The following is a 135,783-nucleotide window of genomic DNA, read 5'->3' on the forward strand; positions in this document are numbered from 1 at the left end:
ATTTTATTTTCATTTAAGATACAAATATTTTATTTAAAATTTAAATAAGAAAAGTAATCATTAGATACACAAGATTTAAAAAAAAAACGAAAAGAAAAAACAATGAGTAAAAATGTGATTCATAGCAATAATTCAATATAACACATTAGATATATTCATAATATACTTGAAGTTTTAACTTTTATAGATATATATATTGAAACTAATACGAAACTAAACGAACGCGAAAGATACGATTTTTTTATTAGTTTTTTATACCTAAGAGGATTGGTATACAATTTTAGGGTTTTTTTTATTTAATTTTTTTTATATTTGATTTGATAAGTATTAGTTTTTTAAATTAAAAATATTGATTTTTTTAACGACCCAACTCTTTATACTAAGCTGAGGTCATTACTAAAAAGAAACCATGATAAGAGACACTCAATTAGATCCAAATAAATATAATTATATTCCATAATATAATTAACTTCACTTTTCTAAATTATTAATTAAATATATATATCCACATGTATATACTCAATTAAATCCAATTCCACCAAAACTAACTTTTGCCTCCAAAATATCAAATTAACTTAAATCCTCAATTAATTTAATCAGTCAAATCTTTTCCAATAAATCACTTACTTTCAACATAAATTAGCTTAACCCAACCATAACAACTCCACTTCATAATCAATATTTATGTTTCTGCAGAATAATTAATTATCTTCCACAATAATTAATTATTATTCATTTTTCTCCAAAATAATTAATTATCTTCCACAATAATTAACTATTATTTATCTTTCTCCAAAATAATTATCCTTTTACAAATAATTATATTTTCCCAAAATATAATTATTTTACTTTTTCTCCCTTACTAAATATCTTTTCTCCAAAATACAATTTATCTTTTCCTTAAATAATTATATTTCAACAAATATAATTATCTTTTCCTTTAACGTAATAATTATATATATATTTCCGCGTATACGTATAATTATTAAATCTCCAACAAACTTTTCACCCCACAATTTAATTAAATAACATCCATAATTATTTAATTAAATTCAACTTCAACAACACTAAAAATCCACAACTTTACTTAATCCTCTTAACCTACCATTTAATCAAAAATTCAACAAACTCCACGTGCCAAAACCTCTAATTAATTAAATATTCATCCAAGAAATATTTAATTAATTTCAATTCCCACATAAATCAAATAATTCTCATTAAATGAATTCTAAATAGCGCCCAATAAATTAAATCTAATTAAACAAAATTAAGATAATTAACTCCAAAATTATCTTAATTTTTGGGGCGTTACAGTTTTGTTATTTGATTTTTCTAAAGTGAACAATCAAATGATACAACATATGGTAGGATGTTTAGCATAAAGAGTCATGCATCATATAAAGTAGCAGTATTTGTTTTAATATAATATGTTATGTTTCACATTATTTTGTGCCATACGAAACTATCATAGATAGTTTGCCCAAACATATGAAAAAAATGTAAGAACGATCAAGTTATATGATAAACTAGAGTTTTCTCATATGTTTACACGTTGTAATGATATAAAAAAAATATAATTTACGGCCTTCAACTATTTTTCAATTATAAACAATTACTAAACATACAATTGTAGATTTTTATAAGAAATGATTTTAATATACTATCTAGTATTTACTTTTATGCATCTTGTCTATCCACACAAAACTATCAATTAACATTTTAATTAGAAAATTAACTTGGTGAAACAAATATCTATATATTTAGTAATACTCTACCCACGTAATATGAAATTCAAGATATTTTACGATGATATACATTATTGGAAGATTAACTATTTGGGTTTAGTTGTGATTTCTAAAATTTTTATTTTTGTTTTTATTATTTTTTTTAATTTGTTAAACAATATTTTTATTTGCTTAACTGATACATGGCTAGAACCTATTTATATTTACAAATACAGCTTACAATTCATAAATATAAGTGTATCTAAGATATATGCAATGATAACGAGTAGTACATCGATAACGAGCAGTACATCGATAACATACACTATATGTATGGTGTACCTATTATACTTGCTCCAGTTCAAAGGAGACGTGCTCTAGTGCAAGAGCTTGATGAATTGGAAGAAGTTGACCAACACGTGGAAGAAGTGCCTCCTGTCACACAAACACAGAGCGAGACTGGTTACGTTAGTCCAGTGATGATGATGTTGGCATTTGGAACGGGATATTATGATTCAGGAGTCAATCGTTAGACTTCGGAATAGGATATTACAATTCAGAGGCAGGTCCATCATCATCAAACTTTGGACAAGAATACTATGATTTAGGGACCAGTTCATCATCTTCATACATGCATGGTCACGGACGCAGTCATGGAGAACATAACAAATATTTATACTACGAAGCGCCCGTAGCAGTACCTGAGGAACCAAATGAGCAACAACAACAAGAGAATCAAGAGGAACTAAAACAACAAAGAGTGCAAAGTCGATGACGACAACCAGCTAGAAATCGTCGACGTCCAAGTTGTGGAACACATTGATTTTTTTCATTAAATAAAAATTGTTAAATTATTCTATTAGACATTCTACTTTATTTTTTATTATTATCCAATTACAAGCAATTACTAAAAATTTACGGTCTTCAATTAATACAAGACGAATGAAATATCCATATATTAAAAAAATCATGAAAACATAAATTTTCAAATTAAAAAATTGAAAGAAATTTCTTCAATTTAAAAATACAAAGAACACAGTTTTAACAAGTTTCAATGACAATAAAATTAAATTTCATAAAAAAAAATAGTTTTTTCAGAAGAGAGAAAAATAAATTAATATTAAATTTAAAATTAAGAGTTTAACTTTTAAGAACGAAAAATAAAATTTAAAATTGATTAAAGATAACAAATCATATAAAAAATAAAAAAGGAGTAGAATTTAGTTTTTAAGAACGAAAAATCAAATTCGAATTGTATAAAGATAAAAACTTATATGAAAAATAAAAAAGAAGTAACGACAAATAAAATTCAAATTAAATAAATTTAATCAAAAATAAAATTTAAATTGAATGAAGATGAAATATTATAATTAAAATTTTTCAAATTTATTAGAATTGATTTTTTAATAAAAAAAATTCAAATGGAATAAATTTTAAGAAAAAAGAAAAATTCATATGAAAAATTAAAAAAAAAAAGGATGGGCGAGTCATGGAAAGAGACAGTAAAAAGATAAAAAATAACAGTATTTTACTAAATAATTTGGAAAGAGCTTTATTTTTCTAAATAGTTTTAAAAACTACATTATTAATAAATTATTTCAGTAAAATAAATTGAATTTTTATAATATCTATTTATAATGAAATGTGATAGTTTGGATGAGCATGATAGACCAAAAAACAAGAGGGATCGATTGGAGTCAATTTCAGAAAGTTGCAAATAAAAAATTTCTAAAATGCATTTTTAGTGTTAAATCGACCCTACTGACCGATCGAACCTTACTCATCGACGTTGAGATTGGTTTGAACATTTACTAAACCGACTATGATCGGTTCGGTGACAGTTTTGTCAAAAAAAAAAACAACTCCAACCAATCAATGATCAATCCTAGCAATAACTCAAGATAGACTATTATCCATATTTATGTGTATTATGATAAACACGAAAGATAGTCTTGTAACGACCCAACTCCTTATACTAAGCCGAGGTGATTACTAATTAAAAAATGAATAAACTTTCTTAAATTAAAAAGAGAAAATAAAACAAAACCTCAAATTACTCATTAAAATCATAAACAAATGTATGTAAAAATAATTTAAATAAAATCCTAACTCGGGCCCTATCTAGTTTTAAATGAAAAAAGTAAATAAAAAAACTCATAAATACTGAAATCTAAACAAATAACAAAAGGCGGAAGCAAAAGTGTTCCTTATGGCTCGCCACGTCTTGTCATTCGCCAGTTTCTCTCTGCCCTTACCTTTACCCCTGCCTATAAAATTAAACAAGAAAGAGTGAGTATAAAAATATACTCAGTAAAGGACTCACTACTAGTCCCGCTAGGTACATGTTAGCTTACTATTAGAGTCCTGAAAAGTGGTACCCCTAAACTGGCACGTTCCCAAACTTGTGCAATCTGTGATTCCGTAAGAACATATCTGGTCTTCCACGAACCCAAAGGGACACCTTGGACAAACTGGTCTTTAATGTACCCGAAGGAAACACTAAGACAATCGAGCTGTAAGTAACCCCGTCGAATCACTCATAATCATGTCTATATCATACTTGACAGGTGATCTCGTTGGACTACACAATCATAAAGAGGTGGTAATCCCGAGGGATATCCACGTGGATACGACTCTAATAGATAAAGACAACAGTACACCCTATCCATATCATGAGCATATCATCACATCATCATAAACATGGCATAAGAATCAATAATAGCATTCGTGTTCAAATATTATCATTATAACATATCTCAAACAAATCTATCGGTCATCATAATCATAGAATATTCCTGACTACCAATCACCATACACATGATCATATTATGCATACTAGCTACATCAAAGCATAATAGAAGAATTTCATGCAAGCTCTCGCTTCAATACGAAGGTTTAGTAGGAGAATCTCTTATATATAGATTAGCTCAAATAAAAATTATCCTAATAGTCACGGTCAAGCTTCCCAACAGTTAAGTTCTAAACACAAGGGAACCCAATAACTAAAATTAATAAATTAGTTAATAGTCGCTTAAGTATCAATTTTCAATTATTTCAACTTACCCAAAGCTGAGGATGAATCCAAATTTTATCCTTGGTTTAGGAAAATTCTACAGTACAATTCCCAATTGATCTATCATGAAATATAATTCAATTAAATCCATAATTAAATTATTTACTGTCCAACTAATTCTTTCTTGGGCATTAACCGAAACCTAACTCAAACTTACCTAAAAATATAGGTGAAAATGCCAAAATAGGCTTGGCGACTAAAAAATGGTTAGGCAGCTCGGCTCGGCTCAGGCTAAGGCACGTAGACAACTCGACGGCTCGTACAGGCGCGCACGACTGGAACACTTGCTCGGATTTAAGCGGATGGCTCAGCGTCTCGCACAGGCGCGCGCAGCTCGGACTTCACGACTGAAGGACGAAACGCGGCTCGGATTCACGCGGGTGGCTGGCGCGGCTCGGGTTCGGCTTCAGACGACTCAGGCAAAGGTGTGGCTCGGATAAGCGACGTTCTGCGACGCGACTGCATAAAGCTCTGACGACAGATGGAGACGGCTCGATGGCGGTGATGTTGCACGACGGGCGACAACGTGGGGCAGACGGTTGGTAGAACTGGGCTTCGACAGCGACACACGAAATGCTAAGGCGAGGACAGAGGAGATCGAACGGAGACGAAGACGACTCGGCTTCAGTCGACGACAGAGATGCTGACGGATGAAAGGGGATGGCTTGGGGGTGGGTCAGGCGATCGGCTGGCTTACGAAAGAAAAAGCGGCAACGCATGGTGGAGGCAAGTGGCGGGAGCGGCGCAAGGGGGTGGCTAAGGTTTTGTGAGATTATGGTTTTTTCCCTTTTTTTTCTCAATGAAGGAGATGACACAACTCCTCATGCCAAATTTGGACAAAATATTATTATTATTATTATTATTATTATTATTATTATTATTATTATTATTATTATATTTTTAACTTATCCTTTTTCTTTTTCTTCTTTTCCCAAATAAACCAACCATATCTTTTCTCACTTCATTTAAAACCTATCAAATCCCTATTTTAAATCAAATATTCTCCCTTTCTCCAATCACATCACTTTGTCTTCCCAAACAATACAATAACCTTAAATAATTACATTATCTTTATAATATAATTATTTTATCCTCACTTCAATTAATTATATACTCAACATATAATTAATTAAAATTATTTTAAAGACAACATAAACCCTTAAATAATTATATTATCCTTATAATATAATTATTTTAACTTCATAATCAATTAATTATATAATCAAATGTACAATTGATCAAATTTCCACAAATACAACAATTAGATATTTTTCAGCTAATATGTTTCAATTTCTACCAAACAAATATTTCAACAATTAAATAATACCCAAAATTCAAAAATTAAACTTAAGATAATTACAAATAAATTACCTAAAATTTGGGGCGTTACAATCTTCCCTCATTTGAGAAACTTTTGTCCTCGAAAGTTCTAATCCACGAACAGCTCAGGGTACTGGGCTCTCATATCATCCTCCCTCTCCCATGTGGCCTCTTCAGCTCCGTGGTTTCGTCAAAGAACTTTGACCAGTGCGATTCCTCTATTATGGAGCATCTTGACCTCTCTTGCCAAAATCTCAACGGTTGCTCCTCATAGCTCAAGTTCTCATTTATGTGCAACGACTCAAAGTCGACTACATATGTCGGGTCTGCGATATACTTTCTCAGCGTAGAGACATGGAATCATCATGAACTGCAAAAAATGCTGGGGGCAACGTCAAAGATAAGGTACGAGGCCAATCCACTCCAGTATCTCAAACGACCCTACAAAACGTGGACTTAGCTTCCCCTTCTTCTCAAACCTCAGAACACCCTTCATAGGTGCTACCTTCAGAAATACCATGTCTCCCACATCAAACTTGAGATCCTTACGCCGTTCATCGGCATAACTCTTCTGTTTGCTCCGTGTTGTCAACATACAAGCTCTTATCTTCTATATGGTTGCATTGGTAGTTTGAACTAACTCCCAGCCTAACATTCTCTGCTCACCAACCTCACCCCAACATACAGGAGATCTACAACACCTACCATATAGAGCCTCAAACGGTGTCATGCCAATGGTAGCCTGGTAACTGTTATTATAGGCGAACTCCATCAAATGCAAATGAGAGTCCCAACTCTCTGAAAACTCCAAAACAAAAGCTCCCAGCATATCCTCCAAAATCTGGTTCAGCCTTTCTGTTTGAGCATCAGTTTGAGGATGAAAGGTTGTGCTGAAATCTAACCTCGTGCCTAAAGCAAGCTAAAGTCTTTTCCAGAACTTTGATTTGAAACGAGCATCTCTATCAGAAACGATAGATACAGGCACTCCATGCAGTCTCACTATCTCGGTCATATATAACTATCTCCACTTACTAGTAGTGTAACTGGATTTCCCTAGAATAAAGTGAGCTTACTTCGTAAGCCTGTCAACAACAACCCAAATCACCGTATAGCCCTTCAAAGTTCTAGACAGTCCTGTAATGAAGTCCATCAATACACTCTCCCACTTCCACTTTGGCATACCTAAGGGTTGCAACAAACCTGTTGGCTTCTGCTTTGGTCCCTTCACCTGCTGGGATACCAAGCATCTACTAACGAAGCCTGCCACTTCTCTCTTCATATTTCGCCATCAGTAGACTCGCTTCAAGTCCTGGTACATCTTCATACTGCCAGGATGAATAGAGAATTGGGAACTATAGGCATTAGTCAAAAGCTCAGTCTTAACTGCACTATCTTCTGGGACGCATAAACGCCTCTCAAACATAAGTTCATCATCAGAGGATATGGAAAACTCCTCATCCTGCCCTGCTTTTACCAGGTGACGCTTCTCAACCAAATATGGATCATTTAGCTGAGCAACAATAATCCTCTGTCTTAAGGTCGGCTGAACTGACAATTGAGCCAACTGTGAGGTAACTTCTAATACTAAAACAATAATCTCAGCTCTCTCAAAATCTCTAAGCAAAGGAGCTTGCTTGGTGATAAGCACTGCTGAATGTGACACCTTCCTACTAAGCGCATCAGCTATCACGTTCGCCTTACCTGGGTGATACAGAATTTCGCAGTCATAATCCTTTACTAACTCAAGTCATCTTCTCTGTCTCATGTTCAACTCCTTCTAGGTGAAGAAGTATTCCAGGCTCTGATGGTCAGTAAAAATCTGTATCTTCTCACCATACAAGTAGTGTTTCCATATCTTCAGTGCAAATATCATTGCTGCCAACTATAGATCATGGGTAGGGTAGTTCAACTCATGAATCTTCAACTGACGAGAGGCATAAGCAACTACCTTACCTTGCTGCATCAGAATACAACCCAGTCCCTTCTTGGAGGCATCACTGTAAATCATAAAACTTTCAGACCCATCTAGCACTATAAGGACTGGTGCAATCACAAGCTTCTGCTTAAGCTCTTGGAAATTATTCTCATGGGCTCCAAACAAAAGGAGTCCCCTTCCTGGTCAACTGAGTCAACGGACTGGCGATACAAGAGAAATCTTCCACGAACCTTCTTCAAGAACCTACTAGACCTAGGAAACTATGAACTTCGCTGACTGTAAATGGTCGAGGCCAACTAGTAACAGCTTCAATCTTCGCTGGGTTTACCAAAACTCCCTCACTGGATACTACATGGCCAAAGAAAGACACCTTCTTCAGCCAAAAGTCGCACTTAGAAAACTTAGCGTATAGCTTATTGGCTCGAAGAGTCTCCAAAACCTGATGCAAATGCTCCTCATGCTAAGCCTCTGTCTTGAAGTAAACCAAGATGTCATCGATAAAAACTATAACAAAAGTGTCTAAGAAATCCTTAAACACCCTGTTCATTAGATCCATAAACACAACATGAGCATTGGTCAAACCAAAAGACATTATAATGAACTCGTAATGTCTATATCTGGAACGAAAAGCAGTCTTAGGAATATCACTGTCTCTAATCCTCAACTGGTGATTGCCTGAGCGTAAATCAACTTAGAGAAAACAGTGGCTCCTTGCAACTGGTCAAACAAGTCGTCAATTCTAGGCAAAGGATAGCGGTTCTTGATTGTCATCTTATTCAGCTCCCTGTAATCAATGCAAAGACGCATTGATCCATCTTTCTTCTTCACAAACAATACTGGTGCTCCTCAAGATGACACACTAGGTCGAATAAAACCCTTGTCTAACAACTCCTGCAACTAGACCTTCAACTCTTTCAGCTCTGTTGGGACCATTCTGTAAGGAGCTCTAGATATTAAAGTAGTACCTGGCTCCAACTCAATAGCAAAATCGATCTTTCTGGGTGGTGGAAGTCCTAGAAGTTCATCAGGAAAAATGTCGAGGTATCCTCTCACCATCGACTCAGATGACAAGGAAACTTATGGTTCTCTAGTGTCCACTACGCTGGCCAAGATACTCCAAGTACCCTGGTTGAGTAGCTTACTGGCTTTTATGGCTGAGATAACTTTGGGTAGTACCAAAGTCCCTACCCCCTTAAACTTGAAACTAGCCTCTAAAGAAGGGTTAAAGACTACCTCCTTGCGGGAACGACCTATACTTGCATGGTTGGCAGACAAGCAATCCATGCCTAGAATTACATCAAAATCTCGCATTTCCAAAACTAGCAAAGTTACATCTAACACTTGGTTTGCTATCTGTACTTGACATGCCTTTATTTTATCTTTAGACAACATAACTTCTCTCGATGAAGTAGAAACAAATAGTATACTACCCAACGGTTCTACTTCTAAACACATTTGCCGAATAAAAACTGAGGATATGAAAGAATGGGATGACCTAGAGTCAAACAACACAAATGTGAAGTGCCCCAAGATTGGGAGCGTGCCTGTCACCACAGTACCAGCTTGCTCGGCCTCCTGACGAATAGTGGCAAAAACTCTTCCCTACTGGGAAGTGGGAGTGGTTCGACGTAGTCTCAAGCAATTTCTAAGGACAGAAGTCAGCTATATGCCCTGGTTGCTTGCACCTAAAACAAACTCCACTTCCTGCCAAGCAACGGCCTCCATGAGATCTCCCACAGCTACGACAAGTAGGTAGCTCTTTCAAAGTCTTTCTTGCAATAGCAAGCTCTTGGCGATGTCGATAAAAATATCTCCTGACATTAGGTTCCTCTGCGACACTATAGCAAGCTGCAACTCAGCCTTCCTCTTCTGACCTGGGGTTGATCCTCTTTCTACTGCCTTGGATGGATTAGCTCTCTCGTACAGACTCATATCCACTGTCAGACGTAGTGCATCAGCATGAGTGGTTGGCCAGAAGGCTCGAATGAAACCCTGAAGGTCTAGTCTAAGACCTCTAACGACCTTCTCGATCCTAGCAACCTCATCCCTCACTACATCAAGAGCAAAATGGGATAACATATTGAACCCTGGAGGTCTAGATTAGTCATGTCGCCTTGCTCCAAGTTCAGGAACTCTTTCTACTTAGCGTACCTCAGGTTGGCAGAGAAGAATTTAGCATAGAAGCTCTCCTTGAACTGCTCCTAGATTATCTTGTTGACATCACCACCCAACATCCTCTCAACAGTCTCCCACAAAGCAGTACCTCTATCTTCCAAGAAGAAAACTGCGCACTGAACCTTCTGGTCATTAGAGCACTTCATGTAGCGGAAGATGGTCTCTATAGAAGTCAACCACATTTGAGCCTTGGTAAGGTTAACCATGGACCCGTCAAATGTCTTAGGATTGTACTTCCTAAAGTCTCTCACATGCTTGGCCTCTGCTGATAGCTGGTTCGGCACGACCTAAGATTCAACCAGGGTTGGAGGAAGAGTGGTCGGGGTCTGCTGGACAACATGAAATAGTGCTAAAGCATCTCTCAGCATATCTTGATATCTCTACTCCATGGCAGCGATATTTGTCTGAGTGATAGGTGTGGTAGGGTTAGTCGTTTGCACAATAGGCTGCTCTTCAGGCTAGGTACGTCCAGCTCCTCTACTTCCCCTACCACCTTTACGTGCTCCTCTACGTGGCGACATTTTTCCTAAATTCCATAAGCATAAGTTTTTTCACAATACAGTCATAACATTGATACATTATCTACCTTAATTCAGGCAAGGTTAAAAACATAGCATCATCTTAACCATAAAACATACCTAGCGAGTGAAGAAGGATCGTATTAGCCATAGAGGTAAAAATAAAAACAAAGGCTCACATCGTAAGTCAGCCTGCAGAACCTAAAAACTTGGCTCTAATACCAACTGTAACGACCCAACTCCTTATACTAAGTCGAGGTCATTACTAATTAAAAGATGAATAAAATTTCTTAAATCAAAATAGAAAATAAAACAAAATCTCAAATTACTCATCAAAATCATAAACAAATGTATGTAGAAATAATTTAAATAAAATCCTAACTCGGACCCTATCTAGTTTTAAAGAAGAAAGTAAATAAAACAAACTCATAAATACTGAAATTTGAACAAATAACATAAGGCGGAAGCAAAAGTATTCCCTATGGCTCACAACGGTCACTTCTTGTCATTCGCCAGTTCCTCTCTGCCCTTACCTTTACCCCTGCCTGTAAAATTAAACAAGAAAGAGTGAGTATAAAAATATACTCAGTAAGAGACCCACTACTAGTCCCGCTAGGTGTTTGTTAGCTTACTATTAGAGTCCTGAAAATTGGTACCCCTAAACTGGCACATTCCAAACATGTGCAATCTAGGATTCCGTAAGAACATATCTAGTCTTCGGTGAACCCAAAGGGACACTTAGGACAAACTAGTCTTCAGTGTACCCGAAGGAAACGCTAAGACAATCGGGCTGTGAGTGACCCTGTCGAATCACTCATAATCATGTCTATGTCATACTAGACTGGTGATCCCGTTGGATTACACAGACATAAAAAGGTGGTAATCTCGAGGGACATCCATGTGGATACGAATCTAATAGATAAAGATAACAGTACACCCTATCCATACCATGAACATATCATCACATCATCATAAACATGACATAAGAATCAATAATAGCATTCGTGTTCAAATATTATCATTATAACATATCTCAAACTTATCTATCAGTCATCATAATCATGGAATATTCCTGACTACCAATCACCATACACATGATCATATTATGCATAGTAGCTACATCAAAGCATAATAGGACAATTTCATACAAGCTCTCGCTTTAATACGAAGGTCTAGTAGGAGAATCTCGTACTTGGAGATTAGCTCAAACCAAAATTATCACAAAGGTCTAGTAGGAGAATCTCGTACTTGGAGATTAGCTCAAACCAAAATTATCCTAATAGTTACGTTCAAGCTTCCAAACCGTCAAGTCCTAAAAACAAAGGAACCCAATAACTAAAATTAATAAATTAGTTAATAGTCGCTTAAGTATCAAATTTCAATTATTTCAACTTACCCAAAGTTGAGGATGAATCCAAATTTTATCATTAGTTTAGAAAAATTCTACAGTACAACTCCCAATTGATCTATCATGAAAAATAATTCAATTAAATCCATAATTAAATTATTTAGGGTCCAACTAATTCTTTTTTGGGCATTAACCAAAATCCAACTCAAACTTACCAAAAAATATAGGCAAAAAGGCCAAAATAGGCTTGGCGGCTAAAAAAAGGTTAGGCGGCTTGGCTCGGCTCAAGCTAAGGCACGCGGATGACTCGACGGCTCGTACAGACGTGCACGACTCGAACACTAGCTCGGGTTCAAGCGGATGGCTCGGTGGCTCTCACAGGCGCGCGCGGCTCGAACTTTACGGTTGGAGGATGAAACGCGTCTCAGATTCACGCGAGTGGCTGGCGTGGCTTAGGTACAGCTTCAGACGACTTGGGCGAAGGTGTGGATTGGGTTCGCGACATTCTCCGTCGCGATTGGATGAAGCTCCAACGACGGACGAAGACGGCTCGATGGTGGTGCTGCTGCACGGCGGATGACGATGCGATGCAGATGGTTGGCGCGACTTCGATGGCGATGCACGAAACGTTAAGGCGAGGACGAAGGAGATCGGACGGAGATGGAGATGGTTGGACTTCGATCGACGTCTAAGACGTTGATGGACGAAAGGGACAGCTCGGGTTTCGATCGACGATGGAGACGCTGACGGACGAAAGGGGATGGCTCAAGTGTGGGTCGGGCGATTGGCGCAAAGAGGTGGCTAAGGTTTTGTGAGATTAGGGTTTTTCCCTTTTTTTTTTCTCAATGAAGGAGATGACACAACTACTCATGCCAAATTTAACAAAATGATAATAATAATAATATTATTATTTTATTTTTTACTTATTCTTTTTCTTTTCCTTCTTTTCCCAAATAAACCAACCATATTTTCTCTCACTTCATTTAAAACCTATCAAATCCTCCTTTTAAATAAAATATTCTCTCTCTCTCCGATCACATCACTTTTATCTTCCCAAAAATATAATAACCTTAAATAATTACATTATCTTTATAATATAATTATTTTATCCTCACTTCAATTAATTATATACTCAATATATAATTAATTAAAATTCTTTCAAAGAAAACGTAAACTCTTAAATAATTATATTATCCTTATAATATAATTATTTTAACTTCACAATCAATTAATTATACAATAAAATGTACAATTAACCAAATTTCTACAAATACAACAATTAGATATTTTTCAGCTAATAAGTTTCAATTTCTACCAAACAAATATTTCAACAATTAAATAATACCCAAAATTTAAAAATTAAACTTAAGATAATTACAAATAAATTACCTTAAATTTGGGGCATTAGAAGTCTATGTTGACTTATTGTAGTTTATCTCAAGTAGATTGCGATATTTTATTCTATTGGTAAATATTTCCAATAGTTTTTTCATTGAAAATAATTTCTCTATTATTTGTCATTGTTATAATTTCATTATTAAACATCTAAAATTGTGACAAAATTTCTGATTAACTTTACCTTTTAATAAAATGTTGCTTTTAAACATATATGTCCTCTATTGTTGTAATTTCATAATTAAATATCTAAAGATATAAATATAAAAATGTTAGATGTTTTGGACACAAATTCTAATTTGTCCATAAGTAGAATTTAACATGCGTATAAAATTCATTTATTTCAAGTGGCATTACCCATGTGCTAAAGTATATTAATAAAACATAAGCTTTTGTCTACAAATTTTAATATATTATATTTTAAACAATATTCCCCTCAAATTATATATATTATGTTAAACAACATGATCGAAAATATTTTTTTTAACATAGTTAACTTTTATACATATAACAAACCACTAAAATATTTATGGTTCGGGTAAGAAAACCCAAAAAGTTGTAGTCATTTTTTAAATATTTCAAGTTTGTCATTCTATCGTTATCCTCTTCCTCGCTGTGATTTCTTTTTAGCGTATTTCTTCTTTTTCTCTTTCTTTTTTCTTATTTCTTTCCGTCGTCTGTTTTTTTTTTTTTTTGCTGTGATTTCTTTCCATCATCTTTTTTTCCACTGCAATTTCTTTCCATCGTGTTTCTTCTTTCCTTTTTTTTTACTTCACCAAACAACCATGTACAAAAAAATAGCCAAATCTAAATAATTCGTGTATAAAGAATCTTGAAAAAAATCGTTTAGATTAGGATAGCCAAATCTAAATGATTGTGTAAAAACAATAAACAATTGTGTAGACAATCTAAACGATCATATACTAAAAGAATTTAAAATAAAATCATTTAGTCAAATCTAAACAATTGTTTACTAAAGAATCTTGAAAAAATAAATGATTGTGTAGACAAGTCTAAACGATCGTGTACTAAACAAAATTTTAAAAAATCGTTTAGCCAAATCTAAACGATCGTGTAACCAAATTTAAACGATTGTAATGAAATTAAGCGATTGTGTAATCAAATTAAACGATAGAATTGAAAATATAAATCGTTTAGATTTGACAAATCTAAACGATTGTGGACCAAACAATAGCCAAATCTAAATGATCGTATACCAAATATATTATGCTCGTGTTGAAGGGGCACTTTTGATATTTTCCATTGTGGGTCTGTAGACTTTTTTTGTTTTTAGAATTATTTTATACAGTATAAATATTTTGTTGCTTTATCGTTATATTTTTGAAAAGACTCCTTTTAATATAGTACAAATAATATAGAAAAACCAAGAGTCAACCAAATATGTTTTTCTTAGCCTATATTTAAACTTGTGAAATTTGATCAAAAGTTTCCATATTGTTATTACACTTATCCATGAGTAAATAGTATTTGAAGTTTCACCAAAACTATACACAAATTTTTCACATCAACATTTTGTTAACAATGTTAACGATTGAAACTAAACAATTATATAGTACCAACATTAGATCAAAATAATAGAAAAAATCCATTAATCTTTTGACACTTGATTTTCGTCATTTATAAAATTTAACTATTATGGATTATTATATTTAGGTTTGATAAACATATGTATATATTTAGTGTGTATGTTTAATTATTTTAAAGATGAAATAATGATAGATAAATGACCGTTTATGGCATCTTTAACAAAGCAAAAGCTATGATTCTAAGGAGTGGAATGAACCAAAGGTTTCCCTAATCATCCCATCGGTACACCCATTGATTGCGGTTTTAACTCAAAGATTCTACCAGAAATAAATTGGCATTAAATTAATTTTCATAAATATAATAAACTACTTAAATATTTATATAACAAAATCCATAAAATTAGTCTTTTTTTCAAATATTTCAAGTTTGCTCTCTCATCTTTTCTCTTCCAATTTTTTTTCTATTATCTTTCTTCCTTTCCTCTTTTTTTCGTTGCAATTTCTTTCCATTGTCTTTCTTCTTTTACTCATCTTTTTTTACATCGTTTAGACTAGGATAACCAAATCTAAAATATCGTGTATAAAAAATATTGAAAAAAATCGCTTAGATTGAAGTATCCAAATATAAACAATCATGTACAAAAAGAAGCTTGAAAATTTTAGTTTAGCCAAATATAAACGAACGAGTATCAAATTTTGAAAAAAAAATCATTTAAATTTGGGATAGCTAAATCTAAACGATACTGTAGCCAAATCTAAACGACCAAATCTAAAAGCAAATTAAACGATAGAATTGAAAAAAATAAATCGTTTAGATTATCCAAATCTAAATGATAAAATCTAAACGATCGTGTACCAAATCTAAATGTTCGTGTACCACATCTAAATGTTCGTGTACCACATCTAAATGTTCGTGTACCACATCTAAACGATCGTGTAACCAAATTAAACGATAGAATTGAAAAATAAATCGTTTAGATTTGGCTATTCAAATTTAAACGACCAAATCTAAACAATTGTGTACCAAACAATACCCAAATCTAAACAATCGTGTACCAAATACATTACTCGCGTTGTTGACGAGACATTTTTGGTATTTTTCATTGTGGGCCTGTAGGTTTTTTTTGCTTTTGAAATTGTTTTATACGGTGTAAATATTTTGTCGATTTGTTATATTTTTGAAAAGACCACTTATCATTATTATTATTATTATTATTATTAGATTTTTCTAATTTATTTTTTGTTTAGGAAAATTGCTTCGGGTGTCACCCAATTTTATAAATGGCAAAAATGGTAATATTTTTAATTAATTTATTTAATTTTGTTAAATATTTTAAAAATGGAAAAACTACACATTTCCATATTAATCCTTTCTGTTTGCTAATTTTCCTTTTCTTTTCCGAAATTCCAATGTTCTTTCTTTTGTTTCCAAATTTCCGAATTTTTAGTCTTCCGTTTCTGAATTTTCCAATTTCCTGTCCCTTCTTCAATTGATTTCACAGTCTACTTCTGGTCTATTTCACGATCTCCTTCTTCTTCAATCGTATCGAAGATAGGATTTTTCAACTTCACTAGAAAACCACCGGCTTCCGGTCAACGACAACGTGTCCTTAACTTTGACATGCGGGATGAAGTGTGATTTGAGCAATCTTGACACCCCTAACACTCTTAAACGATAATAAACACAACCATAACATCATACAACAGAAATAACAACGTTTCACTTTTATTAACTAAACAACATGACTTCTACAAATTACACGTTTTAAACATGAGCTTAACAAAGAAATGATAAACGGCTTCACAACCTTCAACTTTAAATGATCGCTTAGGTCTCCTGCTGATCGCTTAGCTCCTTGATCAATCGTTTAGCTTTGGTCGCTTGTCTTTTAACCTGATCGCTTAGCTCCTTCAATGATCACTTACCCTTTAATCCAATCGCTTAGTTCCTTCAACGATCACTATCCTATTAACTCGATTGCTTAACTCCTTCTTCAACAATCGCTTACATCTCCTTCAATGATTACTTAGCTCTTAAACGATCACTTAGCTTCTTAAACGATCACTTAGTCTTCAATTCTTTGACACTTAGCTGAATTTTCTCTTTTTCAATAATCATGACATATTTTAAATTTGAGTTTCTTATGAATTTTGGGCTATCACAAAGTAATTAGATATATATCAAAGGGCTATCCAAATTAAGACGAAGAAGAACGAATTATTGCGCAATAGATTTGAAATGATGGTAGTTTCATCTTTTCCTTTCAAGCATATTGCGAATTTGGGTTGGGTTTTTAAATTGATTACTTTTTCAATTTAAAAAATGTAGTGACATGGATTCTATTATCATATATATATATATATATATATATATATATATATATATATATATATATATATATATATATATATTTTGCCGTTTTTGCAAGCCCCCTTTTCTTTATATATACCGAGTCCTTTTTGCCATTTAGGGTAGAAGACACAATTCTCTATATTCATTCTAGACTAAATAACTAATAAGAAGAACTACTCTTTAATTTTACTTTTATTTTTCGGAGAAATGTCATGAATAGCAAAATATTGAAGCTTAATTTACGTAAATGTAACAAAACCCAAAAATATTTACGGCCCGCATAACAAAAAACTAAAACTTGTGAAACTACCATTGTTTTTTTGTAAATTTCAGATTTGCCCTTTGTTGTTTTTGAATATTGTGGGACCATTCTTCACTTCACTTCTTTTTATTCTTCACTTCACTTCTTTTTCTTATTCTTTGCAATTTAGTCTTTTCCTTTTCATATTATTGATTTCTTCATATAATTGCGTCTCCTTCTTCATATTCCCATTTCTTTTTGTTTGTTATTTCTTCATTTCCTATTTTAAAAATTTTTCCTTCTTCTCTCTCATCTTCTTTTTTCCTTCTTGGTATAGGATCTAAATGATCGTGTACCAATATCTAAATAATTAGTTATCTATCTAGATAGGTTATCTATCCAAAATAGATAGAGATGGACCACTTTTACTAATAGATCGTTTAGATTTTGTACAAGATCGTTTAAACTAGGTACAAGGGTACAAGATTATGTACAAGATCATTTAGATTTGGTACAAGATAGTTTAGAGTACAAGGGTACAAGATCAATTAGATTGGTTACAAGATTGTTCTTAATCGTTTTTTCATGGGTGTGTGACCAAGGAGTATTTTTGTTATTTCACGTTATAGGCTTTGATTTTATTTATTTTTTAAAATTATTCCATACGGTGTAAATACTTTTCAGTTTGTTCTATATTTTTTTAAAAAAACCCTAACATTGAAACCTTTTTACAAAATATAGCAAATAAGAAAAAAACTTAAATAGGCTATAGAGAGTTTGATTAGTTTTGCTATATTTTGTAAATAGCTTCAATATTTTGCTATATTTTTTTAAAATTGTTTCACTATTTTACTATTTTAAAAAACGACCTTTTGTTTTAATAAAAAATTTTGACTCTTTCAAAATTACAATATTGACAAATAATAAATAGATATAACATATAATACTTTTCACATTGTAATACTATAATTTTTCTCCTTCAAAGAATTAATGGAAAAGAAAAATTAACCTAAAAAATATGTCCATTTTCCTTCGATTGTCTAACCATTTTTTTCTTTTACTTTAATGATAATTTGAGGATATTTTTAAAAAAATAAAAGAAAGTAAACTATTTATATTTTAGGGAAAAAACTATTTTGTTGATTTTTCTACCAGAGTCTAAATATTTTATCAACTGTCCTTTAATTTTGAATCAATATAAAAAGTGAAGAATAATATTGTAATTTTAAAAAATAGAAAGGTAAAAAATGAAGTGTATTTTTTTTTTTTTAATTTGATATTCATTAGATAATAAGATTAGAGAGAGGGAAAAAGAAAAAAGAATGTTAGCTTCTAGAACCAGAAACTTATTTCCATCAACTATACTAAATGGTTTTTTTGGTGATTGAACTTTTTTTTTTTAAAAGAATATTTTAAATATTAAACCATATAAAAATAGAGGGTTAATGTTGTATTACTTGAAGTTTAAAATTTTGGCATTTGAAAGAAAAAAAAATTATATATCGTTTGGAAATTTTGTATACAACTTTTAACGATATATGTTTCTTATAAATACAAATTAAATTAAGGCGAAGCATATAACATGACCCATATTTAAATAATATTGAAAACAAAGCGAATCTAACTCAAACCATAAAATTTCTCATAATAAACAAATCCCTAAAAAAAGTTTTATATTTTATATCATATTTTATTCTCTCAACTTCTATTATTGTTCCTTTGGTTTTCCTTTTTTTTTTTTTCTTAAGTACAACTTCCGATATTGGATATCTTTGTTCTGCTCAACTTTTTTATTTCAATCCTAAATTATGTTTTCTACTCTCCTTTCCAATTAAAAGACCACATTATAACTTAATTTGGATCTAACCTTCTGAAAATTATTTTCATTTTTTTTCATCTTTTCTTTTTTGGTATTTTAATTAATTCTTAATGCTTATATATGTCGTCATACATTTTCATTTTCTACATTTGTGATCTCATTTACACCAGTTTCCTCGTACAATTTTCATTTTCTCCTACCTTTTCTTTATTTTCCTTTCAAATCACTCCGTCATTAAGATTCTCAACTTCAAATGTGTAGTGCATTTGTTTTTAACTTTTATGTATATTGTATACATATCAATGCTGTGGTTGACTATATGTTCAAATTGTTTGTTTCATTTCTTCAAATATAATCTATTTGGATTTATTCATGGACTTTAGTCTCACGATACTAATTATAGCCTACTTGTAGGTATTATTCTAACATCCGTACCTAAGTTAGAAGGTTAAAATTTTGGTTAAGTGTAAAACTATGTGCTTTGAACAAAAGGTTGTGAAGAGAAGTTAAGGATTGGCGATGAAGCAAGACTACACGATAAGAATTGGCAATTAAGTCAGCTCGCGAGAAAGGTAAAGTGACAAGACTTCAAGATTAAGTGATAATATGCGATTAAGGTGTTTCACGAGATGAAAGGCTTGACAAGAAGATTAAGAAAACTTCCAAGAAATTTCCTAAGTTAACTTAATGGGCCACGTAGAGGAGTTCAAGCTAAATATGCTTAAACTAAACCTTAAGACTACACGTGCACCACTAAGAATAGGAACTGGCGAGCTGACAAGAGTTTGAAGGTGACTAAGCTTGTTTAAGAAATAGTATAAATAGAGGTCTTCAGCCAAATATTTGAGGAAGGTTATTCTAAAATTTTTGAAGAGAAAATTTAAGTGTTGAATTGTTGTCGAAGTGTTTAAGCGAGAAGAAGAAGAAGAAGAGAAGCAGTTCGGGTTTAAGTAACTAAGTAGAGTAAATGTTTTCTTCAAAATATTTTAATGTTAGAAGTTTTCTTATAAAGTCTTTACTGATTTGAAACAACGATTTCTTTATAAATGTTTATGAAGAGATTTATATGGAAAGCTTATGCTATGTTTCAAAGCATGATTTATATGTTCCAATGTTTATGAAATGATGTTCAAACCATTCGTCTATTTCCTAATTAAGTTTATTTATAAGTCCTAATTAAGTTAAGTCAAAAAAGTTACTAGACATTTAAGCAAAGCTTAAAGAGGACCTCAAACTGAGTATTTTGTTGGATAACTTCAAAAGTTGCTATCTTCTAAATTTTTATCATCATTATTTTAGCGCATTGTCGTTCTACCTCACTTTCTCAACTCGTATGCTTGATGCAATTCATCCACTAAAATTTTTTTAGTGCCACGAGTTTGAAATATTTTGTAATTTATCGAGATGTTTTTTTTTCTCTCTTTAATCCAATTATTTATTCTTCTTTCTTTTTTTGGGTTTTATGATTCATTATGAGAATATTTGTTTACAATTTTGTAGAGTTTATTTTAAACAAGTGTTGTAACTTATTTTATTTTTTATTTTTTATTTTATTTTATTTCGACTCAATGTCTTCTTCTGATTTGATTCAATATTCACTACAAGAGACGGGGTTACTCTCGACGCACAAAATGTCGGGAAAAGTGAAAAAATCGTCGAGAAAGGATATGTCGACGTTTTTTACGATGTCGGGAATGCCTCTCCCGACGCCGTGACATGCGTCAACCAAAGCGGCGTCGGGAATGCCTCTGCCGACGTTTTTTTCCAACGTCTTTTGTGCGTTGGAAAACCCTTTTCCGACGTGTCTTATGCATCCTAGTCCCGACGTTTCATTGCGTCGGGAATTTCTTTTTATATATTATTTTAAATATGTAATTTCTAATTTTTTCCTAAAATATTTTGCTCAAACATTCAGATTGCTCAAATATTTTTCCCGACGTTTTAGATTAAATTAAAACAATTCAATATAAATTAATAAATTAAGAAATACAAACACAAATTAAAAAAATTAAAATTAATAATACGAATAAGTTCAAAAAATAATAGTAAGTTTAATACAAAAAATGTAGTCCTCATAATACAAAAAAACGCAAACATAATAAAAAGTCTCCCAACGAGGCGCGTACGCGTCATTCTACACCTTCAGTCCTACAATGATATAAAAGTAACTAAGTTTAGTACATATATTCATATGTTCACTGTATACTATCATTGCAAAAACTTAAGAATAATGGAGATATATATACCTACCGCAGAGCTAGGGATCATGTGGTGGTCCCTATTGTGCACGAGTGAAGTCTTCTATCAGCTTTTGCATTCATTCCACTTGTGAAACTAATACTTGGTGATTTCTATCTTGCACGTCAATCCGTTCCAAAGCTTCATTAAGTTTAGCTTGTAATTCTATCTCTCTTTGTATGGATTGCAGAAAAGATGTCGAGGAACTGCTCGCACTCGTCGTCCTGCGGGTCTTCGACTTGGGTCCCAACCAAGGCCTTTTGAGTAGCCCGGTTGTCTATCCAACACCTGATTGCATATCTCATCCTCAGAGAGTGGCTGACTACCCTCTGGGGTAGGCTGGGATTGGAGTTCCAACATTTGATTCTGCAATAAATTTAAAAACTATGTTAGGTAACACGCAAAAATATATAATGAAAAAGGATAGTTAATAAGGGCATAACTTACATGCGCATCATCTACGGCCTGCGACATGAACGTCCCAGCTCGACGTGTGTTTCTCTGAACACTTCACACAATCAACCAATTCCCTTTTTCTCTCAGTGAGCTCGTACTGTCATTGTAGAAACGACTTGAACTTGCTACTATGATTGTAAGGCTACTTCTGTCTAGCAGTCTTGTTCGTTCGTGATTGCTTCTGCATGAAAAAATTATATTGTTTATTTCTTATACATATTAAAACTTGAAATTATAACTAATCATGACAAGTACCTGGAATGCACGACTCATATAGTGGTCGTAGAGGAAGAGCCAATCCCCATGATGTCCAACCAATGCGTTTGGTGGGTTGGCACGAGCCTCCTCTGAGTCGCTGTACTTTTTGAAGTATCTGTGACAGTCGACCTGAAACTCTTTAAAGGTAGTGAACATCTGATGCTCTACAAACCTATTCATTGCTTGATCATTGAAATCAAGCATAAAAAATCACTACACATTACAAACATAACACATTAGATTGGTTAAACTTAGATATGTTTTAAATGAAATCATAAATGTGTAGTGCACTTAATTACATGGAGGTCGCCCTTGACGACCTCAATGTATTCTCTCCCAATGTCCGCCCACTTAAGGCAGCGGACGGAAAATGTCTTTCGCACGCACACGCCTATTGCCTGGTTGAAGCGAACGGCGTGTGGAAAAGTAGGTTCACTTCGCTCTAGGGGCGATCGTCATTGGAATGCGCCCATTTATTGCAACGTGATGCTCTAACTCCAAGAGTCGAGACTGCGCACGTATCCTAAAAGTCAGAGTCGCAGGTTGTTGAGAAGAAGGCCCTGCTCAATAAATCGATAATAACATATAGTGTTAGCAAAAAAACATGAAATAATCATGAGTTAAAATGAAGGAAATTCTTAGATTCACCTGCATTGTCGCCCTCAGACAACGACCCTCCCGCGATGTTATCTAAATCGTCCTCAAACTAAAGGAACATAGCATCCGTTTTCATAAAATTATTACGTGGGTATGACGATGACATAATGGCTGTGAACATAGAAAACAATCTAATTATTACGTGGATAGCCAACACAACCTAATTATTAACAACAAAATACTTCAAGCTATCTTACTACCACCCCTTGAAACCATCCTAAACAGAAGCAAATTCAAAACAAAAAAAGCTACCATAACTGCAGGATAGTCATCTCAAATCAACAACAAAGATATTTAAATGAAAACTTTGATGATCTTACAAAAAAAAAGATATTAAAATAACTAAATAATCTAAATTATCAACTAAACTAAATATTAGCCAGAATATACTAATTAGGCTTACAAGTGTCATTATTTAATAAAAACTGAATTCAACTACAAAGCATATTATTGCAAAGAAACCCACTGGTAACCCCCTCTAAATTTCAATTTAGCTAGTAATCCTCTTTTTAAATTTCAAATTAACCCTAAACCTTGAACCCTAAACCCTTCAAATTTCAATTTAACTATAAATCCCTCCCCACTCAATTTTCCATTTAACTACAAATCCTAAACCCTAAATCCTTCAAATTTCAATTCAACCACAAATTAGACACATTCTATACAAAAATACATTTAACAAACAAAAATCTATTCCAAAACAAAATCCTAAAACAATTTTCTTAAAAAAAATCGTAAAACTTATATTTAAACTAAACAAACTTTATATTCAAACTTATCTAAGGTGGCAGACCGCGGCGGAACGGCGAGGGACGACGGCGAGGGATGACAGCGATGACGGAACGGACATGGACGAATCTTCGTTTCTCTCTTCTCCCTTTCCATTTCGTTTTCAGTTCTGTGTAAAATAGAACTAAAACGTTTAAAAAGAGGATCTCCCGATGCCGCACGAATACGTTGGGAGATCCCTGTTATCGCGTCGAGAATAAGGGTATTCTCGACGCCGTTTGACCGACGTGTGCTTGACGTGCTGGGAATACCCTTTTTCCCGATGCCACTCCTGACACATTGTACGAGGCGTCGGGAATAGAATTTTCTTCGACGCAGCTTTCACGACGCGTCTGTCCAGCGTCGGAAATACCCTTATTCTCGATGTTCTTTGTGTTGACGTCTTTTTTGCCATCGGGAAAGCCTCGATTTCTTGTAGTGATTTCAATTTGAAAAATAAATAAATAAATGGTAGGGAGTCGGAGAGGAGATGAGAGAGATTTAGGTTTTGGAGAAAAAGAATAAAATTAGTTTTAATTTAAGTTTTATTTAGTTCAAGTATGTTAAATATATTTCTATGTTAGCATGAAAATTTATAGAATAAATTAGCAAGATTCTTGGTAATTTATTAATCTAACTATATGATGAATCTAGAGTATAATCATCGAAATATAGAAAGTCACACTAGAAGAAATTTGGCCTTTAATGTCGGTTTAAAACCGACATTAAAGGGCTTTAATGTCACTTGGCAACCGACATCTTTGCGAGCGTTATTAAAGGCCTTTAATGTCGGTTGGGCTTTAATGTCGGTTTAAAAACGACATTAAAGGCCCCTTTAATGTCGGTTTAAAAACGACATTAAAGGCCTTTAATGTCGGTTTTCAACCGACATCTTTGATAGTGTTATTGAAGCCCTTTAATGTCGGTTGAGCTTTAATGTCGGTTTTAAACCGACATCTTTGATAGTGTTATTGAAGCCCTTTAATGTCGATTGGGCTATGATGTCGTTTTAAAACCGACATTAAAGACTTGTTGTCCAATTTTAGAAATTTATATTTATTTAATTCTTGTATTATTGTCCATTTTTTATAAATCAACATTGAATCCTAAATATTTTTTCTCGCTCCAACGAATCAATAAAATTAATATTATTTTAAAAACTATAATATTTATCTTTTACATTTGTATACACAAAATGAAAACTTAATATTGTGTTTATATATACATTCTACAACAGTATATGAAAAAAGATCCTAATACAAGATGTAAATAAGAAAAATTCTAAACATCTTCGCAATCTTCAATCTTCAATCTTCAACCTTCAATGATCGCCTGGCTATCTACACAATTGCTCAGCTTTCAACCCGATATAACTTCAATCATTCTACAAACAATACCAAAACAAAGCTAAACGTTCAAAATGAACATAGAAATTAAAGAAATTGCAAATAATTAAACCTAAAATTTACTAACTCCAAAGTCTAAAATTAACATATAGAGATTAAAGACATTGCAGATGAACTAAACCCAAATTTTACTGACTCCAATGTCCAAAATTAACTTATAGAAATTAAAGACATTGCAAATGGATTAAAGACATTGCAAATGAATTGTACTGTCCACGTTCAACCAAAGCCTTCTCATTTTCCTTTACCTAAAATTTTCAAAGTATATGAACATATTACATTCTTAGAGGCTATTCAACAATATTAAATTACTTTAATTAATTTATATACAACACTGAAAATATATAGGACATAATTAATTTTATACCTTATTTGCTAACTGCCTGTTCTCCTCTTGCAATGCCTTTTCCTACAATCATTTTATGAACCAAATTTTACACCATGGAAAATAAAAAATTATAGTCCTGTATGCATAATTAATGAAGCCAAAACATTAATTACTCTAAAACTAAGTTATTCACCTTTTTGTGCAATATTGAAATAGATTCTTGCATTCGTTGGTTCTGCAACAAAGTAACCCCAAAATCATTTGCATCTATTATATATGAGCAATATATAAAAGAACTCTCACAAATTTATAAAGAAAATGTTAATGAAATATCAATAAAGTATTTTATTTGGATATATATATATTCCTAAATAGTGAACAATTATCGGTTCTACAAACTGATGCCAATGTTGTATGAAGAAATTATATTGGTGTAATTCATTACAATAAAACACAGCATATGCAAAATGAAACTTACATTCCCCGGTGAACTTTTTTCATCAGTGGTGCCTCCAAACTGAACTTTTCTCAAGTGTTGGACAGAGAAGCGCATGGTTCAAAGCATTACTTCCAAAAATCCATTCTCATTCATTCAACACCATTAACAATTAGTGTGTTAATGTGGAGAAGATGAACGCAGAGAAGTTTGTTAAATATCAGTGATGAAGATATTTCAATAGAAGAGACTTTCAGTCCAGACAGACAAACATCCAAATGTCTAGAATTCTACTAAAGAAAAGACAAAAAACAGAAACAAAAGAAACATACTCTGCAAGGGCAGCAGGATCCCATGAAGACAAGCGAACTCCCGTTACTGGACGATTGTTTGAATCAACCTGCAGTTTCAAAATTGTGACACCATGTGAAACATTCAACAATTTGCATCCAAGCAAAGGGAACCTTTCTGTAATAGATGGGTCAGGCAAAAACCAACCGCAGTTATCACATTTGCGGCAGTGCCATTGCTATTTTAAGTTTTTAACTGACCCAAATATTTTAGTCAGACGATTACCTTAGTAGTATTTACATAAAGCTTGGGCCCCATCAAAGTAAACTTGAGAGATGGAGAGGCTTGTTTCCTGTGTCGAGGAGCAAGAGGAAGATCGGCGTTAACTGGAAAAAAACCCAAATATAACACAACTATATATATATATATATATTTGGGTAGCTGATCCAGATGAACAAAATAAGCAGGTGATTTGATTGGTAATTACTCACACGTAAACTGTTGGAAACTTCACAAAAAGGGAGGAAATGGTGGTTAATCCAAAAACTTGTTCCATTCCGTTTCCACCACCAGATCCTCCGGCCGAAACTAGCAGAAATCATGGCCTGCATCAAAGCTGTGCATTTGTGTGTTTTTCACAAAAGTAATAAACATCGACGTCTTTGCTACTTTGGGTTTTTCCTTTTTCTGAGATGAAAACAACTTCTTTCATTATTTCAAATAATGAAAGAAGTCTTTACTATATACTTCGTTGGCTACGTGTAACAATCTGTAACAAAAATGGACAGGCACGAGATAGTTAACCCCTTTGTATGATATTTGAAAAGCAAGTCATTAATCAAGAACTCGTGAGAAACTTTTTCCCCCCTTTTTCCAAATCCATGGAGAAGCAATCAACAAACTCATATGACTTTTCACCAATAATATGCATAATCCTGTTTTTAGTGGAGAACATATTAGAAATGAACTGATTCAGAATCTTCTTCCCTTCTGTTATACTGAAGGAGAGATGCAATATAGTTAATATTTCAACTTATCCACAAAGTATTGCTGTTTGGATATCATCTCAAGGAAGAATTGGTTGTCCATGACCAAAAAAAAAGAAAAGAAAAAAAAAGAAAAAAGAAAAAAGACCTCTGCATCCAAACATGTTAGTTGTGTTACCCAAATATATATATATATATATATATATATATATATATATATATATATATATATATATATATATATATATATATATATATATATATAGTTGTGTTATATTTGTTGGCGAGTATCCAAACATGGTGTTAAAGAACCCCGACGGAATTTTCCCAGATAGAGATAATTGCTGATTAAACAGCTCCGACATCTGTTTTTAACCGGAAAAAAAACAAACCCAGTTCGTTCTATGAAGCCAACAAATGAAAAAAAAAAAAAACAAGAAAACGAAGAGAATTCTAAGCTAAAGACAGCAAAAACCCATTTCAAAGAAATTTACCTGATTGAAGGAGATGACATCCGACCGGAATCGGGTACGCTCGCCTTTATCACAGTTGATGGAAGTAGGAACATTAGGGACGACAACGCCGGCCGGAAGTACAAGGTCTCTACTTCGAGTGAAGTCGATATCGATCAGCTTAGACCCCGATGGACCCGGCTTGCAAGAAGACAATCGCAAATCGTTACAGAGATTGTAGCCGAAGCCGATAACTGAAACCGCTTTCTCGGCGGCTGATTGAGGATTGAACCGGTTGATGTTGAAAGACATTTCTCAACGGACAAACACCAAAATTCCGTCGAATTGGATGGAATACCTTTAATTAGGGTTTTGATGGAAAGGGGAAAAGGCGACGACTAAAGAGGAAAAAGAAGAGAGGAGGAGAATTTATATAGAAGCCTTTAAGGAAAAAGAAAAGGTAAAGTAAGAGAGAGAAACTTGATTTTTTACCAAATTAAAAAAAATAAAAAAAAGAAATTACAAAGGGGCTTTAATGTCGGTTTTCAAAAGAGGGTCGTTTAATGTCGGTTTTAAACCGACATTAAAGCTCCTTCTTTAATGTCGGTTTAAAACCGACATTAAACATCCGCTTTTTGAAAACCGACATTAAAGCCCATTTTTCATTTTTTCCACCCGACATTAAAGGCCAGATTTGTTGTAGTGTCACATCATAATTCAATTAATGAGTTAACGAAATTTTAACGACATGGACCAAAATAAGTGTTTTTCCAAAAGTTCGAATACCAAAACAGACAGTTTTGAACCAAAATAGAACAAGATGCAAAGTTTAGGGATCAGAGTAAGATTTTAACGTGGTTTATTTTCCATCTTAATTATTTTGACATTCCTCTCATCAACCTTCAAAATTGAAACATTAGTTTTTTTTTTCTTATTTTAGAAAATCAATTAATTCAATATGATTTTTTATAGGCTAAGAAATTCAGAAACATATCCTAACTATCACCCCTCTTTCATAGTTAGAAGATTTGCAATTTGAGCACCCCGCCCTATATTAACAAAATTATTTCTTAATTAAAGTTAAGATAATTATGTTGTTTTATTAGTACAATAACGATAGGAATAAGTGATCAAACCTCTAAAATCGAAAGGAGAATGTTATCTAAGATTTATTGAAAGTATATAGATTAAACCTCTACAAACATTAACAAAATGATATTTTAAGTATAAATCACTTGATATATATAATGTGAAAATATATACATTGTATGGAACAATTTTGAAAAAGCAAAAAGCCCACAAACCCACAACGTGAAGTAACAAAAATAGCCCATGATTAATCAGTCACACACGTGTGAAAAAATAATTTTGTACCAAGTTTAAACGATCTTGTACCATTGTATCTAACTTAAACGATTTAGTATCTAGTCTAAAAAATCTGGTATCAAATGTAAACGATCTATTAGTGATAGTGGTCTATCTGGAATAGATAACTGATCATTTAGATATTGATACATGATTGTTTAGATCCTGTACCAAGAAGAAAAAAAGAAGATGAGAGATGAGGAAGAAGAAAGAAATTATTGAAGAAGGATTGAAGAAATTGTGAAGAAGAAAAAGTGAGAATATGGACGAAGAGAAGTAATAATATGAAAAAATTAATAACACGAAGGGGAGAATAAATGACAAAGAACAAGAAAAAAAAGTGAAGTGATGGATGATTTTCCGATATTCAAAATAAATAAATAAATAAAAAAAAGATAAATGTGAAATTTATAAAAAGGGAAAGGTGGTTCAGTTGTTATAATGAATTTGAGTTTTATTAGATTTACGGTAACAAGAGAGTAGTAGGCAGGTAATAAAAAGTGAACAATAGAAGCGCTATTGATTGGGTGTCGCAACGGACAACTGTCCGCCAGACAGTACAGGATTACTTTAATTTGATTGGCTAATCGGTTATATGAAATTGACGTTTGTAGTTTGGCTAAATGTCAACATATAATGCTTAATTCTTTTTATTGGTTCAGCTAACGGCGGGCCCTACTTCTCTTTGCATCATTACTTCCATGCCCTCCCCCTCACCACAATTACTGTGGCGTCTTCACTTTTTTTTTTTTTTTTTTTCTTTTTTAAATTTTTGAAGAGATAGTCTTCTCTTCGCTTGCTTTTGTTTAGCTTAAATTGTCCATTTAATTCCAATAATTAAGAGAGATTTATGGTCGGGTCCAATCTTTTGCCTAATTCTACACCAAAAAAAGAAAAGAAAAGAAAAGAAAAAAATTCTATCAAATTTTGGGTAAGAGCGAAGAAAATCCAATTGGCGGGATGATTTTGTTTGCACTTAATTAAATTTGTGTATAGGTCAGTCAATATATACTTCAATAAAAGGGAAAGAGGTCCAAATTTGGACTGGGTTTGGATTGGATGTGTTTTAGGTAGAAACAAAATACATGGGTCATGTCTTTCTAGTAGGGTCCGAAAAAAGGGTAAAAATTTTACAACACTAAATGGGTTATTGTAAAAAAGTTGTGTCAACTTCTTCTCATTTGTGTACAATTAATTACATTATGGGTTGCTAACACACTTTTGAGGATCTTCTTCATCAACCCATATGCTTTTCTTCTTTCTTTTCCATTATGATGTGTCTTTCATCTTCTTGGTAGGATCTTTTGATTCCATCACCTCTATGTTGCCAACGAAATATGAACAAAAAAATTATTCGATACATATGCCGTCTCCTATTGTTTCGTAGTCGACTGTAATTAGGTTTTCAAGTTTCTTCAAATCAATCTGCCCATGGCTACCTTCTTCTTTCTTACAAATTTCCTGTGGGCTCCCTATTTTTTGTTCATCCTTTTTTTTCCTCTTAGTGAATTTCTTGAATTGCATCTCTTCCAAATATTTTGAAAATTGCTCTCTGTTTTAAGTCATCTCTTCCAACAAACGTTGGATTTTCGGACATCCTTTCACGATTATGTACAAATTAGGCATTCTTGAATAAGCTCCTTCATCATAATTGTTTGTAAGACTGATTCTTGAACTTTCTTTGCATACTTTTTAGTTTCTTGGTTGTTCTCCATAACAAAAATAATAATATTTTTTGTCTCAAATTGTAGTAGTCCTTCTATAAAATATGGCATTTTAAAAAATATAACAAAACGACAAGATATATACACTATATAAAACACTTTCGAAAATGAAAAAAGCCCACAGGCCTACGATGGGAAATACAAAAAATACTCATGTCAATATGTGATTAATCAGCCACACGCAAGCATGTAATTCTTCTTCTAAACAATCATGATACACGACTGTGTAGTTTTTTTTAACGATAGAAAAATGCTTCAAATTTAAACGATCGTGTGGACCATGCTAAACGATCGTGGCCAACATGATCGTGTAGTTCTTTTTAAACAATGGAAAAATGACTTCAAATCTAAACAATCGTGTTAACCATGTTAAATGATTGTGTTGATTATGTTAGGCGATCATTTAAATCATATTCGCACGATTGTCTAGTTCTTTTTTAAATAATGGAAAAATAGATTCAAATCTAAATGATCGTGTTGACCATGCTAAATGATTGTGTTGACTACTTAAGCAATTGCTTAGATCATATCAAAGTAATATTTAAACGATCTTGATATTCTGGAAGAGGAGTTGGAAGAAAGAAAGAGAAGATGAAGAAAGAAAGAAAATCTAGAAGAGGGGTTGAAGAAATTTAGAAGAAAAGATGAATAAATGGCAAAGAAGAAGAAGAAAGAGAAGTGATGAATCGTCCGCAATATCAATGACAAATCTGAAATTTAAGAAATTATTTTACCGGCTTCATGAGCTTTTCGTTTTTGTTACATGGATTGTTAATATTTTGGTGTTTTGTTACATTTATTAAAGAGATGTTTGCTAAAATAGCAAAAAATATTAGGATAATAGGACCCATGTCACTACATTTTCTAAATTGCAAAAGTAACAAGTTTAAAAGCGGATAAGCCTCGATAGCTCTTTGATAACCTTTTGATAGTCGTATGATATATCTAATTACTTGTCATACTTATCATATTTGCAATATGCCAAAAAGAAATGTTATGAATTTTTTTTTTTTAATTTTTTTTCGTCTGATACAATTTCTCTTTACGAAAATTAACCTTCTTTTTACATCAATATTTTTAGTAGTGGGATTGGATAAAAAAAACAATTCTTTGAAGGATTTCAACAATGTGATTTCTTTGAACCCAATCAATTGGATGTATTTTCTTTAAATATCTTTTTCACCTTAGCATTTGTTATGCATCTTTGGTTTAAAAATGAGCCGAATTTTGAAAGACCATCACTATTTGTGGGTGAATGGAGTGCAACTTATGTCTTCTTTTTAGGTCCTTCATTGTTGTGATTTTCCATATATCAATTAATGAATTGTTGGAGCAAAATATATGGATTGGATAGAATATTAATTTTCTTTCTTTGTTAACTTGTCGATTCATTACTCTTATGATTGATTTTGAGTCATTATTCAATCGAGATTATTATGTTACAACGATATCAATTTGTTCCAATTAAGGCTTTCTACTGCGTTCTAATCTTGGAATTTAAATGTTATTATTTTAGGAGTCTCTTGATTGTCTGAAAAACACTTTTAAAATGCTTGGGTAAGTAGAGTTCTACCTATTCGTGTTCGTTTTCTTGCGTGTTAGCACATGATCCTTGATTTATTATTATTATGCATAACTATGAATCATGTTGATAATAAGTTTTGATATATGGTTGGGGATGGCTAGATGTTCTCGTTCAATTGATTTTAGTTGCATTAGATTTTTTAGTGTAATTACAAATGGCGTCTTAAGTTCCAACTAGGAATTTTTATAAGTATTTCAAGAGCTTCCACTTGCGGATGAAGTGAACATCGTTGTTCTTGGTTTCAGGATTTGAATCAATCTTTAATGGTAATGACTTACTTTAAACACCTTCAAACTCTATTGATGTACTGATTAGTTTCTAAGCTTTGGGACATATTTAGAGTGGTTTCAAACTGATTCATTCAGAGTCTTTAAATTGGAATATTTATAGTGTTTCAAACATATTAGTTTGAGCTTTTTGATAAGTATAACTATTCATATAAATATTTCATTCTTTTCTCAATTGCATATTTGATTCAACAAGTGAAGAAGAAAAGGAAGAAGACATACCATAGGAATTACAGTGGTTGAGCTATTGAAGCCTACATTCACTTTTAAAGACAATAAGAGGAATTTATTCATCAAGATTCAAGAGAAACAACCATTCAAGAATGGGCTGTCGGATGAAGATGATTTAGCTAAGCCTTCTTTTTCATGCTTTTCTTTTTGTCTAATTATAAGCTTCTGCTTTTTACAACAATGAAATATTATTCTGATTTTTAATTTCTTTAAAACAGAATAACTATCGGTTAGTTATGACTATCAACTGCTTTCTGTATTGCTTGTTGCTGTTCATCAGAGGGAGCTTAGAGCTTGAAAACTCATCAGGTAATTTGCTTCAACTTTATAACATTTTAGGTAATATCTAATAGTATACTTTTTCTAAAAAAAAAAAAAAAAAGCACATACAAACTTGACAAGCAGAACGTACCAATATTAATTAAGTTGTCATTTTTTGAATGTCAAGAAGAAATTATATTTGATAGGTAAAAATTGTCAAGGTTGAAATAATCTTGATCGATTGATAAATGTCAAGAATTTAAACACTTGACATGTAAAACTAGTCAACTAACCTACTTGACATTTATTACATATCAAGTAAATTTCAACTTAACGTTTATAATCAGTAAAAAAAAACAATTTAAACATCAAGTGTCACACTCCTCCATAGCAACTTCCGACACATACTGATCCTCTACAACTTAATTTACTAAAAAGATACGTTCAACAATGTTATAGTAAAACTTTATTAAAAATAATACAATAGAAAAACTTATCAAACCATATTAAGAGAAAATCCACACTTAGTGGCAGACATACCGTTTGTTGTACAGTGAGTTAATAACACAAAAGAGTAACAATGGAAACACATAGTGAACACATCAGGCTTTGGTAACCCGGTTGATAATACATCATCTACATTTGGGGGGCCGTAAACCCATGATAAGAGATTATATTGCTCATATATTGATTGACAATTATAATAATGTTATGACCTAAGGTACAACACTCTATACACAGATCAACACGCTGTCCATGAACTAACTCAACTATCAGTACTATTCATTATATAAGAACAACTGCCATAACATGTAATAGGAGCGCACTCTCCCTTAATCAATATCCACTTGCAATTAGATCATCAAGCATTCTTGAAATGTTGTTTAATCTCCTATCTTCAATGTGTAGTATCATAACACACATAGGTTAAAGAAGGTATCCATTGAAACTTACCACGTCATAATATATCACCGCCACACAATATCGAGAAACCCTTTTTCTCTCAACACACCATAACAAACAATCATCCAATAATTTGAAGTATCCATAAATCTTAGAAACACAACCACAATCTAAACAAACTTGAGAATGAAAGGGAAAACACAATCTCAACTAATTGAAACAATCTCAACAGTCAAACCGAAGCTAAAGTAAAATATAATAAAGGAAGTAGGACCATTTAACTAACAAACTCCCCCTTAATACTAGCTTCCTTTATTTGAGTAGCTAAGAAAAAAAAAAAAGAAAATGAAAGAAAAAAAGCCAAAAAAACCAAGCAACCAACAAACTACCAAAAACCAGAAACAGCCAAGAAGTATACATTAAATCGCAAATTAGTAGTCACAGGAAGAGTAGATCACCTATAACCATAGTCACATAAACAAAATACCCAGATCCAGAACCAACAAAATAATAGAATAGAAAAACGAATCCATATTAAACCAAGTTTCACATATATACTCCCCCTTGCTTGTTGACAAATAAAGCTAGGGAGGAGGTAGAAAAGTAGTAGTAGAAGCAAATGACACCAATCGTTGAAGATCCTGTAATAATGAATCCACAGCAGACCGGTGGGCAGATTAGTCCCTTATAGTATTTGTAATTGCATGTGACTCCTTAAAAAGCACTTGAAGAACCCGAGACACTGTGGAGGTAGAAAGCAACAAACTAGCAGGGGGAACAGAAACATCAGAGAAGGAGGAGCTGGACCCACCAAGAGCAAGACAGAAATTGGAAGGTAGATCCGGAACATGAGCACCTTGAAACAGTCTGAAACTCAGGCCGTAGTCTTTGGTTATGGGCTAGCCACATTAATAGCAGATAGAATGGAAGGGTGTTGAGTCAGCAAAAAAGCAGATAGGAGATGGGGAAAGCAGTTAAGAATGTTGATGCCAAATGTATCCAAATGACGCCGCAGATGCCAAAACATAAACTCCCCTACATTTATTTTAGACCTCGCATCAATCAAATATATAAAATGACCAAGAGCAGTAGAAATAGTGGAAGCATGTGTAGAAGGAATCCAATTTGCAATACCTATTTTGTGCAGGATGACATATTTGATGCTCAATGATACTGCAGGCAATTGACAATTAGTCGGCCAGGAATAGACTATGCCACCAGTTAACTTTATAGCTACTTGCCCAGAAGACAGATAATTAATAACAAGATCATTAGGCACAGATAAACCCAGAAACTGATTGATAAGCGAAGGGGAGATAGTAAAGAAAACCCCATGAACGTGCACTTGGGAAAACTGAGCTAGGAGATTAATAATCAACTCCCGAATCAGTTTGGGAAAAAGGGCCAACATCCGATCCATTTTTAAGCAAACCACCAGCTTGAATCAGTTCAATTATGGGGTACAGGACTGATGTTTATCCAAAATGTTCATCTCATTAGCCATGCGTCTTTGCACAACATATTTCCACTTGTGCATACTGTATTCTGAGTGGAATGAAACACCATTAATAGGAGCTACAGGAAGGTTTGGTGGTAGCTTACGACGACTGACCTTGGTAGTGATCACTCTCCAACCTTTAACTGGAGGACGACTAGACATTTTAGGAATAGAAGATATCTCTATTGCCCCGACAGGGGGGACAACAGTAGAAGGGTTGACACTTCTATCAGAGGGAGCATGAGGATCAATAGCGTGGTCAGTCTGATTAGCAGCAGAAGAATGTGTAGGTAGATCAACCATAAATAAATTAGGATTAGTAGAGCTTGGATGAGGATGTAAGGGAGGATCTGCAGGAGTAGTTGGAGGCACTTGAGATGAAGAAGGCACAGAACTGGGAGCTTCGAGAATTGAAGAATCACCTGGCGTTTTGTTTTTTGGTTAGGTAAGTCATTGATGATGGGACTAACAGAAGACTTGGAGGCCAATTTATTTGTGGTATGAGTAATAGGGGACGTTGTATGAGTAGAGGAGGGCTGTGTAGTAGAGGCAGGAACAATACCAGAGGTAGATGGATGCACAGAACCTCTAGAGCGACTCAAAAGTTTCGACAAGACAACCAAATCATCCCCATTAGAAAAGTCAGAATTAAAATCAACTTAAATGGTTTCAATGGAAGTAGAGGACCTCCGTACCTTAGCATTAGAGAAAGGAGGAACAAAATTCGATCGACGTGCATGTTCCCTTAGTTGTAGAACGACTAGGGAAATGTATAGATGAAGCATGCAAGGGTGCAGAAGAAATCAATGCATTAGATTGACTTGGAGAAACAGACGGTGCAAAGTCGATAATGTCTCCAAACCGATGAAGACGCTTGTAAGGATGCCGAGTAGGAATGCTCTTTAGGCTTCAACCGCAAAAAGAAATGGTAGAAGAACAGTGAAGTAATTGTCAAAGCTGGAGACGCCCAATAGGAAGCTTTTCGAGTTGAAACCATAAGGGTTGCTTAGGTCGCAATTTATCATTGTTAGGTTAGGGTTACATAACCCTAACCCTTGTTTGGGGTCCAATTTATGGAAACCTTAGTTTTAGGGTTTCCATAATCGAGGGTTTCCATAACTATATTTTTGTTTTGTGAAAGATATGGATAATCTTTCTCTTCACATTTGGGTTGGGTGTCGATCTATTTTAAATATTTTTTGGTCTATTTAGTATAATTGATAAATGTAACTAATTTTCTAAATTGATATATAGGAGTAGGAAACCTTTCTTATAACTTATAATTAATGGTTGTTATTGATGTTTAATTTGTAAGAAAGGGAGAAACAGAAAGATCTGATTGTCATTTGTGAGTGAGAAAAATCCTTTCTTCATCGAAGTTTAGCAAATGAGATGAAGAGAAAATTCCAAAAGAATATGAAGTTAAGTTGAGCAAAAACAAAGCAAACCATTGATATAGCAATTTGCAGTTCTATGAATACTTCATATTTTATTTATCTTTTAAATTAATTAAATATATAAAATTATTTTGTCAATTTAGTCAACTGAATAAACCTTGCCTACCAAAATTTAAATACATATATAAGTTTTGAGAATTAGCCATTAAATTAGTTATGTTTGAAATAAACTAAAAATTTTAATTGATTTGAGAGTTTGATTATTTAATAAGATTGATTGTAAATGTATTTATTAAAATCACTTCTTAATTAAACGTTCATTCTTAGAATTTTTTTTTCACAATTTGGTATTCTTTAAACTTCTAAGCTAAAATTTGAAAAGAAAAGAAAATATTTAATTTAAAAAATTAGTTGAAAATAAAATATTTCGTAGTTAAAGAAATTTAGGCAAATTGTTTTATGAAAACTAAAACGATTTAGTAAATTAAATATATGAAATTTGTATATTGAATTTAGAATATGAATTTAACATATAAATATAATCCTTCTCCGAAACATATATTATCATAACACTATCATAATACTACCAACATAATCCTTCCTCCAAACGCATATTATCATAACCCTACCCAGATAACCCTTCCCCCAAACACATCTTATCATAAAACTACCTTTTTAAATCCTTCTCCTAAACACATGTTATGATAAAACTAGGTTTATCATAACACTAATTTTATCATAACCCTAACTCTTCCACAACCCAAACCTTCCCCTAAACGGCCCCATAGTGATGAAAATAGAGAAGATATTATAAGGGTTACTTCGTAGAGAAAGAAGCGACCAGAACTCAAGTACCTGTAAAGAGTGAGGTAGGTAAAGTGTTTTGGTAAGCAACCAATCAATGTAAAATAAATTCAAATAGATGCTTTAAGGATCAGGAAACCTAGCAATAGCCAAGTAAGAATCAACATGCCTATAAACACTGTGCCAGAGCCGAATCATTGATTGTTATTCAGGAAATTTACAAACGCCAAGCCCAGCTCGTAAGCTCTAAAAAATAGAGACTTCAAAAGGGTTTCATGAGAATGTCTGCAAGCTGAATGAAGCTACGAACATGCTCTAGCTGAATCACTTTGGTTTCAACAAGTTCCTTAATAAAGTGGTGGCAAATGTCTATATGTTTCATACGATTATACTACATTGGGTTCTTTGAGATACTAACTGCACTCATATTATCACAATATAATACCATAAAGGATTGAGAGATCCCATTTGGAAATCAACTTCTTCATCCATAGAAGCTGGATACAGCTGCTACCAGCGACAATATAGTCTGCCTCAGCAGTAAAGAATGAAACATTGTTTTACTTCTTGCTAAACCATACAATTAAATTATTTCACAAAAAGAAATTGTCACACCCCGCCTTGCATGCATCCCAACTCGCTATGCGAGATGCGATGTATCTTAAGTATCTTTGACACGTTAAACACCAAAGATACTTGATCTTGAAGTCCTTAAGCTTTGTTAAATGCTTAACATCTTAAACTTAACTTAGAAAATATGCCTTAGGCGATATAAACAATTTAATACAAAACAATTCCTTTTATTAACTTAAATTGCGCGATTACAAGACTTTACAACACTTAACCAAAAATACATAATCAATACTTAAACTTAAGATCTAAACGCCTAGTAGCTCTTCTGATCGCCTAGCAAACATTTCACCCATCCTTACTTGGTCTTAACACCTGATCACTAGAAAGTAAAACCGTAAAACATAAGTCAACAGACTTAGTAAGGTTTTAAGAAAAACTTTTTGTGAAATATCTTTTGTAAACATCATTTCATCAAAAATCAAATCCTATAAATTCACATTTTCATACAAACACATCATTTCATAAAAAGACATATTAGTCAACAATCATTCATTTCGTCAAGAATCGAATCATTCTCCACGCTAAGTCTCATTACTTTGCATTTAGCTACTGTAATGACAACATCCGAGAATATTTTGATTCGATCTTGTTGCTTAGGCCACTAAACACAATGCAATCCTTTTCTACATTGGCCAGCACTTCACAAAACCATGTAGTCCTTTTCTACATGGCTGTCTTTACTCATTGTGTGCACATAATAGTTAGCTCATTGATAGGAAATAGACTAATAGTTTGAACACCATTTCCTCCATCATTGAAATCACATAGAACATGCTTTCTACATAGCATAAACTTTCCACAGAAATGTCTTTGAAAACATGCATAATGAAATCATTATTTCAAATTAGTAAATACTTTATAAAAGAAGATTGAAATCATGTAAATCATTTTGAAGACACTAGAAGAAATTTGGCCTTTAATGTCGGTTTAAAACCGACATTAAAGGGCTTTAATGTCACTTGGCAACCGACATCTTTGCGAGCGTTATTAAAGGCCTTTAATGTCGGTTGGGCTTTAATGTCGGTTTAAAAACGACATTAAAGGCCTTTAATGTCAGTTTTCAACCGACATCTTTGATAGTGTTATTGAAGCCCTTTAATGTCGGTTGAGCTTTAATGTCGGTTTTAAACCGACATCTTTGATAGTGTTATTGAAGCCCTTTAATGTCGATTGTGCTATGATGTCGTTTTAAAACCGACATTAAAGACTTGTTGTCCATTTTTAGAAATTTATATTTATTTAATTCTTGTATTATTGTCCATTTTTTATAAACCAACATTGAATCCATATAGATAAATATTTTTTCTCGCTCCAACGAATCAATAAATATTATTTTAGAAACTATAATATTTATCTTTTACATTTGTATACACAAAATGAAAACTTAATATTGTGTTTATATTCTACAACAGTATATGAAAAAAGATCCTAATACAAGACGTAAATAAGAAAAATTCTAAACGTCTTCTCAATCTTCAATCTTCAACCTTCAATGATCGTCTGGCTATCTACACAATTGCTCAGCTTTCAACCCCATATAACTTCAATCATTCTACAAACAATACCAAAACAAAGCTAAACGTGAGGTATTTAAACATTGAGGTAGAATATATGCATTTAATAAGTAGTTAAATTCACTTATTAATCACATCAAAATAACGAGATTAGGTAGAAAAAAGAACTCAAAATATAACGTGATCCTATATATGTAACTCCAAAAGTCCAAAATGAACATAGAAATTAAAGAAATTGCAAACTAATTAAACCCAAAATTTACTAACTCCAAAATCTAAAATTAACATATAGAGATTAAAGACATTGAAGATGAACTAAACCCAAATTTTACTGACTCCAATGTCCAAAATTAACTTATAGAAATTAAAGACATTGCAAATGAATTAAACTCAAAGTTTAGTAACTTCAAAGTTCAAAGTTAACATAAAAATTAAAGAAATTGCAACATCAGCAATAACAAAGTTACCACTAGTACTCCTAGTCTACATTGCCATTTTAGCATCACCCATAACAGCTTGTCCAACAATAGTAGCAGAAAAAATCCAAAAGAAAAAACACAACCCAGTATTGAGTACCATTTAGTTAGATTATATAAGGAAGTTGGTTTTTTGTGGAATATAAGACTAACGCTCCCTTTCAATGAGATTACAAATTTGAATCCAGAGATCCCTTTCAATTAAACTCGCAACTTCACCCATAGAGATCCCTTTCAATTAAACTCGCAACTTCAACTTACCAAACTTGCAGTAATGTCATAGCCCACATAAAAAAGAAACAAATGAAAAGGAGGAAAGTGAAAGAAAAATGGTACCTCAGAGACGAGAGTGTTGTAAGAAGCCCGAGTGGTAGAGAATGAAGAAAAGAGAAGAGCAGGGTTGTTCCTTTGAATTAATTTGAAGTTGGGACAAAATCTGAGTCCACCCATCTTCCTCCACAAAATATTCATCTTCTTTTCTAATATTTTCAATTTTTCAAAAAGGAAAAAAAATACAGAAATAAAAGTAAATCAGTATATAAAAAAAGAAACAATTCATCATACCAAATTAGTACTCCTTAGTATCACAATTATCCTTCAAAATAACTAATGACAACTTCTTTCTTCTAACGATGAAATTATGATATAGCTGAATCAATACAAGCTATAGTACGTATCTATGAATGTGAGGAGAAAAGATTTCTCAGTTGAAAGAGAGAAAGAGGAATATACCCGAAAGATAAAGAAGGAATTGGTGTTGTCATTCCGAAAATGGGCTGTTTATTATGAACCAAGTTTGGAACATCGCACTGTCCACGTTCAACCAAAGCCTTCTCATTTTCCTTTACCTAAAATTTTCAAAGTATATGAACATATTACATTCTTAGAGGCTATTCAACAATATTAAATTACTTTAATTAATTTATATACAACATATGCAAAATGAAACTTACATTCAAATCAAATTTGCTGAGAAATCCTCTTTTTATCCTCAACCAACACCTTAATCAGAGTCCAAAGTTTACTGTAAGGGGACCATTCTTTTCTTTTCCTCATTTAATACGATGTAATTCCAAACTAACACCATAGTGTTAAAATACTTCTTTTTTGCTTTGATTTTTCAGGTGTGAAATAATAAGCATAAGCAAACAAAAGCAATTGAGGGTTCCAAATCCAGCCAACAGCTAGAACTTCATTTTATTTGGCACAATTAACAAACTAAGCATGTTTTCAGAAGAGAAAGAAGTAAGAAACTCATTTTTATTATACATTCATATCGCTAAAAGTTATACTAATTACATAACTAAGTTTGAAAACAAGATCTCCCAGCTAAGCTTATAGATAGGGTAAATTTAGTTATATCAATACTTCAATTGATATTACTTTTCGCTTTCTTGGATTGTTACTCACAAATGTTCAACAGCAATACAAATTAAGAAAATTATTAGAAAGCTAAATTTCAAAAGAACATTTGAAAAGTTAGTTTGATAAAAATTCTATTTTTAGCTAATTTTTTCCCAACTGCCATGATTTAAGACATTCCAGTAACATCCTATATTAATTATTATTAAAAAAAAAAAACTATCCTTTAAAACAGATTATCAAAATTACTCAAAAATAGAAACTAAGAACCAAATAAAATCTAGAGACAAGAAAACCAATAAAAACAAACAGCGAGTTCAATCAGCAAGAGCCAATCTACCCTTTTGGGAACTAAAAATGAATTGTTTTGCATAAAAGCTTAAAAATCCAAAAAGGGTAAGAAATTTATGGAAGAAAAAGGAGAGGAAAGGCAGATCCAAATCCATAATAAGAGAGGTTAAAACCCAGAAAGATGAATCGAATAAAAGATAAAGAAATCACCTTTTCGGTGTAATTCCTTACAATAAAACACTTTCGCATGCTTCTCATCAACATTTCATCCCCCACGTCTCCTTTGGACTTGGGTGCAAAATGAAACTTACATTCCCCAGTGACCTTTTTTCATCAGTGGTGCCTCCAAACTGAACTTTTCCATCCCCCACGTCTCCTTTGGACTTATATTCAATCACTTTCGCATGCTTCTCATCAACATTTCCACCATTATCTTCTTCCTTCACTCGATCCTCAAACCGCTTCCGGTCCCTCCTTGCCCTACCGTCAAATATCCCGTTGACAATTCCTATGATACAGAAAAAAGTTAGTGTCAAATAAGACCAAACAAATTGTACACTTGAAGGGCAGTAGTTAGTGTTAAACATATCAACTTCAATATACACGGTTGAAGTTTGCATATGTTTTAAGTAACTTCATCTTTTCATCTTTTTCTACTTTTCACGTTTATTTAAAAACTTCATCTACCTATATACCTGACGTAAAATTTCAAATTCCAACATATTAACTCCAAACTTATCAACTCTTCGGTGGACCAATAGATCATAATGTGTCTATAATTACTATTGTAATTCTGAGAAAGTAGATAGTTTAATGTTTATAGAAGACGTACCAATTGCAATGGACGAGGCAATGGCTGGCTTCCATTCATCCGAAAGGTCCGCTGAGAAGGCAAGAGCAAAAGCAACTGAAACTGCTCGAGATGCCTGTGCTGCTGCTGCAATGGCCTCACCTAGACCAACAAAGGCTGCTGCACGTGAAGCTGACTGGCCAAGCGCAAATAAACCCACCCTCTTAAAGCTTAAACCAGAAACTCTAAGAACAATAGCTTGGCCTGACTTTCCAGAGAAATCTTCCTCTGAAGAAGCTTCGGCCAACAATCCACCCAAGAGTGCATCCAACTTTTGCAAAAGTGGATTGGTGAAGTTGTTGTTGTCATCCTTGACCACATCTTTCTCTGTGACACCCACAGTAAGCAAGTCTCCATTCCATTCCAAGACATCAGTGTCTTTTGCAGCAAAAGTTATCTTTGGGACATTTTATGAAACAGGTAATTAACATAACAATATTAGTACTTCATGCATGGCAAGGAAAAAAGAAAAAATGCAGTTCCATTTGTGATTTAAGATGAGTTTGGAGATGACACTTCACACTTGTGTAGAGTATGCAAAGAATTTTTAACACTAACTACGGCCCTTCAAGTGTACAATTTGTTTGGTCTTATTTGACACTAACTTTTTTCTGTATCATAGGAATTGTCAACGAGATATTTGACGACAATAGATATAGATCAAACCCCAAAGCAACTGTACTTCAATCTGTGGATGTTCTTGGTCTTGGATCTGGAGCTGCTATGATAAAAAGGCTGAAATATGCACAATATGTCAGTTCCGGGATAGTGTTTGTAAGAGAACTTGTAAATTCACCAGCAAATATACTTACACCAGGTCTGCTCCTTTCTATATTTTATTGTGTTTATCTATCATTTACTTTCTTGGTAGTGCCTAGTGGTCAATGGTATCAACAAAACTTTTAAGTTTTGCATTTTTGCATTTGTACCATTGAACTACTATTGAGTTTCAACTTAGCTTGTCACCTTACATGGCACTAATTTTAAGAAATCTCCTCCGCTCCTTTTTCTCGTCCATCTTAGATGAAGAATATAAATATTAACCAAAACCTTTCATTTCAATAACAAAAGAAATAAATAATACAATGATACAATATGTTTCCTATGTTAAAACCAACATTCCTTAGGAGTTTGCATCTTTTGAACAACCTATATTCACAAAAATAATACTAAAAAACCAAACAAAACGCTCACTCAATGTATAAGAAAAAGAGACTTTTATGAGACATTTCATCAAGCATCTTATGAGCATAAACTAATAACTCAAGAATGCATCTTCCTCATCTTTTCACATAGCACAAGGTGAAATCTAAATTCCACTAGCAAATGAATAATGTATACATGGTTATACCTAAAGGTTGGCATTTTACCTAAATATATATACAAGAACGCTATGAATTGTATATGGCTCATTTTACCTAAATATCTTTTCACATGTCAGAAGTGAAAACTCAAAGAATCTTCTATCAAAATATTTTTCAAGAGAATGTAGAATTTAAACTGGAGCAAATAAGAAAAAATTTTCTAAGAAGTTACCAAAAGATTCTTCAACAATGGAGTTTGGAGTAAATGATAGGCATCTTCACAATAGTTAAGCAAATGTTGCTCTTATCATCGTCGAGAAGCAGAATAAAACACGACACATTTGTTCTATCATAGTGATTTTAGTAGGAGATGATGGAAATTCCTTCTGAAGAAAGTTCTTATATGTTGAATTTATGAACAGAAAGGCAAAAGAACAAAAGTCCAAACTTTTGTGTGGCCATAGTTTAAGAAAGAACAGGAAGAGTCTTTGAATAAATGGAATAAAAGCATTCCAATGGTTGGATTAAAACTAGAGGACCTCCCAAATATCCAATGGCAAGAAAAAAGAAAGGAAAGAAGTGGCCAACCTTGTGAAATTCCAGACATTTTTTCAGGGTGTTCTCCCTCTAATTCTACTACTAATCATTCTAGTTTAAGGACTAACTTAGAAAAAAAAAAAGATTCTTTGTCCCCCTTGTGCATGGTGCAAACTAATGAATTTATACATGCGGCATACCAATAACTTCAGATACTACGTTTTGGCTACAAATCCAATGCCCCAATTTGTTCCTTTCCCTATAAAGTTACTTCAACTTCAATATTCCACATCTTATTCCAAGAAAGAGTAACATAAGCTCCAGAAGTCCCCATTATTTAAAAGAAAAGATTCTAAAATTTCCTAATATCATCCTTTCCTTCTAAGACGTCATAATATCTGAAGACCCAAAAGGACATAGAGGTATTCATGATTCCAAATTAAGGCTGGAACAGAAATCATACTGGAGAAGAAATAATAAAGAAAATCACATGTGAATCATCAGACTCAGAAGTCAGTAATTACACAGAAGAAAGACAATCAACTTCTCGATTACAGAAAACCCATAGACGATAAACTATGGCAAGGCGGGGAGTTATGAAGAATGTGAAAGAAAAGTCGTGAGCATCAGAGGCGAAATACAAATAGGAAAGAATGAGCTTGAAATACAACAACTGGGAAGGACTTCTCAAAGCGCAAAAAAAAATTAAATAAAATAAAAATAAAAAAAGAGAGGAGGAGAGGAGGAGAATTTAGGGTTAGAAGATTTCAAAGTTATAAGGAGGAAGAAGAAAGGAGGAGAATTTATATATAAACTTTTAAGGAAAAAGAAAAGGTAAAGTAAGAGAGAGAAAACTTGATTTTTTCACCAAATTAAAAAAATAAAAAAAAAATTACAAAGGGGCTTTAATGTCGGTTTTCAAAATGCGGACGTTTAATGTCGGTTTTAAACCGACATTAAAGATCATTTTGCATTTTTTCCACCCGACATTAAAGGCTAGATTTCTTGTAGTGAGAAACACTTACCCTACTTGATTACTCAAATCCGAATTACTTTTCTTCTCCTTCTTCTCGTGTAGACACTTTGACAACATTTCAACACTTAGCCTTTTCTTTCCAAAATTTCTAAATAACAATCCTTAATAATATGGCTAAAGACTTCTATTTATACTACTCCATAAACAAGCTTAGTCACCTTTAATCTCTTAATCAGCTTGCTATCTCCTACTCTTAGTGATGCACGTCTAAAATTAAGGTTTAACTTAATCATGCTTAATTTAAACTTTAAACATGGCCCAATAAGAAAAGTTAGAAAATATCTGGAAAGTTTCCTTACTTTTTCTCACCTAGTCCTTCATCTCACAAAACATCTTAATCACGTAAAAACATAACTTTAAAAAATCTTATCGCATAATGTTTTTTGCAGACTACCAAAAATACCAATCTCTCATCACGTAGACTACTCAAAACGTCTGCTTCAGGATACTTAGTCAAATTTTTACTTCCTATCTTAGCTATGGGTCTTACAACTTTTCCCCTCTTTAAGAATTTCGTCCTCAGAATTTAGATAAGAAAGACTAACTTTAAACTTTCATGTATTTCTACATTCATTACTTAGCCTTTTGTAATTACAACTTAATATTGTTCATCAAAACTACTAGCAACAAAACTATAAACTTAACTATTACACTAATCTCTTTTCTTACTTTTCTTTTAAACTCTACATCTACCACCATTTTACCCTTATTTATTATAAAGCCTCCTCGCGTAGGTTGTTGAACTCAGTGGGAGGCCACTCTTGTTTGAATTGATCTCTCTTCGTCTTCACCAAACTTATTTTTGTCTTAACTCTTGTAATGCCCTTTCACGCCACATTGGAAGCATGTGGTGCTCTTTCTCCTATAAGTTCCCGAATGCCTCTTGCCACACTCAATACACCTTTGTTTTTTTTTTTTATCTCTACTCTAATGCGACCCTCTTGACTCATCATGGTCTTAACCTTTTTATTCTCCATACTTCCTTTTTCTTCTTCTCCACCTAATCCAAAACATGATCTTTTTACACCCAAACTCTTATCACGTAGACTACTTGAAATACTTGCTTCAAAACACTTAGTTAAATCAATACTTCCTATCTTAACTATGGATCTTACAACTCTTCCCCTATTTAGGTAGACTTAGCAGTATTTTTATTACAAGAGTTATGCAATGTCCAGAAGAGGGAAAGGTCAACTTAGTAGTATTTTTATTACAAGAAAATGCAGAAAATTGGTAGATTCTAGAGGAGAAAAGGTGAGGAAGAGTAGATTGTGAAGACTTTAAAAAACAATTCAATGGCAAGTACTTTTCTGATACCTATAGAAATGAGAAGAGAGATGAATTCCTCCATTGGAAACAAGAACTCTCTGTTGCAGTGTACGAGAAGAAGTGTACGGAGTTAGCTAAGTATGCAATAACACTAATCGACTTAGAGACTGAACGATGTAGGCAATTTGTGGATGGACTAAGAGGAGAAATCAAAACTCCTTTTGTACCTATTGTGGTAAGAAGTGATTATGCATAGTTAGTAGACACGACTCTACGAGTAGAGAAGAGTTTAGGTGTAAAATGATCATGTTTTTTATTAGGTAGAGAAGAAGAAAAAGGAAGTATGGAGAATAAGAAGGTTTAGGGTTTAGTTTAGGGTTCATCCTACACGTCATATACCATTAGTATTTCAAAGATTTTCATATAATACATGGTATATATATGATTATCAAGTATTAATGAAGCATATAACACCATATATATTTCATAGAAATTTATCATTCAACTAGATACTCACCTCTGCATCATCGATTAAAATGAGATTATCTTTGTTGGATTTTCTTGGCCTAGAAATTGAACCAAGTAACTCTTTTGCTTCTATGAACCATATCTGCAACTGCATAGAAATATATTGTTATCATTAATTAACAATATCATAACTGCAACTGCATATTTGCAACTGCCTCATCTACATTACAAATTATTTATGATATTTAAATATCATAAATAATTTAGAGAATATGAGCACACAAACTTTCAAATCAGAAATACATGAATATATTCACAGGAATGTTCAAACAACATATACTACTAACATGGCATTAATGAAATAAAAGATAAACCACAACATGTGTGAAATATAGAGGAAGCCACATGTATGTTGATTCCACAGGAAACAGAACATCTACAAGAAACCACATGCATGTTGATTCCACAGGAAAAGTGTATGTCCCGTGCTAGAATAGAAAGGTCAATTTTAGAAAATAAGTATTTTAGTATGAATTTTGAAGACTGCTTTGAAAAGAAAGTGTTTCGTTCAAGTGCGTAAAGCTAGGCGATGCGAAGAAGGAAGATGAGTTTTGAAGCTTGACGATAACTAGGCGACATGAGGAGAATGAGAAGGCAAACAAGATTGACGAAGCTATCGAAAGTTCAATGCGAGCTAAGCTACAGAATGAAGAAATAGGAATTTTAGGAAAATTCCTATTAGTAGTACTTAATTAGTGGGCTACGTGTCAAGATTAAGATTAAGCATGTTCATGAGAAAGATTAAGCTTACACGTGTACCACCATAAGTACGAGATGGCAAGTTAATAAGGACCTAAGGATGACTAATCCATTTTGGAGATTAGTATAAATAGAGGAGAAGGGACAAGAAAAATATTATTATGCAGGAAAATTCTTAGTGTTACAATTACTATGTTGGAAAAGAAGAAGTTAGGCGAGAAGAAGCTTGAAGACAAGGTGTTCTGAGCTAAAGAGAAACTTAGGATTAGTGAGTGATTTTCCAAAATGTTTAATGAATTTAAAGTTTTTTTCCGATCTTCTTGTTCAAATGTAAAGTAGTTTTTGTATGTCTAACATTTATGAAAGGAATGATTATTCTAAAGAAAGCTTTTATGCTAAGTAAAGTTTTATACGCAATGAAAGCTTCGTAGTTTATTGAAAACTATTGGTTTTAATCCTATCAAAGAAGTTAAGTATTATGTGCACATAAGGAGTAAAGGTAACCATGCAGAAAAGGACTGCATGGTGGAGTGAAGTTAGCCAATGCATAAAAGGAGTGTATTGAGCTTAGCGGTCTAAACAACGAGGAATGAACCAAAAAAATTCTTAGATGTTGTTGATGAAAAAGACATCACTCTAAATGCAAGATTACAAGACTTGTTGCAGGAATTGTTTCATGTACTTGGTGGAAAGAAATGTGTGAGCCTAATGTGTGTTTATGTAATTTGATGATTTATTGAACTGAGGCGTTAAGCCTGTGTGTTTGATGGAAAATTAATTTATGTGATTTATGATGTATTCCCAAAAGGTTTTCAAAAGCTATCAATCACTAAGTCTTTGACTTACATTTCAAAGTTTTGCCTCCTTAGGTGATCACACTACAAGAAATCGAGATTTTCCCGACGCCGAAAAACGTCGGGGAAAGTGAAAAATACGTCGAAAAAGGATCTCCCGACGCAGTCCTCGGCGTCGGGGAAAATGAGTCGGGATAGGCTTTTCCGACGCCGTGTTGGTCACGTGTCGGGAAAGCCTCTCTCGACGTCGTCTTTCTCGATGCAATCCACGGCATCGGAAAAGCCTCGTCTGCTTTCCCGATGTCATGTACTGCGTTCGAAAAGTCTCCCCCAACAGGCTTTACCGTACAACTTTGTTAAGGAACCGTTTTGCCGACACTATACTGATAGCTCGAGAAAAGGCACTTGAAAAGGTTCGTTAAACTTGATATTTTTCTTTTTTATCTAATGTTAGGCCAACCCATAACGCACACATATTCAGTCAAGGAAAGTTGGTTCAATAAAAAAAAATATTCATTTAAGATATATTTGTTTAGAAAGTCATTGACTAACTTAGCTACATGGTGACAAATTGGATCTTGAAAAAGTGAGAATGGAGAGAGAAGAACTTGAAAGACAGCAAAGAGAAGGTTGGCGGTGAGCTACAAACGGAGGAAGGCTGAAGCTGAAGTTGCGGCCGTGGCGACGAACGGCGGCGAGGGACGGCAACGACGATGGAATGGATGGCGGCGAGCTACGGATGACGACGAATGTTTCTCTCTTCTCTGAACCCTTTCCCTTTCGTGTTCAGTTCTGTGTAATACAAAAACAAAATAAATATTCAGGAGATCTTCCGACGCACTACTTACGACGTCGAGAAAATCTAGACCTTTCCCGACGCACTACTTACGATGTCGGGAAAACCTAGGCCTTTTCTGATGCACTACTTGCCTTTCCCGACGCACACTTACGGCGTCAGGAAAACCTAGGCCTTGGGAATACCCCTTATTTCCTACGTGACGCTTTTTTCGACGCACTACTTACGGCGTCAGGAATACCTAGGCCTTTTCCGACGCGTTAGACCGGCGTCGGGAATACCCTTTATTTCCTGACGTCCTTTCCCAACGCGTTAGGTCGGTGTCGGGAATATCCCTTATTTTTCGACGTCTTGTGCCCGACGCGTGAATTGTGTGTCGGAAAAACCTCTTATTCCCGACGTCTTACTTTATGCGTCGGGAAAACCACTTATTCCTGACGTCTTTTATGCTGACGTCTTTTTCGACGTCGGAAAAAGCCCGATTTTTTGTAGTGTCAGGTGTTAAGGATAAGTAAAGAAGAATAAGATCATGAGTTGCTACGTGTCGAAGCTGAGCAAGCAATCAAAGTTCTTTTACTTTGTATTAATTACTTGTAATTGAAAATTTATTTTTTTAGAAGCCTTGTATGACAGGAGTTGCATCTTAGTTTTGTGAGAGCTAGGCAAAGCGTTGAAGTCTAAGATTTATCATTGTACCAAGGAAATAAGGAAAGTGTAATTGTAAAATACTTGCTTCAAGTAATAAGAATGTTTTGTTTATCGATCAATTATATTGTAGACTTTTATTTGTTTTTTTGTTGCGTGTTAAAGTTGAAGTGTAAGTTTTAAGTGAGCGTTCTGACGTTTTCATTTGAGGCATTAGAATAGCTCAATTCGCATTTCGTTCTGGTTACCGAGGTCAATGGTGTGTGCGGGATGGGGCGTGACAAACATTTAGTTCTCGAGTTCGTTCAACGCACATTGTTTTTCCTTCGAACATTAAAAAAAGTTTGGAATAAATTTCGATTACAATTTCATACCAAATATTCTATAATATACATAATATACTCTAACAAGTTTTAGTGAACAAAAATCACACACATTTCTTATTGAAACGGTATTGCACGGCTAAAAAATGAAATTTCAATTTGTTCTCTTGCTTCGAAACTCTATTTTCGTGTCACACTAATTGAAGTTTTAGGAAAAAACTTGAAATCAGTTTCAGAACAAATGTTCTATAATATACATAATATATCCTAACAAGAATATAGTGAATAACAATCAAACATTACCTACTAAAATAGTATTCGACAGCCAAATTTTTCTTTCTAAGCGTGCTCTTTCACAGAAACCCTAGATTTGTTGCACAGAAAATAAAAACACTGTTGTCGTTCGATTTCGAAAAAAGGTACTTCAGTTTTCGAAAGTTGCTTCAACAAGGAAGTTTTCTCAGTTTATTTTCAAATTGAAACGGATACACACTTTTTTTTCATTTTCCTTATATGCGTAAGTTGAGTTTCTTTTTCTTTTTTCTTTTTATTTTACTGATATTTTTATTAAATATGGGTAGTTTTGACATTTGGACTTAACGTTTATGTAATTTTGTAGTCCATTAGAACTTTTGTGAAATTTTAGGGATTGTTGGGTCCAAAATGTAAATAAGCAGCCCTGTTTAGATTATACTAGTTAAACACCAATAGGCTATCAAATTCATTTAGATGACTTTTGGTTCTTTTGAGTATTTGGGTTGGAATTTTTGCACTATCATTGACCAAATAATTTTTGTTTTTTTCTCTTCGAACTCTTAACTTCCAAATTTAATTCCTCCATATTTCCATCTCTTTCTCTCTCTCATTCCTCCATCTATCGAGTCCCACAACCTGTTGGTTTTGATTCCAGACTATGATAGATGAATACTAGTGGTGGTCCAGTTCGTGATGGGGTGGAGATTTGAGCGATTAAAGAAGCATCCAAGGTATGTTTCACTAACCCTAATTCAATTTCACTTGGGGATTTACATGTTAATTTTGGACAATTAGGATAAAATTTGATTGAATAATTGTGTTACGCATGTCTAATTTTTCTATTAATTACCCCCTTAAACTTTTACTTTGATAAGTTGATCCCTATAGATTATTAAGTGTTGCAATATAGCCCCTTGTGTTGTTGATGTTGGTAGAAATCGTAAGTTTGTCATTTAAAATATCTATAAAAAATAAAATAAAATTTAAAATATACATGTGCTCTGTTTAATCCATTTTCTATCAAAGAAGAGGAAGAACCATTTCCCCCTGTCTAAACCCACTACCATTCGTGCTACAGGAAAAAGACTGATTCCCTTATAATAGTGAAAGATCATAGTTCTAAAAATAGAAGGGGAAATACAGTACAGTAGCAAAGTCTCTGCCTCAGTCTCGTCGTTTGGAGGGAAGGTGATTGGGAGAAGCAAGGGAAAAAAATGGATCATATCTGAGAGCTCCAATGAAGATAAAGACCACGTGGACGATTAGGACAAGAGTATAGTTTAAGGTTTTAGTGAAGAAGGTAATAGGGAAGACAGAAGTGATGAAGGAGAATGTGATCATAACAATAATATATCATGTGGTAGAAAGCACCATCCATCCAATTGCTTTTTCATCATTTCCAGCCGAAGTTTCCCTCTGGATGAGTTGGTAATGTGAATTTCTTTTAATTGTCTTTTTATACCTATCTGAACTGACAAACTTAACCTTTTCTATTTCAAACATCAATCAACATGATGAGTTTTATTGTAACACTCAATAAGAGGTCAATCAATTAAAAATTTAAGGGTATAATTGTATCCAACCACGTAGCTTAATGATGGTTTGTATAAATTTTCCGTAAAAAGATGTTTGTTTAATGGTTACTTTTGAAAATAATCAAACTGGTTTTAATTATTTTAGCGAATTACACCAAATCACACATTTAACATTTTAGGAGTTCTAGGTTATACATTATTTTAAAACAAGATTTAGATTCTACCCTAGTCTCTTTACCTTTTCTTCTCTTAGGAAGAAAGTCAATATTTGCATGTAAAACATTTTTTTTTTTTAATTTGCACGGTCACAATCATTTGATTTTTGAAGATCACTAATGAAACTTAGAAAATGTACCTTTAAGTGTAAGAAGTAAAAACCTTTTTTTCATTTTGTCACTAATGCACTAGTTTACCGGAACAATGCTTCACTTTGGCTTAAAAATATGTACAGGACGTGCATTTATCTAAAATATAAAATAGAGAGGAACATAGTATAAAAACATTTTTATTTCAAGATATACACAATAATCCAATAAAGTGGTAAGATACAACATACTTTTCGTTCAATACTTGAGTACATGTTAAGTGCCACTCCTTTTCTAACATCTCACTTTAGTCACATAGAAAAAGAAATGTAAAGAAGAATTGATACGTGACAAACTATGATTGAATAATTAATTATGATGGGATAGACAAAGAACATGGTAGCTTAAGCTACATTTACCTCAATATTATATTTTTCATGAATACAGAAAGAACAAAAAGACTTGGCTACAAGCATAAAGTATTTTTCACATATTTCCTTATTCTCTTAAGAAAAAAACAAAAAATGAAGAAAAATGGTAAAAATACTAAGATATATTTTCGACTATATCCATCTTTGGACAACCCACCCAATTGTTCAGAAACGTGTAAAAACCTTTTGACATTCGTTCAACACGTGGAATATGCACATCCACTGTATATCTTGTGATTCACATCCATCAAGTTTGAGTATTGACTTTGTCATATGATTTTATGAATTTTTAAGACCTTTATTAATGAAGAAAAAAGTTCGGAATTAATTGCGACAACAACACACGTTACAAGCTCAACCACACATTATCAAAAGTTGGCCACCATGTTGTAATATTTTGTTGAGTTTAATACCATTCTTACAAATATTCAAATTGTCAAAGAGAAAAATATTAATGATTAGAAATCCCTTTTCTTTTGACGATAACAATTTTGAATATATCCAAATTAATTGGCCATCCTCTCAAAATCACTTCATTCTTTTTTCTTTTTTCTTTTTCCATATTTTATTCTCACTCTATGACGAAACATTTTACAAAAGAAAAGAAAAAAAAAAAAAAAAAACACAAACATTTTGACAAGAATATTACTGCCCGAATCAAATTAATCCACAAGGCCAAGATTCTTGGAAAATTGGTACTTCACCATCTTCGTGACCAACCAAGAAATCCCAACTACTAAAATCATCATCTTCCCAAAATCCGATATCATTGTCATTATTATTACTCGTGTCATTGCTACATACCCACTCGAAATCAGGGAACTCGAGATCGTCAAACTTGATTAGATTTGAGTTAGTTGAAGACGAGGAAGGCGAAGTTGATGAAGACCATGTAGAAGAAACACAAGAATTTAGAGGTGGTGTTTTAGGCTCGATTGCAGTGGTTGAAGTTATTACTTCTGCTGGATCCTTAGTTTCAGCGATGTTGACTGGTGAGCTTGGTGACATCTCCATATCGAGATGAGAGGGAAGGTTGGATTGGTGTGAATCTGTGGAGATGGATATAGGTTTATGAGTTTGAGGGTCAATGCCCATTTTCTTCAATTTCTTCTTGATGTGAGTATTCCAATGGTTCTTGATCTCGTTGTCAGTTCTACCAGGAAGATGTGAAGCAATCTTTGACCATCTATAGATAAATATTCAAGAAAATGGTTGAGTTTTTAACTATTCAAAAGAGACACAAAAGTTAACAATAAAATAATATGATACTATGGATATATATATAAAAATATAATTTTCAAAGGTGATGATCTTATGGATATCTTAGATGTGTGAAAAGAAGTAGTTGATTAATGTAAAAAGGAGAATTATAATAAAAAAATTAATCTTGGAAGCTTTATAAAAAGATCACATATCATATGTTGGTGTGAGAGAGTGGTAAAAGAACCATAGGCATTGGTGGAAAACTTCATCATTAAAATTTCATTTTTCATATATATATATATATATATATATATATATTTTCATATTTGATTCTAAATATATTATATTTTAGTCTCCAACTGTGTAAATAGATGTTTCATTTTTAAACATTAATAATTTTAGTTTCTATAGACATTAACTATTTTTTAATGCAAAGAGTTAGAGAAACAGGAGACTAAATCTTTCAAGTAAATTAAAAGCAAAATGGAATATAAACAGTTTTTTTTTATCCATAAGAAATTCGTTTTTTTCTTTTTTTTTCTTTCCTTTTTTATTTTTTGAAAATCCATCAACATTTATTCAACATCAATTTTTTTATTATCTACCTTTTATTAATATTTTAGAAATCAAATCAGAACTTGAAAACTAAATATATTTTTTTTTTAAGAAAACAAAAATTTCTCTTGTACTTCCCCTAACAAAGCAAAATTAATTTTTTTTAATAATAATATGTTTAGCAAACGACAGTTAAAATAATATATAAAAATGAAAATAAAATGTATTTAATTTACCTTCTTACTCAAAGGGTCGAAAATATAAAAGAGATTGTAATTTGTTTCCAAAAGAAAAAAGAACTAATTAGCTCTCTTTTACAAAATTAACTAAAAGATTGCCCAAAACTCAAGAGATTATCTTAGGAAATCAATTGAGAAAGTCATAAAATCAGGAATTTTAATTTCTAATTGGCATTTCAGATAAAGTTTAACAATGAAAAAATTTGGTTGGTTTTAAAAACACTCCTAAATATAATATATATAATATAGGTAGGCAACAAAATTTAGAAACCCATAAACTTAATAATTTTGAGAAACCAAAAAGAGAAGAAGAGAATGGTTAGTTAATTAAATAGTAAGATTTTGATGGGAAGAAGAGTAAGAGACAGTAAAATATATTTGAAATTATAGGAGAGGAGATCATAGGTTGAGATGATGAAGAAGAAGAATTAATTAAGGGGGATAGGGGGAAAGAGAGAGGATGGGACCTGTTTCCAAGTTGAGCATGAAGATCAATGACCATTTTCTCTTCAAAATCAGAGAGAAGGCCTCTTTTAAGGTCAGGCCTTAAGTAATTAGTCCATCTAAGTCTACAACTCTTACCACATCTCAGGAGACCAGCAAGTTTAGGGACAGCTCTCCAGCAACATGACTGACCGTTTGTTACTATGAAGTTTATTAGCTTCTTGTCTTCTTCACTTGTCCATGGCCCTTTCTTCAACCCTACTTTCTCACAACATGGCTGTCTTCCCATCTTTTCTTTTTCCCTCTCTCTTTCCTTCCTAATTTTTTCTTATATATATATATATATTCTTTGCACACACTCTTTTGGAGAAGATAAATGATCATGAATAGGAATAATAATATGCCCACCACTACCTACATTTATATATCATTACACACACACACTCTTTCTCTCTCTCTCCCCCTCCCTCTAAACCCTTTTTTTCTAAGAAAATGTTGTTTTTGTTATTGTTTTTTATGTTTGTTTTTTTGTTTTTGACTTGTAACAATGATAGGACTTGTTTTAAAAGCTTGAAAAGTAATCAAAATTTATAGGATTGATCAAATATTAAAATCGATGTTCCAAAAATTAGATTAATATATAATATATATAATGTGAAAATAGTAAAAAAGAAGGCTGAATTGAAAACACCAAAGAATTAATGTACAACCTAAATCTAAATTCATCTATCCAAATATCAGATCGAAACCTATTACATTTCAACCTCTAAACATATATTTTTAATATAGATTATATATTTACAAAAGCTTTAAAATTAATTCTATCTGTAAAAGATTAAAAATAAAAATGAAATTTTTTTATTAGTCCTATTTTCTTCTTTAAAAATAAAGTATATTCATATTGAATGTATTTTTTTTAATGGATAAACTATTATCATTATTTTAGTTTATCGGATATATATGGAAAGAGTTCTTTTCTTGTGTGTATATAAGTAAATGTATGTAAGTAATAATAATTATGACTACATATATCCTTTGCCTTTTTACCAAAGTTTAAAGAAATCAATCATTTGGGTGCTTGACTTTTGAAACCAAAAAACCTATGTAGCAAACTTTTTTCACCATTATTTCACTTCCTCACAACATCTTTCTTTCTTCATTTTTTTTTTTTTGAAAATTTCTTATAAAATAATATACAGGTAAAATATTTTACCTTCTGCATAAAAAATAAAAAAATCTACTAAGATAGTCTCTTCTTTTTATCGTTTTTTTTTCTCATCCTTGTCTGTAATTGCTTTTTTCTTTCCATCACCTTTCTTTTCTTCCTATCTTACTTTTTTTTTTCAAACGGTTATTTGATTCAAGATCGTACTAAATATAAAAGATCTGTTTTTTTTTCAAACTGTTATTTAATTGTTCAATATTATCGTGTATTAAATATAAAAGATCTTGAAAAAACGTCATTTAGATTTGGGTAGCCAAATCTAAACGATCGTATACAAAAAATAACACAATCTAATCTAAATAATCATATCCCAAAAGAATCTTGAAAAAACCGCTTAAACTAAATCTAAACGATCATGTATGCAAATCTAAATGATCGTGTAGCAAAGAATTAAAAGAAAAAAATCGTCCCAAATCTAAACGATTGTGTAACCAAATTGAACGATCATGTACAAAGAATCTTGAAAGAAAGTAGTTTATATTTGGCTGCACAAATCTAAACCATCAAATCTAAACGATCATGTACTAAACCATAGCCAAAACGAATGTGTATCAAATATATGACAACAACGCGATGTTGACGGGAGCATTTTTGGTATTTTTCATTGTGGGCTCGTGAGTTTTTTCTGTTTTTGAAATTGTTATATTTTTTTAAAGTACCGTTTATTTATTTATTTATTTGTTTAGTTTTGAATAAAAATGAAAGAAACACGTGTTTAATTAAAAACACAGAATAATTCATGGAAATTAAAGGCACAGCAATTAGTTGTTGTAGTTATAAATCAAAATACTGTAAGAAGAATTGAATGATAAAAGTAATTAATATGAGTAAATTGCGCAAAATTAAATAACCTTTGAATCACAATGTTTGTTAGGCGACCAACTTAATTGTTAAAATAAAATCAAAGTGAAGGAGAAACGTTAGACTAAACAATAATATTAAAAGCTATTTTTAATTTTAACCATTATACCTCCAAACACTACTCCATATAAAAGCATATATAAATCAATCATTTGTATATTTCTTTTACATGTCTAACATAATGTAAAAAAATGATAAAATTGACAACATATTTAGGCTTGATAAAATTGATAAAATTGTCCCTCTTAGATTTCTTAAATATATGTTTTATTATTCTTACAAAAACCAACTAGAGTTTACCATAAAAAATATTTTAAAATTATTTAAAATAATAATCCATTAGCAAGTTTTGATTTTGAAAACTTAAAACTGAAAAATGTTTGTGGTTTAAAAATTACTAGAATAAATTATAATCAACATTTAATCATTCTTAATTACCCTTAAAACTTTAAACCATGCTACAATAATTTTCGGTTTACAATCATTGACATTTGGTAATATACATTAATAACCCCATTAATTGAAAGTTATAAAAAAGACAAAGCTTTAGGTTTGATAGTAAATCAAATAGAGTGAGTTTTCCTGATTTAGTTCTTTTCCCTATAAATAGTTTTTTTTTTTTTTTTTTTATTATTATTATTTATTATTGTAGTATAGATCTGGAAGTTGAAGCATTCTTCAATTCTATGTTCTTTATAATATATATATAACTAAAATAGTTCCAATACCAATAACGAATTTAATTAATAGTAAAATTGTTTTCTTGACTCTTGTAGACCTACATTCTAGTTTTGATTTTTATATTTCTTTTTTTCCAGAGTATAAATACCATGTCAGCAAAATTATTTTTGGATGTGTCATTACATTATTTTTAATCCAAAATTAAAAGCTAAAGAGTATAATTAATGTTTAGAAATATATTGAAATTTGTTTAGAAAAAGGAAGGACTTGATAAAAAAAAATATAAAAGTTTTAGAAATGAGAATTGTGATGGAATGGAGAAAGTATGATTAGAGGAAGAAAAAAGAAATAATGAAATGATAATATGAAGAGAGAAATAGGTAAATATGTGTTGGAGAGGAAGATGATGAGAGGTTTGATGAAATTAAAAGTGATCCCACTAACGAATGTTTTGTGTAAAAGTGAGTTTATGAGAGAGAGAGAGAGAGAGGAACATGCTTTAGGTTGTCTTCCTTCACAAAGTGCCACCACCTCTTCCACTGATCCCAGCTTTAAATTTTCTTAATTATAATCAATTTTACTTTCTTATTCTTTTTTCTAAGAAATTTACTTTCTTATCAAATCATCTAAACTTACATAAAGCATAGTGTTCTGTAGAATTGACTAAAAAATTCCTCCAAAATCTTTGGACACAAATCACCCCAAACAACATTGGTTGAAAATTCGAATAATTTGTTAGGACAAATTAAATTGATTTAGCCAAAAATCAAAACTTGTGGAGGAAGAATTGCGGTTTTAGACCAACAAAGAAAAAAAAAAAGGTTAAAAAATATGTATTTGTTTAATTAATTCATCTATCTGTCTTTGAAAACAAATGAGAAGACAAATTCCTCATAGATAATGATTTAAAAAAGATTTTAAGGTGGGAAGTAGGGTTAGTTTGTTTGAAAAGTTGTTTAGTCGGCGTAGTTTATCACATAATAACAAAACTGATTTAATCCAAGAATTTACTTTGTTGAAAACCTATACATATAATAATAGGTAACAAATCATTGCAATTTTTTGTAATTCTATTATGTAACTAAGTTTATTATTATTATTAATGTTACTAATGAAACTTGTTACACACAATCTATGTTGTAGCAATTTCAAAGAATGATGATGAAGATAAATAAAAAATCAATCAAATATTTTTTTTAAAGTGACAACTAGGGGTATATACAAGTTGTTTTTGAGTTGAATGGAGTGTTTTTTTAACCGATCCAAAAGTTTAAGTTGTTCAAATATCCAACCTTGTCAGTGCTATAAAAGGGGCCAATCCAACCTAAATATTTTTGGGTTCAATCAGGTGGTCACCAAGTCTACTTGTCTTCTGGTTAAAGAATGATAGTGCATTCAAACGAGATCGATTTTACGATTGTTGTTGGTGTGTTTTGTGGTCGCAAGTGAACAAAATTGAAAGATGGAACATAAAATGTTGGAGAAGGAAGACCAACGATGGAGAATTAAGCATATAAATGAAAAGACAGTACCTTGGTGAAATGGAAATAAAAAAGTGATGGTGCAAGTATTGGAAGATACGGTGAAGTAGCTACTTGAAGCAACAATTAGGCGTTTAAAAATTTAGATGCTTAGATCAGATGACGATTAGAACTTGATCATCTAGTGTGGACACCTAGACTGAATGTCTAGACAAGTGAATGCATAGTTGATGGATGCCTAGACTAGTCCCCTACATTGGATGCCTGAACTGAACGCCTAACTGTAAAACAAAAACTTGTTAGATAAAGGTTGAGTCATGGATCACGCTTTCTTTAAAACGTTTCGTAGCTTTGTTCGGAGTGCAAACAATTTAGTATTGCTACGTCGTCCCCAGGATATATAAAAAAAATCGAAAAACTTGATCGGAGTCGCATCAAAATCGATCGAAACCAACACACACTATGAATGACTTTTGCTCAAAAATGAAAGCAAAGAGAAAAGTTTGAGCAAGATTTGTAAGATATGAGTTTTTCAATGTTTTGAAATGAGAAGATTGGAGAACTATGAGTTGGTTTTGGCACCAACTGCGAAACATCATTACGTTCAAATTGAAGTAATTCTTCTTGCATTGTAGCAATCTACTGGTCATCCTTTAAAGTTTTAGTAGCATTTGTAGGTTCACTTGGAGAAGTATAGCAAACATTTGCAATCATTTTTGCATAATCACGGCGTTCCTTCTTTCGAGTTGTGATTTCACTACTTATCTCTTCAATAATATTGCTAGACAGGTGATTTTTCTGAACGTAAGCCGATGGAGCAATTAGGTGAACATCAAGTCGAACAATTGAACCACTATATTTATTGTTGTCATTCGAGTTAATATCAAAAGGATAAACAAAATTAGCAGTGATGGACTCATTTATTAATGAGGAACCCTCAGAAGAAACCCTTGGATTAGTAACTGAAGAAGAATCATCTGAACTAATTGTAGAAACAGAGGATGAACCTATAAGAGGGAATACCTGATCATCATCATCTTTGAGCTTAATAGTTTGTCTTCAGAGTCGTGAATAACAACATTAATAGACTCGAAAATAGTCTTAGTGCACTTATTGAACACGTGGAACGCTCTACTATTAGTAGAATAGCCAAGAAAAATACTTTTATCTGATTTAGAGTGCCACTTTTACTGGAACTCTCTATCATTTAGTATATAACACAGACTTCCAAAAACATGAAAATGATTGACATTCAATTTATGTCCTTTTCATAACTAATAATTAGTGAACAATGTACTCGGACAAAGTGAAATACGATTGTGGATATGACATGCAGTATTTAAAGCTCAACTCAAATTGCAAAGGAAGAGACTTAGCATGCATCATGACACGAGCCATTTCCTGCAACGTTTAATTCTTTCTTTCAACAACCCCATTTTGTTGAGGAGTCAAAGGAGTTGAATATTCATTAAAGATTCCTTCATTCTAACAAAACTTTATCGATGGCAGAATTTTCAAATTCTTTTTCATGATCACTGCCAATATGCATTATAACCCTATCTTGCTCTTTTTGAATATGAAGACAGAAGGATCGAAATACTTTAGAAGTATCTGATTTTTCTGGAATAAATTTCAGTCAAGTGTATCATGAGATATCATTAACACAAACAAAGGTATACCTTTTTTCCCCTAAGACTTCAACTTGCATAGAACCCATCTAATCCATATGGAGAGGTTCAAGGACATGATTTGTAGTATATTGCTTTACAGACTTGTGAGATGCTTTAACTTGTTTTCCAACAAGACATTCCTCACAAAATTTTCTAAAAAATTCTTTAATACATGGATACCAGTATAGCTTCTGCGCCAACAGTTTTCAATATGGTAGAAATACTTATATGACCAAGACGTTTGTGCCACAATCCAGCTTCATCAAACTTAAACAAATTACACGTGTAATTCTTTAAATCAGTGTCCTAGTGATAACAATTATCAGATAATCAAGTGCCAGTTATTACAACATTTTTTTCTTGATTCAGAACTTCACATTTGTCTTTAGAGAAACTGACAGAGAATCCTGGGTCACATAGTTGATTGATACTAATCAAATTCACATACAAATCGTTCCAAGCCTGACATGATAAAGAACACGTAATTTAGGTCTACTAATGCTTCCTTTCCTTATAACTTTGCCCTTTACCCCATCACCAAATGTCACATGACCCGTGCTGCATTCCTTTAATTTAGAGAAGAACAAGGAGTTTCTAGTCATATGTCGAGAGTACCTGCTGTCAAAATATCAATCATCTAAGTTAAAAGTATGAATCGAGATAAAAGTCACATTACATAAGTGTTATACTTCACTTCCCTCTTCACTCTTCACTCCCCACTCAGTTTTAGTAGAGACTTGAATGACTCAATAAGACTTTTCTGCTACTTTTATGGTTCAGCCTTCTATAATTGTATCGAATATATCTGTGAAGCTTGTAACAAAATGGTCAAATATGACCAATTTTTTTCACAAAAATGACATGTCCACCTTTTTTAAGAACGTTGACTAGACTTGTGTTGACTACTTTTAACATGCCATAACTTAGCAGGTTCTTCAAACTTATTCTTATTATCAAAGGCTCCAATAAACATTGTTGAGGATCCTCCAACATTAGAACCTTTTTCGAAAAAACCAAGGTCATATTTATCTCCCTTATTCTTCCCTTCATTCAGAAGATTATCCAGACTCTGAGTTCCAAAGGTGAGTAATTTTACAGATTTAGACAAGGATTTGAATTCACTACAAACATCTCTCAATTCCATTTTAAGTGCAGAGATCATAGTCATAAGACGGTGATTATCTTCCATAAGAGCTTGTATTCTCTCCTTCTGAAGTTTCAAAACTTCTTGATCTTCTTCCCATTTTATCAACAAGTCGTCATATCTAGGCTAACTATGGCTAGTTTTTCTATCATCTTCGCCAATTAATTTCATATTAGAAATACTCTAAAAGATTTTTAGTTCGTTTTCAGATGTACAACTTATGAGTGCTTTGCCATATTCTTCTTCATCACTATCATATGATGATTCCTCATCTGACAATGTAACAGTAAAATTCTTCTTTTTCCTCTTTAGAAAGGTGAAGCATTTTGCCTGATATACCCAAAACCTTCACATTCATGACATTTGAAACTTCTATCACTTCTATAAGATGACAAATTTCAATCACTTTTATTAAAATCTATACACTTATGGGCTGCATAAGAACTAGAGGAACTTGATCCTGAGTTAATTGAATTATTGAACTCTCTTTAGACTAAGCTCTGTAATTACCAGATCTTTTGTGAAACTGGCTTTTCAGCTTCAAAAATTACTTTGTCAGTAAGGCTATGGACTTGGCTAAATTTTTGTCATGAGTACATTCTTTGCTCGATTGAGGAGAGTCCTCATTCACAGTCTGGATAGAAATTCCACTTTTCTTTTTATGTTCTCCATCTTCGAGATCTAGCTCAAAGGTTCTCAGAAATCCAAACAACTCATCTTATTTCATAGAGGTAATATTATTTGCTTCTTCAATTGCAGTGACTTTCATATTGAAACAATAAGGAAGAGATCTCAAAAAAATTTCAAACAAGCTTAGTATCTTAAATTTTTTCCCATAGAGCAAATGATTCATTGGCAATGTCAAGAATATGGACATTAAAATCAGCTATGGAATCATCTTAAGACATCTTGAGAGCTTTGAATTTTGATGTTAAGATCTGAAACTATGACATTTTCACTTTAGAGATACCTTCGTTGGCCACTTCCAAAATACTTCAAGCCTTCTTTGCAAATGTACGGGTGTTGATAAATTTGAACATGTTTTGATCCACTCCATTAAAAATCGCATTCAATACTTGAGCATTTCCCAGAGATGCTTCATCTTTTTCATTGGACCAGAAGATTTTTGGCTTCAGAGAAACTTTACTAGCCCATTAGTTACAATAGTGTGTTCCCATCCAATAATGATAGCCTTCCAAGTTTTGCTATCAATTGATTTTAGAAAGACAATCATTCTAGCTTTCCAATAGGCATAATTAAAACCATCAAGAACAAGAGGTTTTGTAGTAGATCTTCTTTCACAAACAGGTTCCATAAGACACACAAATTATGTAACCCACTTTGATACCAAATGGAGAAAAATAAAATAGTCAACACGATGCTTCAAGCACACACTTCAGTTAATAACTAAGGAAACAACGGAAAGAATAATAAGTATGAATAACACATGGAACACCAAACATTGTTAACCCAGTTTGATCACACAACATCTACATCTGGGGGTCCTCGATAAGTGATTATGTATTGCCATGTGTTATAATTCATGATTACAAACTTATGACTATCAGTATAGAAGTTTCAACATATTTTCAACATTCTGTACTTAGTGACACATTCTTACTAACAACTGAAATAACAAAAACATTCACTAGCTAGTGTTTTTCACAGATACAACTTAGAAAAACCTCCCTCTTAAATCAGATATCACTTTCAGCAATCAATCAAGCAACACTTGATCATCAATAATCTCAAATCTGATTTCTAATTCTTGATCAGAAAACCTTTGTCATCAAACCAGACTCACCACGAGAGTCCACAAGCTTTTTTGACTTTACTCCCACTCTTTTCTTCTAAAAAAACAATCTCTATGTGTGTGCAACCACACACCCAAGAACCAAGAAGAAAAAAATACGCCACAAACCAATCAAACCGCGACAACTAAAGAAATCCTAACAACACAACCAGATTAATAATATTTATCCGAAATAAAATAAAGTGATTAAATAAGAGGAAGTGGGACCACCAACTCAACAACTTAGAATGACTTTTGCTCGAAAATAAAAGTAGAGGAAACATTTTGAGAAAAAATTGTAAGATATGGGGTTTTCGATGTTTTGAAATGAGAAGGGTCGAGAACTATGTATAAAGGTGAGATTTGTAACATCTCAAGGGTTCGTAATGCTTTAATGAACATGTTAAAGTGTAACGCCTCACCGCTTTGCTCAACACCTCGAACACTTAATACATTGCTCAACACCTCAAAGTTGCGTCACGTTACAAAGTGCATTATAAATTCTCAATGCATTGATGTGTTACAAGCTCATTGCATCACTCCCCAACACCTAAGAAAATAATTTTAATAAAAATAATATTACTATTTTATTCCTCACCACACTACTCCTCACCAATTGGATCGGATGAGTTGCGGCATCACGTAAATAGAGATATCAACAAATCCATATTTGTCTATCTCCTCACCTCTTATAAAAAAATGGGTATCCTTTAGAGTCATTGTAAATAGAAATATAAATTAAACTTGAAAGGTTGTTGAGATAAAGAAAATATATTATGCAAAGTTAACTATCTGTGGGATATCGTTATGTCTGGAACAACAATTTTAGGAACATCTTGAAAGTCAATCTACGAGATGGGATGACTAACATCTAAGGGGAAACTACTGAAACATCCTTGAAAAATAGTTCTAACACCAAATCTCTTAACATTTTTTATCTATTAGGATATACTTTGATTACTAAAAAAGTGACTATCTTTTACTACCTTTTCCCATTCACAACAATCAACCAACCATTTTCTACGTATTAATTATATTTGAAGTTTCATGCTAGTAATAAAATTTTAAGTTGATCACTGGTTAAATGAAAATAAGCTTAAGTTGATAATGTGATGGAAGATAAAGTTCAACTTAATGTCAAATCATTGATTGACTTGATGGGATGATGGGTAAAAGTAAATTTAGTACTGTATTAAGCTGAAAATTATGAAAATGTATCTTAATTATATCTTTCAACATGGAATATTATTGTTTTTATTAGATATTTCATAGTTTTTCTTTAAATGGTAATTGTATTGAAAATGACTGCTTTAAACATATTTTTTGAAAGAAAAAAAAAAAAAAACTATTCCATTGAAATTAATTAATTAGGTAAAAGAAAAGAAATTTCGAGAAACCTAACTCTCGTGTGAAACTAAACGGAGAATTTTGTCCCCTCACGTGAACTTCTCAATATTATAATTATATGGAGAAGAATCAACTATGATATGCTTAAATCATCTTTTACTTAATCCCTAAGTCATTGATTTATTATTTTATTATCTAATTTTAATTTGTTATTGGAAGAAAGTCATGGATCAAAGTATTACAAAATTATGAGGTGAAACTCTAAATAATATGCAATTTCAAATGATTAATCCAACTCTTAACACGTAATTATGTTGTATTATCTTTATAGAAAAAGAAGATTATGCTGAATTTTATCAATTATACCATGTGATACATAAAATTAATAAAAGTCTCCCTCAATTAATGTGTATATATCAATTTGTAAATTATGTACGATTATTTGTGTGTTGCATGCATAATATATACTTTTCATTGCATATTAATTAAGGATAGCATATTTGACAAATTAGCCAACTACACTTTAGCTTAGTATAAAATTTCAAAGTGTATTTAAAATAATTATTATATTGACGGTTTTGATTCGGAAGTGAGATTAATATCCCTTGGTCAAATACCTTAATTTTCTTGTAAATGCTTTGCTGGGTGATTTTGGAATCACCCGATTTTGTAATCTAACATAAAATAGGAATGAAAGCCTAAAACAGAAATTCAAGCTTAAATCACGTGCTCAACCAACAATAGAAAAATAACGCGTAGAAAATGTCACATGTGTGCCCCAACCCAAAACACCATTCTAGGACCAAAGCGAGCCTAAGAAAGGTGTTCGACCTCAACACATCAGCATTGGTCAAGACTAACTCTAGCTAAACACGAAAAAGGCACACTCCTCAACCTAGTGATATAAAGAATTATCCTAAAGGTACTTCAAACCACACACATACATCATTCTAGCTTCAAGATTCTCCTCTAGAAAATTTCTTAACAAACCTTATCTTCAAATTTCAAGACTCTATTGGTGTTTATGCTATAAACTCGTGGTTTGCATTTTGTAAACAATTATATTAGTATAAATAAAATGTTATTTATTAAAAATTTAAGACTTGTAACTCAATCCAATAAACTAAAATCCAAAAGTACAAAATATAACTTAAATAGTAGATCACATAAAAGTTGATCGTGTTCAAATGATATTCTAAAAGGTCTATAATATATGGATCAGGTTGGGGTATATCGTATTCTACTAGCACCATGGATATGACCCACTTTGTAAACGTTTTACAGACAATATGATATAAATCGTTTGTTTAGAGATAGTCAAGTAGGGAGATCCTATATAGTTAAGAGTTTGAATAAGATCAGTCTGGTCCAGAAGACATCTAATCTCTCTTTGTAACATCATTAATGGAAGAGATTAATATTTCAAAACCATAATCATATGTAATTGAATCTAAATCTTAAGTGAGTTATATGGGTTCCTTTCCTATAAGAGGTCATCCTTTGACTTCTAGGGATGAGAAAAGTCCAAATCGCTAACTCAACCTGCCTTACCACTTTTGGGATGAAACAAATAGGGTGCTAGAACACATAGCTACACAGAAGGGTTAAATTCACTTCTTCTCGTTATTAGGGAAAGTAGATGAGTGTTTTCTTGAGTGTCGATTCTGATTCTTGAACAATGAAGTTTGATATGAATGGTTGAGGCATCAAATTATTAATTAAATCGTACTTAATAATTTTGATATAATTTTAGTATTTTTCAATTTTATCTGTTTTGCTCACATTTAAGTAGGGTTAATTTTGTATTTTTATGATGCATTAGGGTTTTTATTGGGAGGCTATCTAAGCCTTACTATTAGGTTATTTTAAGAAGTTTTTGACAATTGAAGTTTTAGGGTTTTTTCTATCAATAGAAATGCTCTGGTAAATGACAAAGACTCATCACCACCATTTTGCAATTGTTGATTCAAGATTGCATGGCTAGAACATTCAAGTAAGTTGATCACCTTGCTTGGTGGAGTGTTCGAAGTTAGAGTGAAGAACTAGTTCTCATTATCTCTTTGTCTTCGATCAAAGGTAATCCAAATCTAACTTTTTTCTTTGAGTTGTTGTCAAATTGATTTGGGGGTTTTAGAATTTGATATTAGTGGTTCACTAATTCCTAATTATCAAAGCCTTTCCCACTCATTGGCATAAGAAGGTTTTAGTTTATGGTTATTCATCAGAGGATCAATGTACTTAAGAAGTATGATGTAAATGGTAATTACAAAGGTAAACTGGTAATTTCACATAGTTGTAATTATAAACATTCGTGCATGATTAACTTACGTATAATATTTTATCGATTGATACAAAAATGCTCTACAATACAAGAAGAGTTCAACTGTGTGTCTTTAGTTGAATGACCTATGATCAATGAACGACGATCGCTTAGTGTAATTAAAAAGTTTAATTAATTAATCTTGAATTATTGAAGTTTTTAACCTGTACAATTCGTTAAGTGTCTCTGCTAGCTTACTAACAAGCGAAAACAAAGTTAAAAAAAAAAAATCAAAAACAATTTTAATTGTTCAAGTTAAATAAATGGACTATAAATTAATTGTATAAGATCCAATTAATATAATGTAGACAAATACATTATAATATAAGAATAAAAAGTAACCTATATGAGAGAAAATGATACATTTGATTAAGATCCACGCAATATGGGAGAGATTCATAGTAGAAACCATAGGTAAAAATTAATGTGAAATATTAAAACTATATGTTATTTGTTATGAGAGAGGTATGCAATTAAATATGATTCTAATGCATATTCATTTAAATATAGTATATTTAAATTGAATTAAACAATTAGATTGGTTAATTATTATTTAATAAAATAAAATTAGGTTAATTTTTATAAATGTACCAAAATCGAAAAGTATTTATGGTCCCTATAACAAAAAACAAAAGCTCAGGAGCCTATGAATATTGTGAACGATTCATCACTTTTTTTTTTTTTTTTTGCGATTTAGTCATTTTCTCTTCCATATTTTCTTTCTTCTACCTTTAAAGGATTCGTTTTTTCGTTTAAATCTCCTATTTATCTTCATTGTTTTCTGCAAGATTCATTGAAACTACTTCTTCTTTCTCATATTTGAGAATATATCAAGATCGTCTAAATATCATTTAACATGATCTAAATGATCGTTTATCACTATCAACACAATTGTTTACCATAGTCAACACAATTGTTTAAATTTGAAGCTTTTTTAACACCATTTAAAATGATCTAAATGATCGCTTTCCATAGTTAACACGATCGTTTAGGATGGTCAACGCGATCGTTAGATTTAAAGTTTTTAACAATAATTTACATTGGACTACAAGATTGCTTACCATAACCAATACGATCATTTTCATTGTGAACAAATTCGTTTGTCATAGTCAACACGATCGTTTAGTATGATCAACACGACGTTTAAATTTGAAACATTTTTTCCTATCATTAAAAAAAACTAAAAGATCGTGTATTATGAGTTAAATGATAATAAATTATTGATTTAGACTATAGTAGATGATTGTTTATAAGAAAAATATTTGATTTTAATTAAATAAAAATTAAAAGAAAAACATCACTACAGTTGGAAAGGAGCGCTGGTGATCGTGTGAGTGGGAGTTTCTCCCCCTCAACTGATTTGAAATATGCAATGTCTACATTCGGTGATATTGAAGAGTTTTCCAGCACACAAATGTGTAGGGTTGAGAGCTCTAACGTAAGAACCAAGCTTGAGTTTAATTAAGATTTTTGAAAAATTAAACAAAACAAATTATATTCTAGAAATCAACCTAGTGTACAAACTAGACTAAACATACTAAAGATTTAGTGATCGGAAAAAATACAAAGGTAAAGAAACTTACTCTATCGTTGACAATTCTATATCTGCAAACATCTTTTTGGGAATCACTATCACTACCGTTATAAAACCTTTCATATTCTCTGACTAATTTTGGTATTTGATTCTTCGTGTTTTAGATCTGATTGCTTATTGTGGTTTTTCGGCGTGGATTTATTATATCTTCTCAATTCTTGGATTTTTCGTGTTTTAAGGTAAAATTTTTATATTCTTGCTGTAGGTTTTAATTTTTTTAATTTTGGTGTTGTATATTTTGAAAGTAGTTTATGAAATTAGTTTGGAATCCTCTCGTTGGGGAAGAAAGTACGTTGAAAATGTGTTAAAAGTTGGAAAATGAATTTAACTTGAATCGTTGTTTAATGAGTTTGGAAAATGAATTTAACTTGAATGGTGTTATGGGAATGGTTGTTCTTTTTTTTGTTCAATGAGTTTGGAATCCTCTTCAAAAAAATATGTTTTGGATTAAATGATATGGTTTAAAGTAGATGTGTTTTGTCTTTTTATCAATCTTTCGTTTCATTATAATTGATTGTAGTATATTTTGTTCGATATTACTTGATCATTGAAAACTTCTCAAAGAACTTAAAATTGAGACATTATGGGGGAACTTCGTAAATTGAACTTATCAACTTATCTTTTCACTCACGAGAAACAAGTATGTTCCCTTTTTAATATATGAATTTTGTTGTTTGTACTTATGTTTACTTTAAATTTGTAACTTTGATCATGATCTGTAGGAGCCTTCAATAGTTAAAAGTGTTGTGCATTCCTCCAAATAGGAACATCAATGGCGTCATTAAGCTTCTTCATGGATATGCAATATACAACTTGAAAGTTTTGTTGAGCGATTTTTGTAAGTTTGAACTTATGGTCTTTTTTATTGTAATTTAGATACTAATTGTAGTTTTTGGAGGGATAAGCGATTGTCCATGAATTGTAAAAGTGTTTGGGAGATTCTGATAGTACCTTTTGTGTTTGGGTAATATAGAGAGGTGTTGAATCTTGATAAGCTTTAAGTACAATATGGATGTAGGCGTAATAGAAGTACTAATTATAGTTTGTGAAGTTTAAATGTAGTTTGTGAAGTAAAAAATGATTATTAATATGCATCTTGTGGAAGTACTAGTTGTAGTTTACCTAATTACATACAAGTTTTCTTTTATCATGTCGAAGTGCAAGCATTAATATAGATTTTTTAGGTAAGTCAAAGTTGAATACAACAACTTAGTAGTTTCTCAAAATCAATGTAACGTCATGTCTTTTGCAATGACTATATATTATATTGATATGCAAAGTATGTGACTAAATTAACTAAATCTATTATGTATAAGTGGAAATGCAACAAGTGGAAATGCAACATCTGGAATTGAATGTTGGTGAGTACATATGTAATTGAACTAATAATTACTTAGCACATACTTTAAGAAATGGGTGAAGGAATGTCCTCTCAAACAAGGTGGTTAATGAACTAAAAAGAGTTGAAACTTATTTAAAATGAAAGTAAGCATCATACTTAACTTTTATTTAAGACAAGTACCCTCTCGATACCTTATGCCACACATATTCACATCTCTGGATATATATATTGAAATCAAAATGAAATTTTTTCTCTAAATAAATACAAATAATACATTCATGTTTCAACCTTTAATTAAGACAAGCGCTACCTCTCAGTGCTTTAATGTTATAAGCATTTCCTTTTCTGGATATTATATGTTAAGTTCAAACAAAAGATTTAACTTTATTTCTAAAGTCAACTCTTTACTTGTTTAATGTGTGATTTAAGTTACTTCTCTATTGATTAGTTGATTTTCAATACTTAACTCAATTTCTCGACTGAATTAGGCGTCTAGTATAGCACCGATTAAACAAGCCGAATGTATTACCATCTTGAACTCTTTAGAAAACTTCTGAACTTTTTATTTCAATTTTAAAACTTCTAATAACTCATAATTTAAAAAGTAGAGAGATGAGAGATGGACCATGAAGGATGTATTTATATGAAAAATTATTGGTCTTTCGATCATTAAGTTCAAAATACAAATATAAACGAAATCAAAATATAAAAGGAAAGGAAGATCGATGCGTTAAGCCACGTGATGCAATCACCTATATCCTTTGGCTCCATTACAACATGTTCTATGTGATATTAGGTGAATGGAATAGATAGACTCCAAATCGTCGTTTTCAAAGAAGAATTAAGTTTTCATCTAAAACTTCAATAAAAATAGAGAGGAAAGAGGATGGATTGCCGAAGTGGCAGGATTTCAACCTAGAAAGATTTATCCAATCTGAGGTCTATGTATAACATTGAGCTCTTGTGGGATATTTATATGTGTTGAATAGGAATATTCCAAGCATATCTTCATTTGATTTTGTCTGACACCGAACATTAAATTCCATTCACGGTTGCATCGTTTCTTTGCGTCATAGGACAATTAGATCTGGCACAATTTGAACTTCGGCGACTACCAACCTTGCTAATTAAACGATTATCAATGTCACACCCCCTCCCAGATCACCTACTCTCGACTCGAGAGACGTCGTGAAGTCAACCGGTATCCCTCCCCTTCTGAATGATATCCTGACTACCAAATCCTTTGGAATGATAAATAACTTTGAACAAATTAAAACTTAAGCAACGGACTAACATACTAATATATTATTAAACAAACTTCAATACATAATTCTCAAAATAAGTTAAGGCTAAATGTCGTTTATTACAGATAACACTTTAAAACAAATGGAAATTAAACATCTTGACTAACTTAACCTTTTATTAATGTACATAACATGGTTGAACCTAAATACTGACCAAAAGTAGAAAAACTAACAACTTTGCACAACATATTAGAGACTACAGTGAGGCTTTTGAATCACGATCTCTGGAAAGGATGAGCTAAACAGCTCAGTGAGCGATGATTTTTTATAAAACATAATTTTAAAATAAATCATGTTTAAACTTTTGTTTTTACATAAATAAATCATGAAACATAACATAAAACATAAAGTCTATACATATCAACTTCCACGATTTAAATAAAGCTATCTTTTCAACTACTATACCGTATGAATCACAAGGATATTTACGAGACGGATTCTAAGGCACTAGTAGTGTCCTCGCTCGTTGTAGCTAAAAATAATGAGGTGGGTAACATACAAGCTCTATTCTCAATTATAATGAGGTGGGTAACCTTCAAACCCTCTTCTCAATTATAATGAGGTGGGTAATCTGTGAACCCATTTCTCATTTAACTATCTTAGTGATAAGATACTAGGTATCTACTGCATACCTTCATCAAAGAAACCTCTGTGTACCAGCAATATCCCTCAAGGGGTTGCTATATATCTTAGAATCATTATAGCTATAATCTAAAACAAAGCTAACTTATTTCTCAACTTAAATACTTTGGAAACTTAACATTAACATTGCTCGTAAAACTCATTATGTGAAAATCATAAATTCAAACTCAAATTGCATGCTTTAACATTTCTTTGTATAAACATAACTTGATAACACACACTTTGCTCTTACACAAATACATCATAATAACTCAGAAACTTAGTTTCGCCTAAGCTCATGCTTTGGAAATTCAACTTAGTAAATTAATCTCATTTCACAATCAGAATAACAAAAAGCATATATTTGAATAAAAATTAAGAAACAAATTTATAAATCATTTCTAAAATTATTTTGTCACTAACAGTAATAGTAGCTTCAGACCCTCAGTTTATAGACTTGTCTAATCCCCTCTTGGCTTGTAACATAGAAATAACTCCATTTAATCCTCTTTAATCAAGAAATAAACCAAAATCTTACTTGCAAACCCAAAGAAAACATACGAGATAGCTCAGCCACCTTCAAACTTTAACCTTTCCTTCTTCCTTAAGCTCAAACTTTACCCTCTTTAGCTCTTTTTCACTCGACAACTTCTATGTGTAAATTGAACTCTTTGATAAAACTTTTCCAATAAGTTTGAACTAATTTTTCTAAGAGAAATGGAAGTAAATCTCTTTTAAGTTCACCTAATTAATTTATATTCAGCATGTTTAACCCTTTGACACCTCTCTCCAACCGAAAAGTTAATTTCTTGCATGCTTAACACCTTCAGCTTGCCAAAATTTAACTTAAACATAGGGCACGTGGTTTCTCGATCCAAACACTGCCTAAGAACTTCTTTAAATTTTTTTTTACCTACAACCTCCCACACGATCTTTTAGCTTTCTACAAGATTGTTCAACCTCTGACATGATCGTTTAGCTTTTTATACAATTGTTTATCCTCTCACACGGTCGTAATCATTTAGCTTCTATATAATTGTTTACCCGCAAACATGATTGTTTAGCTTCTATACGATCGCTTAGCTTCAACCTTCAAACAATCATTTATCTCAGGCCCCACCCAAAATGTCACAGAATGCAACCAAATGGAGGGTGTGCCGCCTAGATATTCAACACACACCTCAAGCGAGATAGTGCGTCGACACCTAGTGAGCAAAACAACTCTTCCTTTCGTCTCTTTGCGAAGCCCTTCCACTTAAGCCTTAGAGACCTTCTCATCTTTTGTAGCAGAAAACACTCAAGAACTAACACAGTGGAATAACTTAGTATTCCTTTTCTTTATTAACATAATGCTTACAAAAGTACAAATTCACAATTTACAACTCTCCTTTACGTAAAGGTAAACCAACTCTTATATTATCACATACTTCTTCTTTCCACCAAGGCACACCACACCTTCCTTCCTTCATCCACCTCCTAATGCTGCTCTCTGTGGGGAGGTGTTCAGGATCATATGAGTTTTGATCTCATCCACCTCCTTGAGTTGCCAACAATCCAACTCAAGAAAAATATTTAGGGCTTCCTTTCCCTCGTTCAATTTCTTCACTCCTCATCTTCGGCTTCACATCTGTGATGTGCTGGACGGCCTGAGTTGGAGCCCTCCATGTTAAAGAGAAATGTGCTTACCAACTAGCTCTTTAAACGCATGTTGAGATACCATGGCTAGCGCGCCATGTAAGACTACAAAGTAACTCTATCCTTCCTCTTTAATTAGGCTACGATGCCTGAGACCAATCCTTTCCTTATCTTCCATACCTAACAACCTAGGAAGATAAAAACTTAAAACGTAAGTCAATTAGACCTAGTGGGTGTTGAGTTTGAGAAAATCCTTCTCAGAGAACACAGCAGAATTAACAATATTAAGGTCAAACTGCATTGTATAGATCTCATCGTGCATAACCATCGACATCTCTCAATTATTAGCAGTATAACTCATGCCACTGGTACCATCTCTTAGATCCTCTCGCCATTCATGTTCAACACTGAGATATGGAATTCTCCCCTCGCCTAAGATCTGGGATGCATATTTCACCAGCATCGTGCAAGTTACCTGGGATTTTTTACCCACGTCTTTTAATCGATCTCACTTCCTTACGCCATTCCATTGCTACAACCGAGGGGGTTAACTTCCTAGCTGCTTTTCTTATACCATGTCGCCTAATGACAACATTATAAAGTGAGCCTTTTACCATAAATAACGACTAAGGGAGCAACGACTCACTACTTATCCTTAACACAAATTTTCACAAATTAGTGAAACGTCTTATAAACACAACCATAGAGGAAAGAACACTCAAAACATAATGTTTATAGAACATTACTCTTCAAAAATGAGAATCACAACAGTTTAGAAATTATAAAAAGAAACCAATTAGCCATTCACAACCGTTTGTAGACGGCGCTTATTCACCCTCCGAAGAATATTCATGTTCTTGGAAAACATTCAACTTTTCCCTAAAGGACATTCATAACTCACACTTATTTTTAGAAAACGTTTATGAAATAGATTTTATCATTCACAGAAATAAGACTCCTTAAACGTACTTGATCATTCATAGAAGGATAATAAATCATAGGTAACGCTTGTAAATCACATTTAATACTTTCAACGATGCTTGTAAAACGAAATAGTGTAAACAGTGTAACATTCACAACAAAACATATAGTTCATCTTGTCACTCATAACATTCACATGTTCATAAGGGTCATCCACATTATTACTGGGCCTCCACTCCTTCCTCCTCTACTATTGGGTTCCTCTCATCAAACGGTTCTCTTGACCGGCTGTTCATCATTTGGGTTTCTCCTTAACTTCTTTGTTTAAAAAAAAAATTAATACTTTCAAACCCACTTCCCCTTTTGGGCTTTGGTCCTATTTATAGTGGTCTCTCATACTCAAGGGTCACTTCCACGTTTTACACGTGTCACCTTACTTACTTCACTATGTCATGTAACCAACCCAAACTCGACACTTGAGTAATCAATTAGCGACAATTGAGCATTCCCTCGAGATGCACACTTTATCTCTTTGGAAAGCTAAACTTTTAATCTTCTGACCCTCTTATCTTCTCGGGGAAGCAACCGACATTCATTTTCCCCAGCAAGTGGTCAAGTCATCCTAACAAGATATTTTCTCGCCTCCACTTCCTTAGTCGTAGACTCTTCTTCTCGCCTTACCATGCGGAGCGCCTAACTCTTGGAGTTCAACGCATGCTTCTTTCTTGTCGTCCATTCTTATTGTTTCGCTTGCCTTCTAGGAATAGAACTTAGGCTTGAGCATCTGTTTTCCCATCGCCTTCTCTTTTCTTGCCATTTTTCCTCGCGAAATGTCCTATACTTCCCCGAAAAAAATCCCAGCAAAGATCACCTTCGGTAGAACCTCCTTTTTCGAATCAGGGCCTCATAGTTTAGCTTTCAACTCAATCGCTTAGCTCCTTGAACCGATCGCTTAGCTAATAACCCACTACCTTCGTAACTAATAACTTACTTTTAACTCAATTGCTTAGCTTCTTATACGATCACTTAGCTTCTTAAGTGATTGCTTAACTTTCTAAACGATTGCTTAACTTCCTAAACTGTAACGCCTCAACAATTTGGAATTTAATTTTATTATCTTAAATGTGGTTATTGAAATTTTGGTTGTAATAGAGGAAACTTGATTAAGTATATTTTTGGCGGTGTAATTCATTAAGTTTTGAGGACAATATAATTATTTTATTTGGATAATAAAATTAGTAAAGATATTTGTTGAAGATAAAGAAAATTGGGTTGAGGAGAGAGAAAATTAAATTTATTAGTAAAAGATAATGGTGATATTTTATTTGAAGAAAAGTTGTTGTGATTGGTGGAATTATTGGGTTAAAAAGGGAGAATTTGTGGGCTTTAAATGAAGAGAGAGAAGATTTGATGGTTTTAGAATAAAATAAGGAATAGGAAAAATGGAAAATAATAATAAATGTATTATTATTATTTTTCGTTAAATAGGGTCAACACTATTCATCATCTCCCCCAAATAAACCCTAATCCTAAACTCCTCAAACCCTAGCCGCCGCCGCCATCCTCCTCCAAGTGTTGTCGTCGAGCGTCCGTCGCAGGTCAACCCAAGCCGATAGCCATCCTTCCAGTCGTGCGTTAGGGAGTCGTCCGTGTCAAGCTTGTCGAACCGTCATTCTCCATCGTGCATGTTACGTCAGCCACCGCCAGCCATCGCGCCTTCAATCGTTTCCATTTCCGGCCGCCTGAATGCTATCGATTTTGTCGAGACGTCGTCGAAGCCAGTCGTGCTGTCGTCAAGCGTCAGCCGCAAGCAACCCGAGCCGATTCACCTCAACTCGAACCGCGTGAGTTCAACCCACGCCCGCTCCAACTGCTCCACGTGAGTTCGACACTCGCTCGCTCCACGCTGCAAGTCACGCCCACGTGCACCCACTCCATGCCGCAAGCCGCGCCCGCGCCTGCGCCCTTATTCGTGAGCCGAATTTTCACAGAGCCGCCAGTTGATTTTCGCCTCTCCAGCCGAGCCAGCTGAGCTGCCAAGCTCCCTTTTAGCCCTGTTTTGACCCACATTTTTTCGATAAGCCTCGGTAGGTTGATTTTGGTTTTAATCTATCCAACTAAGCTTATTTTGACCCTAACTAAGTTGGTTGTTGGATTAAATTAACTTAGGTAATTGGAAGTCAAGCTGGGGATTTATCCAACTAAGTCCAAATCGAGTCCAACCTTGATCTTGGGTAAGTCGCTTCAAGTGAGTTTTTAGACCTAATTTCTTTGAGGGTTAAATTATTAAATTGTGGGTTCTTGACCATTTAAGACTTTCGCCGCTTGGGGAGTGTGTTGTTACTGCTAGGACTTGTTGAGTAACCTCCAGGTAAGAGATTCTCCTACTAGACCTTCGATTTATATTAAAGAGACCGCATGTTTGAATTTATGGTTACGTATGAATGGTAGCTAAGTACCTAACTTAAGGTTGTTGAGAGAGAGAGATTGATATTGACATTGTGCCTGCTGATTTACTCTATGGTTAGCGTGAATAGTATGTCGATGCTACCGTCTTTGTTCTAACGACATAGTTGTAGTTGAGAATGACTGATATGATATGTTAGGGTTGCTACGCATGGTTTGATATGTTATAGCCTGAATTGACGTAATTATGACATGTATGATAAGTTATGATGCGATGTTGTATACATGCTATGGGTCAAGTGTATGTTAGCTTCTTATTAGAGTCGTACCCACATGGGTGTTCTTTGGGATCACCACTATTATGAAATAGACATGATGGAGAGACCCGACGGGGTCGCTCCCCATTTATGACTGCATAGTCTGACGGGATTACCAGTCTGACATTGACATTGACATTAACATAGACATGACGTGAGTGATCCGACGGGACCGCTCACAGCCCGATCATCTTAGGTATTCCCTTGGGAATCACCAAAGACCAGCTTGTTCCTAGGGGGGCACAGATTGCACGTGTTCAGAGACGTGCCAGTTCAGGGGTACCACTTTTTAGGACTATAATAGGAAGTTAACAGGCATCTAGTGGGACTAGTAGTGGGTCCCTTACTGAGTATTTTTATACTCACTCTTTCCATTTCCATTTTTCAGACAGAGGCAGAGGTAAGAAGAAGGGCAAGCTGGCGAGTGACCAGAAGTAATCGTGGCAGGCCATAGGGATACGCTTGCTTCTGCTTATGTCAAAATTTGAATTTTAGTATTGCATTTTCAGTTCTTTCTTGGTTAATTTATTTCTTTAAAACTAGATAGGGCCCGAGTTAGAACTTTATTTTATACTTATTTCACATTTTCTTTGTTTATTTTTTTTTTATTTGAAAATTTGAGGTTTTTGTCTTATTCTATTTTTAAAACTTTACAAACTTATATACCCTTTTTAAATAGTAATGACTTCGACTTAGTATAAGGAGTTGGGTCGTTACATAAACGTTTGCCTAACTTCTTAACTTTAATATTCAAAGCTAAACACTTAACTTTGAACCAAATTTGATTTAACTTATCAAGTATGAATGGTTTCTATAAATTTTGGGGTTTTACAACCAACCACGTTTGTCATATTGTTATTTCATCGCTTTGTTTGTTTATCTTTTGGTTCTTTGGTTTGTCTCTTGACGTGTTGATCAGGTGCAAATATTGGTCACCGCTTATTTGATTTATTCAAAGCTGCTAATCTCTTCAATTTCTCTCTTCTTTGATCTTAATTAACATTTAAAACTCTTAATAAACAGACATTGTAATATTTTGTAAACTTATATTCGTATGGTAAGAATTTTCATATACATTTATCAAAATTCAACGCTTGAAATCTCAATTTAGCTTTATTATTCTAAATAAAAGACTTTTACAAGTTGTTGGTGAGTTTTCTAATATTTCTCTCATTTTCTCTAAAGTTGTTGTAACGTACTTGCAGAGTTTTGATTTTCTTCTTTCCTTTTCATTGTGTTGGTGTTATGTTTTATGTTATGATTTTTCTATTCTAATTATACAACGTTTAATGATATAATTTTCCATTTTTAATTGTATTCACACCCTTCGTTTTGCAATAAATAATTTACAATTATTTTACATGCAAATAGTTCATGTCCTTTAATTTTATAATTAATTTCTAATATTTGATATTATTTTTGTAGTTATTTTTCATTGTGCTTTCACAACAATATTTACACATATATTTTACAAAAAAATATATCTAAAATATTATAGTTTAATTCAACTACAACTAAAGTTTCATTAGCCGAATATAATAACTTTTATGAATATCAATATGGATATTTTGATTTTGATTGACATCAACCATTTGAAGCTTTTAACCCATAAACAACAGTAGAATAGAGTGAAAGAGAGGGAAACAAGAAAACGTCAAAAAAGTTGGAGGAAAAGAAAGGATATTAAATAATGATTTCTTTTGCCCACAGAACGTGGGTATTGTAGATAGTGATACACATTTATATTCAAACAAACAGAAAATTACAGAGACAAGAAGCAGTGGACATATAATATAATAGAACAGGAGATACCATTTAAATTAAACAAAAGTCTTTTAAGTTATAGAAATTATTTACGAACCACTTTGTCTTTTGTATAAAAATACTTTCAACAGCACTGCTCTTCGATTTTCAATTTTTAAAACAAATACATTTTGGATAGAAACCATTAATAAATTAAATACTTACTTTCAATACTACTCTTAATTAACTTCTTCTTCTTCTTCTTCTTTGTTTTTCATCATATTAATATTTTTAACTAATCACAATAAATACTATATAAATAGCTAAATTGAAGGGGTAGTTTCTTTTATTGAGATAAGCAAATATCAAACTAGCTATTTTAACCTAAACAAAGAAAATCAAGGGGATGGGGGAAACGGAAAATGAAACAGGTTTAGGGCAAGGGTTTCTTTTGGTCTTTCAAAACTGATGTATTAAAGCAACCATTTTTGTACACATACTAATAAAAAAGTAAAAAAAGAAAGAAAAAAGAAATGAGTGGGTGAGTGTTATTTGTTTAAATAATGTTATTTGGAAAGAAGGAATAATAAAAGAGCGATTGGGTAAGGGCGGTTGTAAAAGATGATGGGGCGGTCCACATGTCCATGCACGCGCACCTACCCCCCACATTCTCCCCTTTTCCTCCCCCCAGGCTCCAACTTTTCTTCTTCTTCTTTTTTTTATGTTTTCAAATATTTTTATTTCTAAATCATTTACAACTTCTTTTTCTTTTCATACATATCTTCACTCTAACATTAGTCTGTAATAATTGTTTTCAAATGATGTGATTTTATATATTACGAATATTACAAACTTTACATTTTTTATATTTTTATTATATCCGTAATTAGAATTTAATTACATTTTTTTAAATAAAATTATATTCAATAAAATATTTAGAAATACAGTACGTCACGTTATACACTAAATTTAATCTTTTATTATAATATTTATTATGTAATGCATAACAAATTATATAATATTAGAAAATAATAATTATATAAACTTTTTAAGGTTAAATTATAAAGTTGGTCCATATGATTTTAAAAAAGATAGAATTTAATCCTTCTTTTATAATTAGAATTTAGTCTCCTTTGTTTGATAAAATCATATAAAATAGCAATATTATTTGGACTATTTAAAAAGGTTAATCAAAACATAAAGACTATATATGAGATTTTATCAAATTATAGAGATTAAACTCTAACTTTCTTCGAACCATATGGACTAGATTTCTAATTAACTAATTTTTTTCAAACATAAATTTCACTTGGACTACTCTCAAATATAGAAAAATAAACAAAAATATTTACAAAATATCACGATCTATCTACGATGAATCGTGCTCAAACAAGATAGACTACTATTTGCGTCTATTTGTATCATCATAAACACAAATAAAATCGATTTTGGTCTATCGTGGATAGTTTATGATGTTTTCTATATTTGTAAATATTTTTATAAATTCGGTCATTTAAAATTTTTTTTTCTAAATTATACTTATAAATAAATTAATATTGGGGAATCGTGAAAAATAGTAAATTCGACAAAATATCTACAATAACATATAGCAAAATTTTGCCACTCAACCGAAAATAGTAAACATTAATAGACACTACTATGCTTCTATCGGTGGATCGGTGACATTAATAAACAGTGATAGAAGTCTATCGATTTCTATTATTGATAGAATCCAAAATTTTGCTATTGTCTTGTAAATATTTTAATTTATTCTACTATTTTTTAAAAATGCTCCATTAATATTAGTTTATTATCAACTAAATCTTAATAGATAAGTAAGATTAGTTTAATTATGATTCGTAAATATATTATATCCACCACAAATAAACAATTTTTAAAAAAATCAAAATTCAATTTTTGAATTTGCTAATAAACATATATATATATATATATATATATAAACATGAAATACGACTTTTTTTTTATTGAATATCTTTTCAAATTCCTCTTTTTAGATTTTCTACCAAACACGTGTTTTACTTTTAAAATGTTCATTTATTCTCTAAATTATGAATGGGGTTTGATTTTGATTTCCAAACTTTTAGAATATATCTATTCTAGTCCAAAATTACTTAATTTAGTCATTGACTTTTAATTTAATTTTGAACAAAATAAGTATAGTTTTGGATAAGACTTGGTTAATTAATATGAGAATGCCTTGAAGCAAAATAAGTTGAGATTAACATTTCATTTCGATAGTGTAACATACGAACAATTATTGAGAAAAAAATGAGTATGAAAAAGAAACATTATAAAAGTAAACAACTACAGAAAGTTGAATATTTTAAGAAAGAAAACCAATGAAGTTGAAGAGTTTTAAAAATTTTATTTGAAAATATTGGATGAGAGTCCACTTTCTAACCTAAAAGTGACGTAAGCAATACACAAAAGTGACGTACTATTATGAAAGGGGAACTTTGTGGGATGATGTGTATTTGTATTTGTATTTGTTGGTGAGAATAAAATAAGATATAATTTCTTTTAAAGAGAGAAAAAAAAAAAAAAATAGTTCACACAATCTTTGACCCAATTCCACACTAAGTCCATATACCATATCTATATTCTATTGCTATGGAAAAGAGTCATCAATCTATCTTTTTTTAGTCCAATGTTTGAATGTTTTAAAAGAAAAAAGAAATTGTTGATTAAAAAAGCCTTGAAACTTTCCACTACCCATAGATACCTTTCATCCACACATATCTCTTGTGGTTACATTTGAGGGGCTTTCTTCTAACATTCATATTCTCCACCACTTCAAATCCCCTCAACTGCTCCTTTTTTCTTTATTTATTATTATTCTTTTACTTCCTATTCTCCTCACATATACTATTACAAGAAGCAGATCATTTCCTGATGCTTGAAGTCACCGGGAAATGTACCAAAAAGCATCCAAAAAGGCATTTCCAATGTATTTTGCTTCATTCGAAATATGGTTGAGAAAACCACGTCAAGAAAGGAATTCCTGATGCTCAAGAATGCATCCCATGTCAGACATCCAAGTTGAACCATTGAGAGATCATACCTTCCAGTGACATATAAACATTGTCTGAAGTTGGAAAACCACTCCCAATGGACCTTAGACGCTCATCGAGAGTTTAAGGTCATCTCCCGATAGGGTAAGTCGTCGAGAGTGTCGCGACGACGAAACAGCCGACTTCCTCAATCATTTAATCTTTAAAAGGTTCGGAGTCACCATCAATCATATTAAGGTGTGATTGGTCACAAAAAAAAACATTGATCTACGTAAATTCAGATTTAAGGTTAGAAAGTTAGTTGTGTGTAGGGAATATGTTATGTAGGGAAGGGGTTAGTACCCTACAACACCCATAAAAATGATTTCCAAAATTTATCTTTTAATTTAAATTAAAGAGGTTATGTGTTTTTAAAATGTCCCATGGATATCAATCAGATCTAAAAAAAAAACTAAACATGAATGAGTGATTATATGGGTGGTATGAGAGCCATTATAAAAATGGAATTTAATTTTTATTTAAAAATATTTTTTATTTATCTCAAGAATATTAAAATCTCAAATTTTGATATTTTGATCTCCATCATAGACATTTAGTGAAAAATTTAATGTATCTAAAGAATTAACGAATTCCAAATAGCTCATTAAATAACCCACAAAATAAAGAGAAAATGTTTAAAATATCTGTTAACCAACATCAAGGGTGAATGAAGCATGGAATTTACAAAGATAGTCTAAGTTCCATAAGGGGTAGTTTAGCTTTCTACCTTCAAACCTTCTTACGCTATCGTTTACTTCCACCTTCAAATGATCGGGGTTGTAAGTTCATATGTATCATTCAGTAAAGGTTAAGAACACAAGAATAATATCAAGGTCAAAGAAATGAACTCCACAATCTGAACAAAACATATACATTTGTAGTCTTCTAAGTTAAATATGACAAAAAACTCATTGTTTTGGCCCTGAAAAATAATGATAGAAAACCAATTACTAATTCAAATCAAGTATCAATAATGCAAGAAAACATGAGCCAAAGAAGCTTACAAAAAGGAGACAGACATATAAAAATGGGCTTCAGTAAGACCAAACGAATAGTTACAAAAAAAAAGTTTTAAAACAATGGAACGTGGACGTAGCTACATTTCGGTACCGCCACACATAATTTTTTATGTTCTTGTATTGTTACTACATATAAAAGAAAGAAGATACAAAATTTAGAACCATAGAGCTGGTAACAACCCAACTCTTTATACTAAACTGAGGTCATTACCTTAAAGATAAATAATAATTTCTTGAAAAGAGAAAAACTAAATTTTCATTAAAAATATCCTAAAAACATGTTACAATTGGTTTTACAAATTTTAAAATTAATAAAAATAAATAAATATAAATGTTTAAGATCAAAACATTAAAAACAAACAATGAAAAGTGGAAGCAAAATTGAGTCTCCATATGACATGTCACATGTCTTTCCTATCGCTCATCAATTTTCCTCTATCTTTGCCTTTGCCTAAAATATTAAACACAGAAAAAGGGTGAGTATAAACATATAATCAATAAGTGACCTAGTATTAGTCTCGCCAAGTATCTGGTAACTTCCCATTAGGGTCCTATAAGGAAGTACCCCAAAATTTGCGTGCTCTCTAACACACACAATTTAGTGATCTCGTAGGAACACATCTAATCTTCAGTGAATTCGAAGGATCACGTAAGAGAAATTGGTATTCAATAAACCCAAAGGAATACCTAAGAAAATCGGGCTGTAAGTGACCCCGTCAAATCACTCATAAAACATATCATGACAAACTAGTGGTCTCGTCGAACCACACAGGTGGTGAACTCGAGGGACACTCATATGAGTACGATCCTAATAGACAAAGTTAACAAAACACCCATCCATAGCACATAGCTTGGGACACTCCTCTATTATTGAGTTCATACCATTATTGCATGGACATCTTGTTTGTCTGAAATCATTAACATGAAGCTTTGTCCACTCTAAAAATTGGGACACTCCTCTATATTTAACCGAAAATTTATATTTAAGTTTGATCAACTCCTTATTCATCATTAATAATAAATATTTTCCAACAAGTTTTGTGAATTCAACATAAGTAATTCTCTATATTATTTAGTCAAATCGTCATGGATGCTTATAGGAGTGAAAAAAACTTATTAAAATCCAAACAAGTTTAACATCTATGGTACTTAAAGGACACTATCTAAAGCTTAAAGTCCTAAAAGTTGTTATATTTTAGTCAATCATTTTCTTAAACCAAACTTAAGTTAAGTCAAAACAACTTCAATCAATCTAAGAATAACAAAAACAAAATCAAGCAAAATCAAATGAGAAACTTCATACGTTAAGCAACTTTAATAAGAATTTATCACAATCAAAATTAAAATTTCCAATCAATGAAGGCTGCATCCAAAGAGTAGTGAAAGGGAGATTAGACTAAGACGCAAATAGGAAATTTATGAGTTTCTCTCTTTTCCTCTCTTCAGATTTGGAAGGGGGTTTTAAAAGAGAACTCTTAATACTACCAATAATCGTCGGGAGTTCTCTTTAACTTGTGATAGGATAAAATGTCTCTCACAAATTAACCCTATCTCTCGACGCGTACATATAAGGTGTTGGCAGTTTCCTTCTCAAATTACAAATTCCGTTCTTAGTTGTTGATGCCTTTATACGACGTCGAGAGTTACTCTCCATTTTCGACGCCAAGAATATGACACACACCAAAACGGCGTCAGAAGAAATTTATAATTTCTTTTAAATATATTTAACTTTTCTCAATGCCATGCATACCGGCGTCAGGAGTTCTCCTTAAAACCCATTTTTCAGATTCGTTTTATAGATCTAAAAGGCAGTTGAAAAATGAAAGAGAGAGAAAGAGATTTCAAACTTCTAAATGAGGAAGAAAATTTTCGTCGCCGCCGACCGTCCGATCTTCAATCGCAGACACCCGTCGCCCCTCGCCGACTATAAGCCAATTATCTCTTCCTTTTTTTTTTCTTTATTTCGGTTTAGGATTAGAAATATTATTAAATTTGTGATTGTTTTTGTGTTTTTTTGTTGTACGTCAAGGGCCTCTCGGTGTGTTATTCTAATTGTCGCCGCTGTCAATCCTTTTTTTTTCACTTGTCACTAATGCCAAACCATCGATATATAATTCTTTTGTATCAATAATGTGTAAACTATGTTCATTTTGTTGTGGATTTGTTGTTGATTGTTAAATTTTGTTTTATGGTTGATTTTGTTGTTATTGATTTATTGTTATTGTTCTTTATATTATCGACCCTCTCTTCTGGTCTCACCGCCACCCCTATCTCTTCCTGTTAGTTATTTATTTAAGTTAGATTTTTGCTTTAAAATCCTAAATCGTATTCTAATTTTGCCTTAGTTTTGCTAATTTCCATTCGTCTGCTTAGATCTCGTTTCAGTTTTGCAAAAAGAAAACAGGGGATTTTCTGACGCACAAATATAGTGTCAGGAGATCCCTTGACATCTCCCGATGCTTTATTTTGTGTGTTGGGAGATGAGATCTCCCAGCACTATATTTTGTGTGTAAGAAGATCCTCTACCGACTTATTTTTTCGATTTCAATCCCAACGCGGATTTATACGTCGGAAAATGATTTTCCGACACTTTTTTTATATCTCCCAACACCTTTATACGTTGAGAGACCTTCATTTTCTTGTAGTGTATACATACATACATGTTATATATTGTATTTTACATTTGTTATTGAATCCTAGATGAGGTTTCAGCCTTCAATTTCTGTGATAAAAAAATAATGGGGTAAAATTATGATTATAACCATTGATTACGTTGGATTGGTAACTTTTTAATTTTATTTTTCATATTAAAAGGTTGTTTAGAGTGCTAAGTTACTTATTATAGTCATTATAGCTTTTTGGTTATAGCAGTATGGGTACACTGCAAGTTATTGTAGTCTTAGTTATGATAGTCTATGTTTAATACCATTTTAGTTTGGATTTGAAATAGAAAATATTGTAACAAAAAAGGAGAGATTTCAAATAGTTGTAAATACCATTATTATATTTGAAGCTCCAAATATGGCATGGGCTAAGCATCAACTTCAAGTTGGGATCGTAATGGTTTTTTAACGTGTGCACTAAAGTTTTTGGGTTAGCAAAGTTTTACCATGTGCTCAACAAGATCTATTACAATGAATGTTTCATTCAATGTTAATATCGTAGAAATAATCCTTGTTGGATGATGTTGATTAATATGACGTTGATTATTCAATTTTTAAATAGATCTTGTGTAAATTAAAATTTCAAACTCTCAACAACTCCAAAGTAGAAGTCTCAGAAACTTTTAATCAAGAGCGACAACCTATTGGTTGATATATTCAACTAACAAACCCTAAAGATAAATATTTTTCTTTTCTTTTTTTTTTTTTTTTTTGGATAAATGCAAAACACTTAAAAATCTTATCTTTCTTCTGCAACCACTCAAACTGAACACACATATGTACTTCTTCTACATTCTTCTTGTAACGTTTTTTTATTTTCGTACCAAAGCATTTTGGAAGATGTATCTTTGATTAATTAGGTCTTGTCTAAAATCAACATAAAAGGTGAAGACAATAAGTTTTGGAGAATATATCCCATATATTCTAATTGGTCAATTTGCTGAACAAGTGGACGAATAGCATCCCGACACATATTAACATCCATTTTACACTATTTGGTAATGGGGCTCCTGTCTCCTTTTGAAGTTTTATTGTATTCTTATCAATTGGCCACTGCCAACTCTCCATTTCTATCCTAATGATGCTTCCTCTCAAACACATTTGGGAATTAAATAATGTGTACTTTTTAAGGGCTTTCCTTCTTCTAATTATGTATTTGATTGAATAAAAGAAATGTGGAAGAAAAAAACCATTCCTTCTTTGGGGGATGGAATGATTGGTTTTTCTAGGAAGTTGGGAAAATAAAAATTATAAAAAGAAACAAAAATGAAGACAAAAGTAGCCAACATGGTTAGGTAATGCTAACATAAAAAAATTTTAATCATCCTCTCTTTTATTATTATTATCTTTTTCCCTACTCTTTATTTTTAGAAAGTTTATAGGTTTGCACTTTATATTGTTTGATATTGTCTTTAAAATCATAATAATTTTCCAAAGGAGTGATTTAAGGAAGTATCCAATCTTAACGCTTTTTTATGCAACATATAACCCTATTTGTTCTTATAAATTTGTATTTCAAATCAGCATATCTTAACACATTTCATATGGAAACTCAACAGTAATTAGTGGTAATTTTCTTTTTTAGAATTCTACCCTTTTAAGTATGGTTAATTAAATTAATTAGTATTTTTATATATAGCATAATGAACTAAAATATTTATAAAATATAAAAAATCTTTAGATTTTATCGATTATAAATATTGATGGATTTCTATTAATATTTATCGGTGCATCGATAAATTTTGACAAAGATCTACCTACTTGAAAATTTTTATATTTTATAGATATTTTCAACAATATCATTTACAAGAATTTTCTAAAAACTAAGGGTATGTTTTTAGTGTTTCAAAGTCATATTATACCTAATAATAATAATAATAATAATTTAATTTTATGGTCGGTGATTAATATTTTAAATTTAGCGGAGGAATGTTCGAGAAATTTAAACAATCCTTTTTCTAGAAAAATGCTAAAAAACAAAAGATAAAATTGAGGACCAATCAAAAGGTTCAAAAGTATATTTAATCCCCAAGTGCTTTAAAAGGTAATATAATATAACATATCTAAATCTTGTTTCCTTTAAATCACCATGGCCTAACATTCATAAACTCCACTTTAAGTTTGATTGAGACAGAGAGAAGGCGGGGAGGGAGCAAAATGAGTATATAATGCAAAACTTAATTGCCATTTTTATATGTAGTCGCCACTAACTAATAATCAGAATTTAGTTTCTCCATTATTTTTTTCATTTTTATTTTTACTAAAATTAAATTAAGAGATCTTTTCAAAAATATAGCAAAACCGCAAAATATTTACCCTGTATACAACAATTTCCAAAATACAAAAAACCTATAGATCTACTATAGAAATTACTAAAAATACATCGTCAACCACGTCTTCAACAACACACTTAATCTATTTGGTACACGATTGTTTAGATTTGACTATTCTTTAATACAAGATCGACCAATTCTAAACGATTTTTTTTCAAAATTTGATATACGATCGTTTAGATTTGGCTAAACAAATTTTTTCAAGATTCTTTTGTTACACGATCGTTTAGATTTTTTTTAAAAGATTATTCGGTATACGATCTTTTAGATTTGTCCATATGATCGTTTATTTTTGCTATCTTTGTACAAGATCGTTTAAATTTGGTTAACTAAATCTAAATGACGTAAAAAAAGAGAAAAAGAAGAAACACTCTATTTTTTTGTACATGATCGTTTAAATTTGGTTAATTAAATCTAAACGACGTAAAAAAAAAGGAAAAGAAGAAAGACGATAGAAAAAAATTGCAGCGAAGAGGAAAAGAAAAAACGAAAGGGCAAACCTGGAATATTTAAAAAATGGCTAATTTCATAGGCCTTGTTACACGAGTCTTGTTACACAAGTCGTATATATTTTAGTGGTTTGTTATATTTATGAAAATTTCTCTTAAATCAACATTTAATCTTTTGTTACGACAATCATCGGATTAAATTTAAAGATGTCCTTGAAATATTAATTAAAATTTGAAAATGATCTAACATGAAAACAACACTATTGTGATAACATAGGGATAAAGATGTCCATGGGATGGGGTAGGGTCAAGATGATTTTTTTATCTCGGGAATTTTTCTATAATTTTGTGAGGATTAAGACTGTTTAGAAACATTCATCAAACGTGGAGATTAAAGTTTTTTGGTTTGGAACTACGTATACTAAGTAGATATGAACTTTAAATGTGATGGACCAAAAATGCATTTAGTCAATAAAAAAACGTATAATTCTTATTAAAATATATGAAAAGTGTTTTGATTTCTCACCCCTACTTTTATTCGATAACTCTAAAAAACAATGGTAGCAATAGAATATTTTATTTATTTTTAGTACAATAAGGATGAAAAGATTTGATGTATAAACTTTTAAATGTTGAACACATTCATATATTAGGAGCAGAGGTGAATATGTAGTCTTGATCCAATTAAAATGAAATTAGCATATTGAATTAATAATATTATTTGCATTACCCAAACAAAAGCTTAATTTGAAGTTCATCGGTATGAATCCAACATTTTGCAAAAGTAAAAGATAAGTAGTTAGATTTGGGGTAGCATTGGGCTTTGGGCTTTGGGCTTTGGGCTTTTTGAATAACAAAAAATGGACTACGGGCTTTAACTAGAAACACCTAAAATGGGCCTTAATTACTTACATTTTTCACAAATCTCTTTAATTGGCTCATATATATTAGGCTCAAATTACATATTTACCCATTCTTATTACCATTTGGAAATATAATTAATATACAAATAAATAAATCGAGTTTGATAACCCGAATTTACGTATCTACATTAAATGATATTCAATAGAAATATAATTGTACATTAATTATTAAAATGATTATGGAAGTAATCAATTACATAATAAATATATTTATTACCATATTTTAGATTTGCTATATTATCCTTTAGATTTGGATATGGTATATGTCAAATCTAAACGATTTATTTTTTTTTAATTCTATCATTTAATTTGATTACACGATCGTTTAGATTTTGTTCAAAATTTGGTACATAATCGGTACACAATTGTTTAAATTTGGTTAAATGATTTTTTTTAAAAAAAAAATTGTACACGGTCATTTAGATTTGACTACACGATCGTTTATTTTCTTTACACGATCGTTTATATATGACTACACGATCGTTTATTTCTTTTACACAATCGTTTAGATTTGACTATTCCAATCAAAACGATTTTTTCTCAAAATTCTTTATACACGATCATTTATATTTGGTTATTTTTGTACACGGTTTTTTAGATTTGGTTATTTTTGGTACACGATCGTTTAGATTTGGTTCGTTTAGAATTGGGTAAAAATGTAAACAACTTAAAAAAAGAAAAGAAAAAAAAAAGATGATAGAAAGAAATCAAAGTTGAAAATAAACAAAAAAGAAAGACACAATATAAAGAAATCGCACCAAAGAGAAGATGGAAGACGAAAGGGCAAACGTGAAATATTTAAAAACGACTAATTTCATGGGATTTGTTACCTGGGTTGTAAATATTTTAATAGTTTGTTATATATTTAAGAAAATTGATGTATATTTTGGTAAGCAGATTTGTCATTTTAATTATTAAAAGAATTAGCGTAAAATATTATAGGATATAACTATGGTTTCCTTAAGTTTTGAAGGAAAGAGAGTGAACATTGAAAAGGAGGTCCTAACTGCCGAATAGATGATATTCAAGATTTATATCAACATTGTGTTCCATTCATTACATGCATATTGAGGAATATATATATATATATATATATATATATATATATGAATATATGAAAGCTAGGGGGTTGAAGATTATTTTATAAATTAAAATATTAAGGGGAAGGGAAAGGAGAGGGTGTAGGAGAAGGAGAAGAAGAAGAAGAAGAAGAAGAAGAGAATAAAGTTGAAAAGAGTTGATGAGCCAAAACAGAATTGGCAGCATCAGAAGGATGAAAGGCATCCCAAAACACATACTCACTTCTATTTTTGCATATTTTTGAGTTTGGCAAACAAAGTCCTCCGATGCTTGTGTCCACATTGCAACAAGATGTATTTGATACTTTCAAACCTGTCATCATTTTCCATACAATATAATTTCCTACAAATTTCATTTCATTTCATTTCATTTTCACACACTCTCTACAATATAACCTATCCTATTGTAAGGAAGTAATTAAGGGAAGCATAATGAAAGGAAAAGAAATGATTAATTAGCGTAGTACCGTAAGCGGAAGGGTTGGTGATGAGGTCAAGAACAAGAGGATAGGTATCTGCAAAGAGAAGATGTGAATTTGGAAGGCTTTTGTTGAGAGTTGTTGTGAGTGTTTTGACTTTGGAGTTGAAATCTTGAACCCATTGGTTAACTCTCTTTAGGCATTGCCCTTTTCTTGATTTCACTCTTTGTGAAGGAATGCATCCCAGTGGCCCTAGCCCATGTACCACCATTTTTCTTGCACCCAATTCGTAAAGCCTCTAACAACCATATCTCATTATTTCAAAATAACGCAGTTCCATATATTAATTTATTTCTTGTTCTAGTTTGATTTTAATTTTTGATCGATTTTGTGTAGTATGTCTTAACTTAGAAATCGATGGTTGTGTCATAGAATATTACTGTCTCGTATGCAAATTTTTAGCATGACTTTGGTGTGAATTTTCAATACAGATTACTCCTCAAGGTTACATGACACTCACTCTCAAATTGTGCACTAGCTCTTTAAAAGATGGTTGGAATCAATATACTATCTAATTTGTTCATAACAATAGAAATTAACAAAGGAGAGGAAATCAGTTCAAATGGAAAAGATAACCTACGGTAATTTTTTAAGAGGGAGAAAAAAAAAATTAAATCTAGATTTAGAAACCGATTGAGAAATTCATTTTTCTTTTTTGAAAAAAAAGTTTAAGACTTCAAATTCAGAATCAAGCTAAAATAGTAACAAAATTTAATGAAATTTGAAGAGAGAAAAAGGGAGAAAAAAGAAAAAAAAAACTAGAGGACTCTAGTTTGTGTGTATATAACTCTCTCTCCTCAAATTGTAATTTACTTTTGACATGAAAGAGCTTGTGATGGGCCAAAGGCCCAAAAACTATTACTTCATTTGGTTGGTATTGAGTTTGTATTTATTTATTTATTATTATTATTTTTTTTTTAAAAAAAATAGAAGTTAAAATAATAAATAATTACTATTTATAAGGATTAGAATATATAGTAGCTAAATTTTGTATTGAAAGAATGAAGAGCATCACCACTACTGTATGTTGTGGCTTTGAAACTTTTTTTGTGACTTTAGGTCCAAGCAAAACCAATAAAGGTTAGTTGTTCTAAAACATATATTCCTTAATTCACAAGAGCAAAAAGCTATCTATTCCACCAAATTCTATACAATTATGTTTTGAAGATTCTCAAACAAACTTTTATATTTTATAGAAATAAATTTATTTATTATTATTATTATTTTTTTGATAGTCTCAAGATTTTCTATAGATTTTATTTTGAGTAAAATAATAATAATGCAAGAGGTGTAAATTATTTGTGAATGTTTTGAAGTCCTTCTCACTCACCGTAAGTTGTTGTTGGAATGTAGAGAGCAAGAGGTCTAAGAATTCCTCATGGGTATATTGCTGCCCATCCGCCAGAAATGGTTGTAAGAAATTGTTCACATAATCGTTGCTACCTACCATTACCAAACAATACAAATACAAATACAAATACCAAAACATATTATATTACTTTTCAGACTCACAAAGCATCACCCAATAAAATTCATGGTATGTTTAATTATGTCAATATGTTATGTTAAACATGGGAAGAAAATAGGTTTTTTTTTATTTTTTTTATTTTTTTTATTTAAAAAAAAAAAGAAGAAGAAGAAGAAGAAGAAATAGATAGATAGTAAACTAGTACTATTAAAAGAAAAAGAATATTAGAGTTACCAATTCCAATGAAATATATGGCTTCATTGCAATGTTTAAGAGCAGCCTCTTCCCCGATTTTCCTTGCTATTCCCTTCTTTGTTTGGTTGAAACTCTCTATCTGATCGTCAAACGTCAATCTTTGAATCTGCAAAATGCTTTCTTATTTCTATTACTCAATTTACATAAACCTCTTTTTTAACTCTTAACTTTCATTTTGTTTCTAATCTTTATGTTTTACAACTTTACACTTCAATTTTATTTTTATTTTAGGATATGTTTGATACATCATCTAAAAACAAACAACGGATAAAATGAAAATAGACTTGTATTTTATTTTTTAAGATATCTATCTGATGCCAGATTCAAAAATTGGATTTTAATTCTACAAAATGTTTAAATTTCGTATTTTGTATTAAATTATAAAATTTGTCTTACTTATTCACCGAGATTTAATATATAATAAGTTATTAATAATTTATGTTTTAATTTTTTTTGTTAAATTACAATTTTACGTTTTTTAGGAAGTTAGAGTTTAACATATAATTTCATAAAATCTTCTATAAAGTGTTTATGGTTTGACAATCTTTATAACTAGTCCCTGAGAGTGAGACTATTTTCTATGATTTTATCAAATTAAAAAAACTAAATTCTAGTTATAAACCATAGAGATTAAATTCTAGTTATAAACCATAGGATCAAATTTGTAACTTAACCTAAAATTTTATATAAGTATTATTTTATATTACGATATAATTTATGATACATTATTACATACTACATATTATATTTTAAAAAATAAATTTAGTTTATAACATGACATATTATGTTTCTAAATGTGTTTATATGTATTTAATATAATTTTGTATTTTAAAATATAAAATTCAAACTTTTGAATAAAATGAAAATATAAAAGAATTTGCACTATTTGGATCACAGAATCTGAAAACAGTTTCAAGAAATAAAATTTGATGAATTTAAAAACATAAAACAAAATTTAGATTTTCTATCAAACAAAGCCTTATTTTAAACTTTTAGGGGGTGTTTTATGAAATGAATTTTAAAATCAATTTTAATGGTAATGAGAAATTAGTGAATAGTAAATCAATTGTAGTATTCTTTTTAAATTAATTATTTTAAACTTTTAGGGAGTGTTTTATGAAATGAATTTTATAATCAATTTTAATGGTAATGAGAAATTAGTGAATAGTAAATCAATTGTAGCATTCTTTTTAAATTAATTAAATAAAAGTATGAGTATTTATTGAAAATTGGAGATTAATTAAAAATAAATAAAACTCGAAATTTAAGGTGAAAGGATGTAAAATTTCGAAATCTTAGTAAAAATGAAACTCGAAACTGAGAAGAAAAATGCAACATGTCCAAATCTAGAAACCAAATAAAATTTAGAAACCAAATAGAAATTAATTAACACAAAATTAAAATTAAGAGATTAAAATATTATATATATTTTTTTCTTATATTTTTGTAGCTAAAATAATCGATTTTGGTCCTACTTATTTTAAAAGTTTGTTCAAGTTTTGTCCCTGCAACTTTTGAATCATACTGCTCTTAATAAAATCTTGAATTTAAACTACTTTATTGCTAATTTGTTCAAATTTATTATTATATTATTAAGCATTTCCACCCTATAATATCACATATTATAAATCTTTCTATGAAAATTAAATATTAAATTGAAGATTTATGGAAGATTTTTTTTAAAATGATAGAATTGTTAAAAATATTTATAATATATAGTAAAATTTTATAGACTATCACTAAATGATCAAAATAGTATCAGTGTATCATTGTTGATCAACATCTATCAACGTCTAAGTGATATTTTGTTTTTGTTGAGAGTACCAAAATGATATTATAAACTTTTCTTAAAAAGAAAAAAAAAAGAGTAGAAATTGGAATAATTTTATAATTAGAAATGTTTTAAAATAATTTTAATCTTACAAAATAGAGTCCGGTGTCGTTGAGAATTCCTGCTCCGCCAGAAGCATAATTGACGCCATGAATGAGTTTATCGTCATCTTTAGAAAGTGATAGATATGGAGGTGGTGCCTCAATTCCAAGTTTTTCGGCTGCAAATTATATATATTTTTCCAACAAAAATAAGTAACAGAAACAACGAATGGATCTCCAAATTCAACCTAACTAAACTAATAGACGAGATGTAAAAAGAGAGACATATATGTATGTATGTATTGTATGTGAGGGTTATAAGAAAAGGAGTAGATACATATAATATCTCCAATGGTTCTTCCATTAGTGAATCTTCCAGTTGGTTGACCACCATTATAATCAACCCCATACCATGGATAATCAGACCTTGCTAGTGAATTCAAATAATTGTTGTTTCCAACCTCAGTTAATGAATCTCCAAATACATAAGTCACCAATTCAGATGATTTTTTTGCTTCACATACTTTAAATCCAACAAACAACAACATCACACCACCAATCAACATGGAAGCTGCAAAGCCATGGCCGACTATTCTTATTGTTCTCATCATCTCCCCACTCTTTTAATTTGGTCCTGAGAATTAATATATATATATATATGTAATTTGCATATAAATCAAACATTTTATAATCCCGATTTTCTGCATCTACGGTTCTTTTAGTCTTTGCCCAATTCTTCAAGAAATTGTTTGTTAGGTGCTTCATTTCATACCCATTTTAATAGACACAAGAAAATATTGGGCTGAAAGAGTGGCTTACCTTCTTCTTTTTCTCTCTCTCTTTTCTTTTAATATTTAATCTATAAAGATTAAATTTCTTTTCCTCTGAAGTTGGTCAACCGACAAATCAAATGTTAGTTTTGTTAGGTTTTCCTTTTTCTTCATCCTTCTTTTTATAGTAATTATTTGTTGTACTATACTAATATGCTTCCTTACAACTTACAATATATATTATTTGAGAATGTATTTGAGAGGTCTACAATATTTTGCTAGAATGTTTTGAATTTGTTATACGATATCACAAAGAACCTAGTAACGGTCTCGATGCCCGGTTAGTGAACTAGGGTCCAAGGGCGAAAGCTCTCTCGAAAACTCTTAATTATTTCTAGTCACTACTAGAAAAATGGCGTACGATGACAGTTAAACGATGTCATAGTTAGATTTTGTGATAATTATTTGCAGTCATTATTCCAGCAATCATAGAAAATATTTTATGATAGTTTGAAAAAATTGTCATGAAAGGTGTTTTTCATAACAAAAAATAAATGTCACAAATCTCTTATTGATGATAGATAATAACCATCATTATTTATATTTTTATGACAGATAATAAATATCATTATTTATAATTTATGACAATGATTAACTATTATCATTTCCCCAACCAAGACTTTAATTGATAGTCAAAAATACCTTTTCCATAACATTTTTTTTAATTCAAATGTCATTGTCGCCATGTGCCCGAGACGATACGGAGCGGCCAACGTCCTCTAAATGGGTTAGTTTTTAAAATAAATAGGAGTCGCCACCAATCATTTTTACGATGTGATTGAACATCGAAATATAGTAAAAACCTTTTAAATAAAATCATTAAAAAATGGTTTGCGAAAACTAGAGTTGAGTTCAGGAGTCATTTATGTATGAGAAAGGTGTTACCACCCCACAACACCTGTTTAAAAAACAGTGGCCAAATTCCAAATTTTGAACAAATATTCTTTAATTTCTTTAAAAACTAATGTCTTATTTTACCTCTCGTTAATCCAATATTTGAAGCAATGATCTCATAAAATAAGTGGAAAACATTCCATCAAGTAGACTATATTGAAGAAAATCTTCTCACCTCAAGAAAGTGAGAAATTAGTACAATTTTTCAAAATTCGTCAGAGGAATATCCTTCTAATAAAGATATTTTTTAAAAAACATTAATTAAAATCATTTTTAGATTCTGACATAGGATTTCATTTAGGAAAAACGGTATAAGTTATTAGGAAAGATTGATTATTATACCTTATGAAATCATAGATTAAATTTTGAATATTTGAAAAATATAAAAAAGGTTATAGCTTTAAAAGAAAAAAATTCTAAATGATTTAGAAAAAGAGTTTTGTGCAAGATTTTAAAACTTGAATAATTTTAATTTAGAAAGATTTTAAAACATTGAAAATTTTAATTACAAAGAGTTGAAAATTTTAAATAGGAAACAAAATGAGGCTTAGAAAGTATAAATAAACAAGAGTAAAGAAGCATCATAATAAATTATGCAAATATAAAATAACATATTGAGATTTTAATAAAAACATATTGGAGATCGATCTCGAACTTCCAAAGAATCGATTTCCTCACCTCAAGAATTTTAAGAAATTGGACTCCCAAATTTTCTAGATTTCATTATTGGATATTTTTAAAGAAAAATAATTTAAAATGTTAACAAATTTAAATAATTATTAGTAATAACATATTAAGTTGATCACAAAAGAAGGAAAAAACATAATATATAAAAAACGAGAACATATTAAAGTAGCAATAATCAATATGAGAAAATATTAAAGAAGCAAAATCAATGCTATAAAAAGAAAAAATAAATAAATAAATAAATAATGCTAATTACATATAAAAAATATGTAAAGAAACTATATATATAGAAAATAAAGCTTAAGAATAAATTAATAAAGGAAAGACATAATAATAAATAAATAATAGATAACAACAAGGTATGAAGAAATATGTAATACATAAATAAATAAACTATAAAAGAGGAACTCACAAGATAATAAATAAATAATTATAAGAGAAATAAAAGTAGAGAATTAAGAACAATAATAATAAGAAAACATTTAATCAATTAGTCTCTTTTTTTTTTTTTTTTTTTTTTGTGCATCTTCTTATTGAAGCTTAAAGAAATATAAATAAAATAACGAGAATAGTAAGAATAAGAAAAAAAATAAAAGAACTTTGAAGGAAAAATAAACAAAATAATAAGAAGAATAAGAAAAAAGAAAAGAGAGATTAAAATCCCAACACACTAAACTCACTTGTTGTTATCATTGGGACCAAAGCCCTACCATACACCTCCAACTAAGTTATATATATATATATATATATATATATATATATATATATATATATATATATATATATATATATATATATATATATATATATATTGTTGGAATATTGGCATTGTAGAGAGATAGATAGAGATTTAGAAAAGATAAAATAGATGTTGTAGATCTTTTGGTTTTTTAAAGAAGGTATGAAGGTTAAAAGAAGTAGGGGGTATGGAAGTTAAAGATTTAGACGAAGAAGAGACGATATGAAGGTTGTAAAGATTTCTAGGTTTTTTGTGTGACTTTTTCTTTTTGTTGTGTTGTATGGATGAAGAAGAAGGAGTTATTTATAGTCAAAATGCTTCTTCAAATGGCTATAAATTCAAAATTGTGGGATTTGTTTTAATCTGAAATAATGTCAACTTTGGCATACAACTCAAAATGGTATAGAGCGTTTATTAGCAAAACCAAATTAAAAAAAGTTACCATATTTGGTATTTCTCCACTACCTTAGTTAGACTAACTAATTGATTTAGTTACTCTAACCAAACCACCCACAAAAATGTAGTTAATTACAAAATTCAAAATAAGCCAAATTAAGGTAAAAATTAATTTAGCAATTAAATTAATTTTAAATAAGGTAGACAAAATTAGGTGGCTATAGTCATAATTTTATTTTCAGTCCCACTTTTTCTTGCCCTATTTTTTTTTATCTCTATTTTTATTATCGCCCTGTCATTACACAGACCAATTTAAGCACAAAATACTATACAACACACCCATATGAAAGAAATCGTGAACGCTTTAATATATATATATATATATATATATATTAACATACACTTTGTAATATCTGTATACTTGTTGGTAAAGGGTTGTACAATAATAGAATGAACATGCATGTTTTGGTACCAACAAGCTATTTAAATAAGTACATTTGAACCAAAATTTTGCTACCAAACCTACAAAAAGGCCTATAAATCAATCAATTGCCGCAAATAGGACTTTACTGCTTCAATGGATTCTTGCAGAACCTAGTGAGAAAAGAAAATGAAATTTTAGAGTATGACTCTACACATCAAGATAAGAATATACACATATTGATATACACAACACATTTGGACCAGCAACACATACACAACACATTCACTTCAACAACATAGCACAACACATAAACAACACAGCACCTTCTTTGGGAGCAAAAGGGTTGAGCTAGAAAGGATGTCAATTCAACTACAAAATTATATTAAAGAATAGATGTCGCAGGATCTTTGTTTCTCTACCTAAATGGATAGTTTTACTTGGTTTCTAATGACACTCCCTTTCATCATGGATAAAATCATTGGGTCGTTTCGTGACTTTACATTTATTTGGGTGCTGAATAAAACATCAGAGAATTTACATTGGAAGCCAAACAAGGAAATAAAAATTATAAATGCAAACCCAATGGTTCAAATACAATAGAATAATGATACCTAATCTAACTTGCAAATTAACACATAACAATGAACTATCCATAACGATTGTGAAAAAAAATAGAAGCTTGTACTTTGTTGAGATATAAGTGGAAGCTGTGTTGATAGTGGTGTGCCTAGGCTTACAAATGAACTAGTAATTGTGAAAAGGAACACACATACTGTACCAAACTGGCTATGCTATATCAAATCAATATTAAAACCAAAAGAGGAAATCAATATTAATCTCAGTCAAACTTCCAAGAAAGCAAACGATAGAGGATTGGAGTTTCATAGGCACAAATTCATTTAAAGTAAGCTTACCCATTAACCTACCACTTCCATCATAAGCCCTTTCAAAGTCTATACCCTTCCTTTTTGTAATAAGAAACCAAAACTTTCTTCATTTCATTATATTTCTTCTCCATTTTATTGTGTAGATGAAGTTCTTCAAATCACACAAGAACTTGGCATTCCACTGCATCACAATGAATTGAAATCATCTGCAAATATATCAAATGGTCCCAATCATCAAGCTTTTGGAGGAAACAATTTAAATTGAGTCATATCAAAACTTAAAAAAAACAAAAAGAAAAAAAAAACAATACAAGCAATTACCAAATTGCAACAGAAAATCCTGGAAAAGTAAGTCTTAGACCATCTTACTATGTCCTTGAGAAAACATGCAACAATCTTTAAATTGAGACATAAGCAAAGATACTCCAACTGAGAATGTTAAGTTCAGAGACATAGAAGCTTACAGCATCCTTGAAAGCTCCAAAGACTTCCACTAGTAGGTAAGACAACAACAATACTTATTATCTCTATCTCTATCTCAGAGCAACTTAGAAAGAAAACGGATCTAAGATAGATTGAGAGGGAAAAAATATAGTTTCATAAAGATCATGTTGCTACTTTTTCTAAACTTGAAATTGAATGACAAATATAATTGAAAGACATGAGATATTTCCAAAACTTGATGTAATAACAATTTCCTACTTTGTCTCTTTTATCAAACGTTTTTTTAGAGATAAATTGTACATGAACAATATCATATCTTTTAAAAAACACATATAAAATCATAGACACATATCTAGTTTTAAATCAGTATGTTTAGTAACTATCATCAATACGAGACTTTCTGTGCAGAAGCCAAAACTAAAAATTTATGTGGAGATACTACTAGAAAAATGTCCTACGACCACAGTTAAAATCATGAACATAAATATGATGATCTGTAGAAAACCTCCAAAAACAATCACAGCTCCCACAACTTTTAACTTGAGAGAAAATTATCTATAAGTCGAGGCATTTAACACATAAGGAAAAATTTAACACATTTGTTGAGTAAAGAAATAAAAGTGCCAATTAAAAAGTGTACCTTTGTCAAAGAAAACTCCAGTCCTAGAGCAAAAATAAGAAATACAACACCAAATTGTGCCATTGTCTCAACCTAGATAAAAACTATGCTTTTAAGCATTGGTTGAATTTCAAGCATCTATTATTGGATAAATTCAAATATACAAAAATGCAATTACAAGTTAGACATGTTGTTGGATAAGATAGTCTTTATTTATATTTCAAATAAAATTGAAGAACATTAACGAGCAAAAATGAGGAACTTTTAAAAATTTTGCAGGAATGAGAAATGGGTGATAGGTGAAGGTTAATTAGGCTAGCAATAAAGAGGAGAATTGAAAGAACAGAACAATTATCTGAAGGACATTTTTCATTGTTGCATTTAAGAATGGGTACAATTGAAGGGGGTTGAAGATTACCTGTATAGTATCTCGAGTCATTGTAAAAATGGCTTCCTGCAAGTTCCCTAGAAAAGCACCACATATTATAACAACACCTAATATCAATTAACCATGGCATGACATAACCATGTGCAATTAATGTATGTGCATGTTTGGGGGAAAGAAACAGGACATGTAATTCCTTAAACTTGCTTTGAACTCAACCAATTAATAATCTAGCATAGCGACCTCATCTCCTACTATTTATAAAGTTATAGCCAAGTTCCACAAAACTAATTACCAAAATTCCTTCACTACAATCCCACTAATACTTTCAATATATCCCTTTTATTAGTACTCTCACACCTTATTAAATTAACATCAGGTAAACAGTTATTATGACACAAGGAACACATGCAAAATAGTGCACGGATACACGGGGACAATCATTGACATGTGCAAGAAAAAAATTTCTTCTAAATGGTGCAATTCAAGCTAATAGAAGTAGTGAGCTAGTAAAACATTTTTAAGCTAAGGATTAGTATAAATAGGACTTAAAGGTCTGAAGAAAGAAATATTTTGAAATTGCTAAGAGAATTACATAAGTTGACCTGATAAGGAATCATTAGTCGAGAAGACAAGGATTCCTGGGAAATTAGGCATTTAGAAGAATGAAACCTAGTTTTTTAGTGACTTTTCTAAAAGGACGAAGGAGCTTTGAAGCATTCTTTATAAATCTTGTATTGTTATGCAATGTTTAACACATGTATTTTTATAATGTTTATGAGAGAATATGATTGTTTGAAAGAGTTTCAAGATTATGTTTCCAAGTTAAAGTTTTCTAATTGTATGAATTTCATGTATGTGAGTAAACTGTTACCTTTATTCCTATAATAAGCTAGTTACTATGTGCACATAATGAGTCAAGACAACCATTGGGTGTACAAACCACATGGCAGTAAGAAAGTTGACCAATGCTTTGAAAGGAGCGTATTTGAGTTAACAACCTGAGCAACGGAAAGCGAACCTGGAAGTTCTCCAACGGATGCAGATGATGATACGATGATCATAATGTAGTTTATGTGGTAATGGTTCATGTTCCTAACGAAATGAATAAGAAGAGGTCGATGTGTGTTTTATATTTTGAATGAGGCATTGTGAAACATGTTTATGGAAAATGAATTTACTCGATTGATTTGTACGTCCCAAAAAGGATTTCTAAAATGTCATTGTCACTCCTCGCCCAGCATGCATCCTTAAACTTGTCGTACGAAACAAAATGTGATTTAAAAACTTTGAACCATTAACCATTATCATACAAACTTGATAGTAATAACAACAACATTTTAAGTAATGCAACACATCTCTTATTTATTTAAACCCAAAAATTTATACAACAGTACAAAACAATCTACAATTTTTAAAACAAGAGCTTAACAAATAAATGCCAAATGCCTTCATAGACTTCAGCCCTCAACAATCGTTTAGCTCTTCAACTTGATTGTTTAGCTTCTTGACCGATTGCTAAGTCATGATCGCTTACCCTTTCAAACATGATTGCTTAGCATCCTAAGCGATCGCTTACCTCCGATCGCTTACCTGTCTACTAGATTGCTTACCTTTCTAAATGATCACTTACCTCTTACAACCTGAGAAGGGAAAACTTAAAACATAAATCAAAAGACTTAGCGTGTGTTGTTTTTAAAACCTTTTGGGAATGCAATTTATAGTTCATTTTTGCTCAAATACAGGCTCAATGCCTAAACTCAATAACACATTTCAAATCTCATAAATACACATTAGTTTCACTTATTCCTTTCACCAAGGCATGACCCATTCTCGTGCATGGACTACTGTGATGATCTTTTCATCAACAACATCCTTGAGAATTTTTCGAGTCATTCCTTTGTTGCTCAGACTTCCTAGTGCAATACACATCTTTTATGCATTGTCCCGCCTCATTGCACTATGTATGCCTTCTTTACATGACTACCTTTACTAATTATGTGCACATAACAACTAGCTCATTGATAAGAATAAAACAAATGGTTTACTCTCAAACAAAACTTACAATACAATTAATAAATCATGAACTTTAACTTTAACACAACATTTAAGCTTTCTTTCAAACCATGTTTTTTTTTTTTTTTTTTTGTAAACGTAAACATGCATTACATGACTTATAAAACATGAGGCTTAGAAAGAAAAACTTCTGAAAAAAGAAAGAAAAACTTCTGAAAACTTTAATCATTTAGAAAATCACTCACAGTACTAAGTTCTCTTCTTTGATCAGCACTCTTCTCTGGTATTCTTCTTACTTAACGATCTTTAACTTTTCTCTTTGTAAATTCTCAGAATAATAATCCTTTCATTTTGTCTTCTTCTCTTATTTATATCAATCCTAAGTTGGATTATTCATTTTTTAAACTCCTATAATTTTCCAGCTCCTGATTAACTAAATCCTAAGTTTTCACATGTCATGATACACATGGAATCCACTTTACTAGTCTGATAATTAACCCCAAGAACCTCATTAAACCTCCTACATGATCGTTTAACCTTTTACACGATTGTTTAGCCTTTTATACAATCGTTTAATCCTCTTGCATGATCATTTATCCTTGTAAATGATCATTTACTTCTTATACAATCCTCTAACTTTCTTACACGATCGTTTATATTCTTAAACGATCGTTTAAGCAAATTCCTTTCTTTTTAGGAACGGGTCTCACAGTCACTCACTAAGTATTTGACTTACGTTTTATGTTTTCCTTCTCTAGATATTAAGACATTTAGGCTGAGTTAAGAAGGGTAAGGCGAGTAGCAAGGCGTTAAGGCGTTAAGCCAGATGTTTTAATTTTTTTTATTTTGAGAATGCAGCACTAGGCATTAAAGATCTGAAATCTTGGTTTTAGTTATTGTCTATAAGAGCTTGTATTTCGTATTGAATGCATATTATTAAGTAAATAAAAGAAGTTTGTTTTTGTTATCACGCGTTATGGTTCTTATCGCCTAGTAGTTTAAGATTTTAAGTTCAAGTAAAGCGTTAAGTCTAAGGTTCAAAGATTATAGTTGAGCGTTCTACTATTTCGCTTTGTGGCACTAAGGCTGCTCAAGTCACGTTCTAGTCCTGCGACGTGAGGGTTAGGACATGTAACGAGACGGGGCTTGACAATTGACATGGTATAGAATGTTCCTATGGTAAATAGAGGTAGAACAATTTGTTCATATGGTAGATTTTTTTGGATATGTTGCTAAATTTGGGTTGTTAACATGTAATGAACAACTATATGTATGTTCAAGGTTATATAAACAATTTGTTAGTTCTTTAATGGAAAGTTTGGGTTGATTCAAGAAAGTTAAATGGTTCTATTAATATGTGTAGTTTAGCAATTAAAAGCTTAAAGACTTTACTTATGAACTTAAAAACAAGTGCAATATAATTATATATAGGTATTTTATTCAAATTGTACAATTTTTCTTTTGAAAAAAAGACTTTAACATGAAAAACGTGTCAAGATTACCTAAAGTTGTCGGTTTTTTAGTGTCAAGGTTACATATTCTTGACCAATAATAAATGTTAAGCCTGTAACTTAGTACTTGATACGTAAACCAAGTCAACCGATCTCATATACTTGACATCTATAACATATCAAAAAAAAAAATTCATCTTGACGCATATACTTAGTAAAAAATAATTCTCTGATTCTTGATATTGAATTATTGACGTATTTAAAAATGTCAAGTACACAAATACTTAACTGCGAAAAAAACATCAAGTAATGTTGTTTTTGTAGTAGTGAGATTGAGTGTATATCTTTTATCTTTCTATATTAAAAGGGACAATAAAGGGAGAATTCTTAGTTTCCATTTTATTCCCTTAAAACTTTTTAACCTTACATTTCTTCCCACTCGAATGCACATATAACAAAACCAAAAACATATCAAACAGTTTAAATTTTCACACCTTTTAAAATCTCACACCTCTAAGGCATCACTTCATGGAGACACATCGCTGTAACTGTATATAAAAGTTCAATATTAAAAAAGAAAATTCAAATTTTTTTGGCTACATCTTTAGTTTTGGAATACAATTATTGTACTCCATTTAAAGGTGATCTCGATCCTCCTCCACATCTTTTGTTTTATTTTGAAGTTTGATATATATGGGCAACCCACCTCATTCTCCACATTTAGAATATGTTGTTTAGAACTATTCCTTCAAATCTTTGTAGAGAACATTAAAAGTGGTGAACCATGACATTTGCTTCTCTTTCTGATTTACAATGTTTTATATTATCAACACCAATCCACTTCCTATTAATCTGTCTTTTTTAATTTGAGATTGAATATTTCGTAAATCTTAAATCCAAATTTTATTCCTTTGTTTTCTATGAGTAGAGACTAATTTTTCAAAATTATATCCTTACTATTCTATAAAACCATTGCATATTCTTCTCATCCTCAATTCCAAATTCAACATTCTACATGTTTTAGTTCAATCTTTTTTTTCTTCTTTTTGTTAAATTTTTTAAGTTAATGGTTCAATTCTTCACATTTATTTTTTTATATTTTTTTCGTTCAAATAGTTCTATCTATGATTATAATCATAGATATAGATTTTCTTTTCACTCTCAATTTGAAATCCACAATTTTAGACCTTTTGGTTTAATCTATCCTCGTAGATTACGTTTAGACATTTAGTATGTTCAAATTTTCAATTTTTAATTTGAATGATTTTTTAAATTTCCTCTTTGATTTAGTTGTTCAAAATTTTGAAAGGATATCTTTAGTATATTCCGAGAGAAAGTGTAACGACCCAACTTTTTATACTAAGCTGAGGTCATTACTAAAAAGAAACAATGACAAGAGACACTTTTTGAAACGAGGGAAGAATAAATTTTCATTAAAAACGGAATATTAAAACATTGAAACATAAACGCAAAAGCAAAACTGAGTCCCCATATGGCATGTCACGGATCCTTCTCTGTCGCTCGCCAGCTTTCCTCTACCTTTACCTTCGCCTGAAATATTAAACATAGAAAGAGTGAGTATAAACATATACTCAGTAAGGGACCTACTACTAGTCCCGCTAGGTGTCTGTTAACTTCCCATTAGAGTCCTGAAAATGGTACCCAATCTCTGGCACGTTCCCGAACACGTGCAACATGCGTTCCCATAGGAACGAAAATCTGGTCTTCGGTATCCCGGGGGAGCACCTAGGACATGCTGGTCTGTAGTGAACCTGGGGGTAACACTAAGACAATCGGGATGCGAGGACCCCGTCGAATCACTCGAATCATATCAATATCCATGCTAGACTGGCGGTCCCGTCAGACGACGCAGTCTTAAATAGGTGGTGATCCCGAAGGACACCCATGCAGGTACGACTCTAATAGACAAAGTTAACAGAACACCCTATCCATAGCATGTAGCATAACATAACATCATAACATGGCATGAGTATTAATCTTAACGTCCTTAATCATGTGATTAATATATCATGTATTAACAATCATCAACATCAATCTACTAGTCATTAACATAACATCAGTCATCATCATCAATCATCAACATAATAATCTCAGTCATCATCATCAACATCAATAAAATGACAGTCATTATCAGTTAGCATCAAGTTATGCATTTTAGCTACCATCAATGCATAATCATAATTACATGCGGTCTCTTAAATTCAGTTCGAAGGTTTAGTAGGAGAATCTCTTACCTGGAGATTTTAGCCAAACAAGGTACTCCCTAGTTGACAGTAAAAATTCTCCAATTAACTTGTCCTAATCATAAAAGGAAAACTTAGTATCTTAATTAATGAAATTAGCAATTGGTTAACATCCAAAAATTCTCCCAAATTAATTAACTTTCTAAAAAAAGAGGTTGAAACCAATTCAACCTTGATTGGGAAAAATCCAAGATTTAAATCTTAAAAAGTTTAGCCAATTGAACTTTTAAAGAAACCTCAAATAGATCCAAAATTAAATTAATAAAATATTAATTTAATTTTATTGGCTTACCAAGGTTACTCAGATGAAGGTTGGAAAATCCTCTTATCCTTGATGAAAAATTCATCACTTTAAATCCTCAAGCTTCCAAAGAGACCAATCTTAACTTCAACTGAGGCGGTGACAGCAGAGAGTTATCTTAGAGAAGAAGATAAAGAACCTTTTTCTTTTTCTTTTATTTCTATCTTAAGCATTCTAATGCTATTTATAGACCCAAATAATAACAATAATATTTATTATTATTATTTCCTTTTCCTTTTACTTTTAGGATATATATATATATATATATATATATATATATATATATATATATATATATATATATATATATATATATATATATATATATATAATACCAAAAAATATACATATATCTTTATTCTCATTATCTTTCCTAAATAAATGACTTAATCTTAGGCATTTATAACCATTAATAATAATAATAATACTTCTTTATTATTATTATTTTTCTCTCACCAAAATCTACAATAAATATATATTTATTTAAACCATTATTCTCTCTTATAAATATATATCTTTTTCGTCCAATCAAATCAACCATCTCTCTCCTTATGAATTATCTTCTTTTCCAAACAAATATAATTATATTCCATCATATAATTAACTTCACTTTTCCATATTATTAATTAAATATATATATCCACATATATATACTCAATTAATTACAATTCCACCAAAACTAACTTTTCCCTCCAAAATCTCAAATTAACTTAAATCCTCAATTCTTTTAATCAATCAAATCTTTTCCAATAAATCACGAATTATCTTAACCCAACCATAACAACTTCACTCTAGAATCAATATTTATCTTTCTGCAGAATAATTAATTATCATTCACAATAATTAATTATTTTTACCTTTCTTCCAAAATAATTAATTATCTTCTACAATAATTAATTATTATTTATCTCTCTCCAAAAATGATTAATTATCTTCCACAATAACTAATTATTATTTATCTTTTTCCAAAGTAATTAATTATCTTCTACAATAATTAATTATTGTTTATCTTTCTACAAAGTAATTATCCTTTCCTTAAATAATTATACTTCAACAAATATAATTATCTTTTCCTTTAACATAATAATTATATATATTCCACATATACATATAATTATTAAATCAACAAACTTTCCACCCCACAATTTAATTAAATAACATCCATAATTATTTAATTAAATTCAACTTCAACAACACTAAAAATCCACAACTTTACTTAATTCTCTTAACTTACCATCTAATCAAAATCTCAACAAACAACACATGTCAAAACCTCTAATTAATTAAATATTCATCCAAAAAATATTTAATTAATTTCAATTCTCACATAAATCAAATAATTCTCATTAAATGGATTCAAAATAAGCCCAATAAATTATTTAAATTTTTGGGGCGTTACAGAAAGATTCATTGAAATAATGTAGCAATAAAATGAAAAAAAAAATGACTCCAAGTAAAAATAAGAAAAATGGGGTCTTTTCAAAAATAAAACAAAGTGACAAAATATTTACACCGTATAGAACAATTCCAAAAACGAAAAAAGCCCACAAGCCCACAATGAAAAATACCAAAAATGCCCGGTTAACCACGCCATCAACAACGCGCATAATATATTTGGTATACAATTGTTTAAATTTCGCTATTGTTTGGTACACGATCATTTAAATTTGGTCGTTTAGATTTGGCTAAACGATTTATTTTTTCAATTATGTCGTTTAATTTGGTTACACTATTGTTTAGATTTGGTTATCGGATCATTTATATTTGACTACAATTCTTTTTTCAAAATTTGGTACACGATTGTTTAGATTTAGCTAAACGAAAATTTTCAAGATTCTTTTGTTACACGATCGTTTAGATTTGTTTACATGATCGTTTATTTTTTCAAGATTTTTTGGTATACGATTGTTTAGATTTGGCTAAACGATTTTTTTTTTAATTCTTTTGGTATACGATCGTTTATTGTTTTTACATGATCATTTGATACTTCAATTTAAATGATTTTTTTCAAGATTCTTTATACATTATCTTTTAGATTTGGTTACTCTACTCTAAACGATGTAAAAAAAAAAGGAGAAAAAGAAGAAAGATGATGGAAAGAAATTGCAGCGAAAAAAAAAAAAAAGACGATATGGAAAGAAATCAGATTTTGTTACCCAAATCTAAATGATGTAAAAAAAAAAAGATAGAAAGAAATTACAGCGGAAAAAAAAGTAGAGGAAAGGAAGAAAGATGATAGAAGGAAAAGAAAGACGGAAGGATATGGACTTGATTAAACGGACAGTAAATATTGTACTAGTTTGCTATATTTATTAAAATTTAACTAAAAAGAATAACATTCAATTTTATTTGCCAAAAATTATTAAATATATATTTACTATTTCGTTAAGATAACGAAGGTATATAATTTCATATGAAAAGGTTTTTTTCGTTTTTATATACGTAATTGTATATATGTATTTGTTGTAAATTAAGTTGAAAGAAGAAATATATAGGTATGCACTAATGGTTTCATATCATAATTATACATTTACTAATTAATATTCAAGTAAATTGAAATTACATCAGGAAACTTGAAGTGATGAAAATAAATTTGTAGTGTGGGTCTGTTAATTAGAAAGAAGGTTTTCCAAATCATGGATTTTGCCACCTCAATTATATTGTTGTTTTAAAAAAAAATTAATTACAATTATCTATTTTTGGTGTTTTAATTATCTTTATGTTTATTGGGAATCAAACACTTTCTTCTACTATTATTAATTACAATTATATCTTTACAACCCCTACTTTTCTTTTTATTCTTACTTCCTCCTCACTACTCTTTACTTATAACATTTTTTTTTTTATTTAAATCCTATATTCCTCTCCAATTTTATATATTATTCTACTCTCATTCCAAATTTTGATCATCCTTATTCTCATCCTATTGATGCTTTTCATCTAATTTGGGATATTTTTTGGTTCAATTTGGTGTTTTTTCTCTTTCTCTCAATTATTCTTTTTTTCTTTTCTAGAGTTTTGTGATTCTTTATCGAAATATTTGTTTACAATTTTATAGAGTTTATTTTCAACGATTGTTGTACTTATTTTATTTTTTTTAGTTTATTTCACCTTGTTATTGGTGTTCAACACCTGTATGTCAGTTTTATTTTTATTTTTTTCTACTCAACATCATCGTGATGTGCTTCAAGATTATTCCAATTTGAAAAATACACAAATAAATAAAGGGCAAAGAGTTGCGAGGAAAGATGTAAGAGATTTAAGTTTAGGAGAAAAAGAACAAAATTAGTTTTTAATTTAAGTTTAGTTAATTCAAGTGTGTTAATTATATTTTTATCTTGGCATAAAAGATTTATAAAATAAATGAGTAAGATTTCAAAAGGGTGAGGAGAGTGATCATCCAAATATAGAAAGTCAAGTCATTTTTCCGTTAAAGAGTTCATAGAATTCTAAAGGCATGGACGATCAAAGTAAATTTTTTTCAAATGCTAGAGACCAAAACATATACTTTTAAAAGTTTAGTGAACAAAACAAAACAAAATTCAGAGATCTAAGCAGGATTTTAGACTTTCCATTTTTATAAATAAATATATATATATATATAGTCTTTCATATTAAAAAATTGCATTTCTGTTTTTTTTTTAAAAAAAAAATTAATTTCTTAAAAATTGTTATTTATTTGCATGTGTAAATACATGGAATAAAAAGGCTGATGAGGCAAGATCATTAGCTAATATAAAAATGTTTGATTTTCATAGTTTGACAAATGAATTGATCCATTTTGGAATGCTCCATTCATGAATTTTTCCTACTTTTGAATTAGGCAGAAGCTCCTAATTTTCCAACTATCTCATCAAGAAATTATATTTTCAACTTCTCCCATTAATTTTTTATTTTTCTCTTCAAAATCATTTACTTGATTTCTTATTTTGATACTGATTTTTTAAGTAGTTATTAAGTTATAATCTCTAATTATACATATATACTACTTTGAATGAATCAAATTTTGGTGGAAATTCAAATGGATGATCCCTTTGTTTTGACTATCTTATTCTAGAAGGGCGTTAGGGATTTTTTCTTTCCTTTCTTTTTTAAGCAATAATGAACTCATTATTCAAATAAAATAAAGAAAAAAAAAATGAAAACAACCACGAGTCTCCAAATCACGATTTTATATATGGAAATTACATTATGCACAAACTATGGTCCAATGTTCTTGATAATGTGTATTTGATATGTTGCTTAAGTTTTGCCTTTAATAAAACAATTTGATCTAACAATCTTTCTTTTTGGCTATTTTTAAGGAAAAATAAACCAAACACAAATAAACCAAATTAACACAAATCATACCACCAATGTCCTTGATAAATAAACCAGTAGCCATTAGACAAAACCCAGTAGACTAACCAGAAACCATTAGACACAATCACATTTATTCTATCTGTAACGACCCAACTTCTTATACTAAGTCGAAGTCATTACTAATTAAAAAGGGTAAATAAATTTGTAAAGTTTTTTTAAAAAATAAAATAATACAAAAACCTCAAATTTTCATTTAAAAAAAACATAAACAAGGAAAATGTGAAATAAATATAAAATAAAGTCCTAACTCGGGCCCTATCTAGTTTTAAAGAAATAAAATAACCAATAAAGAATGAACTGAAAATGCAATACTAAAATCCGAATTTTGACATAAGCGGAAGCAAGCGTATCCGTATGGCCCGCCACGATCACTTCTGGTCACTCGCCAGCTTGCCCTTGTTCTTACCTCTACCTCTGCCTGAAAAAATGGAAATGGAAAGAGTGAGCATAAAAATACTCAGTAAGGGACCCACTACTAGTCTCACTAGATGCCTGTTAACTTCCTATTAGAGTCCTGAAAAGTGGTGCCCCTGAACTGGCACGTCCTCGAACATGTGCAATCTGTGCTCCCGTAGGAACAAGTTGGACTTTAGTGATTCCCAAGGGAACACCTAAGACGATCAGGCTGTGAGTGGTCCCGTCGGATCACTTACGTCATGTCTATGTCAATGTCAATGTCAGACTGGTAATCCCGTCAGACTACACAGTCATAAGTGTGAGTGACCCCGTCGGATCTCTCCATCATGTCTGTGTCATAATAGTGGTGATCCCGAAGGACACCCATGTGGATACGACTCTAATAAGAAGCTAACATACACCCTACCCATAGCATGTACACAACATCTCATCAATCACATCATAACTTATCATAACATGTCATAATTACGTCAAATCATGTTATAACATATCAAACCATAACATATTATTTCACGTCATTCTCAACCACAAAACTATGTCATTAGGGCGAAGGCGATAGGTCGACGTACTAATCACGCTAACCATAGAGTCAACCGGTAAGCACAATTTCAATATCAGTCTCTCTTTCAATAATCTCGAGTTATATACTTAGCTATCAATCGTGCGTAACCATATATTCATACATGCGGTCTCTGTAATGTAATTCGGAGGTCTAGTAGGAGAATCTCTTACCTGGAGGTTGCTCAACAAGTTCTAGCAGTAAAATCACGCTCCCTAAGCGGCGAAAGTCCTAAATGGTTAGGAAACCACAATTTAATAATTTAACCCTCACTACAAGAAATTGGACTTTTTCCGACGTCAAAAAAGACGTCGGCATAAAGGACGTCGGGAATAAGAGGTTCTCCCGACGCATAAAGTAAGACGTCGGGAGAAAAAGCTATTCTCGACGCATAAAGTAAGACGTCGGAAATAAGAGGTTTTCCCGATGCACAATTCATTGGTCGGCCACAAGACGTCGAGAAATAAGGAGTATTCCCGACGCCGTAAGTAATGCGTCGGGACAAGCCTCACGTGGGAAATAAGGGATATTCCCAAGGCGTAGGTTTTCCTGACGCCGTAAGTGTGCGTCGGGAAAGGCAAGTAGGGCATTGAGGAAGGCCTAGGTTTTCCCAACGCCGTAAGTAGTGCGTCGGGAAAAGCCTCACGTGGGAAATAAGGGGTATTCCCAAGGCCTAGGTTTTCCCGACATCGTAAGTGTGCGTCGGAAAAGACCTATGTTTTCTCGACGTCGTAAGTAGTGCGTCGGGAAAAAGGTCTAGGTTTTCCCGATGCACTACTTACGGCGTCGGGAGATCCCCTGCTTATTTATTTTGTTTTTGTTTTACACAGAACTGAAAACGAAAGGGAAAGGGTTTGGAGAAGAGAGAAACCGTCGTTGTCCGTAGCTCGCCGCCGTCCCTTCCATCTTCGTTGTCGTCCATCGCCGCGACTGCAACTTCAGCTTCAGCCTTCCTCCGTCCGTAGCTCGCCGCCAACCTTCTCTTTTCTATCTTTCAAGTTCTTCTCTCTCCATTCTCACTTTTTCAAGATCCCGTTTGTCACCCTGTAGCTAAGTCAGTCAATGACTTTCAAAACAAATATATCTTAAATGAATATTTTTTTTTATTGAAACAACTTTCATTGAATGAATATGTGTGCGTCTGTGTATCATAGGGTTGGCCTAACATTGGACAAACAAGAAAAATCTCAAGTTTAACGAACCTTTTCAAGTGCTTTTCTCGAGCTTTCAGTATAGTGTCGGCAAACTGGTTCCTTAACAAAGCTGCACGGTAAAGCTTGTCGGGGGAGGCTGCGTCGGGAAAGTAGACGAGGTTTTCCCGACGTCGTGGTTTGCATCGAGAAAGACGACGTCGGGAGAGGCTTTCCCGACGCGTGACCAACACAGCGTCGGGAAAGCCTATCCCGACTCACTTCCCCCGACGTCGAGGACTGCGTCGGGAGATCCTTTACCGACATATTTTCACTTCCCCCGACGTTTTTCGGCGTCGGAAAAATCCCGATTTCTTGTAGTGCCTCAAAGAATTTAGGTCCAAAAATCCACTTGAAGTGACTTACCCAAGATCAAGGCCGACTCGGTTTGGACTTAGTTGGACAAATTCCCAGCTCGACTTCCAATTAACTAGTCAATTTAATCCAACAATTACTTAGTTAGAGTCAAAATAACCTTAGCTGGATAGATTAAAACCAAAATCAAACCTACCGAGGCTTACCGAAAAAAAATATAGGTTAAAATGGGGTTAAAAGGAGCTTGGCGGCTCTACTGACTAGGCTGGAGAGAGGAACCGGCTGGTCGGCTCGAGACAGGTAAAGCGGCTGGGTTGGGACGTGGCACGGCTTGCGGCAGAAGGCGCGGCTCGACAGGGGCACGCGCGACTCATGCGGGCGTGCGACTCGGCTACGGTGTAGGCATGGCGCACGTGCGGCTCGACGCGGATGGGTGCTGGCGCGGCTCGAGTCGCAGAGAAGAGACGCGGGTCGGGTCGGCTTCACGCGGTATTGGGTCGCGGGCGCGCGGGTCGAGCTTCTGGGTTCGAGCGACGAAGGAGACGAAACGCACAGGTCGGGGCAGCGAAGCGGAGCGACAGGACGCGCGTTCAACGGTGGAGCGGCTGGATGCGCGATCAACGACCGTGACGGCAAGGCAATGACCGACGACTAGCGGCGAGGTGCTGACGAAGACGCGGTTGCTCGGTGACAACTTCCAGGCGGAGGAGACACGGGTCGGGCTTCATCTGCGGAGGACGGGTGGCTGGAAGCGGGGGTCGACGGGCGTTTCGCTCGGCTGCGCGATCGGCTGGGCAGGCGGCGGCTAGGGTTGTACGATCAGCTGAAGGCAGCGGCGACGCGGAGTGGCGGCTAGGGTTTTTTTTTCTTTCCTTTCTCAATGAAGGGGATGGTGGTTTGCATGAGTTCCAATGGTCCTTTTAAAGAGAAAAAAAATAATAATAATATGCTTATTACTATTCTTCTTTTCTCTTTCCCTAATTTAATCAATTAAATCCACTTAATCTATTTTTTTATTTAAACCCAACAATCTCCATTATAAAAAAATCAAAATCAACCAATCACCTCAATCTTTTTTCCCAAATAAATATCACCATTAAATAATTTCTTGATGTCTAATAAAATCAAATGTTCAAAAATCACTTAATTCAAAACATCCAAAATTAAAATAACTACACTTAAGATAATAAATTATATTCCAAATCTTGGGGCGTTACACTATCTCTTTTGTTTGAGTTACAAAAACAACTAAAGTTAACAACAATTAAGCACTCGACAAACCAAATAAAGGCAATCAAAAGCCCAAATCCTCTAACGTAGCACTAGGAAAGAACAATATTTATAACAATCTTTTGATCAAAAGTCTCTTTTTTAGCGACAAATCCTTTTCTAACAACATTTTCAACACCTATATGACCAACAGTTGGAATATGAAATATACTTACCTCCTTAAATGTTTTATTGATAACAAAATCAAAATATACTTACCTCCTTAAATATTAAATATACCTACCTCCTTAAAAAACCAGTCCTTCCTAACTGAAATATGAAGAGACGTAAAGGATAAACAACAATTAACATTCTTAAGAGAAGTACTCTCTTACACACCATTTAAACTTTTTCTTAGGTCCACGAGTGAATGATGCATTAATATACCTCTCCATTAGGTTCTCCTACTAGATCATATGGAACTAACATAGAACAGTTTGTTGGATTAGTTCAAATAGTTAAATTAGGTAAGGAGAGAGAAATCGACAAACATATATATATCGTTGGAATTTATGTCTTAAAACTCGTAGTTTGTAGTTAAATTATATTCTATTGAATAAAGTGGTTATTAAGGACTTATTAGTGAAATTAGAATAATATAACCTTGAATCCAATAAACTAAGGTCCAAAGGTCATCTAGTGTAGACTTGAACTTTATGTAGAGACGTAAACGTGGATCAAGTTCGAGTATATAGCCCAAACGGTCTATAGTGTATGAATAAGGTTGGGCGCTTTATTTTGGGAACGCTATGGATGCAGCCCGCTTTGTAGTCAATACAAATGATGTGATCCTGAATTGTTCGTGTAGACACATGAAGGTGGGGGCATCCTATGTAAAGAGTTTACATAAAACTGAAACCATAAAATAGTCACTTTTGAGTTATTATACCATTGACTATATAAAACTGACTATTTCGATTGTGATAACCTAGGTAACTTAATCTTAATTCTGAGCTAACTATGAACTTCTGTTCAAACGGTATTATCCTCAGATTTGCATAGGTGAGGCAGCTCAACAGCGCTGGCCCAACAAGCCTCCCATTTTCAAAGGTAAGACTGGGGGGATGGCTAGGGACATAGGGTGCAAGACGGAATTCACTTCTAGCTACCTGCATTTTAATGTTAGTAGATAGGTTATTCTCTTAAGGACTGAATCTAAGTCTTGAATAAAGGACCCCACCATCACATTGGCCCGAGAGGGATTCAGTTTATAGGTTGGACCTTAAACCAATTGTTCAATAATAGATCAATAGAACTTAAGGAACAAGATGTAGTCTCGAGATAAAATGGTATTTTAATCCAGCTGAGATTACGAACAACGTGTGAATGATTAACTTACTGATCATAGTTATATCCTATGGATAGAAATATATCTATAGTGAGGGGAGTGCAAATACGAGACTTTAGTGGAATGACCCATTAGTTAACAAATGTTGATTAGCTTGGTCTAAAAAGGTTTAGCTAGTTAATCTCGAATCTTTGGAGCCCATGATCTATAGGTTCATTAGGTTTTCCTGCTAACTCATATGGATTTAACTTAGAACAACATGTTGGAATAATTTGAATTGTTCGAATTAGGTAAAGAAAGAGAAACTAACAAGTAAATGTGATATAATCGTCAATTATAGATTTGAGAAAGAGCTTTATATTTAAATGTGATTTAAATATTAAAAATATGAATACATATTCCTATTCGAAAGCTCGGAATTGATGAAAATGGTCAAAGTTGTAAAAAGTCAAAATGTTGACTTTTGATTTTGAAAAGTCAAACTTTGCTACTTTATATTCAAATGTGATTTGAATTTCAAAAAAATGAATGTCGATTCATGTTCGAAAGGTTGAAATTAGTCAAGACGGATAAAATGATAAAAAGTCAAATTGTTGACTTTTGGCTTCAAAAGTCAATGTTTGACTTTGACTAGAATGATCAAATGACCATTTTACCCCTTGATTAAAGTTAGTGGGAAAATCCAACATTCTATTGGATAATCCTACTAACTTTTAGTGGGTTAAATGGAAGCCCATGGTGATGACAACAAGTCTACTAAGAGAAATTGGAATGATGATTAATTCCACTAATTTTAAGTGAAAAGTGAGGTGTTGAATTTGGGTGAACTAATTACATGCAATAGTTGCATGTAATTAGCTTATTTAAAGATCATTTTTCAAATATTTGATGACTTATTTGGAAAATATTTGTTATTTTAAAATTTTAATTCTTCCAAATCAATTCCTCTCCCAAATTTCAAACGTAAATTCCCACCTCCAAATACCATTTCTCTTTAAATTTCCTTCACATATCATGTTCTACCATCCAGTTCTAAGTCTAGAGAATAGCGAGTCAACTTTAGTGGAGGTCCCAATTTGAGTTCGTGAGGAGATTATCGAGGAATCGGGGAGCTACAAAGGTATGACCTCTTCTAACCCTAATTCATTTAATTATGGTAGTTTATGTTGCATGTTAATCACTAATTAGTTAGTTGCAATTAGGATAAAATTTGATCCTTAATTTCGCTGCGTTTGTATGCTTTCCATCATATATGTGATATAATCGTTGGTTATCAGTTTAGAGATAGAGTTTTATATTTAAATATGATTTAAATAAAAAATATGAATGCAGATTCATATTCGAAAGCTCAAAAATGATGAAAATAGTTAAAGTTGGAAAAAGTCAAAATGTTGACTTTTGAATTTGAAAAATCAAACTTTGACTAATTTTATATTCAAATGTGATTTCATGGAAATGAATGCGGATTCATGTTCGGAAGGTCAAAGTTAGTCAAGACGGAAAAAATGGTAAAAAGTCAAAATGTTGGTTTTTTACTTGAAATAGTCTCAATTTGACATTTGACTTGAATGATCAAATGATCAATTTACCATTTGACTAAAGATATTGGAAAATTTCAACATTTTGTTGGATAATCCTACTAAAACTTAGTGGACTATATGAATGTTGATGGTGATAACAACAAGCCCACTAAGAGAAAGTGTAATCTTGCATAATTCCACTGACTCATTAGTGGACTAAGTGAAAGTTCATTATGATGACAACAATCCCATTAAGATTTAATGAAATGTGAGGTAGTTAGGGAAATGTGAAATGTTAGGATTTGGTGAGTTTACACGTGCAATTATTGCATGCCTTTTGTCTATTTAAAGGTCCCATTTCAAATGTTGAAAGACTTTTTGCAAATTTCTACTTTCACTTAAAAGAAAAAAAAATACTCACCAAAGATTTATTTCCAATCCTTTACAATTCTTCAAGATTTCCACCTTTGTCTCAAATCCTTCATCCATCAAGTCTCACAATCTGGTTCTACGTCTAGAGAATAGTGGATCAACATTAATGATGGTTCCAGTTCATGATTGAGGAGAAGACGAGTAATACAGTATCCACGAAGGTACGTACTCAATAAATCTTTATTTATAATTAATTTAGGGTTTAAGGTTATGCTTGTAACTAGGAGCAATTAGGGTAAAATCTCGATCCATTTTTCGCCATGTCTAAAATGTCCATCATGTGGTATTAGAGAATGCTAATTTTACTCAATTGCATATGGTGGGTTTCAATTTATTAGATAAATTGTGGTTGAACTAAAATAGATATATTATGATTTTTGACCCCAAAATAAGTGTAATTTGTAATAATTATTATAATTGGCCCGAGTTTTGTGATATAATTATCATGATAAAAGGTCTGTAGTTTCTTATAGAGTCGTTTGTGCTGATTATAGGTTGTAATTTCATCAATCGGTAGAGAGAAAAGCTAGAAATTTGGCAAAAAAAATTGTGCAGACCCGAATTCAAGACTTCAGACTCGATTCAGACCCGGATCGCAAGACCGGGCTCGCTCCGCGCGCTTCACGCCTGCCTATCGACCCAATTGTTGGCCACTCTACGCGCCCGGCTCAGTCCAAACACGCTTGGCCCAGCCTGCGAGCCAACATTCCGGACGCCTGACGACCCAAGCGCCCAACTCGCGATCCGACCCGGGTCGTGCCTCGCGCCCATGCGCCCGCCTCGTATCCCTAGTTTTCTTTTGTCACGAGTTCACTTTGCCCAACCCATGATCCGATCCGACCGGTTCACTTTGCTTGTGCGACTAGTGAAGATTATTTGATGGATTTTGGGTCGGTTCAACCAATCTTAGATTGGTTCACCTTATTTTTATTTTGGGTCACTTCAAGCTAGTTTTGATGGTTTTTCCATGATTGAGTGGCTTAGAAGTGGTTTTGTACTACATCAAATTATTGTTGTAATATTTTAGTACTTACCTTAATTTAGAAGTTAAAACCAGTCTATTTTATGGTGTTTTAATTAATTATGCATGTTCATATATGTTTTTAATTGCGTTTAGAATGTATGTGCATAATGTATGTCATATAAATTTAAAACCTCACCATAGATTAACATGTTCATGCACTAAAAGATGTTATAACAGTTCTAATATATAGTATGCATATTAATTAATTAATATGAAAATTAATTAACATGATTAATTAATTTTTGTCGAATATGATTTCATGAAATTAATTTTTTGATTAATTTAATATGATTTAATTAAAGGTTAAATAATTGAAAATCCATATTAATTGATTTCTTTATATAACTGTTATATAATGAAATGTTTAAATGAATGTTATATCATTGTCTGTATTTTTTTTATAAAAGTTATAAAATTAATTAGACATTTAAAATCTATAACAATGAATGCTCACCTAAGTTAAACATATTAACCAAATTTTTATAGAATTATGTCGATATCTGGTAAAACTAGTTACAAGAAATTCACCTGATTCGACCTTGTCAAAAAGTCAAATAAGATGACTAAGGTCGGATGTTCTTAAGTTGACGGTTTACAGAACACCTGCTACTTGGAGATCGTAATCAGTGCTTGAGCCTAGTTAACCTAGTTTTATGAGCATGCGTGAGAGATGTGAGGTAATAAAACTAGTTTATCACCTAAATATCGTAGGTTGAAATCCGGTATAAAGGTTATGCTCGGATGTTTCACCTAGACTTAGTATTTGTTTAAGTTAGCCTAAATATAATCATGAAGTAAAGAATATCCTTAAAATCATTATAGAACACGTCAGTTAGAGAGAAGTTGTGTATTTTTAGCTTTAGCATCCCTAAGAATTCACACCATGAGGTCCATGTAGGGTTTTGGTCATGCATAGTAGTAGTCTCCTTTCAAAAAGTGTTTGCATGGAACAATATCAAAGTGAATATGGGAAGTAGTTCATAGTAAGTGAGTGAGAGATATGTGACAATCCCATGGAAGATTCCTATAATGTGCCTTCTTGTCTACCTAGGAACGACGTTTTTTTATGAAGGTTGTATTATAGAATTCGGATCACCACGAACTCCAAATATTGATAGATTTTCTAAGAACAATTTTCATATTGGCTTTCCACTTTCGGAAGCATGTTGATTCTGATCTCTAAGATCTGAAAATAGCAGGTTAAACTTATAAGAATTACTAAGTTATTAGACATTCTTGACCAAAATAGCGACAATTAAGTGCTATAAGAAATAAACAGTTATTCTAAAGTTAGCATATACTCAAAATTGTCTTGGTTTAAAGGAGGAGTAATCTACTACCCTTCGGTGGAGGTTATTCTAAACCTTGAAATATCGCTACAAAATACAAACAGTGAAGGATACATTATGAGTAAATTCTAAACAAGATTGGTTCTTAAAGGATTATAGTTTTTTTACCAAGAGAATATGTTTGTTTTTTCAGCATGAATAGCTTAATAGTTCAAGTTTTAGCTTTCGAGAAACTTAATGGCGATAATTATGCACCGTGGAAATAAAATCTTAACACGATACTAGTAGTTGATGACTTAAGATTTGTCTTAACTGAGGAATTTCCTCAAACCCCTACCCCTAATACTAACTGAATTAGTCAGAAGCATATGATCGATGGGCTAAAACCAATGAAAAAGTCTGTGTCTATATTCTTGCCAACATGTTTGATGTTTTGACAAAGAATCATGAATCCTTAGCCACGGCTAAAGAGACTATGAATTCATTAAGGGAAACGTCCGAACAACGAGAATGGTCCTTAAGACACAAGGCAATCAAATACATTTACACTAAGCGAATGAAGAAAAAGACCTCTGTTAGAGAACATGTCCTGAACATGATGATGCACTTCAATATCGCTAAAGTAAATCGTGATACCATCAACGAGGCTAATCGCATTAGCTTTATCTTAGAGTCTCTCCCGAAGAACTTCATACCATTTCAGATGAGTGGTCTCTAAATAAGATGGAGTTTAATCTGACAACCTTCTAAACGAGCTCTAGCAATTCTAGAACCATATCATGAGTAAGGAGAAGCAAGTGGAAGCAAATGTTGTTACCACTAAAGGGAAGTTTTCAAGAGGATCGTCCTTTAAAAATAAAACTGGACCCTGAAAAAATAAAGCTCAAATAAAGAAGAAGAGAAAGGGGAAGACTCTAATAACGTGTAGAAATACAAGTTATTGTGGCTTTTTAGGTAAAACAATGGAGTCAAAACGTGAGATAAATGATCAAAACATGTAGCTTTTACCGTAAATTTATAATATTAAGAGAATGCACCTTACATAAGTAATCATGCCTGATTAACTGTGCTTTTTTAAGTGTTTTTACGCAAGATAGCGAAAAGAAGAAATGAAGCAACATGAACTCAACGAGAAGAAGCTGTTGGGCGAGTCATAAGGCGAGATGCCAATAGTACATCATTATGCGAGATGATTCGTTAAAAGACAAGAATGGTAGTTGAACCTAATGTGACAAGGACATATGTGCAACATAGCAAAGACGAATGTACAGCATAGCGCAATTAATTTCCCACATAAAGTATGCCTTTAAAAGACTCCAACTCCACCATGAACAGATACAGAGGGGGCGTCCCCTAAAAAGGCCGGTGAAATGATGAATTTTAGAATCCTTCACCATATGAAGTAGTAGCTTTTCTTTCACCTCTTCTCCGATCAACTTCTGAGTGAGAGCTTAAAGAGAAATTAGAAAGAGAAGCCCATTAACCATTCCCCTAACTTGTAAAAGAGCCAAAGGATGATGACAATGCATTATGTGGCTCGACTCATCTCTTTACTCTCCATTTTTCGTATTTTGTAATGTTTTGTATGAATATTCTTATTCTTATGGTCGAAAGGCCTACATTATCAATACAATGCATGTTTTATCCATTGTCTTTCTCACATTTCTTTACTATTCATTTTTTTGAAGTGTTATAAGTAGTTTAAGTATGTATTGCTTGTTTGATAAGGGTTCTTTAAGCATAAGATTCATCGTGTTTAACCTATGATTAATTCATCGCTTGGTCAGCGCTCGTCGCCAACTACTCAAGAGAGTAAGTAGTATAGACCTATCTAACATGCGTAAAAGGGAGTTTGAAAACAATCTTCGTTCTAGCGTTTTGTCTTCAATCGTTTGTGTCCCAAAAGTAGAACAAGTGTGGTGTCTAAGCACCAAGAGGTTGCTCTCCTAAGATAATGAGGTACATATGAAACTTATAAATAAGGAAGTCTAGATATATATATCACTTCATTGATCTTTACCACTTGTGTCCCGAAAGGAGAACAAGTGTGGTGTTCAGGCGTCGAGGGATTGCTCGCCTTAAATATAAGATAGTTAAGTTATCTAAAAATCTAGTCGTATCTTGCATTTAAATCATCTATAATGCAGATACTTTCTTTCACCCTTCTCAATGCAAGTTTGTTCATTTTCCATAATCATGCAATTCCATTCCCCTCTACAGAGTCCTTTGTGTAAATATTTAGATTTGTATAGTTTTAATATATTGTATAGAATTAAACCCTAATTTATAATTAAGTTAGGGTTTAAGGTTATGCATGTTAACTAAGAGCAATTAGGGTAAAATCCTGATCCATTGTTCACTGTGCATGTCTAAACGCTGTCCATCATGAATTTCATGGCTAAGAGGCCTAAAGTTTTTATTATTAATGCAATATTAATTGGAAAATTAGGCATAAACAGTGGAAAATAGATCGGATTTTACTCTAATTGCACTATGTTAACATGTAAAACCCTAAATAAATTGGAAATTAGGGTCGATCGAAACATACCTTCTGTAGCTACAATAATTGCTCAAATCTCCACCCAAACACAAATCGAACCACCACTAGTGTTGACCTCTATCCTCCAGACTCAGAATTGCATTGTGGACCCAATGGATGAAGGAATCGGGAGAGAAAAAGAGATGAAAATTAGATTAGGGTTGGGAGAATTTTGGTGTGTTTTTTTCTTTTTTGTAAATCAAAATGAGTGAAATTATCGACCGCACTTGAGAGGGCTCAAAAGACCAATATTTCAAATATTTTGAACAAAAGAATTTATAGAAAATGAACATGCAAAGTTGCATGTTCATGCAACACCAAAGCCCAACAACACATGATCGATCCACTAACTTAGGGAGCTTGGTATCATTATCATGATCAACCATCTAGTCTACTAAAAGTTAGTTAGATTATCCAACAAAATATTGGATTTTTCTACTAACTTCAGTCAAGGGACATTTTAGTCTTTTCCTAAATTAGACAAAGTTGAACTTTGACTTTTCAAGTCAAAAGTCAATATTTTGATTTTTTGTTGACGTTTTACCATTTTCTCTATATTTGCTAATTTTCTACCTCTCGAACATGAATCCGCATTCATTGTCTCAAAATTTAAATCATATTTAAATATATCGATGGGCAAAGTTTAACTTTCCAAAGTCAAAAGTCAACCCTTGGACTTTTTTACAACTTTACCATTTCTATCATTTTAGAGTTTTCGAGTATGAATCTATATTCATATTCTTGATATTTAAATCACATTTTAACATTAAGCTCTATCTCAAAATTGATAATCGATCACTATATTACATATGCTTGTCGGTTTCTCTCTCCTTGCCTCATTCGAACAATCATTCATGATCTCGACTGAGTCAAAATTACCGTTTTACCCCATAGATTACGTCTTGTTCCTTAAGTCTCACTGATCTTCTAACAAATAATTGGTTTAAGATCCAACTTATAGATTGAATCCCTCTCGGGCCAATGAGAGGGTGGTCCCCTTGTTCAAGACCTGGATTCAGTACTTAAAGGAACAACCTACCTACTAATTCTAAAGTGATCCGAAGTAAATTCCATCTTGTATCTTATGTCTCTAGCTATTCACCTAGTCTTACCCCTAAAATGAGAGACATATTGAGCCAGCAAAGTCGAGTTGCCCTCACCTATGTAGATCTAAGGATTATCTTGTGTGAACAAGAGTTCATGGTTAGCTCAGGATTAAGATTAAGTTACTTAGGTCATCAATAAACGAAATAGTCCATTTTAGCCAATAAACGACATTATAACCTAAAAGTGACTATTTCATGGTTCATTCTTATGTAAACTCTTTACATAGGATTTACGTAGCATGTCTCCACTGAACAATTTAGGATCACATCGTTTATACTAACTACAATGTGGGTAGCATCCATAGTGTCTCTAGAATAAGGCGTCCAACCTTATTCATATACTATAGACCGTTTAGGCTATATACTCAAACTTGATCCACGTTTATCTCTCTAAAGTTCAAACTTACCCAAGATAGCCTTCGGACATTAGTTTTTTGGATTTAAGATTATAGTATTCAATTTCACTAATAATTCCTAAATAACAACTTTATTAAAAAGAATATGATTTTAAACTACAAACATAAATTTCAACAAATACCATTTTAATTTCATTCTTTCATCTCTTTACTTATCGCATAGTTTACTTCTTTATATTATGAAAGAAACAAAAGATTAGTTTAGCTCTTTGAAGAGTTTAGGAGTTCATAATGTGTAGTCTGTTAATTAGAGATATATTCAACGTCTAATTTTATTCGGGAGAATGAATTAAGCCTTGGTAGTTAACTACTTGAGAGAGCAAGTGACTAAGACCCCATTAAATAAGCGTAGAGTAAGTCATAGAAATAAAATAAACTCTCTGGATTTCTTCTTATCATAAATATAAAAAATGTGAGCGTGTATGGCGAGAGGTTACTCGGCTTAAATAAAAGATGGAACCTATGGACATTGAAACTTAAAGGATTTAGATATGAATCATTTAATGATTTTAGCATTTTTCATCCCAAAAGGCTAGCAATTGTGACAAAAGCATCGAAAGGATGCTCGCCTTAATTTGGAATTAATTAAATAATTCATATCACCTCAAGAAATTACTTCTCTTTGTATCGCATAGTAGTATAGTGAGCTTTCCTTCAACACTTTCAGTATTTGAACAGAGTTGGTTTAGTAACATTCACAATCTTCCAGAACGATGTCCTTTTTCACTTCACACTATTAGTGTACATAATAATAGGAGTTAGATATTTGATATTGTGAATACTGAATATTGTATAGATACCACATGAGTCTTCAATAGGTGTTATGATTACTTAAAAATTCATTTGTTTGACCTTGGCTTATCCAAGAAACCTCCTTCTTTGCTTACACTTGGATAAGAGGAAGGAAAACTTGTGCGCAACATGATTAATGAAATAAGATTAAATTCTGCCCTTTTTATCGCACCAGAAAAAAACATGATTCATATAAAAAAACAAGCAATATTCAAGTTAATTTTTAAGATTCTCTAAAGGTATGAACATTTCCCTAACATTATTATATTTTGATGACAATTGAAATAAAAAAGTAGATGTAACTAACACAGAACACAAATGTCAAACACGACGTCACAAGTAATATGTACGACAAGAGGGACGTCACAGAAGCAAAAAAAAAAAAAAAAAACACACAAAATTTGATAATCCAGTTTGGTGCAAAATTATCTATGGTTTGAGAGAATTATGGCCATCGGAACAAAACTTCATTACAACAAAAGTATATATCTAATAGACTCCTTTAAAGCTTTACACAATCTCTAGCTTTATATGGACACTTAGAAATTTTGTTGAGTGAAGGAATAGAGAGATTGAAGCATTTAGTTGAGATGTTAGATATGATTCATTGATTGTTAAATTTTGTAGACATATTCACATGTTATATATGTAGTTTGGAGCTGTATTTTCTTGCTCGTAGTTCTAATTCTTTGAGTTTATTATATAAAGGAGGTGATTATTATTATAATTTTTTCTCCTTTTTAAGTATAGCTTTGATAATAGTTAAGAGTTCATATGAATAAATATCACATTAATTTCTAATTACATCATTACCTTGCAAAATTTCATATTGAAGGCTTTAAACACTTTGAAAGTTCTTTTGGTTAAAATTAGACGATTATGTCGTTCTAAATTCTTTCTGGATTAAATTTCAGTGTTCTAGAATTGTTCCTAATATTTGCTCATTTTTTCTCTAATTAAGTAACTAATAAATATTGTTTTCCTCCTATCAAGGGATTCAACAACTTTCCAAGTTTCAACAAATTAGAGATTTCGTTGAAGAAGTTGTTGCTTAATAAAAATAAGTTGAATGGATCAATTGGCTAACTGTTTTTTTTTCTTTATATTAGTTTCTTTATGTATGTCTGTGTACGTAGGTATGTATGTACGTAGGTATGTACGTACGTCATGAAAATATTGAAAATGTTCATATATATAAACATTGATAGTGATCAAAACCAAAAATGCTAGAGGCCTTGTGGACATTGATGACTAGGAGAAGCTTGTCGATAATCTTGTTCTTGATCTTGCATGGTCATTATCCATATATATTTAATTTGATTCAAGACTTTTTAGCCATGAAGATTTGAATGTATGAATAGAATTTGTTTGATTATTTTTTATTTGGGTTCAAAATTTTATATTACAAAAATTAAAAAATAAAATAAAAGTAATATTTGAAGGTATTAAAAAAAAAAACCGTACTCCTGATGCTCAAATATCAACCGTCGAGAAATCATATACAACTTTCGATGTCGTATGTGGGTGTCGAGAGTTAATAACTCTCAATGGCTATATATGGCATCAGGAGTTAGTAACACCCGACGGTTGATATTTGAGCGTTGAAAGATAAGTCTTCTAACGGAAATTTCCCGACACCACACTCCCAACGATGCTTTTAACGTTGAAAATTCATCTCCCGATTCATTTTGAACATTTTTCGACAATTTCATGCGTTGGGAAATGAGTGTTGTGTTTAGTGACTCATGCATAGCTTCCTCTTAAGTTTCAATTTAGGCTCCCCTAAGTTTGAGCTTCTCTCACTTCCACAATAATGCTTCTTCAAGCTTTGTATATGAGATCCCTTTAATACAAAATACTTAGGTTCCCCCTAGGAGTGAAATTCCTTCATATTAATCATATTTTTAGGCTCCCTCTAAATACTATATCAAAAGAGAACAACCTCTGTCAAGATCTCCGGTGGCTACCCAAAAAACCATCTCAATGAGAAACACAAAGATACTCAATAGCAATATATAAAGGTTGAGGCTTAGACAAAAACCCTAAACTCAAAACGTTCAATATACAAATTTTACTAATGAGGCAACTAACCCCATAAAGGAATAAAAGAGTTCCACAAAATATATATGACTTGCTTTAGAATTATATTTTGGAGAGAATAAATATTATTTGCAATAGAATAAGGAAGGAGTTAACCAACCACATTAATAATATTAAGCTACATTTAACATTAACCTATTCAACTTATTACACACAACAATATTAATTATCAAACAATTAATTGACAATAGATTTTAACATTTTCTTATTACATTTAGGAGCATGGAGATTTGAACACAACATATCTTAATTCTCAATACATTCAAATGTCAATAGAACTAAGCTAGGAATTTTAATATTTATAGCAATTAGTTTATAGAAACATATCATATTAATTACAAAAATCATATTTTAGAATAAATTTATATTTTATGTAAATTGACAAATCAAAATTCATTGCCAAAATTGATATTCATCCTCTATTTTTTCGAATTTTGTCATTCAACAATCGAAAGAACGGGAGAGGGAATTGTTGATATATATCTCTTCTAATATGGTTATTAGTATTTTATTGATCAATCGAATTGACTTTATAAATTTGGTTGCATATGTTGGTGACGACACATTATAACCAAAGTATTACAGTTTTGTCAACAAGTTGATATTTTCTGTAACATCCCAAAAAATAAGGTAATTTTAAATTTAATTATCTTAGTTCAATTTAATTATGTTGAAATTTTTTGGTATTATTATTTGAGAATTATTTGATTTTGAGTTGAATGTTCTTGATTTAATTATTTTGATGAAATTATAAGTAATTATATATGTGTACATATAATTAATTAAATTATGGAAGTTGAAGAATAATTATATTATTGGTGATAATATAATTATTTAAAGAGAAATATTATTGTTTTGGGGAAGAAAGAAAGATTGGATGTGATGGGTTATTCACTTTGCTTGAAGAGGCACTATTGTCGCCACAAGTACCTTTTTCGATCTTCTCCTCTATTGATCGTCTCCCGCCTTGTCGTCCTCTGAAGCTAACCCTCAAATGAAGTCTTCGTTAAGGTCTAAGCCATCTCTCCATTGAAGCTACCACACGTTGCACGCGAAGTCTAAGTTCTTCAAGTTGAGGCCGTCACAAGTTTAATCGTCGGTTTCGTCTCTGTCCTCCACGCTAGTCGTCATCTCCCTATCTCTCTCCGTCTCAAGTGAAGCCAAACAGTCATCATCCATTGCTTAAGCCATTTGGTTAATTTATGGTAAGGTTTTGATTTAGGTTTGGGTATGCCCATCAACTTTTAGTATTGGTGCTAAAATAAATTAATTTTGGTTTGATTTTGGATTATTTTTCTTGAAGGTTTGAATTAGCCTGGGAGTAGTCATCTGAGCAATTATCCTCAATGGTTGACTTGGTTTTCAACCTCTTTTGTTGGTAAGACGAATTGGAAAATGTTGGATGTAGCCATTAGGAAATAGATTATTAAATTATTTTCACATTTATGTCTAGTTTTGGTTATTTGGATTTTGAGCTATCAAGATTTTAGGTTAATCTCTCATATAAGAGATTCTACTACTAGACCTCGAAAATAGAGTTAAGAGTCTGCATGTATTTATCGTTATGTATTGATGTAACTAAGATGCATAATGTGATTACCAAACGATTAAGCAATCAAACAACCTTGATGGGATATAACTTAGTTAACGTGCTTATGATTAAGATGAGCTCTTTTCGAAGTCTTTAACCGACACACATGGTCACCTCTCAGGATCTAAATGACCAAGTTGTGTTCAGCAAGTTATATCTAAAACGCTTCACTTACAAGACTTATAGAGCTTCGCTTTTAAGGGTGAAAACCTCTCAGTGCCTAATACCCACACTTGTTCTCCTTTCCGGATACAAATAATGGAAGTTATCTCACCAAGGTGGAGTTTGTCTCTAAACTCCTCCTTGCTCGTGTTAGCCATATACTTGCTACTTGCCCTCTAGGGTAGTTGGCGATATACACTGGCCAAAATAGCTCAGCTAACGGAATAAGAAATATAAGCTAACCTTCTTATCAAGAACTTATCATGAGACTTAAACTATAAATAATACGAGGATGAATGAACAATAAACAGTTGAATGAATTGAAGAGGTATAAATTTACATTGTATTAAAGAACATAGGTCTTTTGCTACTATACAATATAAAGAAATACAATGTAAAGAAATACAAAATTAGAAAGAATAGAAATGACATTACAAGTTAGGGGAAAATGGAAATGATATCTTCTTCACTCAAACCTCAAACTCACTCTTTGACTGACCCGAGAAGATGAAGAAAGACTTTATAGACGGTGGAAAAACTATTTCTTTCCACCACTGTCTAGGGTTTAGCTACTCAAGCTGTAACATGGGTCCGTTCAGACCCAGACCCGGATCGAACCGATTTTTCTTGATGGTGATAGATTTCTTTATATAGGTAGATTTAGGCAGAAAATCTAATCTTCTAAGCATGTCAGCGCTGAAAGCTGCTTCTATGTTAAGTCACATCAACTCCATCTACCAATTTTTTCTTCTAGCAAACTTTTTCTCGCCTACTGATATGACCTTCTCGCCTAGTCTTCGTGCGAGTTCCTATGCGATTTGCTAGCTTTTTCTTTTGTTCTTAATCCTACGTTCAGACACTAAGAACAGGGTGAAACGTGCATGAAAGCTTATGTACAGTGTATTTTCAAATACTTATGAATTTACAACATAAGAACGATAGTTTTGAATACTTCCTTGCGGGACCCTAATGAGAAGTTACCAGACACCTAACGGGACTAGTAGTGGGTCCCTTACTAAGTGTATGTTTATACTTATTCTTTCTATGTTTAATTTTTTAGGTAAAGGTAGAGGTAGAGGAAAGTTGTCGATTGACAAGAAGGATCCGTGATGTGTCATAAGGGAATTATATGTTGCTTCCGCTTTTATGTTTATAGTATTTTGAACTTTAGTATGTTTAATTGAATTTATTGAACTCATAAATTATTCTATGTTATTTTTCTTTAAAAGTTGGATAGGACCCGAACTAGGATTAAATTTTCTAGCATTTATTTCTATTTTTCCAAGCTATGATTTATAAATGAGTGTTTGAAATTATGTATTTGAAAATTTATGGCATGTTTGGTAACGTTCCTATTATCTGTTTCTTGTTTCTTGTTCCTTGTTCCCTGCTTCATGTTTCTTTTTTTTTTAGAATAGAAAACAGGGATGTGTTTGATAACTGTTTTTGTTTTTTGTTTCTTGTTTCTTGAAAAAAAAGAAACAAAAACAAAAAATGTGTTTGATAACTATTTCTTCTTTCCTAACTTTCTTCTAGATTTATTTTTTATTTTTCACATCTACTTCAATTAAAAATTAAACAAACATATAGGTCATCCATCAAATATAAAAAACTAAAATTATCAAAATTTTATTCATTTAATACGAAGAAGTACTGATGCACGAATAAAAATAATGACATAAACACAAAATTATATCTATCCTTCAAATGTTGCCAAATTTGATTGGCAATATCATCTCTCACTCGAGCCATTTCTCTTAGATGATGTGGACTCACTTCTTAATCCATCAATTTCAACAACCTCATCGATATTTTGTGACATCTAGAATTTAATATTAATTTTAAATTATTATATCTTTAGTATTTAGAATTTAAAGAAACAAAACAAAATTTAACCTTTAACTCTGCTACCTATGATGCTTTAGAGAAAAACGCACAACGAAAGCCTAGATCCGCACAAAGAGAAAGATGAAAACTATGGATCTGACGAAGAGGAAGAGTTAGACGAAAACTATGGATCCGACGAAGAGGAACAATCAAGCAAAAACTATGGATCCGACGAAGAGGAACAGTCTAGCGAAGAGGAAGAGTCCGGGTTGTAAAGGAAGACGATGAGAGGCAATGAGGAAGACTGTGTGCAGAGAAACACGATGAGTGAAAGAGGAAGGCGATGATTATTTGGGGAAAACGATGAAGATAAGAGGAAAAGGAAATAAAAATAATTAAGAAAAAGGAAAAGGAAACAAATAATAATAATTGAGAAAAAGGAAAAGGAATCCAATAAAAATAATTGAAAAAAAAAAAAAGAAATGAACTAATAAAAATAATTCAAAAAAATGAAAAGGAAACAAATAAAAGTAATTGAAAAATAGGAAAATAAAACCAATAAATATAATTGAGAAAAAGGAAAAGAAAACCATTAAAAATAATTGAAAAAAACGAAAAAGAAACCAATAAAAATAATTAAAAAAAAAAAGAAAACCATTAAAAATAATTGAAAAAAAGAAAACCAATAAAAATAATTGATAAAAAGGAAAAGGAAACAAATAGAATAAATTGAGAAAAAGAAAACCAATAGAAAGAATTGAGAAATGGAACAGAAGAAACTACTTTTTTTTTTGTTCCCAATAATTTCTTATAAAATGAGAAACGTTTCTACTTTTTTTTTTAGAACGAGAAACAAGGAACGTTACCAAACACCTCTGTTCCTTAAAAAAATGAAAACAGAAATAGGAAACAAAGAACGAGAACGTTACCAAACGGGTCCTTAGTTTTCTTTTTCATTTTAGATAACAAAACCTTTATTTAATATAAGGAGTTGAGTTGTTACATTTTCATTCATAGTTTCAAGATTTACCAATTCAACATTGACATAAAAGAGTGAATTGATATTTTCATTATACCACTACAACAAGTCGGACTACTCCCGACACAAAAACATCGGCAAAGCTTTAAAATACATTGGGAACTCATTTTCCGACGCTGAACGAGACGTCAAAAAAAGAGTCGAAAGAAATGCATCGAGAGACCAATTCCCGATGCATTACCAACACGGCGTCAAGAGTGCATGTCTCCCAACATCATCATTTCCGACGTCATCCATGTCTCCCAACAAAAAGAAAATTCCAATTGGGTTGAGAATTAAACTAGACAAGACTTTAGTGAGATTGAGATTGTTAACCACAAAGTTATGCCAAGGTGGTAAATTATTCAATAACTTAAAGCATAAATTAACTATTTAAACGACATTCTTAAAATCCAATTCCTAAAATAAATTCTCTCATACATGGAGATTAAACCTAAACTTACAGTTAAATTTCAATATGCATAACTTCACACTTTCAGCCAAACTTTTTAACATAGTGTATATTGATGACTAAGAAGTCTTTGATTTATATTCTTACCTTTTGGTTGTACCTAAAAATTAAAAAAAATAAATAAAGAAAAGAAAAGTTTATGATTATTGGATGAAAAAATTGTAAAAAGAAAAACATATATTATTTTATTCTCCAAAGCATTCCCACATTGATAAATTTAGAATGTAGAGGCTTCTTCATATACCTATTAGTTGGCTAATGGGCTTGGGCCCTTAAGGCACCCAAGTCTTGGAATGAGGGAGTGGATAGGCAAATGAGGACATCTCCACACACGTTTGGGCATGTTTGAAACCAAACGAGCATCCAATTATAAGACCATGCATATTTTTGAGTTTTATAAAATACGCTGAAAACAGTAAAGCCTATAGATTCTATGACTTAGAAAACAAAGTAATCATAAAATCAAATGATGTAGATTTTTTCGATGATAGATTTTCTTTTAAATCTATAAATAGTGGGGACCTAAATAGTCAAACTAGTGGGGCTCATGTTCCAATAGTTTACCTTCAATTAGGATCCAAACCCAAGACAAGGAAGTAGATCCTAAACCTAGAAGAAGCAAGAGAGCTAGAACAGTAAAAGATTTTGGAAAAGACTTTGAAACATACAACGTAGAAGATCCAAAAGATCTAACAGAAGCCTTATCCTCAGTAGATATCAGTTTATGGCAAGAAGCTATCAATGATGAAATGGACTCTCTTGAATCCAATAGAACCTGACACCTAGTTAACTTACCTCTTGGCTGCAAAGCCATAAGCTGCAAATGGGTTTTAAGGAAAAAACTCAAACCTGATGAATCAGTAGATAAGTATAAGGTTAGATTAGTAGCAAAAGAATTTAGGCAGAGGGAGAACATAGATTTCTTTTATACTTTTTCCTCGGTCACTATAATCACCTCTATTAGAGCATTGATATCTGTAGCTGTCCTGAACAATCTCTTAATCCATCAGATGGATGTTAAAACTGTTTTCCTAAATGGTGAGTTAGAAGAAGAACATCTCCACACACGTTTGGGCATGTTTGAAACCAAACGAGCATCCAATTATAAGACCATGCATATTTTTGAGTTTTATAACTCAACTCAAAAGGAATAATACACGAAACTACTGCACCTTACTCTCCTAAAATGAATGGAAAAACAAAAAGAATCAAACAGTAAAAATTCATCATACGAAGTCCTTAAACATAAAACACTAGTTGTCTAGCTTATGTTAGAATACCTGATCAAAGAAATGTTAGAAAACCTGATCCAAAAAGTGTCTTCATAAAATACGCTGAAAACAGTAAAGCCTATAGATTCTATGACTTAGAAAACAAAGTAATCATAAAATCAAATGATGTAGATTTTTTCGATGATAGATTTTCTTTTAAATCTATAAATAGTGGGGACCTAAATAGTCAAACTAGTGGGGGCTCATGTTCCAATAGTTTACCTTCAATTAGGATCCAAACCCAAGACAAGGAAGTAGATCCTAAACCTAGAAGAAGCAAGAGAGCTAGAACAGTAAAAGATTTTGGAAAAGACTTTGAAACATACAACGTAGAAGATCCAAAAGATCTAACAGAAGCCTTATCCTCAGTAGATATCAGTTTATGGCAAGAAGCTATCAATGATGAAATGGACTCTCTTGAATCCAATAGAACCTGACACCTAGTTAACTTACCTCTTGGCTGCAAAGCCATAAGCTGCAAATGGGTTTTAAGGAAAAAACTCAAACCTGATGAATCAGTAGATAAGTATAAGGTTAGATTAGTAGCAAAAGAATTTAGGCAGAGGGAGAACATAGATTTCTTTTATACTTTTTCCTCGGTCACTATAATCACCTCTATTAGAGCATTGATATCTGTAGCTGTCCTGAACAATCTCTTAATCCATCAG

The 135,783-nt window shown here is 31.9% G+C and overlaps 2 protein-coding genes and 3 long non-coding RNA genes across 5 annotated transcripts; 2 read left to right on the forward strand and 3 right to left on the reverse strand.

The window, feature by feature from the left end:
* Positions 1–43,366: 43,366 nt before the first annotated feature.
* On the reverse strand, positions 43,367–44,290 carry LOC127149671 (uncharacterized). The gene is made up of 2 exons (XR_007821405.1): positions 43,719–44,290; positions 43,367–43,641 (listed from the first exon to the last, which is right to left on the reverse strand). It is a non-coding gene; the product is annotated as an uncharacterized LOC127149671 (long non-coding RNA).
* A 7,329-nt stretch (positions 44,291–51,619) lies between these two features.
* Positions 51,620–52,687, forward strand: LOC127149672 (uncharacterized). The gene is made up of 2 exons (XR_007821406.1): positions 51,620–51,823; positions 52,171–52,687. It is a non-coding gene; the product is annotated as an uncharacterized LOC127149672 (long non-coding RNA).
* Positions 52,688–53,758: 1,071 nt separating this feature from the next.
* LOC103496805 (transcription factor MYB20) lies at positions 53,759–56,201 on the reverse strand. Its single transcript, XM_008458802.3, has 2 exons — positions 55,828–56,201; positions 53,759–54,549 (listed from the first exon to the last, which is right to left on the reverse strand). The coding sequence occupies exons 1-2, from the start codon at positions 56,091–56,093 to the stop codon at positions 54,021–54,023; spliced, it is 795 nt and encodes a 264-aa protein (XP_008457024.1). The 5' UTR covers positions 56,094–56,201; the 3' UTR covers positions 53,759–54,020.
* Positions 56,202–91,664: 35,463 nt separating this feature from the next.
* LOC103496804 (GDSL esterase/lipase At5g37690) lies at positions 91,665–96,441 on the reverse strand. Its single transcript, XM_008458801.2, has 6 exons — positions 96,157–96,441; positions 95,871–95,998; positions 93,927–94,053; positions 93,555–93,667; positions 92,213–92,462; positions 91,665–92,058 (listed from the first exon to the last, which is right to left on the reverse strand). The coding sequence occupies exons 1-6, from the start codon at positions 96,428–96,430 to the stop codon at positions 91,823–91,825; spliced, it is 1,128 nt and encodes a 375-aa protein (XP_008457023.2). The 5' UTR covers positions 96,431–96,441; the 3' UTR covers positions 91,665–91,822.
* A 23,062-nt stretch (positions 96,442–119,503) lies between these two features.
* Positions 119,504–120,604, forward strand: LOC127149673 (uncharacterized). Its single transcript, XR_007821407.1, has 2 exons — positions 119,504–119,669; positions 120,003–120,604. It is a non-coding gene; the product is annotated as an uncharacterized LOC127149673 (long non-coding RNA).
* Positions 120,605–135,783: the final 15,179 nt, after the last annotated feature.

Source organism: Cucumis melo, chromosome 6 (genome assembly GCF_025177605.1).
Source record: "Cucumis melo cultivar AY chromosome 6, USDA_Cmelo_AY_1.0, whole genome shotgun sequence".
Classification (NCBI taxonomy): Eukaryota; Viridiplantae; Streptophyta; class Magnoliopsida; order Cucurbitales; family Cucurbitaceae; genus Cucumis; species Cucumis melo.

Coding starts and splice junctions, on each gene's coding strand:
- LOC103496805 (XM_008458802.3), bottom strand. CDS start 56,093: ATGGGAAGACAGCCATGTTGTGAGAAAGTAGGGTTGAAGAAAGGGCCA. Junction 54,550..55,827: donor CATGCTCAACTTGGAAACAG/GTCCCATCCTCT, acceptor ATTTATCTATAG/ATGGTCAAAGATTGCTTCAC.
- LOC103496804 (XM_008458801.2), bottom strand. CDS start 96,430: ATGATGAGAACAATAAGAATAGTCGGCCATGGCTTTGCAGCTTCCATG. Junction 95,999..96,156: donor AACCATTGGAGATATTATAT/GTATCTACTCCT, acceptor TATAATTTGCAG/CCGAAAAACTTGGAATTGAG. Junction 92,463..93,554: donor CATTCCAACAACAACTTACG/GTGAGTGAGAAG, acceptor TATGGTTGTTAG/AGGCTTTACGAATTGGGTGC.